General features: G+C 44.6%; 3 protein-coding genes across 3 annotated transcripts; 2 read left to right on the forward strand and 1 right to left on the reverse strand.

Annotated features, from left to right (window-relative positions):
* The first annotated feature begins 24,760 nt into the window (after positions 1 to 24,760).
* Positions 24,761 to 28,356, forward strand: LOC311110465 (cilia- and flagella-associated protein 20-like). Its single transcript, XM_084153012.1, has 6 exons — positions 24,761 to 24,937; positions 25,451 to 25,530; positions 25,613 to 25,724; positions 26,045 to 26,233; positions 26,506 to 26,616; positions 27,535 to 28,356. Exons 1-6 carry the CDS (start codon positions 24,854 to 24,856, stop codon positions 27,538 to 27,540), a joined length of 582 nt encoding a protein of 193 aa, XP_084009138.1. The 5' UTR covers positions 24,761 to 24,853; the 3' UTR covers positions 27,541 to 28,356.
* A 1,621-nt stretch (positions 28,357 to 29,977) lies between these two features.
* Positions 29,978 to 60,404, reverse strand: LOC311110473 (diacylglycerol O-acyltransferase 1-like). The gene is made up of 17 exons (XM_084153013.1): positions 59,964 to 60,404; positions 59,455 to 59,542; positions 47,234 to 47,274; positions 44,340 to 44,425; positions 44,036 to 44,088; positions 41,976 to 42,081; positions 41,628 to 41,756; positions 38,179 to 38,253; positions 37,895 to 37,998; positions 37,400 to 37,438; positions 37,179 to 37,220; positions 37,034 to 37,078; positions 31,800 to 31,912; positions 31,306 to 31,371; positions 30,988 to 31,075; positions 30,817 to 30,879; positions 29,978 to 30,654 (listed from the first exon to the last, which is right to left on the reverse strand). Exons 1-17 carry the CDS (start codon positions 60,215 to 60,217, stop codon positions 30,508 to 30,510), a joined length of 1,539 nt encoding a protein of 512 aa, XP_084009139.1. The 5' UTR covers positions 60,218 to 60,404; the 3' UTR covers positions 29,978 to 30,507.
* Positions 60,405 to 60,772: 368 nt separating this feature from the next.
* On the forward strand, positions 60,773 to 80,825 carry LOC311124808 (TBC1 domain family member 20-like). Its single transcript, XM_084158336.1, has 8 exons — positions 60,773 to 61,024; positions 61,704 to 61,889; positions 62,279 to 62,359; positions 62,978 to 63,164; positions 63,763 to 63,864; positions 73,304 to 73,445; positions 74,436 to 74,620; positions 79,379 to 80,825. The coding sequence occupies exons 1-8, from the start codon at positions 60,949 to 60,951 to the stop codon at positions 79,635 to 79,637; spliced, it is 1,218 nt and encodes a 405-aa protein (XP_084014462.1). The 5' UTR covers positions 60,773 to 60,948; the 3' UTR covers positions 79,638 to 80,825.
* The last annotated feature ends 63,354 nt before the right edge of the window (positions 80,826 to 144,179 follow it).

A 144,179-nucleotide genomic window follows, 5' to 3' on the forward strand; every position in this document is an offset into this window, starting at 1 on the left:
GAGTATGTTGACAACTACAAATACCTAGGTGTCTGGTTAGACTGAAAACTCTCCTTCCAGACTCACATTAAGCATCTCCAATCAAAAGTTAGATCTAGAATCGGCTTCCTATTTCGCAACAAAGCCTCATTCACTCATGCTGCCAAATATTCCCTCGTAAAACTGACTATCCTACCGATCCTTGACTTAGGCGATGTCATCTACAAAATAGCCTCCAACACTCTACTCAGCAAATTGGATGTAGTCTATCACAGTGCCATCCGTTTTGTCACCAAAGCCCCATATACTACCCACCATTGTGACCTGTACGCTCTTGTTGGCTGGCCCTCACTACATATTCATCGCCAAACCCACTGGCTCCAGGTCATCTATAAATCACTGCTAGGCAAATCCCCGTCTTATCTTAGCTCACTGGTCACCATAGCAACACCCACCCGTAGTCTGCGCTCCAGCAGGTATATCTCACTGGTCATCCCCAAAGCCAACACCTCCTTTGGCCGCCATTCCTTCCAGTTCTCTGCTGCCAATGACTGGAACGAACTGCAAAAATCTCTGAAGCTGGAGACTCTTATCTCCCTCACTAACTTTAAGCGTCAGTTGTCAGAGCAGCTTACCGATTACTGCACCTGCACACAGCCATTCTGAAATTAGCCCACCCAACTACCTCATCCCCATATTGTTATTTATTTTGCTAATTTGCACCCCTGTATCTCTATTTGCACATAATCTTTTGCACATCTATCATTCCAGTGTTAATACGAAATTTTTACTATTTTGAACTATGGCCTATTTATTTCCTTACCTCCATAATTTACTACATTTGCACATACTGTATATATATTTTCTGTTGTATTTTTTGACTTTATGTTTTGTTTTACCCCATATGTAACTCTGTGTTGTTGTTTTTATCGCACTGCTTTGCGTTTATCTTGGCCAGGTCGCAGTTGTAAATGAGAACTTGTTCTCAACTGGCTTACCTGGTTAAATAAAGGTGAAATAAATAAAAAATACAACAAACAAAAAAGGATCATAGCTTTCACCTGGATTCACCTGGTCAGTTTATGTTATGGAAAGAGCAGGTGTTCCTAACGCTTTGTATACTCATTGTATATAGCCAGACACCATCACAGTAACTAATGACTACTACAGTTTCTATAGCCAGACACCATCACAGTAACTAATGACTACTACAGTTTCTATAGCCAGACACCATCACAGTAACTAATGACTACTACAGTTTATATAGCCAGACACCATCACAGTAACTAATGACTACTACAGTTTCTATAGCCAGACACCATCACAGTAACTAATGACTACTACAGTTTCTAAGCCAGACACCATCACAGTAACTAATGACTACTACAGTTTCTAAGCCAGACACCATCACAGTAACTAATGACTACTACAGTTTCTATAGCCAGACACCATCACAGTAACTAATGACTACTACAGTTTATATAGCCAGACACCATCACAGTAACTAATGACTACTACAGTTTCTAAGCCAGACACCATCACAGTAACTAATGACTACTACAGTTTCTAAGCCAGACACCATCACAGTAACTAATGACTACTACATTGTCTATAGCCAGACACCATCACAGTAACTAATGACTACTACAGTTTATATAGCCAGACACCATCACAGTAACTAATGACTACTACAGTTTCTATAGCCAGACACCATCACAGTAACTAATGACTACTACAGTTTCTAAGCCAGACACCATCACAGTAACTAATGACTACTACAGTTTCTATAGCCAGACACCATCACAGTAACTAATGACTACTACAGTTTATATAGCCAGACACCATCACAGTAACTAATGACTACTACATTGTCTATAGCCAGACACCATCACAGTAACTAATGACTACTACAGTTTCTAAGCCAGACACCATCACAGTAACTAATGACTACTACAGTTTCTATAGCCAGACACCATCACAGTAACTAATGACTACTACAGTTTATATAGCCTGACACCATCACAGTAACTAATGACTACTACAGTTTCTATAGCCAGACACCATCACAGTAACTAATGACTACTACAGTTTCTAAGCCAGACACCATCACAGTAACTAATGACTACTACAGTTTCTATAGCCAGACACCATCACAGTAACTAATGACTACTACAGTTTCTAAGCCAGACACCATCACAGTAACTAATGACTACTACAGTTTCTAAGCCAGACACCATCACAGTAACTAATGACTACTACAGTTTCTATAGCCAGACACCATCACAGTAACTAATGACTACTACAGTTTATATAGCCAGACACCATCACAGTAACTAATGACTACTACAGTTTCTAAGCCAGACACCATCACAGTAACTAATGACTACTACATTGTCTATAGCCAGACACCATCACAGTAACTAATGACTACTACAGTTTCTAAGCCAGACACCATCACAGTAACTAATGACTACTACAGTTTCTAAGCCAGACACCATCACAGTAACTAATGACTACTACAGTTTCTATAGCCAGACACCATCACAGTAACTAATGACTACTACAGTTTCTATAGCCAGACACCATCACAGTAACTAATGACTACTACAGTTTCTATAGCCAGACACCATCACAGTAACTAATGACTACTACAGTTTCTAAGCCAGACACCATCACAGTAACTAATGACTACTACAGTTTCTAAGCCAGACACCATCACAGTAACTAATGACTACTACAGTTTCTATAGCCAGACACCATCACAGTAACTAATGACTACTACAGTTTCTAAGCCAGACACCATCACAGTAACTAATGACTACTACAGTTTCTATAGCCAGACACCATCACAGTAACTAATGACTACTACAGTTTCTAAGCCAGACACCATCACAGTAACTAATGACTACTACATTGTCTATAGCCAGACACCATCACAGTAACTAATGACTACTACAGTTTCTAAGCCAGACACCATCACAGTAACTAATGACTACTACAGTTTCTATAGCCAGACACCATCACAGTAACTAATGACTACTACAGTTTCTATAGCCAGACACCATCACAGTAACTAATGACTACTACAGTTTCTAAGCCAGACACCATCACAGTAACTAATGACTATTACAGTTTCTATAGCCAGACACCATCACAGTAACTAATGACTACTACAGTTTCTATAGCCAGACACCATCACAGTAACTAATGACTACTACAGTTTCTATAGCCAGACACCATCACAGTAACTAATGACTACTACAGTTTCTAAGCCAGACACCATCACAGTAACTAATGACTACTACAGTTTCTATAGCCAGACACCATCACAGTAACTAATGACTACTACAGTTTATATAGCCAGACACCATCACAGTAACTAATGACTACTACAGTTTCTATAGCCAGACACCATCACAGTAACTAATGACTACTACAGTTTCTAAGCCAGACACCATCACAGTAACTAATGACTACTACAGTTTCTATAGCCAGACACCATCACAGTAACTAATGACTACTACAGTTTCTATAGCCAGACACCATCACAGTAACTAATGACTACTACAGTTTCTATAGCCAGACACCATCACAGTAACTAATGACTACTACATTGTCTATAGCCAGACACCATCACAGTAACTAATGACTACTACATTGTCTATAGCCAGACACCATCACAGTAACTAATGACTACTACAGTTTCTATAGCCAGACACCATCACAGTAACTAATGACTACTACAGTTTCTAAGCCAGACACCATCACAGTAACTAATGACTACTACAGTTTCTATAGCCAGACACCATCACAGTAACTAATGACTACTACATTGTCTATAGCCAGACACCATCACAGTAACTAATGACTACTACAGTTTCTATAGCCAGACACCATCACAGTAACTAATGACTACTACAGTTTCTAAGCCAGACACCATCACAGTAACTAATGACTACTACAGTTTCTATAGCCAGACACCATCACAGTAACTAATGACTACTACAGTTTCTATAGCCAGACACCATCACAGTAACTAATGACTACTACAGTTTCTAAGCCAGACACCATCACAGTAACTAATGACTACTACAGTTTCTATAGCCAGACACCATCACAGTAACTAATGACTACTACAGTTTCTATAGCCAGACACCATCACGGTAACAACTTCGATGGGTAATTACTGAGGATAATAGCGGACGATATTGCCACTCCTTTTTGCCATATCTTCAATCTAAGCCTACAAGAAAGTGTGTGCCCTCAAGCCTGGAATGAAGCAAAAGTCATTCCGCTACCCAAGAATAGTAAAGCACCCTTTACTGGCTCAAATAGCCGACAATCAGCCTGTTACCAACCCTTAGACTTTTGGAAAAAATGGTGATTGACCAGATACAATGCTATTTTACAGTAAACAAATTGACAAACCTTTCAGCACGCTTATAGGGAAGGACATTCAACAAGCACAGCACTCACACAAATTACTGATGATTGGCTGAGAGAAATTGATGATAAAAAGATTGTGGGGGCTGTTTTGTAAGACTTCAATGCGATTTTTGACATTATCAATCATAGTCTGTTGCTGGAAAAATGTATGCGTTATGGCTTTACACCCCCTGCTATATTTTGGATAAAGAGTTACCTGTCTAACAGAACACAGAGGGTGTTCTTTAATGGAAGCTTCTCAAACATAATCCAGATAGAATCAGGAATTCCCCAGGGCAGCTTAGGCCCCTTACTTTTTTCAATCTTTACTAATGACATGCCACTGGCTTTGCGTAAAGCCAGTGTGTCTATGTATGTGGATGACTCAACACTATACACGTCAGCTACTACAGCGAGTGAAATTACTACAACACTTAACAAAGAGCTGCAGTCAGTTTCAGAATGGGTGGCTTTCTTGTTTTGTTTCATTTATTATTAAATTCACTCCCTGTACTTGCTTCCCGACTCCCAGCGTCCACGTTACAGAATAACGCCTCACCAAAGGGAAGCGTCAGGGAGTGTTTTCTGTTAGTGTAGGTGACGTCGGGTCCAGGTGCCGCAACCGGGGCTGCCTCAGCTGGCTCGTCAGGCTTCCATGCCTCAGCCGGCAGGTCAGGTTTACAAGACCCAGTTAACCCGTCAAGTGTCCGTTGCCGAGTCTACCGAGGATGCCTCAGCTAGCTCGTCAGGTTCACAAGACTTGGCAGGCTCCCAAGCCTCAGCTAGCTCAACAGGTTCCCGCTCCTCAGCTGGCTCGACAGGTTCCCGCGCCACAGAAGAAGCGACCGGCTCCCGGGTCTCAGGAGAAGCGTCTTATCTGCCCCTGGTCCTCGAGACCGTCCCTCTGGTTTGCTTCGTGGAGCCGCGCGTCAGGGAGGGGGTACTGTCACGTCTACTCCCGCTCCTCCTCTCTGGCGCTCCTTGTCGCCAGTTCACTCACCATTACACACACCTACGCTTCATGACTCCCCTGGACTCCATCACCTTCCTGATTACCTCCCCTATATGTCACTCCCTTTGGTTCCTTCCCCAAAGGTTGTTGATTCTGTGTTTGTGTTTCATGTCTGTACGCTACTTGTGTTTGTTGTTTTATGTATTATTTATGATTAAATTCACTCCCTGTACTTGCTGGATGTAGCAACTGCTGGGTGGGGGTACAACTCAATATTAGGACGGTGTTCTTAATGTCTTGTACACTGTGTACATCCATATAGTAGTATGATGTAGATCATCTGTCTATTACGGGATTCAGAGTTGCTAAAACAAAAGCAAATATGGCGGCAGCCACCAATCCATCAGGGATTCCAGTTTTTCTACGAGAGAAGCCTTTTTACCCAGACTCCACTGCTTTGTGGAGTAATGTGTAACGTCATATTGAGGCACGCCACAGAGAAAATACTTAGGACACTGCAACCCGGCCTTGAGATATTCCATAAACCACCCATTATATTTAGAAATAATCACGTAAATAGGTTTTCGACTTCTGTCCAAGTCTGAAAGCAAAGAGCTCTGTCGGGGTGCAAGACGAGCCTTGTTTGAGGGCAAAAACCAACAGTTACAGACCGAGAGGATTCCAATGAGGCAATACCTGTCACGCCCTGGCTCTGGGGACTCTTTTATGTTGAGCCAGGGTGTGTAGTGTCTATGTTGTATTTTCTATGTTTCGTTCTAGTTCGTGTTTTCTATGTTGGCCAGGGTGGTTCCCAATCAGAGGCAGCTGATTCTCGTTGTCTCTGATTGGGAACCATACTTAGGCAGCCGGTTGGCACTAGTTTATTGTGGGATCTTGTTCCGTAAGGTTTGTTTTGGTGTATAACCTAGGACTTCACGTATCGTTTGGTTTGTTGTTTTGTTCGTGTGTGTACCTAAATAAAAAGATGTACGGTTATCACGCTGCGCCTTGGTCCGCTTCATCATGTGTCAACGATCGTGACAGAAGATCCCACCAAAAGAGGACCAAGCAGCGTGTCCAGGAACAGACAGCCTGGACTTGGGAGGAGATCCTGGACGGGAAGGGATCCTGGACTTGGGAGGAGATTCAGGCCGGAATGGATCGCCGTCCCGGCAACGCAGAGGGTACCGGCCGAGGAGGAAGCCCGAGAGACAGCCCCAATAAATAAAAATTTGGGGGCTAAAGGGGTGGTTGGCGGAGCCTAGAGGTAGAGCAGAGCCAACTCCCCGTACTCAGGCTAGGAAGCGTGAGTCTGGGCAGGCTCCGTGTTATGCGGAGCCACGTACTGTGCCGCGAGTGTTCCGGCACAGTCCTGTACGTCCTGTGCTAGCACCACACACGTGTCGTGCTAAGGTGGGCATGCAGCCAGGACGGAGTGTGCCGGCTCAACGCTCGTGGCCTCCAGTACCCCTCCTCGGTCCCGTATATCCTGCGCCAGTGCCACGTGCTGTAGCGCCAGTACGAGTGCACAGCCCTGTACGTCCTGTGCTGATGTGTTCCCAGTCCAGCCCGGCCCGTTCCGGCTCCCCGCACCAAGCCTATGGTGCGTGTTCCCAGCCCGGTCCGGCCTGTTCCTGCTCCCCGCACCAAGCCAGTGGTGCGCGTCGCCAGCCCAGTCCGGCCTGTTCCTGCTCCCCGCACCAAGCCTGTGGTGCGCGTCGCCAGCCCGGTCCGGCCTGTTCCTGCTCCCTGCACCAAGCCAGTGGTGCGCGTCGCCAGCCCGGTCCGGCCCGTTCCTGCTCCCTGCACCAAGCCAGTGGTGCGCGTCGTCAGTCCGGCACAGCCCGTGCCTGTTCCACGCACCGGTCAGCTGCTCCACACCGGAGCCTGAGCAATCCGCTCCACCGGTGTCCAGTCCAGCTCCGGCCAGCGGGGCCAGACCAGACCAGGGGCGCTACGGGGGGGGGGGGGGGGGGGGGTAGCGAGAGAGTGGTGGTCACGCCCGGAGCCGGATCCGCCTCCGAGGCGGAATGCCCACCCGGCCCCTACCCTCTTGAGTTTGGTTGCCGCGGTCGCAGTCTGCGCCTTTGGGGGGGGGGGGGTACTGTCACGCCCTGGCTCTGGGGACTCTTTTATGTTGAGCCAGGGTGTGTAGTGTCTATGTTGTATTTTCTATGTTTCGTTCTAGTTCGTGTTTTCTATGTTGGCCAGGGTGGTTCCCAATCAGAGGCAGCTGATTCTCGTTGTCTCTGATTGGGAACCATACTTAGGCAGCCGGTTGGCACTAGTTTATTGTGGGATCTTGTTCCGTAAGGTTTGTTTTGGTGTATAACCTAGGACTTCACGTATCGTTTGGTTTGTTGTTTTGTTCGTGTGTGTACCTAAATAAAAATATGTACGGTTGTCACGCTGCAAATTGGTCCGCTTCATCATGTGTCAACGATCGTGACAATACCAACGGTTACAGACCGAGAGGATTCCAATGAGGCAATACCAATGGTTACAGACCGAGAGGATTCCAATGAGGCAATACCAACGGTTACAGACCGAGAGGATTCCAATGAGGCAATATCAACGGTTACAGACCGAGAGGATTCCAATGAGGCAATACCAACGGTTACAGACCGAGAGGATTCCAATGAGGCAATACCAACGGTTACAGACCGAGAGGATTCCAATGAGGCAATACCAACGGTTACAGACCGAGAGGATTCCAATGAGGCAATACCAACAAAAAGGAGAGAGGTTTGGAGTAGTGTACAATACACCCATACTGCACTACTACTACTTATTCCCTATATAGTGTACTACTACTACTTATTTCCTATATACTGCACTACTACTACTTATTCCCTATATAGTGCACTACTACTACTTATTCCCTATATACTGCACTACTACTACTTATTTCCTATATAGTGTACTACTACTACTTATTTCCTATATAGTGTACTACTACTACTTATTTCCTATATAGTACACTACTACTACTTATTCCCTATATACTGCACTACTACTACTTATTTCCTATATAGTGTACTACTACTACTTATTTCCTATATAGTGTACTACTACTACTTATTCCCTATATACTGCACTTTACTACTTATTCCCTATATAGTGCACTACTACTACTTATTCCCTATATACTGCACTTTACTACTTATTCCCTATATACTGCACTACTACTACTTATTTCCTATATAGTGCACTACTACTACTTATTCCCTATATACTGCACTACTACTACTTATTTCCTATATAGTGTACTACTACTACTTATTTCCTATATAGTGTACTACTACTACTTATTCCCTATATACTGCACATTACTACTTATTCCCTATATAGTGCACTACTACTACTTATTCCCTATATACTGCACTTTACTACTTATTCCCTATATAGTGTACTACTACTACTTATTCCCTATATAGTGCACTACTACTACTTATTCCCTATATAGTGCACTACTACTACTTATTCCCTATATAGTGCACGTTACTACTTATTCCCTATATAGTGCACTACTACTACTTATTCCCTATATACTGCACTTTACTACTTATTCCCTATATAGTGTACTACTACTACTTATTCCCTATATAGTGCACTACTACTACTTATTCCCTATATAGTGCACGTTACTACTTATTCCCTATATAGTGCACTACTACTACTTATTCCCTATATACTGCACTTTACTACTTATTCCCTATATAGTGTACTACTACTACTTATTCCCTATATAGTGCACTACTACTACTTATTCCCTATATAGTGCACTACTACTACTTATTCCCTATATAGTGCACTACTACTACTTATTCCCTATATAGTGCACTACTACTACTTATTCCCTATATAGTGTACTACTACTACTTATCAGACTCCCGAGTGGCGCAGTGGTCTAAGGCACTGTATTGCAGTGCTAGCTGTGCCACTAGAGATCCTGGTTCAAATCCTGGCTCTGTTGTAGCTGACCGGGAGACCCATGGGGCGGCGCACAATTGGCCCAGCGTCGTCCAGGATAGGGGAGGGAATGGCCGGCAGGGATGTAGCTCAGTTGGTTGAGCATGGTGTTTGCAACGCCAGGGTTGTGGGTTCAATTCCCATGGGGGGCCAGTAAAAAAAAAAAATATATATATAAAAAAGAATAATGTATGCACTCACTAACTGTAAGTCGCTCTGGATAAGAGCGTCTGCTAAATGACTAAAATGTAAATGTATTTCCTATATAGTGCACTACTACTACTTATTTCCTATATAGTGCACTAAATGGGGAATAGAACCAAAATGTCTAGATGGGTAAATAAATGATGAGTCAAATGTCCAAATATTGGACCATCAACTTTTTTGGGCCACATTGCCAAAGATATTATGCCAAGATACGTATTTTTAAAAGGTGAAGAATGAACAGAAGTAAGTTGCATAAAAGCAACTTTTTAGTTTTTAGTTTTGGCCCAACCTTTCTGGCTGAAGACTAGGCCTACTGTGCAAAGTGAGAATGATAGTATGTACTGCATTCCAAATAGCAGAATATATCTAGCAAAAGACAAATAATAATTGATAAATTGCTACAGGCTTAAATGTTGTGCTTGGAGTGGAGAGATCGCACGCCCAAAGGTTCCTCCATATGTCATAAGTCAGAAAGGGTTTCCATTGTAGGTTTGAGCTGAAGTGGAAACACTAGGGTAGCACAGCAACAATAGACCACAATTTTAAACTATAACACATCAAATGAAAATATGAAATTAACTGATCCCGGGAGCAAATGTATCAGAAAATACAACACTTGGGCTCATACTAAATAGAAACATGGCCGGGATTTTACAATGGAGACTATGATACATACAGTATAGCTTAATAATGATTCATAATTCACTATTGTCACGGATTCTGCCGAGGCTGCTCCTCCTCCTAGTTCGGGCAGGCTTCGGCGTTCGTCGTCCCCGGAGTACTAGCTGCCACCGTTGAATGTTTCTATGTGTGATTGCTTTTGTCTGTCTGTCACACCTGTGTCCGTTTGTGTCTGATTACGTGTTCTATAAGTTGCCTGTGTTGTATTGGTTAGGTTGTGTGTTGTTTTTCGCCTGTCCGTAGTGCTGCGTGTTTTTTCTCTGTTTTGTTGTTTTATTGTTTTACGCATAGTTTGCGTAATAGCTCGCCTCTGTTTTGTTTGAGGCCGATCGTTGTATCTTTGCCTTGTGGTTCACAAGTAAACTTTGTTGGACTAAGCTTCGGTGTCCTGCGCCTGACTCCCACACCACATACACCTCAGCCTTGACAGAACAACACACCAGTATGGAGTCAGCAGGAGCAGTGGCGGCACCCAAGTCGCTGGAGGATCGGATCAGCGACCAAGACACCATGATCCGGCAACTTGGGGCCGCCATGAACGAGGTGTCCAACACTCTGCGCCGGTTGGTTACGGGAGAGGTGCCCACGCCTTCTCACACCATCCCTTCACCAACGGCCAGTCCTCCTCTCTCAGCACCGGGACCCAGTGGCATTCGGCTCTCGCTCCCGAGGGCATATGATGGTTCTGCAGCCGGGTGTCAGGGGTTCCTCCTGCAGGTGGAACTCTACCTGGCCACCATACACCCAGCGCCCTCGGGATACGAGAGCGTCTCCGCCCTCATCTCCTGTCTATCCGGCAAGGCGTTGGAGTGGGCCAACGCCGAATGGAGGGGAATAGACGCCGCTACCATCACCTACGCGGAGTTCTCCCGCCGCTTCAGGACTGTCTTCGATCATCCACCTGAGGGGAAGGCGGCGGGGGAGCGTCTGTTCCACCTCCGACAGGGGAAGAGGAGCGCACAGGAGTTCGTCCTGGAGTTCCGGACTCTAGCGGCGGATGCGGGGTGGAATGAGAGGGCCCTCATCGACCATTACCGGTGTAGCCTACGAGAGGACGTTCGTCGTGAGCTGGCCTGCAGGGACACCAACCTATCCTTCGACCAGTTGGTGGACATCTCCATCCGTCTCGACACCCTGCTGGCTACCCGCGGACGTCCCGAGTGGGGGTCGTCCATTCCACCCTCCAGCACCTCCGAGCCGATTCCCATGGAGCTCGGAGGTGCTGGCGCTAGAGAGAGGAGGAGAGAGAGCCCGAGGGGGGCCATCCCCTGCACCAACTGTGGCCGTGGAGGACACACCGCGGCCAGGTGCTGGGGAGGGTCTCCTGGGAGAGGGGACAACAGGTCACGCACTGGGGAGTCATTCCAGGTGAGTAGGCACCCCACTTACCCAGAGCTCTCTGTTGGTCACATGTGTATACCTGTGAGATTTCCACAGGTGGCACCTCATTCCCAGCATAAGGCGCTAGTAGATTCAGGCGCAGCTGGGAATTTTGTTGATCGTGCATTTTGTTATAGGTTAGGAATTCCCCTTCGGCCGGTAGCAGCCCCCTTTCCTGTTCATGCCCTAGACAGCCGGCCGTTGGGGTCGGGGTTGATCAGAGAAGTCACAGCACCACTTAAGATGACGACGCAGGGGGGTCATGAGGAGATCATTCAGTTTTATCTGATTGACTCTCCTGCGTATCCCGTGGTGCTGGGGCTTCCCTGGTTAAGCGCCCATGATCCTACCATTGTGTGGCAACAGAGGGCTCTTATGGAGTGGTCTGCCCAGTGTGTAGGGAGATGTCTAGGTGTTTCCTTAGGGGCGACCTCGGTAGAGAGTCCGAACCAAGTGCCCGCAATGCGCATTCCCCCTGAATATGAGGATTTAGCACTTGTGTTCAGCAAAACGAGGGCAACACGGCTACCACCTCATAGACAGGGGGATTGTGCGATAGATCTCCAAACAGGAGCGGCACTTCCGCGGAGCCGTGTGTATCCCCTGTCTCAAGAGGAGACAGCGGCTATGGAGACTTACATAGCCGAGTCCTTGGCACAGGGATACATACGGTCCTCCACTTCCCCGGTTTCCTCAAGTTTCTTTTTTGTGAAGAAGAAGGACGGGGGTTTGCGCCCGTGTATTGATTACCGTAGTCTCAATCAGATCACGGTTAAGTACAGTTACCCTCTTCCACTGATTGCGACTATGACAGAATCATTACGCGGAGCGCGGTTCTTCACAAAGTTGGATCTCAGGAGCGCGTACAATCTGGTGCGCATTAGGGAGGGGGATGAATGGAAAACAGCATTTAGCACCACCTCGGGTCATTACGAGTATCTCGTCATGCCATACGGGTTAATGAATGCTCCTTCAGTCTTCCAATCCTTTGTTGACGAAATTTTCCGGGACATGCATGAGCAGGGTGTGGTAGTATACATCGACGACATCCTAGTGTACTCTTCTACGCGAGCCGAGCATGTAGCCCTGGTGCGCCGAGTGTTGAGGAGACTGTTGGAGCATGACTTGTATGCCAAGGCAGAGAAATGCTTGTTCTTCCAGGAGTCCGTCTCCTTTTTGGGTTATCGGTTGTCCGCGTCTGGTGTGAAGATAGAGGTTGACCGTGTGTCGGCCGTGCGTAATTGGCAAACTCCAACCACTGTAAAAGAGGTGCAGCAGTTTTTGGGTTTTGCTAATTACTACCGGAGGTTTATCCGGGGCTTTGGACAGGTTGCAGCTCCCATTACGTCCCTGTTAAAGGGGGGTCCGGTTCGCTTGCAGTGGTCAGCTGAGGCGGACAGGGCATTTGTCAAACTGAAAAACCTGTTCACCTCGGCTCCGGTGCTGGCGCGTCCGGATCCCTCTTTACCATTCCAAGTAGAGGTAGACGCGTCCGAGGCCGGTATTGGGGCAGTCCTGTCGCAACGGTCCGGCACGCCACCTAAGCTCCGCCCCTGTGCGTTCTATTCTAAGAAGCTCAGCTCGGCGGAGCGTAATTATGACGTAGGGGACAGGGAGCTGTTAGCTGTAGTCCAGGCCCTAAAGGTGTGGAGGCATTGGCTTGAGGGGCCTCAACACCCTTTCCTCATTCTGACTGACCACCGTAACCTGGAGTACATCCAGGCAGCTAGGAGATTGAACCCTCGTCAGGCTAGGTGGAACATGTTCCTGACCCGGTTTGTTTTTAAGATCACATACATCCCAGGGTCCCAGAACGGTAAGGCAGACGCCCTGTCCCGGCGGTATGACACAGAGGAGAGGTCCATTGAACCTACTCCCATACTGCCGGAGTCTTGTCTGGTGGCTCCGGTGGTGTGGGAGGTCGATGCGGAGATCGAGCGGGCACTGCGTACCGACCCTACTCCCCCCGAGTGTCCTGTGGGGCGGACGTACGTTCCGCTTGAGGTTCGTGATCGCCTTATCTATTGGGCTCATACATCACCCTCCTCTGGACATCCAGGTATTGGCCGGACAGTGCACTGCCTTAGCGTGAAATACTGGTGGCCAACGTTAGCTAAGGATGTGAGGGTTTATGTCTCCTCCTGCTCGGTGTGCGCCCAGTGTAAGGCACCTAGACATTTGCCCAGGGGAAAGTTACATCCCCTGCCCGTTCCACAATGACCATGGTCCCACCTCTCGGTGGATTTTGTGACCGACCTACCCCCCTCCCAGGGGAATACCACCATTTTGGTCGTTGTGGATCGGTTTTCTAAGGCCTGTCGTCTCCTCCCAATGCCGGGTCTCCCTACTGCCCTACAGACCGCTGAGGCCCTATTTACCCACGTGTTCCGGCACTATGGGGTCCCCGAGGATATTGTGTCTGACCGAGGTCCCCAGTTCACCTCCAGAGTCTGGGGGGCGTTCATGGAACGCTTGGGGGTCTCGGTGAGCCTTACCTCGGGGTACCACCCAGAGAGCAATGGGCAGGTTGAACGAGTCAACCAGGATGTGGGTAGGTTTCTGAGGTCCTATTGCCAGGGCCGGCCGGAGGAGTGGTCTAGGTATATCCCCTGGGCAGAGATGGCCCAGAACTCTCTCCGCCACTCCTCCACCAATTTAACACCTTTCCAGTGTGTTTTAGGGTATCAGCCGGTCCTGGCAGCTTGGCACGAGAGCCAGATCGAGGCCCCTGCGGTGGATGAGTGGATTCGGCGCTCGGAGGAGACGTGGGACGCTGCCCATGTCCATCTGCAGTGGGCCATCCGTCGACAAAAGGCGAGCGCCGATCGCCACCGCAGTGAGGGACCGGTGTACGCACCGGGAGATCGAGTCTGGCTCTCGACTCGAAACCTGCCCCTCCGCCTGCCCTGCCGGAAGCTGGGTCGGCGGTTTGTGGGGCCCTTTAAAGTCCTGAGAAGATTGAACGAGGTGTGTTACAGGTTACAACTGCCTATTGAGTACAAGAATATTAACCCCTCGTTCCATGTGTCTCTTCTCAGGCCGGTGGTAGCTGGCCCACTCCAAGAACATGAGATAGGAAAGATCCCTCCGCCCCCTTTGGACATCGAGGGGGCCCCGGCGTACAGGGTCCGGACCATCTTGGACTCGAGGCGCCGGATGAGTGGTCTCCAGTATCTCGTGGAGTCGGAGGGGTACGGTCCGGAGGAACAGTGCTGGGTGCCTAGGAGGGACATCCTAGATCCATCCCTCCTGACGGAGTTCCACCGTGGGCATCCCACGCGCCTGGGTCCGCGTCCTCCTGGCCGTCCCCGAGGCCGGGGTCGGCGCACGGCTGGAGCCACGCGTCAAGGGCGGGGGGTACTGTCACGGATTCTGCCGAGGCTGCTCCTCCTCCTAGTTCGGGCAGGCTTCGGCGTTCGTCGTCCCCGGAGTACTAGCTGCCACCGTTGAATGTTTCTATGTGTGATTGCTTTTGTCTGTCTGTCACACCTGTGTCCGTTTGTGTCTGATTACATGTTCTATAAGTTGCCTGTGTTGTATTGGTTAGGTTGTGTGTTGTTTTTCGCCTGTCCGTAGTGCTGCGTGTTTTTTCTCTGTTTTGTTGTTTTATTGTTTTACGCATAGTTTGCGTAATAGCTCGCCTCTGTTTTGTTTGAAGCCGATCGTTTTTTCTTTGCCTTGTGGTTCACAAGTAAACTTTGTTGGACTAAGCTTCGGTGTCCTGCGCCTGACTCCCACACCACATACACCTCAGCCTTGACAACTATTTTTTTCATATGGAAAGCTACAGCTAATTATTTCTTGCTCGATCAGCCATCTGAGCAGCAAAGGTCTACAAAAGGGCCTTTGATAATCTCTTATGGCTGGTTAAAGTCATGGCTACTGCCACTGGCAGCCTGGCATAGCACATGAGTAACCCTTAAGTCTGGCCTCAGGCTAAACACAATGAATGGCGAACAATTGAAAGCCTTATTCTGTATGAAGAGGACACAATAAAACACTTGTAGATGTTGATTGACTAAGTTACTTGACCTTTTTACTACTTCACACACTGATTTTGGGATTGCATCCCTGTAAACTTAATTTGCCTGATGACGTGCTAGTGAAGAAGGAGAGTCTCATTTCATACAAGCATATTTGTTTCCACGTTTGCTCTCTTCCTCTTCTTCTTGATCACCTTTGACCTTTATGTACAGGAAGCGAAGTGAGGACGGAGGAGAGGACGCGATAAAAAAACAATTGATAATCTCACAAGGAGATGTGCTGTAAAGGTAGGATTCATATAGGCCTTTTTCTGGAGCTCCTACAGCCTACGGCGCTACCAATGAAAAAGTTAATTGAAAGCCCAAGGGTAAATGGCTGTTACATGGCAGGACAAAGTAAAAAAAGACTGTCCTTAATTAAGATTTAGATAAACAACAACAGTGTGTAGCCGACATAATACCAATTCAAAATAATAAAGGAAGTCATATAAAGCAATATTGTATGTGGAAGCCGTGTGTCACGATGTCCACCGAGGCTGCCCCTCCTCCTTGTTCGGGCAGGCTTCGGCGTTCGTCGTCACCGGAGTACTAGCTACTGCTGATCTCATTCTCATCACACCTGGTGCTCATTCCCCTAATTAGTATGTGTATAAGTGTTCCCTCTGTTCCCCTTGTCTTTGTGAGTGATTATTGTGAGAGCATGTTACTCGGTTGAGCTACTCAACATTGTATTTATACCAAGGTGGATGTTTTCCCTTGAGCTTGTTCCTTTTGACGCTTGGGGCGTTTGATATATGTGAATGCATTAAACTCTGGATTTCGGTATTTTACCTCCTGCGCCTGACTCCTTCAATCACTCACCCGATATGGAGCCAGCAGGAGAAGACCGCATGCCTGGAGTTGTAGCAAGGGTTCAGGAGCATTCATCGATGCTAGCCAGCTTGGGAGAAGCGATGGATCGGGTCCTTCAGGCAGTTCAACACCTGGAGAGAGGAGGACCCGATCTCTCGAGACCAGCTGGTCAACCGGATCCCGCTACCTACACACCAGCCCCTGAACGGATCCAGATATCCCGGCCACCAGCGTTTGATGGGACGACGGTGCTATGTAAGGGATTTTTACTCCAGCTGGAGTTATACTTCTCCAGCATCAGACCGGCACCCCTGGAGTGGGAGAAGGTATCTGTCCTCGTTTCCTGCCTTTGTGGGAAAGCCCTGGAGTTGGCCAATGCGGTGTGGAATGAGGGAGGTTCCGCGCTGGAGGACTACGGGGAGTTTGCTCGCCTCTTTCGGGCAGTTTTTGATCACCCGCCTGAGGGTCGAGAGGCGGGCGAATGAAGGCAGGGGACGAGGACCGCACAGGACTACGCACTGGAGTTCCGGACGCTGGCAGCGGGGTCTGGGTGGAACGAGCAGGCCCTAATCAACCATTTCCGGTGCCACTTAAGAGAGGACGTCCGACGGGAGCTAGCCTGCCGGGATGCCATGCTATCATTCTCCCAACTGGTAGACATGGCCATCCGGCTGGACAATCTGCTGGCAGCCAGAGGACGTCCTTGTAGGGGTCTGCCCGTTCTCACTACGGCGCTAGTCGATTAAGGTGCAGCTGGGAACTTCATGGACAGTGCATTTGCACGCCGTCACAGCATTTCATTGGTTGCCCTATCCATTCCACTCCCCATCAGAGCACTTGATAGTCGACCATTAGGGTCCGGATTGGTTAAGGAGGTTACGGGTTCAGACACCATGATTACGCAGGAGACGCATGCTGAGCAGATCAACTTTATGATTATTGAGTCTCCTGCTTACCCTGTAGTCTTGGGTATCCCGTGGTTAGCCCTTCACAACTCCAAGTTCTCATGGCCGCAGAGGGTTCTTACGGGGTGGTCGCGTGAGTGCCAGGGTAGGTGTCTAGGTGTTTCCGTTGGTGCAACTACGGTGGAATACCATGATCTGGCGCTTGCGTTTTCCAAGACGCAAGCGACTAAATTACCACCTCATTGTGAGGGGGTTGCGCGATAAACCTTCGGGTAGACGCTGTACCTCCCAGGAGTCATGGAAACATACGTCACCGAGTCCCTGCGCCAGGGATATATAGGTCCCTCCACTTCACCTGCCTCCTCAAGCTTCTTCTTTGTGAAAAAGAAAGATGGCGGTTTACACCCGTGCATTGATTATCGACCACTCAATAATGTGATGGTACGATTCAGTTATCCTCTTCACCTCATTCCTTCAGTGATTGAGTCAATGCATGGGGCCCATTTTTTCACAAAATTAGACCTCAGGAGTGCCTACAACCTGGTGCATATTCGGGAAGGGGATGAGTGGAAAACAGCATTCAGCACAACCTCAGGGCATTATGAATACCTGGTGATGCCCTACGGTTTGATGAATGCTCCATCCGTTTTCCAGTCCTTTGTGAACGAGGTGTTTCGGGACATGCTTGGTCGCGGTGTGGTGGTCTACATCGATGACATCTTGGTGTATTACGCTACGCGCGCCGAACATGTGTCCCTGGTTCGCAAGGTACTGGTCCGACTGCTGGAGAATGATCTTTATGCCAAGGCAGAAAAGTGTGAGTTTTTCCAGCAGTCAATCTCCTTCCTCGGATACCGCATTACTACCACAGGTGTGGAGATGGAGGGAGACCGCATTTCAGCCGTGCGTAATTGGCCGACTCCAAACACGGTAAAGAAGGTGCAGCGCTTCCTTGGCTTTGCCAACTACTATCGAAGGTTTATTCGAGGCTTTGGCAAGGTCGCAGCTCCCATTACCTCCTTTTGAAGGGTGGGCCGTCCCGGCTCTGCTGGTCTGCTGAGGCAGATTTGGCCTTCAATACATTGCGGGATCTGTTCACCTCAGCCCCGGTACTGGCACACCCCGATCCATCACTACCGTTCGTAGTGGAGGTGGATGCGTCTGAGGTAGGGATATCCGCTGTACTATCCCAACGTTCGGGCACGCCACCCAAGCTCTGCCCCTGTGCCTTCTTTTCTAAGAAGCTCAGCTCGGTGGAGCAGAACTATGGCGTTGGTGATCGTGAGCTGCTGGCTGTTGTACGAGCTTTGACGGTGTGGAGACATTGACTCGAAGGGGCGAAACACCCTTTCCTCGTCTGGACAGACCACCGTAACCTGGAGTACATTCGGGCAGCGAGGAGGCTGAATCCTCGCCAGGCCAGGTGGGCCCTCTTCTTCACCCGGTTTGATTTCACACTCTCATACATTCGGGGTACAAAGAACGTGAAGGCAGACGCACTGTCTCGGCTGTATGATACAGAGGAGAGGCCCAGAGACAACACCCCCATACTCCCGGCCTCATGCATTGTGGCACCTGTAGCATGGGTGATGGACGCGGATATAGCGCAGGCATTACGCACAGATCCATCTCCACCGCAGTGTCCAGCTGGGCTGCAGTACGTGCCTGCGCTTATCCGTGATCGATTGATCTACTGGGCACACACGTCACCCTCCTCTGGTCTACAGGTATAGGTCGTACAATGCGCTGCCTGACCGAGAAGTACTGGTGGCCTACCTTGGCTAAGGACGTGAGGATGTATGTGTCCTCCTGCTCAGTGTGCGCCCAGAGTAAGGCACCTAGGCATCTCCCAGCGGGTAAGCTACAACCTTTACCAGTTCCACAACGACCATGGTCTCATTTAAGTATTGATTTCCTCACTGATCTTCTCCCCTCACAAGGTAACACCACTATCCTGGTCGTTGTGGACCGCTTTTCAAAGTCCTGCCGCCTCCTTCCTCTGCCCGGTCTCCCCACGGCCCTGCAGATTGCGTAGGCTCTGTTTACTCACGTCTTCCGGCATTATGGGGTACCAGAGGATATAGTGTCTGACCGGGGTCCCCAGTTCACATCTAGAGTCTGGAAGGCGTTCATGGAACGTCTGGGGGTCTCGGTCAGCCTGACCTCTGGATTTCACCCCGAGAGTAATGGGCAGGTGGAAAGGGTGAATCAGAATGTGGGTAGGTTCCTGCGGCCCTACTGTCAGGACCGGCCCGGGGGAGTGGTCGGTGTTCCTGCCATGGGCAGAATATGCTCAGAACTCTCTCTGCCACTCCTCCACTAACCTAACACCCTTCCAATGTGTTTTAGGTTACCAAACGGTTCTGGCACCGTGGCACCAGAGCCAGACCGAGGCTCCTGCGGTGGATGACTGGTTTCAGCGCGCGGAGGAGACTTGGGACGCTGCCCATGTTCGCCTCCAGCGCGCCGTGCGTAGTCAGAAGGCCAACGCTGACCGCCACCGCAGGGAGGCCCCGGTGTTCGTACCGGGGGATCGGGTCTGGTTCTCGACCCGGAATCTGCCCCTCCGCCTGCCCTGCTGGAAGCTGAGCCCGCGGTTTGTGGGGCCGTTTAAAGTCCTGAGGAGAATTAATGAGGTGACATACAGGTTGTTACTCCCCCTTGATTACCGTATTAACCCCTCATTTCATGTGTCTCTCCTCAGGCCAGTGGTAGCTGGTCCGCTCCAGGAGTCTGAGGTGCGGGAGGTGCCTCCACCTCCTCTGGACATTGAGGGGGCCCCGGCGTACTCGGTCCGTTCCATCCTGGATTCGAGGCGTCGGGTGGGGGGCCTTCAGTATCTCGTGGAGTGGGAGGGGTACGGTCCGGAGGAACGGTGCTGGGTCCCAAGGCGGGACATCCTCGATCCCTCCCTGTTGAGGGATTTCCACCGTCGCCATCCGACTCGCCCTGCTCCGCGTCCTCCTGGCCGTCCCCGAGGCCGGGGTCAGCACACTGCTGGAGCCGCGCGTCAAGTGGGGGGTACTGTCACGATGTCCACCGAGGGTGCCCCTCCTCCTTGTTCGGGCCGGCGTTCGTCGTCACCGGAGTACTAGCTACTGCCGATCTCATTCTCATCACTCCACTTGTCATGTCTTGTCAATCACACACACCTGGTGCTCAGTCCCCTAATTAGTATGTGTATAAGTGTTTCCTCTGTTCCCCTTGTCTTTGTGAGTGATTGTTTATTCTGAGAGCATGTTAGCTCGGTTGAGCTACTCAACATTGTATTTATACCAAGGTGGATGTTTTCCCTTGAGCTTGTTCCTTTTGACGCTTGGGACGTTTGATATATGTGAACGCATTAAACCCTGGACTTCGGTATTTTACCTCCTGCGCCTGACTCCTTCATTTCACCTCGTCACACCGTGGGATGGGCAAACTACTTTCCTAAACAATCTTTCAAATTTCACCCAATAAAGGAACAATTCCCACTGTCAGTAAGCCTAGAGGTTTTTCAGATGTTCAACTGCTTTTGTGCTCAATCTGCTTCAATGCTCAAGATTTCATAGATTTGAACTGCCTAGAACACAGCTGCTGTACACGTGACAATTACTTCTATAGTGAATGTGGGGCAAAAAACAGCTACTGAAATGATTAGTCTGTCTAGTTATGTCACCACATTCTGGCGGTGAGTGTTATCCATTTAATAAGGGAGGTTTCGGTGATTATATCACACATTTTGGAGGTTCCTAGTACTGTCCCTGTTCCACGACAATAATAAAATGTGTGAAAAATGTACATTTTCCAAAGGTTTAGCATTGTATATATGCCAAATGTTTAGTCCGTCATTCTCATCATCGTGTTGTTTTGATTCTGAATTGCAGGGAGGGTAAAGCAAAGTCACTGTGCGAAAAACGCAATAAAATAGAACCCAGGAGAGATGCCAAGTGAGTGTCTCCATTGTAAAGGTCATCGTCACCAGTATGTCCACTCCTCTGCCAATGACCTTTTAAATCAGGAACAACCCTGATCTAGCCCATAGAAAGAGTAGAGTACTAATAGCAATACCACCAATTATATTCCTATCATCTACCTCCGTTACCCACTTGTCCACTGAACTACTGCTGTATCCAGTTAGAATGAGGATAGTATTGCATCTCTACATCTCTGTAGCTGTTTCTTAATATGTAGCCTGAAAATAGATTTCAACTGCATGTTAAAGGGGCAATCAGCAGTTGCTACATCCATTTTTTGACTTATAAAGTAATGATATCTACCCATTGATTCCTGAAGAAAATAACTTACAATGTCTCATGAGCTTATTTCAACTGTCATACCCCTTCAGAACCCATAATATAGGCTTGTTTTACTCCAATATGTGTAAACAAAACGTAAACAAACAGTAGATAGCCTCAAAACAAAATCATACAACTACAATGTTAATGTCATGGATAGTCAGTCCTTGTATCCAGAGCTCTGTCTATGCATTTGAGAGTGGTTAAATTTCTCCAGGCCCATCCCTCAGCTTTTTACCAAACCAGGGGCGGGGAGAGGGCTTTGTTATTGTTTCTAATGCTGATTGTTGCTTTAAAGAAGCAGGGTGGGAGTCATCCTGCTACTATGTCCTATCACGGTGTCACGGTATATAATATACAAATAATATGCTTACATGAGGAAACAATCCTACTGCAGCCCTTGGTTCAGTCTATCATCATCAGTAACCATTTCCAGTTTGAGTAAGTTGTTACCTTTGTCCTTTCACTAGGGCTGCCTCCTAACTCCAGTAGCCTGTCTACTACAGAGAGGCAGTTCTCCCTCATGGAAATCATCAGGAGACTCAAGCCAGACTCCTGGAGAAGAGAAGAATCAAACATATCTATCTATCTCATTAGCATATCTATCTATCTCATTAGCTGCCTCAATAGAATGGAATAGCTATCCATCAACATTTCATAATTCGAATCAATTATTTGATATGCTTGAAATCAAATGTTTATTTAAAAAAATAAAAAATATTGTTGCTGTTGGCAAATTCTGTTGTTTTGGTATGGCCCACAAATATGTGTACACTATCAATTTGAGAAAAAATATTTCTGTAATGAATAGCGCAAATATACACTGAGTATACAAAACACTAGGAACACCTTCATAGTATTGAGTTGCACCCCCCACCACCACCCCCTGTATTTTTGCCCTCAGAACAGCCTCAATTCGTCGGGGCATGGACGCTACAAACTGTAGAAAGTGTTCCACAGGGTTGCTGGCCCATGTTGACTCCAATGCTTCCCACAGTTGTGTCAAGTTGGCTGGATGTCCTTTGGGTGGTGAACCATTCTTGATACACACGGAAAACTGTTGAGTGTAAAAAACCCAGCAGCGTTGAAGTTCTTGACCCAAAACGGTGCGCCTGGCACCTACTACCCCTTTCAAAGGCACTTAAATCTTTCGTCCTGCCCATTCACCCTCTGAATGGCACACATATACAATCCATGTCTCAATTGTCTCAAAGCTTCTTTAACCTGTCACCTCCTCTTCATCTACACTGATTGAACTGATTGAAGTGGATTTAACAAGTGACATCAATAAGGGATCATAGCTTTCACCTGGATTCACCTGGTCAAGAGCCGCTGGCTGGACCCAGAGTCTCATTCATCTTTTACATACCATTCGTTTTAAACTGCAAAATGTACATTACCACATCTCATGAGAATATATATATATATATATAATTTATTTTTTGTGCGTGGCTATAAACTCTGTCCTCGTTTTTTTTTTTTGCTCCTGAGTGGCGCAGTGGTCTAAGGCACTGCATCGCAGTGCTAACTGTGCCACTAGAGATCCTGGGTCGAATCCAGGCTCTGTCGCAGCCGGCCGCGACCGGGAGACTCATGGGCGGCGCACAATTGGCCCAGGGTAGGGGAGGGAATGGCCGGCAGGGATGTAGCTCAGTTGATAGAGCATGGCGTTTGCAATGCCAGGGTTGTGGGGGTCGATTCCCACGGGGGGCCAGTATAAAAAAAGTGTATTCACTAAACTGTAAGTCGCTCTGGATAAGAGCGTCTGCTAAATGACTAAAATCTAAAAAAAACATGTAAAATGTATTAGCCAAAAAGCCCACTTTTCCCGCCAAACCACGAGCTCTATTTTGTTGGCAAAACATGATGATGATCATGGAGCTCTGATAGGGCTCTATCCTCTTCCTCCTCCATCTCCTCCTCATCTTGTGTGTGTTTGTTATTAGAACAATTTTAACCTTTATCTGGGATTAGAATAAATTATTTGTTTTATTTTATATATAATCAAAAACACAATAAGCACTTTGATGAAACGGAAGAGTTAATTCAGATGTTGCAAAAATATTTTGGGACTGACACAGTGTTACACTGTTGCAGTTATGTTTTTAGACAATGGCATGGTGTTATAATGTTGCAGACCCTCACGACAGACAGCCATGCCGGAGATATTAGAGATAGGAGGAGATAGGAATTCTATTGGGCAATTCATTGGGAATTTATAGACCCCTTTCCAGTACACAACACACTGACGTCAGGTACAGATGTGCGCGACTCTTGGCTGCAGTAAGAAAGCCATCGCCATCTGCGCCCATTCAACATAGCCTAGATTCACGTTTTTATTACTTCTAAACAAAATATATTTTTTGTTTTCTCATACGCTTGCAATTATGTTTTGATTCTTGCTGAACAGTCGCTAAGATTATATTTGGTTGTGATCTTTGTAAAATAACTATTTTGGATGCAGGAGTTGTTTGCTACAATGCAAACGCTCATTGACATAGGCTGTAGCAAAAGCTAGCCAAATAGCCATTTTACTGGTTGAAGTTAAAGTGTTTTTTAAGTATAAGGCAGATGATTTGCCATGATGACACAAACATTATATTAAGCAGGACATTCATACGAGCCTTAAAATACAATTATAATCCAAACGTAGTGTGGAATGCACTCATAAAGAACATGTAAATAGAGGCTTTTTTTTTGCTGGCTTTCTATAAGAACTCCCCCATGTTCTGCCACCAATTTACGCGCATCGTCCTCTTAGCAAACACAGAAAGGGCTCTACAGGCTACCTCTATTGAGTTTCCCATCTCCTCAAAAGTGTCTCTGGCACCGCTAAAGCTTTGTGTTACCATGGTAGCTGATATGCATCAACAATGAAGTCCGCAGTGATAAGGGGGCCGCGTTACATTTTATTGCAACTTAAAAATACAAAAGGGGAGACGGCAAGCAAGTGCATGGTTTATATTACTGGTACAGACAGTGGTGCTGGACGGCAATACTTTAGCAAAATTTAGGTTTTTCTGAAGTTCCTTTTCATAGAAGACGCGTATCTTTTTGGACGCCTTTCATAGAAGACGCGTATCTTTTTGGACGTTTTGCGAGGCAGAACGAAGGACCATTATTTTGTGCCACACGGAACTTGGAGTTGAAGCACAAGTGAAATCAATTAGCTAAACTAAAGTAACGTTAGCAACAAATAACAACACATGCGCATGAGACGGTGTTATAAACGCGCAGAACATGTTCAAAAACACATTTCAAAGTGGATTCCTATCGATCTTGTATAGCATTGGGAGCAAACCTCTTCAGATATGGGATAAAAAGGTAAGCAACGATTTACACAAGTTTACGGAGGAATTTGCTTGCTAGTTTGCTAATTTGACAAGGCTAGCTACAGTAGGTAACGTTAGCTAAAGCTCTATTGCAGGGCTTGGTATGGTGCTAAGCTCCAGAGAGCAAGGAGCTAACTTTAGCCATATAGCTAGCTAGAAAACCAGTTTGCGCATGACAATGCAGTAGAAATCTAGAAGCTAGCTATTAGTAGCTAGCTGATTTGTGGTCCTGATAAACTGTCCTGTGTCTAGCTAGCACTAGGTCATTTCATGCTGTAAGATTGGTTTTAGCTCAAATTTGACAGCTACTGTGTTGTCATTGTACTCCTCGTGCCACTGTCATAATCAAGCCTTAGCTAGCTAACTAACGTCAGTTTATTAGCTAGGTTAGATACCCATTAGTTAATCAGGGTTTGCCTAATCGTCCTGGGTTCACATTCAATAAAACACATTTCTTAAAAGTAGAAGTACACGCGAGCTTACCCATTTCAAAATGTTGTTATAGGTCAGGAACGGCCACATAAAGCGGATTACAGACAATGACATCCAGTCGCTGGTGCTTGAAGTGGAGGGAACAAATGTCAGGTAAGCTTGTTCCATGTTCACTAGCCTGTTTTGTCACTTCCTCAGGCAACCACATCTAACTATTTGTCCTCAAATTCAACAGCACAACCTACATAACATGTCCGGCAGACCCAAAGAAGACACTTGGCATCAAACTACCATTCTTGGTTATGATCATAAAGAACTTGAAGAAGTATTTCACCTTTGAAGTCCAGGTAGGTTATCATCCAAGTCAACAATCAGATCCATTGTGTGTATATATATATATATATATATACAAAGAAAGCTATACGTTATTGTAAAAAATGTAAAGCAATTCCTTATAGACAACAATGTCTGACACTATAGGGCTAACCCGTTCTGCGCTGGCTCGGTTAAAGGTTGTTCTATTTATATTATTATTTACAGTACGGTTCCAGCTATTATGGTGGATGCGTAACCAGGCCAGTCCAGTACAGCTCGCTTCGGTTTGGCTTAGTGGTGTGAAAAGGGTACAAGTGATCAGTTTGACTGAGCTCTCCCTTTCCAATCTCAGGTGTTGGATGACAAGAATGTGAGGAGGAGGTTCCGGGCCAGTAACTACCAGAGCACCACGCGGGTAAAGCCCTTCATTTGCACCATGCCCATGAGGCTGGATGACGGCTGGAACCAGATCCAGTTCAACCTGTCCGACTTCACACGGCGGGCCTACGGCACCAACTACATCGAGACACTCCGTGTACAGGTCAGTCAGAAAGGCTCATGGACCAGGGTCATGGTCCAAGATACATTATACAGATCTCTTACCTAGCCTGGTCCCAGATAGGTTTGTGCTGCATTGCCAACTCTTATGGTCATTGTCATGCCAAGTTTGGTGACCATAGGAGTTGGCAAGACGGCACAAACAGACCTGGGACCAGGCTATCTCTTATGTCAAACTTTTAAATATCAGTTAGGCTATGTTTGGGACAAGATTAAATGGCACATTGCAATACCTTGCCTGTATTTTTGTTCCAGATCCATGCAAACTGCCGCATCCGGAGAGTGTATTTCTCTGACAGACTGTACTCAGAAGATGAGCTCCCTGCAGAGTTCAAACTGTATTTACCCGTACAGAACAAATCAAAGGTGAGCACAAATAATATCAATTTCAAGTTGTGAAAGGTGTCCATTTTGTCATAATGTAGGCCTACAGCCAATGTTTCCTCCAATATTTTTCCGGCACTGAGCAGATTTTTGGTCTGCTGAGCGCAAACTTTAGCAAAAATTATATTCCAACCTCTGAGGCTGTACCTGCTTAAGTTACAGTTAACAAGTATGCTACTGTGGCTATTTGATCATAATGAAGGCCTACCATCCCCCCCAAAAAATGGAGAAAATGCATCCCATAACATTTTAACATGGAACTAACTATTGAAATAGTGAATAATAGTTATGATACAGCCTACAGTAGCAGTGTGGTGCTATTGGCTTCCTATCTTATTTATGCCTGTCTAAAAATACAGCACTGCCCCTTTAAGACATAAAAAAGCTCTTTACCTGACTCGTTTTTCAAAGATGGCTAGAAATGTACACGTTTTGTGCCCTTTTAGGAAGCAATCACAACCCCATTGCTAACCATAAATTAGCTATAACTGGGCTAATAACGCAATAACTAGCAAATAATATCTTGCTTTGATCTCAAAACAAGCACATCTACTCGCGACCGCTCGTGCCTGTCAATGCAATAGAATCCTCTGACGATGCGCTCTGCCTAAAACTAAATCTGACTGAGTCGTGCATAGTTAGTTTTGTTTCGGTATGTTGCATGGAAAGGGGTTAATATTATGTTGACTCGAACACAGTAGAGGGAAACGTTGATAGTGTAAACTAATGGGGAAAACTAGTGAAGTTCAATCTCGTGCGTCTTCGCGGGCTGGTATTTTTTCTGCACTGTGCACGGACAGGGAACATTGACTTATACTGGCTACACCCCAAATAGAAAAGTACAATATGGATTGCAGTTCTTGTAGCTAATTGACATGTTTGTCTTCTGTATTTTTATAGCAGTAGGGCAGCTGAATCGATTCTCCTCCCCCATACCAGATGTGAATTTTATCTGCGGATTGTCTGATGAATTTGTTGTAATGTTTGTTTTTCTTTTTCATATTTTGGAACCTTGCGATTGTTTCCTAAAGTCTTGTTTTTCTGCACAATAAACATTTTATATGCACAATACATGCAAATTGTTTAGCATAAAAATTGGCAATTCCAATTGGAACCCTCAATTATTGTGCAACAAATGAATGTAATTGACAAGAGCACTGGACATTATAAGCTCATGGTTATTACTATACGTTTAAGAAAACAAATAGCCAGGTTACAGTTCCACAGGCAGGATTTTATTTCACTGGTGCAGTTGCTGCCAATGAGAAGAGCTCAGAGCAGTGACAGCAGCTGAGGACTGTATCTAAAGTTACAAAAACTGTTGTAGCACAGGGAAGAAGAGAAAGAAAAACATGCCCTGTTCTGGGACAGTCTCCCAAGGAATGGGAGCAGCACAGAAAACATGCCCTGTTCTGGGACAGTCTCCCAAGGAATGGGAGCAGCACAGAAAACAATCTGCCCTCTCTCACCTACATACGCAATCCTATCTGACTTCACACTGGTATTCAAGGTTCTGGAAACGTATCACCCACTAGATTTGGGTGCTTAAAATGGATCTGAAGTTGAGTTACTACAGTATAAACAAACCTTTATCAAATATCACATTTTGTCAAAGGGGAGGCTTTGAAAATACCTCTTACCTGCCTAACAAATATACACTATGCTTGAAATTGTAAATGAAAAACCTTCCTGAATAAAAAAAAAAGTGAAATGAAAGATGCATAATAGCGAACTCAACCAATATTTATTTCCTACAATACATGACAATAGAAACTGAAAGGAAAAAGAAAACGAAGCACTTCAGAGTAAATCAAACTAAAGTGAGAATACAGGCTGGATTTGGTTTATGTGGCTCAAGTAGAGATGTCAGGTACACGGGCATGAATGAGTAGGCTATTGGCTGAAGAAAAGGCATGTATATAGTGTCATACTGAAACCATGAGGGGTTTAGGGGGCAGAACTAGACTACAGCTCCAGAATACTAGTGGCAAAGCAAAGGTTCACTGAAGTGCAAAAGGTCTGGAATGGAATAAAGGGAGAAACGCACACTGTATGTTTGGTACAACACAATCAATATTGTTTTTCTATGGTTATTACTGTTTGGATCACCAGCATCTATTTATGATAGGATGGCAATAATTGGCATAAAACATCCAACTTATTTGACAATACACTGTACTTTAGATTATATATTCAAAGAGCATCAACAGAGCTTAAAAGAGCACTCGTCTATTTAGTTTATTAGTTGTTGTTGTTTTTTTTTTGGGGGGGGGGGGTAGATCAGCTTTAATACTGCAGATTGTGGCTTCCATCAATGTAATTGTCTGCATCATTTCCAATCCCCCATATATTTTTTGGGGTAAATATACATCAAATATATAAATATTTTCCCCTAACCCTACCACCCCTTCCCTAATTGGAGTAAACGAATGGACAACAATATTTAGGCTTCTACTTCCAGTTTATACATACTATATACATTTTACAGACACAGTATAATTTACAATAGTTATCTTTTGTTTTTAGTCCCACCCTTCAGCTACACTCAACCCCTCCCATTTATCTCTGAACACCATCCAGTTTTGATTTCTATTTGCCATATTTTTCAACTGTGCTGTTTCATAAAAGTTCTGAACCTTTCTATTCTCCGTTTCTACAGATAGTAATTTAAAGGTAACATTTTTTGCTAAGAGTATTATATTATTGATCGATTGACTATGACTTTTTAAATCACCCAGCAGTGCTATTTGCAGAGTTAACTCCAGGTAAATGTTGCAATTCTTCAGCCATTCCTGAACCTGCGACCAAAAACAAGCTACATATGGACAGTACCAAAACAAATGATTGTCTCTTCGCAGCAAAATCTGCAGATATAGTTGGTTGTATCCCCCATATATAACATTCTATTGGTTGCAAGAATTTTGTATAATAATTTGAATTGAAAAACTAAGTTTTGAATCCGGCGTCGTTTTGTGTATCAGTTCATAAACTATGTGCCATGGAATCAGCACATCAAAAATTTCTTACCAACTATTTTGCAATCTATATGGCACAGCTGTAAATTTTTTGGTCCTTAAATGAAACTGGTAAACATTTTATTTATCACAATTTTCTTTAGCCAATGTTGGTCTTTAATGCAGGGCCGACAGACAAGTTCCTTACTTTCTTCTTGCCTCTTCCATTTTTGCAGTAATGCGGCAGTTAGTTGGTTGTAATTTAGTTGGTTGTAACATTTCCATATTTTTGTTAGCTGCATGTGTGACAACTCCACCAGTCCTATTTATGATAACATTTACAAAGATTATAGCGTTTTAAAACATATTTTCAGAAAATATTGTTTTTTCGTCCATTTATTAGCAAACAGCATGCATTGTAGTGCAAACACATTAGTTTCACAAATCACATGTAAAAACAGATTTGGCTTGACTTATGTACAATACATGTGACTGGCTATTACTGCAGCCACATGAGTTCACACAACTTCAAATAAAATACTCAGATCATTAAATAATCAAAGGCAAGAAAGACGTGTCAAACGCATGAGAAAAAGCAGCACACCGATAGTAAGATTTATCTACAGGGATGTCTGCATTGATCTTCATAGTTGTAGACTAAGAAACAGAGAAAAGGCGTACACATTTTCTCTAGTTGTCAGGGTAGTGTTTCACAGCAATGGTAGGACGGGAGCCAAGTCTCTCTGTGGTGTAGAAGTGCATTAGAGAAATGGTGCCTGGAGGCCAAAATATTTACATGGTGTAACATTCTTACTATTCAGTCAAGCTTCATATAATATATTTCTCTTTCAAAGTAAACCTTTTACATTCAATTAGTCCTCTAGTATAATGTGTTGCTCCTCTGCTTGCGACCAACTGTTCATGATGGGGACATGTAATGTATTACATAGTAGTCGTGGACGTACATCAGCACGACGACGGGCTGGCCAATGATGAGCGAGATCCAGACTGCAGCGTTGCCATGGTTACCTCTCAGGAAGCGGCCAACAAACCAGGCGAGTGGAATCTGAAAGGTCAGTTTAGGGGGAAACCGTCCTTTAACACTAAACTCTAAAACCAGGTTCTTTAAAATGTGTGTGTAACCATTAACAGAGGACCATGTCGTCCAAATCCACTGTTGGATGATGAAAATTCATTTTGTTTTTGAAAGAAAAAAAAGTTGTCTGACCTGAGACATCATGCCCATGAACGCCCACAGTCGGAACATTTTCAGTGGAACGCTCACCAAGTACTGAAAGAGAGGGAGGAGGATTATATGATGCAGCCTTTAACACTGACATGTACAATCAGGTAAGTCAGTGTGTTAGATGGCATCACAATCACAGCCACCCACACGAACCTCGTGAAAGAAGGCGGAGACCAGGAAGACTGCCGTCTGGGCGACCCACTTATTCGCACCTCTCCTCATGATGGGTTTGTAAAAGTGGCTGTGGAGAACAACGGATGATGAAAATAAATAATGTATTAGTTGGGAACTGTAGACAGTAACCAAGAGCGTACTTTACAGTACATCTTAAAACCATCCATTATAATGTCACAGAAGGTTACGGCATTTAGTACACACACACCACGATGCGCACGTCTACTGCCATAAAGTTAGTGCTGTAGGTGGTGGTATTGTTCCAATCACAATGTTATTTCTTCAACTCCTACTCACCGGAGGCACCACTTGTGCACAGGAATGTTCCAGTTAGACCAGAAGTAAGTGACCGTCTCAGAGTTCCTACAAAACAACAAGTGACTGGTTCAGAGTTCCTACAAAACAACAAGTGACTGGTTCAGAGTTCCTACAAAACAACAAGTGACTGGTTCAGAGTTCCTACAAAACAACAAGTGACTGTTTCAGAGTTCCTACAAAACATCAAGTGACTGGTTCAGAGTTCCTACAAAACAACAAGTGACTGGCTCAGAGAGACGGTTGCAGTTCAACATCTAGTTACTACTGTATATGAGATGGAGGGAAAGGGGGTGCAGGGCAGCTGTTGAAGTAAAAAATCATTTATTGAGAAGAGTTTTGACTAAGCTATTTTAACATTACATCTAGCACTACATGTAACCCAAACCGATGGCACAATTCACATGGTATCACTGCACGAATAACACAAACTAAAAACAAAATACAAGGCTAACTGGGAATCATCATCCACTTACCACCAGTCCCGGTAAAACTCCCTGTCACCGAACCGCATCAGCTCAGCTACGAAGTTCATGGAAGAGTGGAAAAACCAATAGAAAAAGATGAGCCAGATTAAATGATTGGGAACCTGTTGGGGTAGAGGGGAGAGGAGTGGAAGCCTTGTGCCATTAGACAGTCTGGACATGAAGGATTATGTACATATAAGCTTACATCTTTTTAGTTATAATGTAGGTCCGGTTTCCCGGACACGAATTAAGCCTAGTCTTGGTCTAAGAAACACTGAATGGAGAATCTCTATTGAGAATGCTTTTCAATCCTGGACTTGGCTTTGTGTGTGTGTGTGTATGGGAAAATGGTAATGTATGGAGATTTGTGAGAGTCAACCAACATATCTTTTCACTGGGAAAATATGACAAAAGTGAAAAATGACAGATGGATGAAGTGTTAGGTTTGTATGGAGACTAGGGCTGACCCCAATTAGTTGACTGGTCAATTGTTTGGTCGATAGGATGTTGGTCGACCAAGAATTATCATTTTTACCCCCACAATACCACTTGACAGAGCAAAAACAGTTGAGACATTTTTGCAATTCCTTCGACCTCACTGGAACTAAGGGGCCTAGCCCGAACCATGAAAAACAGCCCCAGACCATTATTCCTCCTCCACCAAACTTTACAGTTGGCACTATGCATTCGGGCAGGTAGCTTTCTCTTGGAATCCGCCAAACCCAGATTCCTCCGTTGGACTGCTAGATGGTGAAGCGTGAAGCCTCAGAAATTGCAGCCGACATAAATGCTTCAGATTTCAAGTCACAGACATCTGAACATCAACTGTTCAGAGGGAACTAGGTCAATCAGGCCTTCATGGTCGGAACGCTGCAAAGAAACCACTACTAAAGGACACCAATAAGAAGAAGAGACCTGCTTGGGCCAAGAAACACGAGCAATGGACATTAGACCGGTGGAAATCTGTCCTTTGGTCTGATGAGTCCAAATTTGAGATTTTTGGTTCCAACCGCTGTGTCTTTGTGAGACGCAGAGTAGGTGAACGGATGATCTCTGCATGTGTGGTTCCCACCGTGAAGCATGGAGGAGGTGTTATGGTGTGGGGGTGCTTTGCTGGTGACACTGTCTGTGATTTATTTATAATTCAAGGCACACTTAACCAGCATGGCTACCACAGCATTCTGCAGCGATACGCCATCCCATCTGGTTTGGGCTTAGTGGGACTATCATTTGTTTTTCAACATGACAATGACCCAACACACCTCCAGGCTGCGTAAAGGCTATTTTACCAAGAAGTAGAATGATGGATTGCTGCATCAGATGACCTGGCCTCCACAATCCCCCGACCTCAACCCAATTGAGATGGTTTGGGATGAGTCGGACCGCAGAGTGAAGGAAAAGCAGGCAACAAGTGCTCAGCATATGTGGGAACTCCTTCAAGACTGTTGGAAAAGCATTCCAGGTGAAGGTGGTTGAGAGAATGCCAAGAGTGTGCAAAGCTGTCATCAAGGCAAAAGGGTGGCTATTTGAAGAATCTCATATAACATATATTTTGATTTGTTTAACACTTTCTGGGTTACTACATGATTCCATATGTGTTATTTCATAGTTTTGATATCTTCACTATTATTCTACAATGTAAAACATAAAGAAAACCCCTTGAATGAGTAGGTGTGTCCAAACTTTTGACTGGTACTATATTTGAACTCAGCAAAAAAAGAAACGTCCCTTTTTCAGGACCCTGTCTTTCAAAGATAATTCGTAAAAATCCAAAGAACTTCACAGATCTTCATTGTAAAGGGTTTAAACACTGTTTCCCATGCTTGTTCAATGAACCATAAACAATTAATGAACATGCACCTGTGGAACGGTCGTTAAGACACTAACAGCTTACAGATGGTAGGCAATTAAGGTCACAGTTATGAAAACCTAGGACACTAAAGACGCCTTTCTACTGACTCTGGAAAACACCAAAAGAAAGATGCCCAGGGTCCCTGCTCATCTGCGTGAACGTACTGTGAGACGCCTAAGACAGCGCTACAGGGAGACTGGACGGACAGCTGATCGTCCTCGCAGTGGCAGACCACGTGTAACAACACCTGCACAGGATCGGTACATCCGAACATCACACCTGCAGGACAAGTACAGGATGGCAACAACAACTGCCCGAGTTACACCAGGAACGCACAATCCCTCCATCAGTGCTTGTAGGGCTGTTGTAAGGCAGGTCCTCACCAGACATCACCGGCAACAACGTCGCCTATCGTTGAAGGAATGAGCGTTACACCGAGGCCTGTACTCTGGAGCGGGATCGATTTGGAGGTGGAGGGTCCGTCATGGTCTGGGGCGGTGTGTCACAGCATCATTGGACTGAGCTTGAAATCTCAACGCTGTGCGTTACAGGGAAGACATCCTCCTCCCTCATGTGGTACCCTTCCTGCAGGCTCATCCTGACATGACTCTCCAGCATGACAATGCCACCAGCCATACTGCTCATTCTGTGAGTGATTTCCTGCAAGACAGGAATGTCAGTGTTCTGCCATGGCCACCGAAGAGCCCGGATCTCAATCCCATTGAGCACGTCTGGGACCTGTTGGATCGGAGGGTGAGGACTAGGGCCATTCCCCCCAGAAATGTCAGGGAACTTGCAGGTGCCTTGGTGGAAGAGTGGGGTAACATCTCACAGCAAGAACTGGCAAATCTGGTGCAGTCCATGAGGAGGAGATGCACTGCAGTACTTAATGCAGCTGGTGGCCACACCAGACACTGACTGTTACTTTTGATTTTGACCCCCCCTTTGTTCAGGGACACATTATTCAATTTCTGTTAGTCACATGTCTGTGGAACTTGTTCAGTTTGTCTCAGTTGTTGAATCTTGTCATACAAATATTTACACATGTTAAGTTTGCTGAAAATAAACGCAGTTGACAGTGAGAGGACATTTGTTTTATGGCACAGGAGACACCTGTCTGATTCGGGCCCATCTCAGTGAACTAATCCATTGCAGAGCCCGAGACTAATCCATTGCGGCCGCAGGAATGGCACAGTCCAAGGAGAAGGGGAGCGTGGCTAATATGCACAATGCACGTCTCTCCAGAATGCACTGTCTCCCACCAATTTGTTGTTTCATAACTTAATTGTGTGAGTTGTTTGTGTTCGATTGTCAGTGTCTATCAATTCCCCCATTACATAGGCTATATCACCAGTAGTACATTTACCATTAATTTCTATAATTTGTAATCTACACTGAAAAATATAAATGCAACATGTAAAAGTACCATGTTTCATGAGCTGAAATAAAATATCCCCAAAATGTTCCATAAGGACAAAAAGCTTATTTATTTTACATTCTGTGCACAAATTTGTTTACATCCCTGTTTGTGAGCATTTCTCATTTGCCAAGATAATCCATCCACCTGACAGGTGTGGAATATCAAGAAGCTGATTAAACAGCATGATCATTACACAGGTGGACCTTGTGCTGGGGACGCTCTAAAATGTGCAGTTTTGAGGGAGCGTGCAGGAATGTCCACCAGTGCTGTTGCCAGAGAATTGAATGTTAATTTCTCTACCATAAGCCGCCTCCAACGTTGTTTTGTTTGCAGATGTCAACATTGTGAACAGAGGGCCCCATGGTGGCATGTTATGGGCAGGCATAAGCTACGGACAACGACCACAATTGTATTTTATCAATGGCAATTTGAATGCACAGAGAAACCATGACGAGATCCTGAGGCCCATTTATTGTGCCATTCATCCGCCGCCATCACCTCATGTTTCAGCATGATAATGCACAGCTCCATGTCGCAAGGATCTGTACACAATTCCTGGAAGCTGAAAATGTCCCAGTTCTTCCATGGCCTGCATACTCACCAGACATGTCTCCCATTGAGCATGTTTGGGATACTCTGGATCGACATGTACAGTGACAGTGTTCCAGCAATATAATTTTGATTAACCCCATGACAATGATTGAGATACGAAGACATTGTTATACATTTTATTAAACTGTTTCACGAAAATGTGCATATGAACCATAACTGGCACGCAGATCAGTAGAAATTGTATGATAAATTGGCATTCCACATGAGAAAGGTTGCCGACTCCTTGTGTAGCCCATTACCAGCAACTTCAGGAGAGTAACGGCAGAATCTGCGAAAGCCAGCAGGAGCGAGAGGAAGATGGTCGGGTCAGGTAGATTTTTTCTTCTGGTTGTCTTGATCTCTGGCTCCCTCTTCAGTCATTTGTGTCTTATTTCATCAAACCGTGTGCTTAAAGCATCAGACAAACTCAATACATATATACTGAACAAAAATATAAAAACACAACATGCAACAATTTCAACGATTTTACTGAGTTACAGTTCATATAAGGAAATCAGTCAATTGAAATAAATAAATTAGGCCCTAATCCAGGGTTCTTCAATTCCAGTCCTGGAGGGCCGAAACACCTGTTTTTCATCCTCTCCTTCTAATCAGGGGCTAATTCAGACCTGGGACACCAGGTGAGTGCAATTAACTACCAGGTAGAAATAAAAAACAGAAGTGTTTCGGCCCTCCAGGACCGGAATTGAAGAACCCTGCCCTAATCTATCGATTTCACATGACTGGGCAGGGGCAGCCAGGCCCAGCCAATAAAAATGAGTTTTTCCCCCACAAAAGGTCTGTATTACAGACAGAAATACTCCTCAGCAATTCTCTGACAACAGCTCTGGTGGACATTCCTGCAGTCAGCATGCCAATTGCACACTCCCTCAAAACTTGAGACATCTGTGGCATTGGGTGACAAAACTGCACATTTTAAAAGTGGCCTTTTATTGTCCCCAGCACAAGGTGCACCTGTGTAATGATCATGCTGTTTAAATCAGCTTCTTGATATGCCACACCTGTCAGGTGGATGGATTATCTTGGCAAAGGAGAAATGCTCACTAACAGGGATGTAAAAAAAAAAAAAAAAAAAAAAAAAAAAAAAAAACTGTGCACCAAATTTGAGAAAAATAAGTTTTTTGTGCATATGGAAAATATCTGATTTTTTATTTTAGCTCATGAAACATGGGACCAACACTTTACATTTTGTGTTTATATTTTTGTTCAGTGTAGTTGATTTTATTCAAACACATAGAAAATATATGGAAAATCAATCAATTGGTCAGACAACTTTCTGTCGACAAATATTTTTTTTTAGTCGGGGACAGCCGTAATGGAGACATGGGTTTAGGTTATGTGGTCTGTATTTGTACTCACAGCCAGTTTCAACATGCGCTCCATCATTCTGGAAAAGTCCATATCCTGCCATAGGGGGTACATGAAACAAAGTCACCCCTAAGCACAAAGAAATGGAGCAGTTGAATAGACAAAAGTCCAACAGACAAAGGATGTTAATTTTCACCTGGAATGGTTTCATGGAATTCTGAATTGTCGGCACTATCCACTGAAAAAAGAACATCCACATTAGTGCATATGTGAGACATGGTTAACATAAAAGTGTATCTTGTTATTTGGGATAATAAAGCCACCCATTGATTAAATAATTAATCTGGTTTGATGAGTGAAAATACACCAAATATTAACCAAGGTAATGTCAGTATGGACAACACATAATGAACGTACCTGTTGTACCAATCCAATCAGTAACTGTATGAAGAAAAGCTGGAAAATATTTCAGATCATGTTTTTAGATTTGACACAACATCTTTAAAATGTATTAAAGGGGCAATCAGCAGTTGCTACATCCATTTTTGGAATTTATGATATGTACCCATTAATTCTTGAAGAATATAACTTAATAAATGCCTCATGAGATTAGTTAGTTTTAGTCCAATGTTTGTAAACAAAGTAAATGCAAACATACACTGTATAGCCTCAAAACATGGTTAAAAAATATCATGGATGGTCAGTCCTTGCATCCATAGCTCCAACTATGAATTTGAGAGTGATTTACATTTCTCCAGCCACATCCCTCAGATTTGTACTGAAACAGTGGTGGTGACAACACTTTTAACTGCTAATTGGTGCTTTAAAATATATGTTTTCATGATAGTAGGGTGCATGTAAATAGCATATTCCCAGGTCTCTCGGTTTTCCTGATATGACCTTTGACCTCACCATCTCAAAGAGTCTCCTCAGCAGGAAGCTCTTGCGTATCCGTGGTGACCGGGGGAAGTTCAGCTCATAGCAGAGTGTTGGGGCGAACACAAAGTAGTAGATATCTGTGGAAGGAGGACAGTGAAACACACGCACACATTAAAGTCATTCATTCATCATACACATTGTCTTTTGAAATAAGAATTGTGTACGTAAAGATACGTTTATTAGATTTGAACTTTTTTCCAACTGTACATTGCAACTATCTACTAGTCATTATGTTCTGTATCTCTTTCTGTTCTGACCTCTGTGTGTGAGATTTCCAGGGTAGGACACATGAGCATGTACAACTGACCCATTGGACCGGGCCACAGATGGACCTATGGGGGCATAGAACGTGTGGATGAAAAATACAGATTATTTCTTACAGCAGTACTTCTATACAACCAATAGATGGCGATGGCAGCACAGTAACGTTTCAGAAAGCGTGACATTGCTGCATACATGAAGGTGCATCTAATCATCTGCGTGTGTGTTCGTATTTATTCAGGGGGCAAAATATACATATTTAAACAAACGCTGAAAGCTTTTCGCAATAAACAACAACCCAGCCAAAGAAACAGGTCACATAAGTTACTCATACAGCGATGAGTCATACAGCTCATTAAATACCTGTCTATTTCCCCTCACGTCTTGGAGAGGTCAGCGTAATTATACGAATCCTGGGATAGCCAATCAGATCTCGGGCAGCATCCGTGTTATCGAGAGGGCGCAAATTGAGAGAAGACCCAGAGCTGTGTGTGTGTGTGTGTGTATGTGTGTGTGTGTGTGAGAGAGAGAGAGTGAGTGTGAGTGTGTGTCAACATGCTAATTTGCCGATGCTATCCAGTTCACATTATTACACTAGCAGCACTGGAGTAAAGATCACAAATACCAATGTCAACCAGGTACAGCATTATCCTCTGGCGGGGGTACTGTAGAAAGATGGCAGCCATAGAATTTGAAGCACCTCAAAAATGTTTGAGCTATTTGTGCTTTTACTTAAATGAATGAATGTCCTATTTACGCACGCACACGCGCACGCACACGCACACACAAATACACAAGCAAATGCACACACACAGCAAGTAAGGTAGGTAAGTATGAAGGTAAACCTGTATGCTGAGTTAATCTCAGCCTATATTGCCTTCATGTTTTGGCCCTAACGGAGATATGGATTTCCCCTGAGAACACGGCTACTCCAGCTGCTCTCTCGTCATCTGACTACGTGTTCTCTCATAGTCCGAGAGCATCTGGTCGTCGCGGTGGTAGCACAGGGCTATTCATTTATCTTAAATAGAGATTTTCTCTTTTCTCCCTCTCTCACCTGTCTATCTCATTTGAATTCCATGCAGTCACTGTCACTTCTCCTCTCAAGCTTAACATTGTTGTCATCTATCGCCCACCAGGTGCCCTCAATGACCTTGACCAGCTCATTTGTTGACGATGGCTCACCACTAATCGTACTGGGCGACTTTAACCTCCCGATGCCTGACTTCAGTTCATTTCTTTCCACTCCTTTCCTCTTTTGACCTCACTCTTTCCCAGTCACCTCCCACTCACAAGGCAGGAAATACGCTTGACCTCATCTTAATGTCTCTGATAACTACTTTGTTTCCTTTTCTCTCCTCCAACCCTACCCAGATGGTCATGTGTCGCTGCAATCTTCACTCTCTCTCTCTCCTCTTCTATCCTATCCTCTCCCTTCTGCTAAATTATTGTCCTTCCTGTTTCCCGACTCTGCCTCTTCGACCCTACTCTCCTCCCTTTCCGCATCCTATGACTCTCACTGTCCCCTTTCCTCCCGGGCCAGCTCGACCTTCCCCTCCCGCTCCGTTGCTGAGTGCTTCACTGCGTGCTAACAGAATAGGGCTGTGGGCAGCTGAGCGGAAATGGAGAAAAACTATCATCCTTCCACTCCCTCCTCTCTACCTTCTCTTCCTCTGTATCCGTTGCTAAAGCCACTGTCACTCTAAATTGAAATATTCTGCCTCCAACTCTGGGAAACGCTTCTCCATCCTCCGTAATCCTCCACCTCTTCCCCCTCCCACTCTGCTGACGACATCCACTACTCATTCACTCAGCCCACTGATCCCATTCACAGAGAATTCCCCCATGCCTCAACATCTTTCTCCCCTCTCTCTCCAGATGAAACCCTGCGACTAGTTATGTCAGGCTGCCCAACAACTTGCCCATTTGACCCCATTCCCTCCTCCCTCTCTGGAGACCTTCTCCCATTGCTCACTTCCCTTATCAACTCATCCCTGACCACTGGCTGCATCCCCTCTGACTTCAATATGGCCAGAGTCGCTCCCCTCCTCAAGAAACCAACACTTGACCCTGCTCACGTCAAAAACGACAGACCGGTATCCCTACTTTCTTTTCTTTCCAAAACACTTGAGCGTGCTGTCTCTGACCAACTTTCTCGTTATCTCTCTCAGAACGATCTTGAGACCGCTCAACTGAGACCGCTCTTCTCTGTGTCACAGAGGCTCTCCACTCTGCCAAAGCTGACTCCCTCTCCTCTGTTCTCATCCTCCTAGATCTATCTGCTGCCTTCGACACCTTGAACCATCAGATCCCCCTTTCCACCCTCTCAGGGTTGGGCATCTCAGGCTATGCGCACTCCTGGATTGCACCCTACCTGGCAGGTCGCTCTACCAGATGGCGTGGAGAGGGTCTGTGTCTGCACCACATGCTCTCACTACTGGTGTCCCCCATGTCTCGGTTCTAGGCCCTCTCCTCTTTTCTCCTTACACCAAGTCCCTTGGCTCGGTCATATCCTCACATGGTCTCTCCTATCATTGCTATGAGGATGACACTTAACTACTCTTCCCCTTTCCCCTTTCGGACGCCCAGGTGGCGACACGCATCTCTTCGTGCCTGGCAGATATCTCAGCTTGGATGTCGGCTCACCACCTCAAGCTCAACCTCGACGAAACTGAGCTGCTCTTCCTCCCGGGGAAGGCCTGCCTGCTCCAAGACCTCTCCATCATGGTTGACAACTCCACGTTGTCCCCCTAACAGAGTGCAAAGAACCTTGGCGTGACCCTGGACAACACCCTGTCGTTCTCTGCAAAACATCAAAGCAGTGACTCTACAATATCCGTAGAGTACAACTTTTCCTCACACAGGAAGTGGCGCAGGTCCAAATCCAGGCACTTGTCATCTCCCGTCTAAACTACTGCAACTCTGTTGGTTGGGCTCCCCACTTGTGCCATCAAACCCCTGCAACTTATCCAGAATGCCACAGCCTGCCTGGTGTTCAACCTTCCTACTTTCTCCCATGTCACCCCGCTCCTCCGCACACTCCCCTGGCTTCCAGTTGTAGCTTGCATTATCTTCAAGACCCTGGTGCTTGCCTACGGAGCAGCGAGAGGAACTGCCCCTAAAGTCAGGACAGCGGAGTCCCTGCCCATCTTCCAAAAATGTCCAAAACCCTACCTCTTTGAAGAGTATCTTAAATAACTCCCACGGTGCACCCAAAGCCACCCACCCCGTCCCCCAAAAAGAACCTAGTCTTTTCCTACTAGCACTGACTTTACTGATAAATACTTTGTTGAGGAAAATGTACTTGATATGATGTGATATGTGGTTGTCTCACCTAGCTATCTTAAGATGAATGCACTAATTGTAAGTCTCTCTGGATAAGAGTGTCTGCTAAATGACTAACATATAAAGTTAGACAGTGGTACTACTGATCAGTAGTACTCACATGAATGGGAGCGGGTCAGGGTGCGGGCTTTGGTATGTCTAATCTCTCTGCACCACATGTTAACGTCCTTATACGAGTACAGCTTCATGAAGAGGATGGTGTACACACCCAGGGCAAAGACTCCCCCAGCTGGACAAGAAAAAAAATAGATATTATCAAGCTTTACACACACTATAACACTATATATTATATATGTGTCTCTTTTAGATAGATCCTCTCTGAGAAAAGCATTTAGTATTTTTGATCAAGGAATACAAGTAGCCTACCGTTGCCCAAAGATGAGACACATTAGAGCTATGAATATGACCATGCAGTGTAAGCAGGCGTATCATGATCAGGCCATCTCACCTGGGGTCATGGAGGTCAGCGTGAGCACAGTGGCTGATGGGAAACAGAGGAGGGTAGTCAGATTGACCAAGTAAAGGAACGCTCCAGTAGTCTCTGAGATGATGCCCTGCAGAGCAACAGGAATTAAAACCATTGTTAAAACAGTGGCCTGAGCACAGGATTACAATTACAACTCTATGGGGATCTCTGTGGGCCTGGGGTTGTATAGTGATCTAAGCTGCTGCCTCCAGAATACATGTACCAGTGAGAGTGTGGGTAGCAGTGAGAGTGTGGGTAGCAGTGAGAGTGTGGGTACCAGTGAGAGTGTGGGTACCAGTGAGAGTGTGGGTAGCAGTGAGAGTGTGGGTACCAGTGAGAGTGTGGGTTCCAGTGAGAGTGTGGGTAGCAGTGAGAGTGTGGGTACCAGTGAGAGTGTGGGTAGCAGTGAGAGTGTGGGTACCAGTGAGAGTGTGGGTACCAGTGAGAGTGTGGGTAGCAGTGAGAGTGTGGGTAGCAGTGAGAGTGTGGGTACCAGTGAGAGTGCGGGTACCAGTGAGAGTGTGGGTACCAGTGAGTGTGGGTAGCAGTGAGAGTGTGGGTACCAGTGAGTGCGGGTACCAGTGAGAGTGTGGGTACCAGTGAGAGTGTGGGTACCAGTGAGAGTGTGGGTTCCAGTGAGAGTGTGGGTAGCAGTGAGAGTGTGGGTACCAGTGAGTGCGGGTACCAGTGAGAGTGTGGGTACCAGTGAGAGTGTGGGTACCAGTGAGAGTGCGGGTACCAGTGAGAGTGTGGGTACCAGTGAGTGCGGGTACCAGTGAGAGTGTGGGTACCAGTGAGAGTGTGGGTACCAGTGAGAGTGTGGGTACCAGTGAGAGTGTGGGTAGCAGTGAGAGTGTGGGTAGCAGTGAGAGTGTGGGTAGCAGTGAGAGTGTGGGTACCAGTGAGAGTGTGGGTAGCAGTGAGAGTGTGGGTACCAGTGAGAGTGTGGGTACCAGTGAGAGTGTGGGTACCAGTGAGAGTGTGGGTTCCAGTGAGAGTGTGGGTAGCAGTGAGAGTGTGGGTACCAGTGAGAGTGTGGGTAGCAGTGAGAGTGTGGGTACCAGTGAGAGTGTGGGTACCAGTGAGAGTGTGGGTACCAGTGAGAGTGCGGGTACCAGTGAGAGTGTGGGTACCAGTGAGTGCGGGTACCAGTGAGAGTGTGGGTACCAGTGAGAGTGTGGGTACCAGTGAGAGTGTGGGTACCAGTGAGAGTGTGGGTAGCAGTGAGAGTGTGGGTAGCAGTGAGAGTGTGGGTAGCAGTGAGAGTGTGGGTACCAGTGAGAGTGTGGGTAGCAGTGAGAGTGTGGGTACCAGTGAGAGTGTGGGTAGCAGTGAGAGTGTGGGTACCAGTGAGAGTGTGGGTACCAGTGAGAGTGTGGGTAGCAGTGAGAGTGTGGGTAGCAGTGAGAGTGTGGGTAGCAGTGAGAGTGTGGGTACCAGTGAGAGTGTGGGTAGCAGTGAGAGTGTGGGTACCAGTGAGAGTGTGGGTAGCAGTGAGAGTGTGGGTACCAGTGAGAGTGTGGGTACCAGTGAGAGTGTGGGTACCAGTGAGAGTGTGGGTAGCAGTGAGAGTGTGGGTAGCAGTGAGAGTGTGGGTACCAGTGAGAGTGTGGGTAGCAGTGAGAGTGTGGGTAGCAGTGAGAGTGTGGGTAGCAGTGAGAGTGTGGGTAGCAGTGAGAGTGTGGGTTTGAATCCGGCCCACTCTTTCTAGTACATCCTCTTCCCTCTCCTCCCACCTCCTGTCAGTCTTTCACCTATCTAATACATATTAGGGGGGGAAATACAATATAATCCTTATATAAAAAAAACAAAAAAACAAGTGACCTTCCAAAGACACAAAGAACAGCCCTTGTTGTCAACTAGCTAGAGGAGCCACATTGGTTTTGGTTAGGGGGAAATGCAGAACCAACATAACAGATGTCCCCCTCCATTTCCATCTAACGGATGTCTGAAATGCTTGTGTTCACGAGCAACAGAGAGATTAGTAAGATTTCACAGTGCATCGTTCACATTAGTCCCAGACATTATGGCACAATACTCACCACTGATAGCCTCCGCTCCGTGTACAAAGCTGCCATTATGAACACGTTCGAGACTACAGGAGAGATACAATAAAAACACATTAGACAGCCGTATAATATTGCAACAATATTGTTCCAAAATGAGAACATTTGCCCACACTTGGTGGAAAAACAGTTGCTGGTATTTTAAACAGGTATAGACTCAGGTTGCTAAGCAACAAAAGCCAGATAATTAACTTTTCAAATAAATAGATTTTGGAAGATGTACAACAACCACAATAATATGGTTAGCATGCCAAAGAGGAAACTGGTTTAGGCTATATACCAATGACAAGGCATGGTGCAGGCCAGCTATATGGGTCTTTTAAGAACAGTGAAACCACTTGGATAGGGTCCACCAGTATCCCATATCTATCAGAGAGGAGGGAAAGAGACAAAAAAAAAGTCACATGGATGGATACTATTTTTGTTCACAAGGAGATAGTTATCAAATCAAAATTTGATTTGTCACATGTGCCGAATACAACAGGTGTAGACCTTACAGTGAAATGCTTACTTACAAGCCCTCATGCAGTTAAGAATACCCCCCCCAAAAAATAAAAAATATACAATATAAACTAATACGAAATAAAAGTAACAAATAATTAAAGAGCAGCTGTAAAAATAACAATAGCGAGGCTATATACAGGGGGTACCGGTACCGAGTCAATGTGCGGGGGCACCGGTTAGTCGAGGTAATTGAGGTAATATGTACATGTAGGTAGAGTTATTAAAGTGACTATGCATAGATAATAAACAGAGACTACCCAGACAATGCAAATAGTCTGGGTAGCCATTTGGTAGAGCATGGCGCTTGCAACGGCAGAGTTGTGGGTTCGTTTCCCACGGGGGGCCAGTATGAAAAATGTATGCACTCACTAAATAAGCTCTGGATAAGAGCGTCAGCTAAAATGACTTTTAAAAAACATTAGATGTTCAAGAGTCTTATAGCTTGGGGGTAGAAGCTGTTTAAAAGCCTCTTGGACCTAGACTTGGCGCTCCGGTCCCGCTTGCCGTGCGGTAGCAGAGAGAACAGTCTATGACTAGGGTGGCTGGAGTCTTTGACAATTTTTAGGGCCTTCCTCTGACACCGCCTGGTAGAGGTCCTGGATGGCAGGAAGCTTGGCCCCAGTGATGTACTGGGCCGTACGCACTACCCTCTGTAGTGTCTTGCGGTCGGAGGCCAAGCAGTTGCCATACCAGGCAGTGATGCAACCAGTCAGGATGCTCTCGATGGTGCAGCTGTAGAACCTTTTGAGGATCTCAGGACCCATGCCAAATCTTTTCAATCACCTTAGGGGGAATAGGTTTTGTCGTGCCCTCTTCATGACTGTCTTGGTATGCTTGGACCATGTTAGTTTGTTGGTGATGTGGACACCAAGGAATTGACGCTCTCAACCTGCTCCACTAGAGCCCCGTCGATGAGAATGGGGGCGTGCTCGGTCCTCTTTTTCCTGTAGTCCACAATCATCTCCTTTGTCTTGATCACGTTGAGGGAGAGGTTGTTGTCCTGGGACCACACGGCCAGGTCTCTGACCTCCTCCCTATAGGCTGTCTCGTAGTTGTCGGTGATCAGGCCTACCACTGTTGTCATCGGCAAACTTAATGATGGTGTTGGAGTCGTGCCTGGCCATGCAGTCATGAGTGAACAGGGAGTACAGGAGGGGACTGAGCACGCACCCTGAGGGGCCCCCGTGTTGAGGATCAGCGTGGCAGATGTGTTGTTACCTACCCTTACCACCTGGGGGTGGCCCGTCAGGAAGTCCAGGATCCAGTTGCAGAGGGAGGTGTTTAGTCCCAGGGTCCTTAGCTTAGTGATGAGCTTTGAGGGCACTATGGTGTTGAACACTGAGCTGTAGTCAATGAATAGCATTCTCACATAGGTGTTCCTTTTGTCCAGGTGTGAAAGGGCAGTGTGGAGCGCAATAGAGATTGCATCATCTGCGGATCTGTTGAGGCGGTATGCAAATTGGAGTGGGTCTAGGGTTTCTAGGATAATGGTGTTGATGTGAGCCATGACCAGCCTTTCAAAGCACTTCATGACTACAGACGTGATTGCTACGGGTCGGTAGTCATTTAGGCAGGTTACCTTAGTGTTCTTGGGCACAGGGACTATGCTGGTCTGCTTGAAACATGTTGGTATTACAGACTCAGACAGGGAGAGGTTGAAAACGTCAGTGAAGACACTTGCCAGTTGGTCAGCACATGCTCGGAGTACACGTCCTGGTAATCCGTCTGGCCCTGCGGCCTTGTGAATGTTGACCTGTTTAAAAGGTCTTACTCACATCGGCTACGGAGAGCGTGATCACACAGTCGTCCGGAACAGCTGATGCTCTCATGCATGTTTCAGTGTTATTTGCCTCGAAGCGAGCATAGAAGTGATTTAGCTCGTCTGGTAGGCTTGTGTCACTGGGCAGCTCGCGGCTATGCTTCCCTTTGTAGTCTGTAATAGTTTTCAAGCCCTGCCACATCCGACGAGCGGAGCCGGTGTAGTACGATTCGATCTTAGTCCTGTAATGACGCTTTGCCTGTTTGATGGTTTGTCAGAGGGCATAGCGGGATTTCTTATAAGCTTCCGGGTTAGAGTCCCGCTCCTTGAAAGCGGCAGCTCTACCCTTTAGCTCAGTGCGGATGTTGCCTGTAATCCATGGCTTCTGGTTGGGGTATGTACGTAAAATCACTGTGGGGACGATGTCATCGATGCACTTATTGATTAAGCCAGTGACTGATGTGGTGTACTCCTCAATGCCATTGGATGAATCCCGGAACATATTCCAGTCTGTGCTAGCAAAACAGTCCTGTAGCTTAGCATCTGCTTCATCTGACCACTTTTTTATTGACCGAGTCACTGGTGCTTCCTGCTTTAGTTTTTGCTTGTAAGCAGGAATTAGGAGGATAGAATTATGGTCAGATTTGCCAAATGGAGGGCGAGGGAGAGCTTTGTACGCGTCTTTCTGTGTGGAGTAAAGGTGGTCTAGAATTTTTTCCCCTCAGGTTGCACATTTAACATGCTGGTAGAAATGAGGGGCTTACTACAGAAGCTGTGGTCAAAATGAATGGATCTGCAGTCGTGATGGGAGATACAATTAGGATCTCAGTGATCAACGAATGATGATATAGAAGTTTAACATAGCCTTAGTCTAATAGTTATTTGGGGTGCCTTTAGCTGCAGATACTTACTTTATAAGATTCTCCAGGAAAAGGCGTGCATTGCTCAAGACCTGCAATAGAAGACATTTCGTAATCAGAGGGTGGCAGGTAGCCTGGCACTTAAGAGCATTGGGCCAGTAACCGAAATGTGCCCTTGGGCAAGGCACTTAACCATAATTGCTCCTGTAAGTCGGTCTGGATAAGAGCGTCTGCTAAATTATTAAAATATAAATGTAAAATGTGCTTTAGGTCTGACTCCATTTAATCGATTTATTTTGTTGAGCAGTGGCAAAACATTATGGCACACGAGACACCTGTCTGATTCACGAAGACATGCCTGTCTGAGTGGAGTAATCCATTGCAGAGTCCGCGAGGATGGCAGACCAGTATCACCCAGTAGTACATTTACCGTTAATTACCCTAATTTCTAAACTAAGTTTGTTTGGTTATGGTAATTTATTTTAATGCATTCAATATATTATTATTACAGTCTTACCGTTGTCATTGTAGGAGTGGACACGTTGTTTGCAGAGCGCACAACCTAGGCTACACAATATTTTCTACCTGCAGGCTGCAATGTTTTTATTTGTTGGCTTTATGTAGGCTATTTTTACATATTGGCAATGGCAATAGAAGTTACTTTTAGATTTGTATCATTTTTCATTTAGATAAGAGTTTTGATTAACCACATGACATTGATTGAGATGTGAAGACCTTAAATGAGATGTGCATATGAAAATCATAACTGGCACACAGATCACTAGAAATGTTACAATAACTTGGCATGCCAAATGGAAAAGGTTGCCGACCGCTGGTGTAGCTTATTACCGGCAACTTCAGGAGCTTAAAGGCAGAATCTGCTAAGGCCAGCAGCAGCGGGCAGCAGGTGGAGGAGGGTCGGGAACAGGTTCTGGTTAGGTTGCCTTTATGACAGCTTTGCACACTCTTGCCATTCGCTCAACCAGCTTCACCTGGAATGCTTTTCCAACAGTCTTGAAGGAGTTCCCACATATGCTGAGCACTTGTTGCCTGCTTTTCCTTCACTCTGTCATCCCAAACCATCTCAATTTGGTTGAGGTCGGGGGATTGTGGAGGCCAGGTCATCTGATGTAGCACTCCGTCAATCTTTTTCTTGGTAAAATAGCCCTTACACAGCCTGGAGGTGTGTTCGGTCCTGTTGAAAAACAAATGATAGTCCCACTAAGCCCAAACCAGATGGGATGGCGTATCGCTGCAGAATGCTGTGGTAGCCATGCTGGTTAATTCTAAATAAATCACAGACAGTGTCACCAGCAAAGCACCCCCACCTCCATGCTTTACGGTGGGAACTACACATGCGGAGATCATCCATTCACCCACACCGCGTCTCACAAAGACACAGCGGTTGGAACCAAAAATCTCCAATTTGGACGCCAGACCAAAAGGACACATTTCCACTGGTCTAATGTCCATTGCTTGTGTTTCTTGGCCCAAGCAGGTCTCTTCTTCTTATTGGTGTCCTTTAGTAGTGGTTTCTTTGCAGCAATCCGACCATGAAGTCCTGATTCACACAGTCCCCTCTGAACAGTTGATGTTGAGATGCGTCAGTGACTTGAACTCTGAATCATTTATTTGGGCTGCAATATCTGAGGCTGGTAACTCTAATGAACTTATCCTCTGCAGCAGAGGTAACTCTGGGTCTTCCATTCCTGTGGCGGTCCTCATGAGAGCCAGTTTCATCATAGCGCTTGGTTTTTGCGACTACACTTGAAGAAACTTTCAAAGTTCTTGAAATGTTCCAAAGTTCTTGAAATGTTCCTTGCTGACTGACCTTAATGTCTTCAAGTAATGATGGACTGTATTTTTGCTTATTTGAGCTGTTCTTGCCATAATATGGACTTGGTCTTTTACCAAATAGGGCCATCTTCTGTATACCCCCCCCCCACACCCCACCTTGTCACAACACAACTGATTGGCTCAAAGCATTAAGAAGGAAATACATTCCACAAATTAACTTTTAAGAAAGGCACACCTGTTAATTGAAATGCATTCCAGGTGACTACCTCATGAAGCTGGTTGAGAGAATGCCAAGAGTGTGCAAAACTGTCATCAAGGGAAAGGGTGGCTATTTGAAGAATGTCAAATATAAAATATATTTTGATTTGTTTAACACTTTTTTGGTTACTACATGATTCCATATGTGTTATTTCATAGTTTTGATGTCTTCACTATTATTCTACAATGTAAAAATAAAGAAAAACACTTGAATGAGTAGGTGTGTCCAAACTTTTGACTGGTAGTGTGTGTATATATACAGTGGGGAGAACAAGTATTTGATACACTGCCGATTTTGCAGGTTTTCCTACTTACAAAGCATGTAGAGGTCTGTAATTTTTATCATAGGTACACTTCAACTGTGAGAGACGGAATCTAAAACAAAAATCCAGAAAATCACATTCTATGAATTTTAAGTAATTAATTTGCATTTTATTGCATGACATAAGTATTTGATCACCTACCAACCAGTAAGAATTCCGGCTCTCACAGACCTGTTAGTTTTTCCTTAAGAAGCCCACCTGTTCTCCACTCATTACCTGTATTAACTGCACCTGTTTGAACTCGTTACCTGTATAAAAGACACCTGTCCACACACTCAATCAAACAGACTCCAATCTCTCCACAATGGCCAAGACCAGAGAGCTGTGTAAGGACATCAGGGATACAATTGTAGACCTGCACAAGGCTGGGATGGGTTGCAGGACAATAGGCAAGCAGCTTGGTGAGAAGGCAACAACTGTTGGCGCAATTATTAGAAAATGGAAGAAGTTCAAGATGACGGTCAATCACCCTCGGTCTGGGGCTCCATGCAAGATCTCACCTCGTGGGGCATCAATGATCATGAGGAAGGTGAGGGATCAGCCCAGAACTACACGGCAGGACCTGGTCAATGACCTGAAGAGAGCTGGGACCACAGTCTCAAAGAAAACCATTAGTAACACACTACGCCGTAATGGATTAAAATCCTGCAGCGCACGCAAGGTACCCCTGCTCAAGCCAGCGCATGTCCAGGCCCGTCTGAAGTTTGCCAATGACCATCTGGATGATCCAGAGGAGGAATGGGAGAAGGTCATGTGGTCTAATGAGACAAAAATAGAGCTTTTTGGTCTAAACTCCACTCGCCGTGTTTGGAGGAAGAAGAAGGATGAGTACAACCCCAAGAACACCATCACAACCGTGAAGCATGGAGGTGGAAACATCATTCTTTGGGGATGCTTTTCTGCAAAGGGGACAGGACGACTGCACCGTATTGAGGGGAGGATGGATGGGGCCATGTATCGCGAGATCTTGGCCAACAACATCCTTCCCTCAGTAAGAGCATTGAAGATGGGTCGTGGCTGGGTCTTCCAGCATGACAACGACCCGAAACACACAGCCAGGGCAACTAAGGAGTGGCTCCGTAAGAAGCATCTCAAAGTCCTGGAGTGGCCTAGCCAGTCTCCAGACCTGAACCCAATAGAAAATCTTTGGAGGGAGCTGAAAGTCCGTATTGCCCAGCGACAGCCCCGAAACCTGAAGGATCTGGAGAAGGTCTGTATGGAGGAGTGGGCCAAAATCCCTGCTGCAGTGTGTGCAAACTTGGTCAAGACCTACAGGAAACATATGATCTCTGTAATTGCAAACAAAGGTTTCTGTACCAAATATTAAGTTCTGCTTTTCTGATGTATCAAATACTTATGTCATGCAATAAAATGCAAATTATTTACTTAAAAATCATACAATGTGATTTTCTGGATTTTTGTTTTAGATTCCGTCTCTCACAGTTGAAGTGTACCTATGATAAAAATTACAGACCTCTACATGCTTTGTAAGTAGGAAAACCTGCAAAATCGGCAGTGTATCAAATACTTGTTCTCCCCACTGTATGTATATATATATATATAAATAAATAAATAAAAATGGGAAGCAGGCACGTGTCTTTCACTGACCTGTGTAAAGACAGACTGACAGGGATGTGACAATTCATTTTTCATTTCTCTAATGTTTTGTTGTTGTTGTTTTCAGGTGCTCTTCTGACCCTATGTAGCCAGGTCTCATCTACTTTTTAACTTTTAACTCCTCACAAAGTGTGGCTTGTTTGGTGTCTGCTGTGAAGGAATAACACAAGTCAACTAGTTGATTGATGAAGGCATGTCATCCAGCAAAGGCAGCCGCGCAGTCATCAACTACATGCACCATTTCTTCACCAACTATGGCGATGGGGAAACACATGTGGACCTGAATTGTGACAACTACTGTGGCCAAAACAAGAACACATTTGTGCTCTGGTATTGCGCCTGGTGGATCATGCACAAGGTCCACCACAGTCTGGACCTTCACTTCCTGATCACAGGTCACACCAAGTTTGCCCCCGACTGGTGCTTCGGCCTTATCAGGCAGCGCTTCAGAAAGACCAGAGTGAACACTTAGTCAGAGATTGCTGGTGTGGTGAAGGACTGTGACAGGGGTCAACAACCCACAGCTGGTTGGACTGGAGGATGGTACGGTGACAGGGGTCAACATCCCACAGCTGGTTGGACTGGAGGATGGTACGGTGCTGGTGGAAAGCTATGGCTGGCTATAACACCTGACTCCGTACTTCAGGCCACTGCCACAGATCAAGCAGTACCAGCACTTCAGGTGGATATCATTTTCATTGCATTGTTATTCTTATCTAAACTTGGGAGGTGAATTGATGTTTTGGAAGGTTGTAATGTCTTCCTCATTTTTGGTCTATTTTCCAGTTTTACAGCTTCGATGCTCTGTAGCTTGGTGTTGTTGTCGCCAAGGAGTGTTCGGACTCAGTCGGGACCAGGTTTCAGCTGCTGCGCAACTCTGACGTCCTTCCTCCCATAGATGGTCTGCCTGTACAAGCACCACCTGGACTGGACACAACTAGACAAACTGATCTTTTTGAGAAGATCAGGGAGTTTTGCGACGAAGAATGCATGGACATCACATGCCATGCACCAAAGTCAAGGGCAGGACAGAAACAGGCTCTCCGAATATAGATTCACTTGTTCATGCGTGGTGCGGACGGACCAGTTCTGCACTGGGGGTGAGTTCCCAGTCATCCGGACTATCTGCAGTGCCTCTATGCACATTCACATGACTCTCTCCTAAGCAGAGTATGTGAGCGGAGCTGGAACAGAGAGTGCGGAGTGAGATACCCAAAGGCTGGAGCGTAGGCCTTCTCGCCCGCTCCAATTTTCCTCCAATAGCGCTCACTTCACGAACTCAGGTCTTGCCCGGCCCAGCATGCATTTGTAGTCTACTTGTGTGCTGCTATAGCCCCTTGCTTTAGCTACTGTCATGGAGTTCAATAAATATTTTCATAAAGAAACTGATAAAACACACAGGTGCTAAATCAAGGTGACTTACAAAGATGAGGACCAAGAGCAAGAGAGGGAGTGTGGTGATGTAGTGTCCACAACTAAAGAATCACTGTGGAATCTGAAAAGACACGCATCCTGAAAGCATGATGGGGTACTTATTACTACGTGCACATGCTAAAAGAAAGGAACGAGGTGGGTAGATAACTAAGTGTGTCATTGTAGCAAAGTATTTATACACTAAAAATCTGATCTCTTAAAAGTTTCCTTCATTTTTGTTCTATTATCTATACAACAGGCCATCATTGATTTTGGCCCAATAGGCCTGGCATATTCCCACGTTCAAGGAGCTTTCCGTTTTGATTGAGTTATTTTGCCTAAAAACCGTTAGGCCTACCTATAGAAAAATAAATAAAAAATAAAAAAACTTTTACATCTCTGCCCAGCCTGGCAAGAGTGGCCAAATGAGTGTTTAGCATCCTCAGTGGCTCTGGAAGCAGTGAGAGGATATTCTCTGCTGCTGGCCTGCTCTCCAGGCACCATCGCATGAACCTAAAGCCACAGACGAATGAATTTAAAAGGCTATAATGATTTAATACAAAGAAATGAGATGTTCGACGAGCAGGTGTCCACATACATTTGGTCATGTATTGTAGTTAAGTGGCAATTATGCATGTAGCCTTTGGCTACCTAACCTAACATATACTACATGACCAAAAGTATGTGGACACCTGCTCGTCGAACATCTAATTCCAAAATCATGGACATTAATATGGAGTTGGTCCCCCCTTTGCTGCTATAACAGCCTCCAGTCTTCTAGGGAGGCTTTCCACTAGATGTTAGAACATTGCTGCGGGGACTTGCTTCCATTCAGCCACAAGAGCATTAGTGAGGTCGGGCACTGATGTTGGGCAATTAGGCCTGGCTTGCAGTCGGCGTTCCAATTCATCCCACGGGTATCCGATGAGGTTGAGGTCAGGGCTCTGTGCAGACCAGTCAAGTTCTTCCACACCGATCTTGACAAACCATTTCTGTATGGACCTCGCTTTGTGTACGGGGGCACTGTCATGCTGAAACAGGAAAGGGCCTTCCCCAAACTGTTGCCACAAAGTTGGAAGCACAGAATCATCTAGAATGTCATTGTATGCTGCAGCGTTAAGATTTCCCTTCACTGGAACTAAGGGGCCTCGCCCGAACCATGAAAAACAGCCCCAGACCATTATTCCTCCTCCACCAAACTTTACAGTTGGCAATATGCATTGGGGCAGGTAGCGTTCTCCTGGCATCCGCCAAACCCAGATTCGTCCGTCGGACTGCCAGAGAACGCGTTTCCACTCCCGACGAACAGTTCTTGTGCTGATGTTGCTTCCAGAGGTAGTTTGGAACTCTGAAGTGAGTGTTGCAACCGAGGACAGACGATTTTTACGCGCTACTCACTTCAGCAGTCCCGTTCTGTGTGCTTGTGTGGCCTACCACTTTGTTGCTCCTAGACATTTCCACTTCACAATAATAGCACTTACAATTGACAAGGGCAGCTCTAGCAGGGCATACATTTGACGAACTGACTTGTTGGAAAGGTGGCATCCTATGATGGGTGTGGCTGAAATAGCCGAATCCACTAATTTGAAGGGGTGTCCACATACTTTTGTATATATATAGTGTACATGACCTGTTAGATAGGGAAACTGTAATATTGATGGTTTATTGACACAGCCTACATACTGTGGATAGATGGAGCCTAGGCCCAGAGCCCTTCATTGAAATAGAAGACTGGTTAGGCCTACATTAAGCAGCACATGCAGAGGAACCAGCCCTTTCTAACTAGCTGGGCGTCATGGTGACAGAATAATATCCTTGGTGAGCCCATTGTCTTACGTCAAATTGCATCACTCTTACACAACGCTCGTCAGGCGGAATCTGACGTAAGACAATGTGGTAAGCCATCTGTAAAGGATTGTTGCAAAAAAGGACCGTGGACGTCATGCCCATAGAAATAAAATACATTCTATTTCTGTGGACATGCCTCGCTGTTAGATCTGTTTTCTAGCTAACATATCCCCTCTTGCCAGCAATTTTACACTTGAGTTTCATAATTATTCATTACCGGGTACAAAGAATATAAGGATGATTTCTGGGGAACGTCATAGCGATCATGTTTCAAAGACAGATTAATACCGGCTTTGGAAATTAGACTTCTCTCTCTCAGATGCTTTGAAGACGACGGCAAGCTTTTCCAGCAGTCTCTCTTCAAACAGAAATAAATGGGTGTTTATTTTTAGCTAGAAGACATGGGATTCTGTCCGTATTAATTTCAGTAATTTTCATTTAAGAATTCCTCCCCTCTGTCCGTGCAAGTTAGAAATGCGTATTATTGGATGTTCTGACAGAAAAACGATCAAATACCCTTGAACTTCCAGTCACACATTTGAAGGAGAGCAGGAAAATGTCTACCCTCAGAGGAATAACTAATTCTCACCTCAGACTGTGTCCTCACTTGACCTTACCCTTGGGGACAGAATTAACTGTAGCACGTCATCTGACAAATCAAACACTTGACGGGGGGGGTCATGAGTTCTCTGGCCTCCTCGGCCAAGTCAAATGACAGCTAATGCCCATTGCCCACTCCATCACTGTAACAATGCCAGCAGCCTAGCATACCTGGCAGACAGTGTTTGCACTGTGTCAATAGGTTGAACCTTGCTTATCTAAACAGTGCAAACTTGACTGATCAAAATATCAGAGACTGCATTAAACCTAGCTAAAATGGACCTCCGGTTTATCTAATGGACCTATGCAGAATAATTATTTTGTGCATGCCTGGTTGTGTTGGTTGACCTGTCCACCTGTAGGCTACATGAGGCAGGCAGAGTGGAGTAGTAAAAGGAGTCCAAATATTTGAAGTGACACATCGTAGAGAGATTAGAGTAGGAACTCTTATCAGCCTCCTCTCACTGAGAGAAACAGAAGGACAACATGTTACAGTGTTAAATACCCACCACGGAGTCTATCTGCCAAAGTGGCAAGAGAGGGGTGGTGACTGTAACGGCCTTTTCCGTTACCGCTACAATGTAAAAGATACGTTTTAGTTTGTTGACATAAGAGCAAGAGAGCGATCAAGAAGTGTGTGTGAGAGTGAGTGGGTGAGTGGGAGAGTTGAACGAGGCAAGCTGTATGACACATGGCCAAGAAGCATCGGCTCTCGTCCCAAGTCCCCAAGTCTCTTCATTGTTCATATAACACTTCTCTCTCATAATACAATATAAAAGAGGGCGAGGGACGAGTTTCCCCACTCTTATCAAACGGATTATCGTTTTTATGTTTGCCGTGCACAGGCGTAGTGTGGATAAAATAAGTCAACAATGTTTACCATTGCTATTGAGAGACAGCTCGGAAAGACTTTACTACACCGCTGGGTTACAACGGTTAACTATGCATGATTCTCACGGTGTAGACAACAGCACACGAGAAGCTGAGATCATCTGCCTATCTCTGCTAGGTATCAGTACAACTGTAGCTATTGGCAGGAAAGCAAGAAATGTAGGCTTACTGAGATGGACAGATGATCAACTATCCATCCACCCACCCACCCTCAAAGCTGATCAGAGTTGAGTCTTCACAGATCCAATTAATACCCTCCTTGACAGGAGAGAAGTGATTGACAGAAGAGTATTCAATACGGTATACTACAAATTGCAGTCGGAGTTCCAGAGTCTAAAAGGACAATGTGGATCCATGCAGATTGATTTTAATAGCCCCAATATGGCTGCTCAGTTGCCAGCAGCATCACTGTATTCTCTGTGGCTCTATCCTCAGGGCACCTCTCCTACAGCAACTGGCTTCTAGCTGAAACAGATCAAAGACCAGACTGAAACCAACAGAGTGACGACGGCTCACAGAGCAACCAGAGGCTTCTGCACAGCCTGCTTTATGAAAACGCAGCAGTGGCCTACTTCTGAATGTCTGTCTTCAAAACACCTTTTAGATCAGGAGATTATTCTGTGAAAGCGGTTTAAGCATAAATAGGCCTAGACGATTTCAGTGGCAAAACAGGGGAAGAATCCCAGGCCCAGATTTGGTACTTTATTTGGGTCCACATTAGCTGTTGGGAAAGCAGCAGCTACTCTTCCTGGGGTCCACACAAAACATGACATAATACAGAACATTAGTAGACAAGAACAGCTCAAGGACAGAACTACATACATTTAAAAACGTCACACATAGCCTACGTATCAGTACATGCACACAAAATATCTAGGCCAAATAGAGGAGAGGCGTTATGCCGTGAGGTGTTGCTTTATCTGTTTTTTGAAACCAGGTTCTCTGTTAACTTGAGCAATATGAGATGGAAGGGAGTTCCATGCAATCATGGCTTTATATGATATTGTACATGTTCTTGAATTTGTTTTGGATTTGGGGACTATGAAAAGACCCCTGGTGGCATGTCTGGTGGGGTAAGTGTGTGTGTCAGAGCGGTGTGTAAGTTGACTATGCAAACAATTTGGAATTTTCAACACATTAATGTTACTTATAAAAATAAGTGATGCAGTCAGTCTCTCCTCTATTTTTAGCCATGAGAGACTGGCATGGTATTGATATTAGCCCTCTGATTACAGTGAAGAGGATCAAAGTGCATCTCTTTATCACAGACAGATCTCTCCCCATCTTTACGACCATTGAATCAATATGTTTTGACAATGACAGTTTACAATCCAAGTTAACACCAAGTCATTTAGTCTCCTCAACTTGTTCAACAGCCACACCATTCATTACTAGATTAAGCTGAGGTTTAGAACTTAGGGAATGATTTGTACCAAATGCAATGCTCTTAGTTTTAGAGATGTTCAGGACCAGTTTATTACTGGCCACCCATTCCAAAACTGACTGCAACTCTTTGTTTAGGGTTGCAGTGATTTCATTCACTAGCTGTGGTTGCTGACGTGTATAGGGTTGAATCATAAGCATACGTAGACACCAGGGTTTCAGTTAGGAAAATGTGGGCAGGACATTTAACCGGCAACGTTTTAACTTACCAGACATTTGAGAAATTTACCAGACCCATATGCGTTGGGTGCGTAACCTGATTAGGGCGTCCACCCACGGTGCTCAGAATGATAGAAATCACATTTAGAATATGGTAATTCATATTAACAGAACATGCAAGTCGAGGACGCAACGATGTGTGGTCATTACCGAATTCTGATGTGCACTTTGAACATGTTAGAATAACTGTCCACATTTACTTTTCCTCAGCCCACAAGACGAGTAACGAACAGTAAAATCACTAGCCTATGTCAATCTACTATAATATAAAAGTTTAGGCTACCTATTCTATTGGTCAGCTTGTCGAAAAAGAAATAGCTTATTCCAAAACAAACTCTGGGACAGCTGTGGGACGATAGATCCTAATTTCATCCAACCAATAGGCCTCGGCTACATTAAAGAAATGTTAAAAAGCAACGAGTCTGATGCAACAGATCAGAACGTTTAGCTTCAAATGTTGATAAACTATTATTTATTCATATTATAAAGCACAGCGATGTGCACAAGGCAGTAGTCTACGTGTGAATGTTCCTTCCATAATGCAGTTAGCAGGAACACACTGTGGTCAAAAGGCCACTGAACATGCAAGCAGTTTGTGACAGAGATGAAAATATCAGTTAGAAATGTAGAAAGAGAGGAGATCTAATAGGCTACTTTGAAGCAAGGCAAGACATGCCTCATAATATGTATTAAAACGTTCAGGTTTCAAACAATTAAGTATATGTTTTCAAAATGCATACTGCCTCCAGCTCGTTGCAAAGTGGTGTGTGACGCACTGATGAAGCCTGCCTTCTGTTGCCATTTGACGCAACGTTCAACACAACTGGGAACTCGGAAATCTCAGACTTCAGTGCGTTCAAGACGACTGGGAAAAAAACAAGCTCCGACTGGGGAAAAAAAACATTTTGAACGATCATCCAACTCTGAATTCCAACTCGGGAACTCTGGCCTCTTTCTAGAGCTCTGACTTTCCGACCTGATGATCACTGACGTCATGATTTGACCTCGTATTTTTCAAGGTTCCCAGTTGTCTTGAAAGCACCACAAGATGCTGCAGCAGCTCTTGCGCTGTCTGAGATTTTCCACTCAAAGGCTCTGTATCTGTATGCTGTACGCATGTGATAAGATACATAACAAATATACTGTACACACATGCCAATTTAATTCCACTAAATTATGCAAATTAACCTAAAGACCGATAAGCATGTATTGCCATCAATGAAGAGGTTAAAATGCAATGGAATTTTTTCTTCTTCTCCCGGACAATTGGCCAGCACCAAATTTTATTTATCAGCTTTTCTTAATAAATAAAAAATTTACGGACAAACGCTAGCTATTACCGGCTAACGGGAACCCTGACAGGCTTTGCTTAATGCCAGTGGCAGAGTCCGCATAGCCGTCACCAAGGCAAAGGGTGGCTATTTGAAGAATCTCAAATATAAAATATATTTTGATTTGTTTAACACTTTTTTGGTTACTACATAATTCCAGATGTGTTATTTGATAGTTTTGATGTCTTCACTATTATTCTACAATGTAGAAAATAGTAAAAATAAAGAAAAACCCTTGAATGAGTAGGTGTTCTAAAACTTTTGATCGGTAGTGTATATATATATATATATTTTATATTTTTACATTTTAGTCATTTAGCAGACGCTCTTATCCAGAGCGACTTACAGTTTGTGAGTGCATACATTTTTCATACTGGCCCCAGTATGATGATGATGATTATGATGAGTGTGTACCATAGATTAATAAATTATATTTCTATGGTGTGTACATGTCCATATTTCCTTAATCATAGGATGTGGATGACAATTGAATGTGCAATTTCCTATGTACAGAAGGCAGACTAGCACCTACCAGCATGACCACGCACCAGTTGAGGATGCCTCTATAGTTACTGTATCCACTGGCTGAGCTGAGCAGGGACTCCTGGAGGACATGACAGCTGGGAAGACAAGAGGAGGGGTTGAATCAGGTGGTTTGGTGATGGGCTAGAACAAAAACCTACACACTTTGTTGTGGGTCACCCAGCCAGGACCAGGATTGAGGATCACTGAATTGTGTACAGCCATAGCTGCACCGGTGTAGCATATTTAAATTCACCGCAGAATAGCTACCTGATCTGCAAAGGTAGTCTATAGACATGTGGCCTAGATTTATTTCAAACATGTAGCTAAGCAAAGAGAACATACATGATGTAAGTGAACCTGGCCTCATATTCTGAGGAACCTATAGTTAACACCTAAAGCCTTCAATACATAACAACATTCTGAGTGACAAAATATTTATGACAGGCAGCTAGAGCTGAATACATCAGGGATTGAAGACGTGTCTGTGAGCTCATAAAGCCGTGTGTTATGCTTTACCTGAGTCTTTCGCCGATTTTGCTCCTCTCCTGTTGTGTCCTGACCGCCTCGTGCACCTGTTTTTCCTCCTTCACCTTCCGGTTGCTGTGGCTCGGATGGCTTGGCGTTTTTTCGCTTGCGCTGCCCTGCTTGCTGCCATTGGCATGTTTCGAATTGGCACCCGCTGGCGTGGGGCCGATGGTTGATCTCCTTGTCCTGCGTGTCATCATGGGGACTCTATCGTTGCTGTCGCCCATTTCCTCAATTTGATGCATTCAACATTGTCTTGCTGGCATTGCACTAGACGTTTCTCCCTCAAGTCTCGGCTGGAAAGTCCAAGCTCGTGCTGTCAGCAAGCTGTAGAGGAGCGGCCTGCAGTCCCTGTTGTAAACGTCAACATTCGGTTGATTGAGGAGGAGCGATAGTTTGTGCGAGATTCTACCGGGGCTCGCTATGTTGTCCAGAGGTGAACCTACAAGGACTTCGGGAGTTGAAGTTATTTTTGTGCTGCCAAGTGGCGCGCCGTTTTAACACTTTTGGGATTAAGTCATTATAAAAAATAAAAAAAGCCCTATAAAATATGTGAAATATTATTAATAAACATATGTTTTTGCTCAAAGTGCACTCATGGCCACGAATCTGCTTACCAGACGATGAAAGCGGTGAGAACATAAAACTACAAACGCTAATGCCTTGAGCACGCCTTAATAGATTTACAATTGACAGTGAATGAGCCAATAAGATGCATAGATTTTGAGAACGCGATCCTTTTGCACCAATCAGATAACATAAAAATATAAATCTCTCAAATCATTTTCGGTTGATTTCCTGGGACAAGAGCGGATGGAACAGGAACAGCTGTTCGACAGATGACAGCTCATGCTCTGAATTCGTTTTAATTGTTGTTTTCTGTAGTTAGAGAAAGTATTTTAAACCTGGATTTACTTCTGCAAGTGCCGATAGCACAACATATGTACTGTTGATGCTCTATTCATTTTAACAGGATATGAAAAAAGGGAAGAAACACCAGCAAGGTACAGGAGCCAGGGAGAATGGAAATGGAAATGCACAGCGACATGGAGGTAAACTTAATCAGTCAGTACTCAGTCATTACCAAATTGCAGATAATGTACCCATATATTACATGTTGAGAATAGTTGTACAGTTGATCATTGAATAGATTCATAGCTTCTCATGTAGCTAGCTCTGTATGAGTCCTCTGTGTCAGCTGGCCAGCTGCCAGACATACTATGTGGAACAACAAAGCAACGTGACCATCGATTGACCCAGAGCAGAACCTGGATGGGATTGACCCATATGAACCATCATTCTTATTGGCAATACAAATGCACATTCTATAATTAATAATCACTCATTCTTTATCAAAACATGTCAACCTGCACAGGTAAAAGTGGTTACTGTCAGTAAAGTTGCCCATGTAGTTGAAGCAAAGCAAGATTGCAATAGATTGGTGGGATACTATTGCTAGTTATATGCGCCACATTTCACATTAGTAACATAGTATTAAGTGTGAAAAGCACACACTTGTAACTTCCATATTGAAATTAAATAGCATTATGTGGAAGGAGTTGACTAACAAAAAGTGATTTCAACATACCAGCATAGACAAGAGCCCTTGCTTGCAGTGGTACTCAAGAAATATTGGGGTTATCATCCCAGCAAACCGTGACCACAGTCAAGACAGTATTGCTAACTGAACGACATGTATGATCTCAATTCATATTTTCTGTTGTCAAGCAGAGCACGAATCGTGGAAGAAGCTGAAGCTGGTGGAGATCCACCAGGCCCTGAACTGTGACCCGGTGGACATTGAGACCCTGCGGAGGGCGGCCGTCAGCAAGGGAGGCCTTCTAACAGACGAGATCAGAAGGAAAGTCTGGCCCAAGCTGCTCAGCGTCAATGTGTACAACTTGCCTGCTAAACCTAGTGAGTGTGATGTTTACATGTGAGGAATGGATGCCCATTATTGCAGTTGGCCAATGCCCTGAGAAATGACTGTAGACACTTTCCCTATGACGCCATAGTAATCTACAGCCATGTCAGCCAAGTTGTACATTGCATTGTGTCAGTATGCGTCTAGCTGTCTATAGTCCGTTGATGTATGTTAATTGTATGTAGCCTACTGTAACCTCATTAAGTTCAGGTTACTTATATCAACAATGACTCATCCTTAGTCCTCAATACTGTGCAACAAAGGAATGTAAATGCCCCACAAACAACACTCATTGCCTTTGGCAGTAGCACTGAGGAATACTGTATGTTCAACTGAAACCAATGGTTGGGGTGGACACCAAGCAGTTGTGTTTTGATTCCAGCAAAGGATGTCCGAGAGAACCACAAGGACTTCAACCAGGTGCTCCTTGACGTCAGGAGGTCCATGAAACGTTTCCCAAGAGGTAACTCACTCACTGTGCCATAGAATCGAATAGAATAGAATACATTAGAGTAAAGGCAACTTACTCGCTGCCATGGAATAGAATAGAATGGAAATTACTCACTCACTGTGCGTGCATTTGATCTGATCAGGGGTCAGCTGATACTTCACTGTCTATCCTCCCTTTGTCAGTTAACTCAGGGCCTTACTGGGGGGGGGGGGGGGGGGGGGCGTCTCAATACTGTTGTTCAGTGGCTTCCTTAATAATTTCCTTATCTCATTACCTTATTTCATTTTCTTCATCATGACCACTGATTAAAGGAGACTTGATTTAATAAAACTAAAACCAATATGGTGGAAACAGACTTCAATCCAATCCTTGTATCTACCAGAAACGGGCTGCTTATATCAGTGTCTAGTGTTCTTGAAGGTAAGTAAATGATGAAAGCAAGCTGTTGACAGGTATTGAGACACTGAGGTTGAGACACAAGTATCTGAAGCCGTAGTGATTGCAGCTTGCTGCCTAGACGCTGGTTGTTAATGTATGGATTGAATCAGAGCAATAGAGTTTGCGGCTACCTCTTTTTTTGTTTTGTTTTTAGTATTGAGATACAGCCATGTTTTCTTCCCCTCTCCCCAGGCATGCGTGTGGACGAGAAGCAGGTGCTACAGGAACAGCTGATTGACATCATCCTGGTTGTTCTACAGAAGAACCCTGCGTTACACTACTACCAGGGTTACCATGACATCGTGGTCACCTTCCTGCTGGTGGTCGGGGAGCGCATGGCCATCGCCATTTTGGAGACCCTTTCCAATCACCACCTCAGGTAGATATGAGGGTTATTTCTGTTGTTATTGATTTAGGATTAGATCCAGTCCTCCCTGCCCATACTGTATATAATCTTATACATTATGAGGGTTATTGCTGTTGTTACTGATCTAGGATCACATCCGGTCCTCCCTGCCCATACTGTATATAATCTTATACATTATGAGGGTTATTGCTGTTGTTACTGATCTAGGATCAGATCTGGTCCCCCTCTGATCCTATATTAGGACACTTACTATGAGACTCTTTATGAATACGTAACGGCCCAGACCTGAGTTCAAATAGTATTTGAAATATTTCAACTACTGTGAGATTTTGCTTGAGCCTGACTGTAATGCCAGATGGGTGGGCTTGGCAATTTTGGGACTATTCAATTGGTTCCATTGCGCCAGGCAAGCTCAATCAAACACAGCTTTTTACTGTTAGTGTTTTACGACGCATGCAACACTATTTAATTTTTATTTGACCTTAAGTATTTGAAATATTTAAAATACTATTGCGACCCAGTTCTGTTATTATACCCCTTATTTTAACATTTTAACACAACAAAGATGGCTTCCCTTCTCTGTGTCCATCGTGGCCACATGCTCCTGCAGGGATTTCATGGATCCTACCATGGACAGCACCAAGCACATACTGAACTACCTAATGCCAATACTGGAGCAAGTTGATCCACAACTACATGATTTTATGCTGAGGTAATTATTATTTTATTTTTTTGTGTGGATTTGTTACAAAGTTAAAGACCCACTCCAGCCTCCCTAGCACCTCATTTTATCATCTGATTTACTTAACAAATGGCACATCTCAATAGGTGGTCCAGGTATCCACACATCACATGTTAGGTGAAACCTATCTGGTGTATGTGACAGTGTAAAAAAAATAAAAAATAAAAAATATTGTTTTTATATATATACTGTACCAGTTAAAAGTTTGGACACACCTACTCATTCAAGGGTTTTTCTTTATTTTGACTATTTTCTACATTGTAGAATAATAGTGAAGACATAAACTATGAAATAACACATATGGAATCATGTAGTAACCAAAAAATTGTTAAATAAATCAAAATATATTCTTCAAAGAAGCCACCCTTTGCTTGATGACAGCTTTGCACACTCTTGGCATTCTCTCAACCAGCTTCATGAGGAATGCTTTTCCAACAGTCTTGAAGGAGTTCCCACATATGCTGAGCACTTGTTGGCTGATTTTCCTTCACTCTGCGGTCCAACTCATCCCAAACCATCTCAATTGGGTTGAGGTCGGGTGATTATGGAGGCCAGGTCATCTGATGCAGCACCATCACTCTACTTATTGGTCAAATAGCCCTTACACAGCCTGGAGGTGTGTTTTGGGTCATTGTCCTGTTGAAAAACAAATGATAGTCCCACTAAGTGCAAACCAGATGGGATGGCGTATTGCTGCAGAATGCTGTGGTAGCCATGCTGGTTAAGTGTGCCTTGAATTCTAAATAAGTCACTGACATTGTCACCAGCAAAGCACCCCCACACCATCACACCTCGTCCTCCATGCTTCATGGTGGGAACCACACATGCGGAGATCATCTGTTCACCTACTCTGCGTCTCACAAAGACATGGCGGTTGGAACCAAAAATCTCAACTTTGGACTCATCAGACCAAAGGACATATTTCCACCGGCCTAATGTCCATTGCTCGTGTTTCTTGGCCCAAGCAAGTCTCTTCTTATTATTGCTGTCCTTTAGTAGTGGTTTCTTTGCAGCAATTCGACCATGAAGGCCTGATTCACGCAGTCTCCTCTGAACAATTGATGTTGAGATGAGTCTGTTACTTGAACTCTGTGAAGCATTTATTTGGGCTGCAATTTCTGAGGCTGGTAACTTTAATGAGCTTATCCTCTGCAGCAAAGGTAACTCTGGGTCTTCCTTTCCTGTGGCGATCCTCATGAGAGCTAGTTTAATCATAGCGCTTGATGATTTTTGCGACTGCACTTGAAGAAACTTTCAAAGTTCTTGACATTTTCCGGATTGACTGACCTTCATGTCTTAAAGTAATGTCTTTGCTTATTTCAGCTGTTCTTGCCATAATATGAACTTGGTCTTTTACCAAATAGGGCTAACTTCTGTTTACCACCCCTACCTTGTCACAACACAACTGATTGGCTCAAAGCATTAAGAAGGAAATAAATTCCACAAATTAACTTTTAACAAGGCACACCTGTTAATTGAAATGCATTCCAGGTGACTACCTCGTGAAGCTGGTTGAGAGAATGCCAAGAGTGTGCAAAGCTGTCATCAAGGCAAAGGTTGGCTACTTTGAAGAATCTCAAATATAAAATATATTTTGATTTGTTTAACACTTTTTTGGTTACTACATGATTCCATATGTGTTATTTCATAGTTTTGATGTCTTCACTATTATTCTACAATGTAAAAAATAGTAAAAAGAAAGAAAAACCCTGGAATGAGTAGGTATGTCCAAACTTTTGACTGGTACTGTATATTAAAATATGTGTTTACTTGTGCCCTTTAGGGAAATTGGAAATCCAGTTTCCCAGATTATTTGAGAAAAGATCTGATCGCAGGTTTGAATGGCAGATGACAAGCGAGGTAAGGCTGCAAGGAATACAGTGGGGGAAAAAAGTATTTAGTCAGCCACCAATTGTGCAAGTTCTCCCACTTAAAAAGATGAGAGAGGCCTGTAATTTTCATCATAGGTACACGTCAACTATGACAGACAAAATGAGATTGTTTTTCTCCAGAAAATCACTTTGTAGGATTTTTTATGAATTTATTTGCAAATTATGGTGGAAAATAAGTATTTGGTCAATAACAAAAGTTTCTCAATACTTTGTTATATACCCTTTGTTGGCAATGACACAGGTCAAACGTTTTCTGTAAGTCTTCACAAGGTTTTCACACACTGTTGCTGGTATTTTGGCCCATTCCTCCATGCAGATCTCCTCTAGAGCAGTGATGTTTTGGGGCTGTCGCTGGGCAACACGGATTTTCAACTCCCTCCAAAGATTTTCTATGGGGTTGAGATCTGGAGACTGGCTAGACCACTCCAGGACCTTAATGCTTCTTACGAAGCCACTCCTTCGTTGCCCGGGCGGTGTGTTTGGGATCATTGTCATGCTGAAAGACCCAGCCACGTTTCATCTTCAATGCCCTTGCTGATGGAAGGAGGTTTTCACTCAAAATCTCACGATACATGGCCCCATTCATTCTTTCCTTTACACGGATCAGTCGTCCTGGTCCCTTTGCAGAAAAACAGCCCCAAAGCATGATGTTTCCACCCCCATGCTTCACAGTAGGTATGGTGTTCTATGGATGCAACTCAGCATTCTTTGTCCTCCAAACACGACGAGTTGAGTTTTTACCAAAAAGTTCTATTTTGGTTTCATCTGACCATATGACATTCTCCCAATCCTCTTCTGGATCATCCAAATGCACTCTAGCAAACTTCAGACGGGCCTGGACATGTACTGGCTTAAGCAGGGGGACACGTCTGGCACTGCAGGATTTGAGTCCCTGGCGGCGTAGTGTGTTACTGATGGTAGGCTTTGTTACTTTGGTCCCAGCTCTCTGCTGGTCATTCACTAGGTCCCCCCGTGTGGTTCTGGGATTTTTGCTCACCGTTCTTGTGATCATTTTGACCCCACGGGGTGAGATCTTGCGTGGAGCCCCAGATCGAGGGAGATTATCAGTGGTCTTGTATGTCTTCCATTTCCTAATAATTGCTCCCACAGTTGATTTCTTCAAACCAAGCTGCTTACCTATTGCAGATTCAGTCTTCCCAGCCTGGTGCAGGTCTACAATTTTGTTTCTGGTGTCCTTTGACAGCTCTTTGGTCTTGGCCATAGTGGAGTTTGGAGTGTGACTGTTTGAGTTTGTGGACAGGTGTCTTTTATACTGATAACAAGTTCAAACAGGTGCCATTAATACAGGTAACGAGTGGAGGACAGAGGAGCCTCTTAAAGAAGAAGTTACAGGTCTGTGAGAGCCAGAAATCTTGCTTGTTTGTAGGTGACCAAATACTTATTTTCCACCATAATTTGCAAATAAATTCATTACAAATCCTACAATGTGATTTTCTGGATTTTTTTTCTCAATTTGTCTGTCATAGTTGACGTGTACCTATGATGAAAATTACAGGCCTCTCTCATCTTTTTAAGTGGGAGAACTTGCACAATTGGTGGCTGACTAAATACTTTTTTTCCCCACTGTACATGTTCACTTTGAAGTAATTCTATCAGTTTTCCCCAACTTCAAACTCTGATTCATGAGCTAACGTTTTGAAAAATGTTCAGTTTATACCAGTGGAATGTATTTTGTTTTATGATGTGTTAAAGAAAAAACTTTCAGATGTTTTACCTTGTGAAAATATATTTTCTAACAGCAAAATTAGTTTTTATATTTGCAGTTGCGACCTAATGATCGCCGCCCATATTCATGAAGGCTCTCAAAGTAGAATACTGATCTAGGATCAGGTCCCCCATGTATATGTAATTGTATTCATTATGATCCAAAAAGCAAAACCGATCCTAGATCATCACTCCTACTCTGAGACGCAGGCCCTGCTTCTTTTCTCCTGAAGGGGGCAGTAGAGTGTACATGTTTGTCTCGGAAAGGCAGGTCGTCGCAGCCAGGATATTAATTACAATCGAGTCAAACAAAGATATGGAGTAAAATCCATCCTATTGATTGCATCTATCTCTCTCTACCTGCCTTGCCGTCCGTGTGTAGTTAGTATGAGAAAACAGAACAGAGGGATAGAGAATGAGAAAAGGATGGAAGACTGTGGATTTCTTATTTATTTGATGCGTTTGTATAATTGATGGTCTGACAAGAACGTATACCACGGTGGGATTTAATTGGGAAGACTTTGCGTTAAGAACGGGCCCTGGTTTCCTGTCTCCACAGCTAGCTGTCAGCCAGTCAAAGGATTCCACAGCCTTCCACTGTGCTGTCATTGTGTTCTCTGTTCTCTCAATGTCACGTTGGCTCTTGATTGTCAACCATCTTAAGGTTTTCTCAACGTCAATATGATGCGCTGCACTGGCAAGTCACAACGAGCTATGGTTGAGGATTTTCTTTTCTGCACGCTAGACATGTTTTTCATCCAGCTCAGAGGAAATGTAACGCAGCAGATAAGGATCAATGTTTTGACTCAAAACCTGAAGCTGTGTTTTATTTGACTGCTAGTCAAAGTGTGACTGTAACCCTCTTAAAACCCCAGTGTGTAGTGTACTAAAACACACTACTACAGTATTTTATACTGTCCTCGTTTTATTTGCACTGTGTGTCCTAGGGATTGTGTTGGAATTTTATGGGTTAACCTGTATCACATAAACCTCTACTGTTGTTCTTCCCTCCCTCCCTCCCTCCCTCCCTCTTTCTCTGTTGCGTGCAGAGCGTCCCCAGGCCCTGATTGAAAATAGTTATTTGTGATAGTGGCCCCATGTCAAATGCAGAGAATAGGATGATGTAGTGATAAATATGAATAGGGGTGCATCTTGGTAGACGGGCTGGCGGGAGGGAGGTCTGCTCTGGTCACTGTAGCCTAGTGTAGGGCCATGAGCAGAAGGCTGCATCCCAGATTGCACCCCATCTTCCTATATAGTGGACTACTTTTGACCATAGCTCTATGGGCCCTGGTCAAAAGTACAGTAGGCTAGTGCCCTATCTAGAGAATAGGCTGCTATTTGAGACAGAGCCGAGGAGACGGAAGCCCACAGGTTTAATGGTGTCTGGCTCTGCTGCTGCCACTGCTTTTAGGCTACCTCAAGAAATATTTGATGCTAGAACAGTTCTTTAGCCTAGTTTTTATAAGTAGGCATTACTTAATTTTAACAAAATGAAAGGTTTACAGAGGCAAGACATTTGACAACGCAATGATTGTTGCTGTTGTGGTTTCCGTACTAAATGTTCAGTTAGCTATAGGGCTGCCTACGGATGTTTTTTTTTTTTGTGAGAGGTACTCGAATACAATGAGTTTTTCTCCTGCCAAGCCCACAAATAACAACTCAGAAAAGGGTGGTTCCACGCCAGCGGGAGCGGTAAATATTTTGGGTATCTCAGATTGTTCTGGCAATTCTCACATATAAACTTCATTGGGAGGAAGGACATTTGAAATGCTTTTTACATTTGTATCACAAACCATTTCTGAGAAAATCATGATGAAAGCAGACATTTTAAGCCCTTTCTAGATTCCTCTTGTAAGACCCTATGATCTGTGAACCGTACATGAGACAGACAACATCTTGTAGTCATTATACTCCTTATAGGGTTCTCTAACATATGGAGTATGTCTAGATTCTGGAGAAAAAAAAATTTCACAAATGTATTCAACATTACAAATAATATCTCGACTACCTTTTTTAATTTTTAATTTTAAGACATTAAAAAGCACAATTGCTAGAATTGCCAGAACAATCTGAGATACCAAAATATTTTTCAGCTCCCGCTGGCGTGCAATCACCCAAAAGCCATTTTCGGCTCCTAAAATAGAGCTGCATTAAGAGCTGGATTCCAAAGGGCTTCTGTAGTGAACCATGGCTAATGCCTTGCCTTTAGGACTGGGCTCTCTGTACTCTATAATTACATCATCAGTGTGTGACCGTACTTACTCACAGAAGCTGGCATAGGCATAACTTGTGTCCCGTCCCCCCCCCCCCCCCCCAAATGGTACCCTATTTCTTATACAGTGAGGGGAAAAAAGTATTTGATCCCCTGCTGATTTTGTATGTTTGCCCACTGCAAAGACGTGATCAGTCTATAATTTTAATGGTAGGTTTATTTGAACGGTGAGAGACAGAATATGTTATATGAATTGATTTGCATTTTAATGAGGGAAATAAGTATTTGACCCCTCTGCAAAACATGACTTAGTACTTGGTGGCAAAACCCTTGTTGGCAATCACAGAGGTCAGACGTTTCTTGTAGTTGGCCACCAGGTTTGCACACATCTCAGGAGGGATTTTGTCCCACTCCTCTGCAGATCTTCTCCAAGTCATTAAGGTTTCGAGGCTGACGTTTGGTAACTCGAACCTTCAGCTCCCTCCACAGATTTTCTATGGGATTAAGGTCTGGAGACTGGCTAGGCCACTCCAGGACCTTAATGTGCTTCTTCTTGAGCCACTCCTTTGTTGCCTTGGCTGTGTGTTATGGGTCATTGTCATGCTGGAATACCCATCCACGACCCATTTTCAATGCCCTGGCTGAGGGAAGGAGGTTCTCACCCAAGATTTGACGGTACATGGCCCCGTCCATCGTCCCTTTGATGCGGTGAAGTTGTCCTGTCCCCTTAGCAGAAAAACACCCCCAAAGCATAATGTTTCCACCTCCATGTTTGACGGTGGTGATGGTGTTCTTGGGGTCATAGGCAGCATTCCTCCTCCTCCAAACACGGCGAGTTGAGTTGATACCAAAAGCTCCATTTTGGTCTCATCTGACCACAACACTTTCACCCAGTTCTCCTCTGAATCATTCAGATGTTCATTGGCAAACTTCAGACGGGCCTGTATATGTGCTTTCTTGAGCAGGGGGACCTTGCGGGCGCTGCAGGATTTCAGTCCTTCACGGCGCAGTGTGTTACCAATTGTTTTCTTGGTGACTATGGTCCCAGCTGCCTTGAGATCATTGACAAGATCCTCCCGTGTAGTTCTGGGCTGATTCCTCACCGTTCTCCTGATCATTGCAACTCCACAAGGTGAGAGCTTGCATGGAGCCCCAGGCCGAGGGAGATTGACAGTTCTTTTGTGTTTCTTCCATTTGTGAATAATCGCACCAACTGTTGTCACCTTCTCACCAAGCTGCTTGGCGACGGTCTTGTAGCCCATTCCAGCCTTGTGTAGGTCTACAATCTTGTCCCTGACATCCTTGGAGAGCTCTTTGGTCTTGGCCATGGAGGAGAGTTTGGAATCTGATTGATTGATTGCTTCTGTGGACAGGTGTCTTTTATACAGGTAACAAACTGAGATTAGGAGCACACTTAAAGGGAGTGCTCCTAATCTCAGTTTGTTACCTGTATAAAAGACACCTGGGAGCCAGAAATCTTTCTGATTGAGAGGGGGTCAAATACTTATTTCCCTAATTAAAATGCAAATCAATTTATAACATTTTTGACATGCGTTTTCCTGGATTTTGTTGTTGTTATTCTGTCTCTCACTGTTCAAATAAACCTACCATTAAAATTATATACTGATCATTTCTTTGTCAGTGGGCAAACGTACAAAATCAGCAGGGGATCAAATACTTTTTTCCCTAACTGTATAGTGCTACTTTTGACGAGAGCCCTATGGGACGTAGCCTTTGTTTTATCCACACATTTCACTAAGACATCCATCCCCACTTTGGAGGCAAATACAGGTTAAGTGCTGGGCTGTCCTGAGGTCATCATCACAAAAAAGATGAAGATATTATTTACCCCCCAGGCAGGATGAGGAGATTGGATTTGACTGTACATCAACCAGTGGAGGCTGCTGAGGGAAGGACGGCTCATAATAATGTCTGGAACGGCACCAAGGGAATGGCATCAAACATGGAAACCATGTGTTTGATGTATTTGATACCATTCCGCTCCAGCCATTACCACCAACCCATCATCCCCAATTAAGGTGCCGCGAACCTCCTGTGACATCAGCTAGTGGGACTTCAACTGTTGTATTTTAATTAGCCAGTGTACAAATTAGCTGTTGATGTCGCTGTTGCTTTTCATAATGAGAGGTTGAGCAATGTTGTTGCTGTTTGTTCCCTCTGTAAAGTGTATTAAGACTCTGTGATGATGCACTTTGAATAACACTTCACTTGACTTGTTCACATGGCCTAGGGTGGTCTAGCGTTCACAGCTGCTGCCTCTGGAAAATATCACTGCAGCATGGGTTGGAATCCGGCCCACTGCTATTTCAGCACACTCTCTCCTCCATCTTTCCTCTACCTTTGACTACACTACATGACCAAAAGTATGTGGACACCTGCTCGTCGAACATCTAATCCCAAAATCATGGGCATTAATATGGAGTTGGTCCCCCCCCTTTGCTGCTATAACAGCCTCCACTCTTCTAGGAAGGCTTTCCACTAGATGTTGGAACGTTGCTGCGGGGACTTACTTCCATTCAGCCACAAGAGCATTCGTGAGGTCAGGCACTGATGTTGGGCGATTAGGCCTGGATCACAGTCTGCGTTCCAATTCATCCCAAAGGTGTTCGATGGGGTTGAGGTCAGGGCTCTGTGCAGGCCAGTCAAGTTCTTCCACACCAATCTCGACAAGCCATTTCTGCATGGACCTCGCTTTGTGCACAGGGGCATTGTCATGCTGAAACAGGAAAGGGCCTTCCCCAAACTGTTGTCACAATGTTGGAAGCACAGAATCTTCTAGAATGTCATTGTATGCTGTAGCGTTAAGATTTCCCTTCACTAGAACTAAGAGCCCTAGCCCTAGCCCTAACCAAGAAAGACCATTATTCCTCCTCCACCTTTACAGTTGGCACTATGCATTGGGGCAGGTAGCGTTCTCTTGGCATCCGCCAAACCCAGATTCATCCGTCGGACTGCCAGATGATGAAGTGTGATTCATCACTCCAGAGAACGCGTTTCCACTGCTCCAGAGTCCAATGGCGGCGAGCTTTACACCACTCCAGCCGACGCTTGACATTGCACATGGTGATCTTAGGCTTGTGTGCGGCTGCTCGGCCATGGAAACCCATTTCATGAAGCTCCCAACGAACAGTTCTTGTGCTGGTTTTGCTTCCAGAGGCAGTTTGGAACTCGGTAGTGAGTGTTGCAACCGAGGAAATATAATTTTTATGCGCTACGTGCTTCAGCACTCGGCTAGAAGTTTCCACTTTACAACAACAGCACTCACAGTTGACCGGGGCAGCTCTAGCAGGGCAGAAATTTGGCATTCTATGACGGTGCCACGTTGAAAGTCACTGAGCTCTTCAGTAAAGCCGTTCTAGTGCCAATGTTTGTCTATGGAGATTGCATGGCTGAGTGCTCGATTTTATACACCTGTCAGCAATTGGTTTGGTTGAAATAGCCAAATCCACTAATTTGAAGGGGTGTCCACATGCTTTGGTATAAATATATTGTACTTCTAGCCTATCCAATTTTAAAAAAAGAATAATAACTGACTTGACTTCGTGTTTTGCTGCAGGGCCGAGGTGGGCACCATCTTTGCTCTGAGCTGGCTCATCACATGGTACAGCCACGTCCTGTCTGAGTTCCGTCACATCCTCAGGCTCTATGACTTCTTCCTGGCTTCACACCCCCTGATGGCCATCTACTTCGCTGCTGTGGTAAGAACCACCATTTGAACTGTGACCTCTCTGTTTATAGAATAGAATAGTAATCGAATACAATATAATAGATAAGTTATTATCTATTTTGTGAGTATTGGGGAAGTGATATCTCGCCAAACTTCAAATTTGTGTTTCTAGCTCTGCCCTTTGTAAATGGAGTTGTTTTGTGACTACTTGTCAGCAGCAAAGGAAAACAAAACAACACGTTTTTCAAAAAGAAAAGGCAAGGATTTCTCTCTTCTCACTGACACACACACACACACACACACATACACAGGAATCCAGGGCACTTTGTTTAAAGCTAGACCAGTTAATGAAACAACTCTAATGAACTCACCAGAGCTTTGGTGTGGAGGACTGGCTGTGTTTGTGCTAGATTGCGTTAAATGGCCCCTTTCTTCTCCTCCATAAGCCTACCCCCTGCTAGATACTGGAGCTGCACACAAACCAAAGGGGGCCGAGGCCTTTTGAAGTCGGGATAACAAATCAGTCAGGAAATGTAGTTCATCCTGCCTCTCAGGTTACTAGACACAGTAGTTCATCCTGTCTCTCAGGTTACTAGACACAGTAGTTCATCCTGTCTCTCAGGTTACTAGATTTACTCACTGCACATTTCCCGGGACAGCACACAGTCTGGTGTAGAAGTCTGAGGTACATGGTAGACGTTGGTGTAATATGCATGGGGCGGCAGGTAGCTTAGTGGTTAAGAGCGTTGTGCCAGTAACCGAAAGGTCGCTGGTTCTAATCCCCGAAAAATCTGTCGACGTGCCCTTGAGCAAGGCACTTAACCCTAATTGTTCATGTAAGTCGCTCTGGATAAGAGCGTCTGCTAAATGACTAAAATGTAAATGTAAATGTCGATTTGAAACGTATTAATTGGGTTTTAACCAAGTGTAGCTAGACTAATTGTTACTAGACTAATTGTTACTACTCTCTACTGAATGGTTGAATGGGACAGAGCATGCTAATATTCAGTCTCCTTTGTAGATCGTCCTGCACAGGGAGAAGGAGGTGAAGCAAACCGAGTGTGACATGGCCATGGTGCACCAACTCCTGTCCCAGATCCCCCAGGACCTGCCCTACGAGGAGCTCATCACCCAGGCCCACTGCCTCTTTACCTGCTACCCGCCCTCCCTGCTGGCCAAGTGTGCTGCGCTGCAGTCCTGCAAGAGGTGAGTGGGTCAGGGTCTTCCTGTATAACTTACAGTACCTTTGGGAGGGGAGGAGACTGTGCTTCAATGTTATGACTACTGTTGCTAGGATCTGTGATCTAAAGAACAGCGCAGAGGCTCCTGCTACATCTGGCTTAGGAATGAAGGGAGATGTGGATCCTGCTAGTCACTTGGTAACGGAGGAGACATTACCTGGCACCAAATGTAGCACAGTCAGATTGAGTTTGTAGACAGTGGAACATTAACTAGAGTGTAGACCGAGCAGGGGGTTCCATCCAGCCTGCAGACTCTTGGATGTCTGTCTGCTGCAAGGGATGGGATTTTACTGTTCAGGCCTGGCGTGGATCCTCTAGACCCCTCAAACTCAACTCTGGACCTCAAAGCCAGTTCCACTGCTTTTTTTCCATTGTTCCCTTCTAATCAGGGACTGATTAGACCTGGGACACCAGGTGGGTGCAATTAATTATCAGGTAGAACAGAAAACCAGCAGGCTCTGGACCTCGTAGGGTAAGAGTTGAATACCCCTGCTCTAGACCATGGTTCTTCAATTCCGGTCCTGGAGGGCCGAAACACCTCTGTTTTTCATCCTCTCCTTCTAATCAGGGGCTAATTCAGACCTGGGACACCAGGTGAGTGCAATTAACTACCAGGTAGAAATAAAAAACAGAAGTGTTTCGGCCCTCCAGGACCGGAATTGAAGAACCCTGCTCTAGACCCCTCAAATTCAGATCTGAACCTCGAAGCCAGTTCCACAGCTTAAAAAAAAAAAAAAGGTACTTCCGGGGGGCAGGAGGGGGACGGGGGGGGGGGGGTCAAGTAGCTGACTAGTGGTGGCTATTCAGCAGCCTGATGGTCTGGGGGTAGAAGCTATTGGCCAGACTGTCCGTTTTAGCCATGATGATCCTATACGGCCCGCATCTGAGTGATGGAAGCGGGGAGAACAGGCCGTGGCTGAGGTCCTTGATGATCTTCTTGGCCTTCCTGCGACGCCTGGTGTTGTAGGCGTCCTGGAGGGCAGACAGTGTGCACCCAATAGAGCGGCTGAATGTACCACCCTCTAGACTACAATATTCAGATATCCAACAATCCGGTTTTAATCTGAACTGGCCTGAAACATAGGGAACGTGAGGGGAGATGGTCCTCTCTGTAGTATTAGCAGTAGATCCAACTTTGTTCAGACTGAGAGCAGAGCAGAGTAGAGCAAGTACTCTGTGGTCCTCTAGGATGAGTTTCTCCACATGTCCAGCAGGTGGGGTTGTTGAGCACCAAGTCCCCCAGCCCACGCCACAGAATAGACTCCCCATGATGCTGGAGCTGATCCTCTTCCTCCTTAACGTCTATTGTGATGTGGCTGACGTTCAGTCCTGCCTGTCTGCATCCCAGTCCTTTGTATGCAAACGTTATATGTCAGTCTGTGAGATTGAGCCTGTAGATCCTTGCGGTTTTCTCATTTTTTCCCCACAGGTAGGTTGCTAGGCTCACTTTTACGATGCTATCAACACCAGCGGGAGGTAATGAATACCTTTACCATGCCCGCAAGAGCAATGTTGTTCTCCCTCGTGGACAGAAATCCCATCTAATGTTTTGGATCAGTGACAGAAATCTGGTTCACTTTAGATCTGACAGCTTTTCTGCTTCTCTCGCTGCCTGCCTTTGCCTGTCTGTTGACAGAAAAGGTTGTGGAGAGGGATGGGATGGTTAGTAGTCTGGGTTTGGGATGTCTTCTCTTCTCTTTTTAACGTCACACTCGTCACATCACACAGAGAGAGAAAGGGGGGGTTATTTTTGGAGGCCCGTTGTGCGGGCGCCAGCTATCCAATAAACAAGCCTATTCCCTAGGTAGTTATGGGGCTGTCTGATTTAGCATGCTAAACCCCCATCTCCATCAGAGGGAGGGGGTGGGGGGGGGGTAATTTGGGAAGGCTGAGCCGTGTGGTACATGCCCCAATATTGTTCTTGGGGCGGAGATGAAATGAGCAGCCTTCACCGCACTCCAACCCCTGGCTTCTGGCTCTATTTTTCGGACTGACCTTAGAATGGGCTACAATGGGGAGAATGTGGTTAGAATGGGCTGCAATGGGGAGAATGTGGTTAGAATGGGCTGCAATGGGGAGAATGTGGTGATGTAGTGTTCTCCCTCAAGCTTTTTTCATGCCTCTTCAGTGACAATTTCTTTAGGATTATAGAAACATCAAATCCAACTGAATATAGCCTACCACTTTCTTACTGCAGAAGCTGCCACCTGTAACCTAGCCAGTGCATCAGCTCCTCCAGCAGCAGTTGGCTGACTGACTGGCTGGTTGAGGGGGCTCCCCTCCCGGCCTTCTGGGTTTGCTGTGTGAGGTGGCTGGCCCAGCAGGACTGTGATGTGGCCAGCTTGGCCTCCACTGGGGCTGCGGTGGGGGGGCTGTGATATCACCTCAGGCACATCTCTGAGCCAGGTGGTGGGGGGTTGAGGGGGGATGGAGTTGGGGATGGCACGGCAGTGGTTTCTGCGCAGCGACAGCGAGCATGCTGGGAAGCACAGAGGCGTTGGAAAGGGATTAGCCAGTTAGACCTTGTGCACAATCACCTCTGAAAGAGCTCCCTCCGACGAGAAACGGACAGTTGCCTCAGCACACATTTTTCCTTCCTCTCTATCATACTCAGTCTAAAAACCGGGGTTTCATACGCAAAGGCAACGTATGATTGTGAACAAGTCAGTGTGTTAACCTCCTTGAAGGTTGTGACGTTGTGTGATTTGACGCTGATTCTGTGTGTGTACCATACCTCATCACGGGTGGTGAGTGTCGACATACCCCCCCACCTCCCTGATCACTTCCCCTCTCCGTAGCCCGTATCCTTCCACCAGCGCTGCAGTCATCCCTCAGTCCGTATCCTTCCACCGGCGCTGCAGTCATCCCTCGGTCCGTATCCTTCCACCGGCGCTGCAGTCATTCCTCTCCGGGGGTAAATGACATTGCTGACAAGAGGCCTTGAGTGACAGCCAGATACAAATGTCTGCCTGACGGGCAATGTAGCGACACTGACAGTGCCACGCTCTCTGGATGGCTGGTTGCTTCCTTCCTGTAGTAAGAAGTGCTGAGTCAGTCCAGTCAGGCAGGGTGAGGCTCATCTCACAACAGGTGACGTCGGGTAGAGAGATGTGACATCTAGAAGACAGGGCCATAATAATTAATGCACACAGAACGTTTTGCACTGGAGAATTAAAAGTAACATTACTTATTGGACATTTCAGGTAGAATTCTCCCTTTCAGTCCGTTTTCTTCCGTTTTGGTGTCAAATGAATACGACCCTGGAGAGCTTGGCTGAATGAGAGTGGGCTGTGGGGGGTCTCCTATACGAGACTTGGCATTAGCTCCGTTAAGGAAGGTCATGTTGGGGGGTGGGGGGGATCTCTAGAGAGAGAGACTCAAAAGTAAAGAGGGAGAGAGCAAGCGGGGGGGGGGGGGGGGGGGGGGGGGGGGGGTAGTGTTGCGTCACGCTGCACGGCTGAGAGAGCAGCTCCCGGTGGCACCACGACAAACAGAACAGGGCCTGTCGGTGATGACTCAACCACACTGGGTCACGAGGACAGCTGCATGCTGAATCACCCATCTGACCCCTGTTGTGTCCTTACTTTACTTCGGCCTAGGGAATAGGGTGCCATTTGGGACGCATCGCTGGTGTAGTAATGCTAAACATGAATACAGAACTACTGCGGCACAGGAACACTGACTACAGTGTGCCACGGTCACAGAGAATGACTGGCGGGCGCAGGATGGAAAGCTCACAAGGCCAATAGCCAAATTCCTTTTGAAATGGCCCTCTATCCCTGAAATGACAACATACTTCACTTCAAAGATAAGACACTAGCAAAGCCACCTCAACCTGTCAAAATATTTTCCCAAACTCCCTTAAAGGGAAAGTTTAAAAGTTAATTGCTCTGCTGTTACCTGTCAGCTATTTTCAGCCTGGGAGCATTAGCAAATTATACTAATGAGAGAGAGAGACATGGGAGAGAGGGACACTCAAAGTCCTCCTTGTAAATCTTTTTTTTTTTAAGGAGAGCGAACGAAAGACTTAGACGAACGCATGCTCGGGGTACCATTTTCCAAGAGGCGGTTTTCTGTCATTAACCGTCCTTTTTTGTTGTTGTTGCAAGGTTCATAATCGGAGAAAGAAGGCATTTGCATTTCGTGTTGTAGCGCAATGTTCACTATTACTTCTAGCGGGATGATAATGAAATGGAAGTAAATATTTGATGATTTTTTTTAATGATGTTTTTCTCCAAACTGTTGAGGAGGAGAAGAAGAAGAGATTTTTTTTGTGTTGTTGCTGTGGTCTTACCCATTAGCACTAGCTGGTTCTTCTGGTGTTGTGTTGCTATTGTAATTGAGAAAAGGCTGTAGCCAAATGAAGTGTATTTGTTGAGGCCATAGGGCACTGTTCCCTCCAATCTTTCCTCCCTCCCTTATGGAGCGTTTACTTTTTTCACTTGTCTCTTTCCCTTCTGTCTTTCTTATTGACATTTGTTCGCTCTGTCTTTCTCTGCAAGGCCTTCTCTCCCCTTTCTCCTACCACATGAACGGTGGTAAACAACGGGCAACTTCCTGTAGTAAGACAACTCGTATCGTGAAGTGCTGACCCTATATATTTGTCTACCGTTTCAGTATTCTTGTAAGCCATAAACAACTCATCAGTGATGAATAACTGTTATGTGAAAGTGTTTCTCTCACATCTTATCAGACAACAGTATCTACTTCTGTCTGTCTCCAGCATCACCATCAACTGTTTCAAGGCCTTCCAGACGGCCACTGAGCAGCAGCGGCCCGACTCGGTCCTCCGTCGGCAGCTCCTCCGGGCCCGAGGCCTCGGGGGCCCAGACTCCCAGCTGGTCCTTTCCAGGGACACGCAGCCCAACCAGGCTGCCAACCAGCTCGTCAAGATGGCCGTGTGGGGCATCTCAGCCACCCTGGGGGCGGCCGCTCTGGCTGTGGCCCAGACCGTCCTGGACTGGGCTCCTGACTTCTTCTGATGGACATACTGCAGCCTGCCGTTAAGGAGCAGGGGGGAGGGAGATGGGAGGGAGATGGGAGGGAGGGAATGAGATGCAAGGGGGGGGGGGGGAAGCTAGTGCCGAACAGGTTGTGTCACTCACACATATGTAGACCACCAGCCGAGGGGAGGGGTGGGGCACCCCAAAGAACCTTGTGTGCCAAAATCAGTTCCATTAAAACAAAGGGGAGAAAAAAAGCATATATTTATTCAGTAGGGTTTTTATTTATGGATTTTACTTGTGTTAATATTGGGGAATGAAAGGTAGCCAGTAGATGAGTTTTTGTAATGATAAGCATTTTTGAGTGCCAGCCTGTGTGCCGTCAGCAAGTATGTCTGGAGAGAAAAACGCGCCGCTAGCTAATTCACAGCAGCAGGCACACAAATGATTAAAAATACTGCTGAATGCCTTGGGTTGCGAGCGACGGGAGCGGTTCATTAGGGGGTGATTCAGAGAGGTCGACTCTACAGAGAGAGGGAGAACTCCATTTCTGCTTTAAAATTGCACTTTAAAGTAACTGGGTTCACTCCACTTAGTCGACGGTGATTGAGGATGTATGCATATAACACCCAAACACTACCAGGAGTTGCATACTGTACATTGAAAGGGAGGCTGCATCCCAAATGGCTCCCTATTCCATATTCTAGTGCACTACCTTTGACCGGGGCCTGGCTCTGGACTGTATAGGGAACAGGGTACCGTTTGGAATGAAATAATAAAATGTCCAAACTCATGCCTCCAACAACCCTCAAGAGTACTGCTGTCAGTAGCCAAAGACTTGTTCGGTTAACTGGACTAGCTGGATAGCCCTGCTGACTTTGAAAGTATATTTTTATTACATGTTTTTACAAGAATCTTACTCAGACAATGTGTATCCGTCCAAAGAAAAACACTAGTTTCAGGTATTGCATTCTATTGGTTCAACGTTCTCACTCTTTATGGAAGGAGACCCTCTGAAACGCTGAACATACTTTAAAGGTCATAATGTTACAATGAATGCTGTTTGTGTGCACCCCCTGAATTGTAGGAGTGTTATTGTTTTCATGTGCAATTTGTCTTTGGTGTTCTGTGTACCTTGGAGGTGATGGATGTGACAACCAATGGGCAGCTGTTGCTTTGCCCCAAGTTAGTTCAATCATTATTACATTAAAGACTGCCAGGAAGGTCAAAATGTTTGGTTCTGTAAAACGTATGTCTGTACCTTGCAGCCCAGTAAGACGCTACTAGCCAAGCCAGAAAGGCACAGGCCGTATTTTATTGAATGTGAGTTTAATTATTGTCCCTGGCTATTGGCATGGGTTTGGCCCAATCATTCACACTGGTGTACCACTGGAATCCATTTAATTAATGAAGCTAACAAACCTCATTTTTTTTATTACCCAAATTTGACAACATTTTAGATGTTTGACATGTATGACACTTGTATCTTTTAAATTGTCATAGGTTGTTCTTAAAGGGATACTTCGGGATTTTGGCAATGAGGCCTTTTATCTATTTAACCAGAGTCGGATGAACTGGTTGATAAAAATGGTATGTCTCTGTGTCCAGTATGAAAGAAGTAAGAGGTAGTTTCCCGAGCCATTGCTAACTAGCGTTGACGCAATGACTGGAAGTCTGTGGGTATCTGCTAGCATGCTAGTAGCATCGAGTCATTGCGCTAACGCTAGTTAGCATTGGCTCGGGAAACTATAATATAATATAATATAATATAAACTACCTCTAACTTCCTTCATACTGGACACAGAGACATAAAAATGGTATCGACAAGTTCATCTGACTCTGGGGAAGTAGATAAAGGGCATCATTGCCAAAATCCTGAAGTAACCCTTTAAAAAGCTGCTTATGAATAGTTTTTATATGATTATCAGTCATTTCTTATGATTATTCATTGATTTGCTCATTATCTTTTGCTAGATTTTAAGATGTGTTTTGCATGCATTACACATCAACTTTGCAAGGAAAGTAACATTATAAATATTGCATAAAATGAACTTGGAACAGATAGAGGTCCAACCAAACATACTCCGGTTACTGGCCTTTTGGAGGGTTGTTGGAAGATGATCTAGTTTGATGGGAGACACTAGACAGTTAGTTTATTGGCTCAGTCTCTCTGTCTCTCTCTGTGTGTGTGTGTCTGTCTAACTGGGGTCTAGTTGGCACCCGCTCTTCTAAATCCTGTCCAGTTGGAAAGGTTAGCGTGAATACTGGTCTGCCCTGTCTGTCTTCATCCTGGAGTTTTCCACTGAACGAATGTTTACCCCAGAGACTATGGGCAATTGTCTGAATAACTTTTCCAAACTTGGTACACTAGCCTATAGTTCACAGAGAAAGCCAACTTTTAATGGGTGTCTGGCAGTAGCCGTGGTACAGGCTGCATCCCAAATGGCACCCTATTCCTTTTTATAGTGCACTACTTTTGACCAGTGCCGATAGTGCTCTGGTCAGAAGTAGTGCACTATGTAGGGAATAGGGTGCCGTTTGGGACACACCCACAGAGGCGAGTGTTCCGAGTCTTTCCACCAATCGACAGGTGCAAGGCTTTTTTTATTGCTTGGAAATAAGAACGTCTCCAGTCCATTCATTTGCCGGCTGTTTTGTTACACTATTTGCTCACACAAAAAAAATGGTTGTGTTGAAATTGAATACCCCAATGTTTTTATTTTCTTGTTTGTGAATTTCATGCACAGTGCACACACGTGAAATGGTTTCCATTTAATTAACGGTACAGTAGGATGCATTTTAAAGTTGACGTATTTCTACATATTACAGAATCTTTGCATGTTGCTGATGTGTTACGTCTATGGCAATATTGATCATGATGAGACATATCAATGTGTATACATCTTTCATTCAGGTCTGGTGTTCTATTATGATGTTCTTGGTTAGAGAACAATGTTTGGCTTTCGGTAGGGAAAACCACATCAATAAAGACATGGAAAAAAACATTCTAGTTACATAATGATCTGTTTTCATTGTCTAAGGGTGTGTCCCAAACGACTCAGCTTTGCTCTGTAGAGGAGCAGTTGAAGTGCATCTAATATTCAATATACACTGCTCAAAAAAATTAAGGGAACACTAAAATAACACATCCTAGATCTGAATGAATGAAATCATCTTATTAAATACTTTTTTCTTTACATAGTTGAATGTGCTGACAACAAAATCACACAAAAATTATCAATGGAAATCAAATGTATCAACCCATGGAGGTCTGGATTTGGAGTCACCCTCAAAATTAAAGTGGAAAACCACACTACAGGCTGATCCAACTTTGATGTAATGTCCTTAAAACAAGTCAAAATTAGGCTCAGTAGTGTGTGTGGCCTCCACGTGCCTGTATGACCTCCCTACAACGCCTGGGCATGCTCCTGATGAGGTGGCGGATGGTCTCCTAAGGGATCTCCTCCCAGACCTGGACTAAAGCATCCGCCAACTCCTGGACAGTCTGTGGTGCAACGTGGCGTTGGTGGATGGAGCAAGACATGATGTCCCAGATGTGCTCAATTGGATTCAGGTCTGGGGAACGGGCGGGCCAGTCCATAGCATCAATGCCTTCCTCTTGCAGGAACTGCTGACACACTCCAGCCACATGAGGTCTAGCATTGTCTTGCATTAGGAGGAACCCAGGGCCAACCGCACCAGCATATGGTCTCACAAGGGGTCTGAGGATCTCATCTCGGTACCTAATGACAGTCAGGCTACCTCTGGCGAGCACATGGAGGGCTGTGCGGCCCCCCAAAGAAATGCCACCCCACACCATGACTGACCCACCGCCAAACCGGTCATGCTGGAGGATGTTGCAGACAGCAGAACGTTCTCCACGGCGTCTCCAGACGCTGTCACGTCTGTCACATGTGCTCAGTGTGAACCTGCTTTCATCTGTGAAGAGCACAAGGCGCCAGTGACGAATTTGCCAATCTTGGTGTTCTCTGACAAATGCCAAACGTCCTGCACGGTGTTGGGCTGTAAGCACAACCCCCACCTGTGGACGTCGGGCCCTCATACCACCCTCATGGAGTCTGTTTCTGACCGTTTGAGCAGACACATGCACATTTGTGGCCTGCTGGAGGTCATTTTGCAGGGCTCTGGCAGTGCTCCTCCTGCTCCTCCTTGCACAAAGGCGGAGGTAGCAGTCCTGCTGCTGGGTTGTTGCCCTCCTACGGCCTCCTCCACGTCTCCTGATGTACTGGCCTATCTCCTGGTAGCGCCTCCATGCTCTGGACACTACGCTGACAGACACAGCAAACCTTCTTGCCACAGCTCGCATTGATGTGCCATCCTGGATGAGCTGCACTACCTGAGCCACTTGTGTGGGTTGTAGACTCCGTCTCATGCTACCACTAGAGTGAAAGCACCGCCAGCATTCAAAAGTGACCAAAACATCAGCCAGGAAGCATAGGAACTGAGAAGTGGTCTGTGGTCACCACCTGCAAAACCTGTCCTTTATTGGGGGTGTCTTGCTAATTGCCTATAATTTCCACCTGTTGTCTATTCCATTTGCACAACAGCATGTGAAATGTATTGTCAATCAGTGTTGCTTCCTAAGTGGACAGTTTGATTTCACAGAAGTGTGATTGACTTGGAGTTACATTGTGTTGTTTAAGTGTTCCCTTTATTTTTTTGAGCAGTGTATTTAGTTGAGTGTCTATAGATGCTTTCAAATTGCTAGTCAACAGATACAGTATGCAGTTGACTTGTTACCTAATTGCTGACAGTTAGTTCAACATTTACAGGAGGAATCTCAATTAGGATTACTAAGTGTTCTATTTGAGTGGGAAAAACTGCTTTTAGTGAAATTATGTGGAAGTTAGGAGTCAGTTTTGGGTCAGTTTTGCAAACTGGAAGCTGGAAGTTTTAATGCCTCCAGATGCAGACTTTCTCAAAATGCGAGAGAGCACTCAGTGCACTAGACTAGAGCTCTATTGCTGAGGGACCACTCCCATAGGGAAAAAAATATGGAGAAAAAAAAATAAAATAAAAAATGTATGCACTCACTAACTGTAAGTCGCTCTGGATAAGTGCGTCTGCTAAATGACTAAAATGTAAAAAAAATAGGGACCATTACCCTATCCTCCCTGACCTCCATAGGGACCACTACCCTATCCTCCCTGACCTCCATAGGGACCATTACCCTATCCTCCCTGACCTCCATAGGGACCATTACCCTATCCTCCCTGACCTCCATAGGGACCATTACCCTATCCTCCCTGACCTCCATAGGGACCACTAACCTATCCTCCCTGACCTCCATAGGGACCACTACCCTATCCTCCCTGACCTCCATAGGGACCACTACCCTATCCTCCCTGACCTCCATAGGGACCACTAACCTATCCTCCCTGACCTCCATAGGGACCACTACCCTATCCTCCCTGACCTCCATAGGGACCACTACCCTATCCTCCCTGACCTCCATAGGGACCACTACCCTATCCTCCCTGACCTCCATAGGGACCACTACCCTATCTTCCCTGACCTCCATAGGGACCACTACCCTATCCTCCCTGACCTCCATAGGGACCATTACCCTATCCTCCCTGACCTCCATAGGGACCACTAACCTATCCTCCCTGACCTCCATAGGGACCACTACCCTATCCTCCCTGACCTCCATAGGGACCACTACCCTATCCTCCCTGACCTCCATAGGGACCACTAACCTATCCTCCCTGACCTCCATAGGGACCACTACCCTATCCTCCCTGACCTCCATAGGGACCACTACCCTATCCTCCCTGACCTCCATAGGGACCACTACCCTATCCTCCCTGACCTCCATAGGGACCACTACCCTATCTTCCCTGACCTCCATAGGGACCACTACCCTATCCTCCCTGACCTCCATAGGGACCACTACCCTATCCTCCCTGACCTCCATAGGGACCACTACCCTATCCTCCCTGACCTCCATAGGGACCACTACCCTATCCTCCCTGACCTCCATAGGGACCACTACCCTATCCTCCCTGACCTCCATAGGGACCACTACCCTATCCTCCCTGACCTCCATAGGGACCACTACCCTATCCTCCCTGACCTCCATAGGGACCACTACCCTATCCTCCCTGACCTCCATAGGGACCACTACCCTATCCTCCCTGACCTCCATGGGGACCACTAACCTATCCTCCCTGACCTCCATAGGGACCACTACCCTATCCTCCCTGACCTCCATAGGGACCACTACCCTATCCTCCCTGACCTCCATAGGGACCACTACCCTATCCTCCCTGACCTTCATAGGGACCACTACCCTATCCTCCCTGACCTCCATAGGGACCACTACCCTATCCTCCCTGACCTCCATAGGGACCACTAACCTATCCTCCCTGACCTCCATAGGGACCACTACCCTATCCTCCCTGACCTCCATAGGGACCACTACCCTATCCTCCCTGACCTCCATAGGGACCCAGATACTGGGAGTGAGAGGTACTGTGTCCCAAATGGCACCCTATTAATTTTATAGTGCACTACTTTTGACCAGGGCATAAGGCTCAGGTCCAAAGTAGTGCACTATAAAGGGAATAGGGTGCCGTTTGGGACGCCCAGGGAGTCCATCATGACATCTGTACCTTGAAATAATGGAGGTGGGGGGAGGTGGTGGTCTAGATCTCTCTCTCTCTCTCTCTGGAACGAACCACACTATCTACACTACCATGAGCTCACAGAGACCAGGAGGACCGCAGTACACAGAGACCAGGAGGACAGCAGTACACAGAGACCAGGAGGACCGCAGTACACAGAGACCAGGAGGACCGCAGTACACAGAGACCAGGAGGACAGCAGTACACAGAGACCAGGAGGACAGCAGTACACAGAGACCAGGAGGACAGCAGTACACAGAGACCAGGAGGACAGCAGTACACAGAGACCAGGAGGACAGCAGTACACAGAGACCAGGAGGACAGCAGTACACAGCAACAGTGGCTCATGTCATGACACAGTGCACACAAGTGGGCATGCACGCAGAGGACTGGAGTACCTGGGAGGGCACAGAGTTGACATCACCAACCCACCTACTTTGATACCCCAGAGGACACAGACATCACCAACCCACCTACTTTGATACCCCAGAGGACACAGACATCACCAACCCACCTACTTTGATACCCCAGAGGACACAGACATCACCAACCCACCTACTTTGACCTACTTTGATACCCCAGAGGACACAGACATCACCAACCCACCTACTTTGATACCCCAGAGGACACAGACATCACCAACCCACCTACTTTGACCTACTTTGATACCCCAGAGGTCACAGACATCACCAACCCACCTACTTTGATACCCCAGAGGACACAGACATCACCAACCCACCTACTTTGATACCCCAGAGGACACAGACATCACCAACCCACCTACTTTGACCTACTTTGATACCCCAGAGGACACAGACATCACCAACCCACCTACTTTGATACCCCAGAGGACACAGACATCACCAACCCACCTACTTTGACCTACTTTGATACCCCAGAGGACACAGACATCACCAACCCACCTACTTTGATACCCCAGAGGACACAGACATCACCAACCCACCTACTTTGATACCCCAGAGGACACAGACATCACCAACCCACCTACTTTGATACCCCAGAGGACACAGACATCACCAACCCACCTACCTTGGTACCCCAGACAGAGCGCCAAGGACAGAACATTGTTTTTATATTATATATACGTTAAATGAGATACAGCACTGGACCAAATGCCATGGTACATTGGTCACTGTTGGACCTTAGGTGTCTCAGAGGGCACAGAGCACAACATGTTGGCCATGTTTTATTTCAGGTACATTACAGAGATACTGGACCCACATGACATGGTACATTGGGCGCTAGGGGAATCGTTCAGTGGAAGCGGTAGGGGGGTGAGTCAGTGAGAGTGGTAGCCCGACCACTGTGGTTGCATCCCAAATGGCACCCTGTTCCCTTTACAGTTCACTCTTGACCAGGGCCCTGGTCAAAAGTAAGGCACTATAAAGGGAACAGGGAGCCATTTGGAATTAGCCAGAGTATCTCTGTGGCTGCATCCTCCCAGGGACAGGAGGTAATGGAAACTACAGGAGGAGGAGCAGTCATGGAGGGAAGATATTCCATACGTTCTGTTGATGTCATGTTTTATGCATAGTGCCATGATTTAAAGTGCATCTTTTGTGTTCCCTCAAATCGGTTTGTAGATGAGAAAAACTATTCAGCTTTTGCTGAAATTGTATTTGCTGTATTAATCAACATCTCCATGTCCAGAATGCAATGTTACACTTCATGACCAAAAGTATGTGGACACCCGTCGAACATCTCATTCATTGCGGGGATTTGCTTTCATTCAGCCATGAGCATTAGTGAGGTCGGGCACTGATGTTGGGCGATTAGGCCTGGCTCGCAGTTGGCGTTCCAATTCATCCCAAAGGTGTTCGATGGGGTTGAGGTCAGGGCTCTGTGCAGGCCAGTCAAGTTCTTCCACACTGATCTCGACAAACCATTTCTGTATGGACCTTGCTTTGTGCACGGGGGCATTGTCAAGCTGAAACAGGAAAGGGCCTTCCCCAAACTTTTGCCACAAAGTTGGATGCACAGAATCGTCTAGAATGTAATTGTATGCTTTAGCATTAAGCCCAAACCATGAAAAACAGCCCCAGACCATTATTCCTCCTCCACCAAACTTTACAGTTGGCACTATGCATTGGGGCAGGTAGCGTTCTCCTCGCATCCGCTAAAATCAGATTCGTCCGTCGGACTGCCAGATGGTAAAGCGTGATTCATAACTCCAGAGAATGTGTTTCCACTACTCCAGAGAATCACTCCAGAGAATCTCTCCAGAGAACGCTTTTCCGCTGCTCCGGTGTCCAATGGCGGCGAGCTTTACACCACTCCAGCCGACGCTTGACATTGCGCATGGTGATCTTTTGCTTGTGTGCGGCTGCTCGGCCATGAAAACCCATTTCATGAAGCTCCCGACGAACAGTTCTTGTGCTGACGTTGCTTCCAGAGGCAGTTTGGATCTCGGTAGTGTTGCAACCGAGGACAGATCATTTTTACACGTTACGCACATCAGCACTTGACGGTCCTGTTCTGTGAGCTTGTGTGGCTGAACCGTTGTTACTCCTAGACGTATCCACTAATTTGAAGGGGTGTCCACATACTTTTGTATATATAGTGTATCTTAGAATGTTCTTCATAGCTGCAGTTTATGTATAAAGTGTCTGAGTAGAAGTGCTGATCTAGGATCAGTCCTTCCTATCCATGTAATCTTATTCATCGTGATTTAAGAGGAAAATTGGATCCTAAATCAGCACTTCTACTCTCTAAAACGCTTGATACGGGCATGGCCACAGGACAGTTTTTGGAGAATTGGGTGATATCAAAGCAGATTAATGATATAGCTCACAATTTGACCTTTCTCCTAGTACTCTCCTCATCCATTGTCCAGTTCAACCATTAAACTGTCTGTAACCACTCCAAGACAGAATTGATGGATTATTCTACTACACACAGATCCTAAAGACCTAAACACAGGTTAAAATCCCAGACATCCTCATATTCCTCCCAGGGTTCCAAAGGAGATGTGGCGCGAGAGGTCGAGTGAGAGGTCGAGTGAGTGTGAGACACAGAGAGATGGTAAAGGTCACTAACGAAGAGAGGGCATCGCTAGTCCTCAGAGCCACCAGCCCTTCTGTTCCGTTTACCCCTTCTGTCCCGTCTCCCCCTTCTGTCCTGTCTCCCCCTTCTGTCCCGTCTTCCCCTTCTGTCCCGTCTCCCCCTTCTGTCCCGTCTCCCCCTTCTGTCCCGTCCTCCCCTTCTGTCCCATCTCCCCCTTCATTCCCTTCTCAGTCCCCCCTCAGTCCCCAAACGACAAAGGTGAAGAGATTAATATTCATATGTCCGAGCTGCACACTCCCTCTCCACCCTCTCCCCCATGGTCCTCCAGGGGGGAGGCTATCTAGCCACAGCAGCAACCCAGGACAGGGGTTAATTGATGGGCCTGAGATTCCCTCCGTCAAGGCTGGCTGTCGGTCAGCCAGTGTTAAAGTATTCATAATGAAAAATGACGGGGCCAGTGTTTCCTTGTGCAGGTAGGAAATGAGCTGCTCTTAATTAGGCCCCAGAGATCCTAAACCTGTGTAATGAGCTTCTTCTCTTCCCTGTCTTCTCTCTGTGTGCTGACTGGCTGACTGTCACAGGGCCAGAGCCGGTCCCTCACTACACCACCAGAGTGGACCATGGATGGACCACACAGTTTCTCAGTTATGGTAATGATGATAACTGGGAAAATGAACCGGTGAAAAAGTCAGAGTGAAAACAAGTATTTAATTTATGTTTTTATTTTTATTTTGAGGTTAAAAACACTGCACTGAAATGCTTATGTACTGTTTATGAATGCAGTATGTATGGGTTAGGAATACAGTATGTATGGGTTAGGAATACAGTATGTATGGGTTAGGAATATAGTATGTATGGGTTAGGAATACAGTATGTATGGGTTAGGAATAGTGTGTATGGATTAGGAATACAGTATGTATGGATTAGGAATACAGTATGTATGGATTAGGAATACAGTATGTATGGGTTAGGAATACAGTATGTATGGGTTAGGAATACAGTATGTATGGGTTAGGAATACAGTATGTATGGGTTAGGAATACAGTATGTATGGGTTAGGAATACAGTATATATGGGTTAGGAATACAGTATGTATGGATTAGGAATACAGTATGTATGGGTTAGGAATACAGTATGTATGGGTTAGGAATACAGTATGTATGGGTTAGGAATACAGTATGTATGGGTTAGGAATACAGTATGTATGGGTTAGGAATACAGTATGTATGGGTTAGGAATACAGTATGTATGGATTAGGAATACAGTATGTATGGGTTAGGAATACAGTATGTATGGGTTAGGAATACAGTATGTATGGGTTAGGAATACAGTATGTATGGATTAGGAATACAGTATGTATGGATTAGGAATACAGTATGTATGGATTAGGAATACAGTATGTATGGGTTAGGAATACAGTATGTATGGATTAGGAATACAGTATGTATGGGTTAGGAATAGTGTGTATGGATTAGGAATACAGTATGTATGGGTTAGGAATAGTGTGTATGGATTAGGAATACAGTATGTATGGATTAGGAATACAGTATGTATGGGTTAGGAATACAGTATGTATGGGTTAGGAATACAGTATGTTTGGGTTAGGAATACAGTATGTATGGGTTATGTATGTGTTATGAAGTCTTTATGTAGGTACGGCACCCTTCAAGTAAAGTGTTACCTTAATGCTTGTTCTTATATTGTGAGAACAGTTATTTTCCCTCTTTTATGTGAGCAACATGATCAATGCGACATGCTATGCGTTTTGTCAGTGTTGGGTAGATAGGCACAGCACAGGGAATGATGCATTTTATTTTAATCACAATGTCATACAGGTGTCAGAGAGAGAGAGAGAGATTAGGCACATGTGTAATGTCAATCTAAATGCCTTTAAAAGTGCAACCAACCAACCACACACTCATTGCATGCGTCCCAAATGGCACCCTGTTCCCTATATATAGTGCACAACTATGAGGCCCTGGCCATAGGTTATAGGGTGCCATTTGGGATGCAACCTTTAAGACTAGCTGTCGCCATTGGCGTCGGCTAATGGGGATCCTAATAAATCTAATCAAAAACCTTAGACACCTCGTGTCATACGTAGATGGGTGTCTATAAAACATAAGAAGACCTGGGGCTAATCTTTTAGACGTGTCCCCATATCTCGCTGCATGCATTTATGTATGAGTGGAAATAAAACAGAAGGCCATAAACCACTACACACTCTCCCTGACGTGGAACACAGAACATGCACTCTCCCTGACGTGGAACACAGAACTTGCACTCTCCCTGACGTGGAACACAGAACATGCATTCTCCCTGACGTGGAACACAGAACATGCACTCTCCCTGACGTGGAACACAGAACATGCACTCTCCCTGACGTGGAACACAGAACATGCACTCTCCCTGACATGGAACACAGAACATGCACTCTCCCTGACGTGGAACACAGAACATGCACTCTCCCTGACGTGGAACACAGAACTTGCACTCTCCCTGATGTGGAACACAACTTGCACTCTCCCTGACGTGGAACACAGAACATGCACGCTCCCTGACCTGGAACACAGAACTTGCACTCTCTCTGACGTGGAACACAGAACTTGCACTCTCCTTGATGTGGAACACAGAACTTGCACTCTCCCTGACGTGGAACACAAAACATGCACTCTCCCTGAGGTGGAACACAACTTGCACTCTCCCTGACGTGGAACACAACTTGCACTCTCCCTGACGTGGAACACAGAACATGCACTCTCCCTGACATGGAACACAGAACATGCACTCTCCCTGACGTGGAACACAAAACATGCACTCTCCCTGACGTGGTACAGAACTTGCACTCTCCCTGATGTGGAACACAGAACATGCACTCTCCCTGACATGGAACACAGAACTTGCACTCTCCCTGACGTGGAACACAAAACATGCACTCTCCCTGACGTGGAACAGAACTTGCACTCTCCCTGATGTGGAACACAGAACTTGCACTCTCCCTGACGTGGAACACAACTTGCACTCTCCCTGACGTGGAACACAGAACTTGCACTCCAGGGAGAGAGGAGGAGGAAGAACCAGGGAGAGAGGAGGAGGAAGAACCAGGGAGAGAGGAGGAGGAGGAGGAGGAGGAGGAAGAACCAGGGAGAGAGGAGGAGGAAGAACCAGGGAGAGAGGAGGAGGAGGAACCAGGGAGAGAGGAGGAGGAGGAGGAGGAGGAGGAAGAACCAGGGAGAGAGGAGGAGGAGGAGGAAGAACCAGGGAGAGTATAATAAAAAGAATACTAATATGCATACACACACCAAGTCCATTATCGAGACGTCACTGATAATATAATGACTCTCCCCATTCCCCACCACCAAGCCCCAGGCAAAGTGGCCGTAACTGATTAATAATCAGTCCTCATCGTTATTGCTCCCAGCTAAATATTTCCCTTTCACTACTCCTCCAGCTACTCCATACAGAGGGGAGATGGACCACACACTCCCCCAGCTACTCCATACAGAGGGGAGATGGACCACACACTCCCCCAGCTACTCCATACAGAGGGGAGATGGACCACACACTCCCCCAGCTACTCCATACAGAGGGGAGATGGACCACACACTCCCCCAGCTACTCCATACAGAGGGGAGATGGACCACACACTCCCCCAGCTACTCCATACAGAGGGGAGATGGACCACACACTCCCCCAGCTACTCCATACAGAGGGGAGATGGACCACACACTCCCCCAGCTACTCCATACAGAGGGGAGATGGACCACACACTCCCCCAGCTACTCCATACAGAGGGGAGATGGACCACACACTCCCCCAGCTACTCCATACAGAGGGGAGATGGACCACACACTCCCCCAGCTACTCCATACAGAGGGGAGATGGACCACACATACGAACACACTCTGCCCAGCAGCGACACTACTTCCAGTTCATTGGCATTCAGGACGGGCCTGGGTGGGCCTTAGCCCGACCGTAGGCAGGCCAGACAGGCAGGCCACAGAAGCCAGCCAGGGGGGTCAGTGGCAGAGTGTCTGGGCCTGGCCAGGTGGTGGTCTGCTGCCCTGCCAAGGCTGCTCCAACCAGGGTAGACCCAGCAACATGACCGTGGGGGTGATAGGGGTGAGGCCCAACATGTGTGGCCATCTGGCCCAAGTCTGATTGGAGGAGCAGGGGTCTCTGGGTGGAGGTGGGGGTTATTGGGTACCTCACAGGCGTATTAGGCTCCATGAAGTAAGTGTGTGTGTGTGTGTGTGTGTGTGTGTGTGTGTGTGTGTGTGTGTGTGTGTGTGTGTGTGTGTATATATATAACAGTGAGGGTGATTTTGTACGTTTGCCCACTGATAAAGAAATGATCAGTCTATAATTTTAATGGTAGGTTTATTTGAACAGTGAGAGACAGGATAACAACAAAAAAATCCAGAAAAACGCATGTCAAAAATGTTATAAATTGATTTGCATTTTAATGAGGGAAATAAGTATTTGACCCCTCTGCAAAACATGACTTAGTACTTGGTGGCAAAACCCTTTTTGGCAATCACAGAGGTCAGACGTTTCTTGTAGTTGGCCACCAGGTTTGCACACATCTCAGGAGGGATTTTGTCCCCCTCCTCTTTGCAGATCTTCTCCAAGTCATTAAGGTTTCGAGGCTGACGTTTGGCAACTCGAACCTTCAGCTCCCTCCACAGATTTTCTATGGGATTAAGGTCTGGAGACTGGCTAGGCCACTCCAGGACCTTAATGTGCTTCTTCTTGAGCCACTCCTTTGCTGCCTTGGCCGTGTGTTTTGGGTCATTGTCATGCTGGAATACCCATCCACGACCCATTTGCAATGCCCTGGCTGAGGGAAGGAGGTTCTCACCCAAGATTTGACAGTATATGGCCCCGTCCATCGTCCCTTTGATGCAGTGAAGTTGTCCTGTCCCCTTAGCAGAAAAACACCCCCAAAGCATAATATTTCCACCTCCATGTTTGACGGTGGGGATGGTGTTCTTGGGGTCATAGGCAGCATTCCTCCTCCTCCAAACACGGCGAGTTGAGTTGATGCCAAAGAGCTCCATTTTGGTCTCATCTGACCACAACACTTTCACCCAGTTCTCCTCTGAATCATTCAGATGTTCATAGGCAAACTTCAGACGGGCATGTATATGTGCTTTCTTGAGCAGGGGGACCTTGCGGGCACTGCAGGATTTCAGTCCTTCACAGCTTAGTGTGTTACCAATTGTTTTCTTGGTGACTATGGTCCCAGCTGCCTTGAGATCATTGACAAGATCCTCCTGTGTAGTTCTGGGCTGATTCCTCACCGTTCTCATGATCATTGCAACTCCACGAGGTGAGATCTTGCATGGAGCCCCAGGCCGAGGGAGATTGACAGTTCTTTTGTGTTTCTTCCATTTGCGAATAATCGCACCAACTGTTGTCACCTTCTCACCAAGCTGCTTGGCGATGGTCTTGTAGCCCATTCCAGCCTTGTGTAGGTCTACAATCTTGTCCCTGACATCCTTGGAGAGCTCTTTGGTCTTGGCCATGGTGGAGAGTTTGGAATCTGATTGATTGATTGCTTCTGTGGACAGGTGTCTTTTATACAGGTAACAAACTGAGATTAGGAGCACTCCCTTTAAGAGTGTGCTCCTAATCTCAGCTCGTTACCTTTATAAAAGACACCTGGGAGCCAGAAATCTTTCTGATTGAGAGGGGGTCAAATACTTATTTCCCTCATTAAAATGCAAATCCATTTTTAACATTTTTGACATGCGTTTTTCTGGATTTTTTTGTTGTTATTCTGTCTCTCACTGTTCAAATAAACCTACCATTAAAATTATAGACGGATCACTTTGTCAGTGGGCAAACGTACAAAATCAGCAGGGGATCAAATACTTTTTTCCCTCACTGTGTGTGTGTGTATATATATAATATATCCCCAGAGACCTGTCACTGTCGCTCTGTGTCAGGTAGACAGCTCAGACTGGGAGGGGCAGATAGGTTACTGACCAACAGCTGTTGAACAGGCTAGGTGAGACGTGTGTGTGTGTGTGTGTGTTTGATGGTGTGTGTATATGTGTGTGTTTGTGTGTGTGTATAATTAAGTATACCAAGGATTCCACTTCACTTTACTGTAAAAGCCATAGTAAATAGGACTATTTTAATGTTTCAGCCAGAAACGTTCAATATGTATGTACATTCCCTTCCAGAAAAACCACATGATTTCACATGTAGAAAATCATGTGAAAACGTGTTTTTGGAACACTTCGCGTGATCACATATTCACACGTGTGGTTTCATGTTATCACATGTTGCTTTACATGTTGTCACATGTTATCACATTAACTTCACATAAGATCACGTGGTCACATAAAAACAAATGTTCGCGTGAAATTCATGTTATTTTTCCGTAAGGGTAATACTGTAAGACTAAACTCTACGTGCACCTTTAGTATGTATGATGTCAGTGTGCGACTATCGTTACCTGTCCAATTGAAGTAGTGTTCCTACTTGTTCCTGGTCTGTGGGCGCGGTGCCAGGAAGCCTCTCTTCCTGGTGTGTTCTCTCTGTGGCGGGTATGAGAGGAGACTGGCATATGGTGGAGCTGCACCCTGAGATTGTTAATCAGCACGGTTCCATTAGCTTCACCTCTAATAGGTCCTATCTGGTGAGTTTACAATGCATTATGCATCACTCACACACACACACACACACACACACACACACACACACACACACACACAATGTACAACATGAGCCTATTCCGTGAATGTGGACCTCTGCTTTTTCATGGAGGCCAGGCTGGCCAGGTCCAGCTGTAGCCTATTCATCACACCTTTCCTCTGGGCGGACCTCCTGAGTGGGGCCTAACCTTGGCCTCGGCTGCTGTGAAGGCAGCTAGTGCTAGGATGAGCCAAGGATTCCTGGCATGGTTGGCTGCAGAGATGCAGGCTTGGAAACAGTGCAGAGAGAAACATGTAGTGAGGCAAGCAGGTTTTGGATCAAGTTATGGGCTTATGACCTTTTCCATTGACTACATACAGTGAGGGAAAAAAGTATTTGATCCCCTGCTGATTTTGTACGTTTGCCCACTGACAAAGACATGATCAGTCTATAATTTTAATGGTAGGTTTATTTGAACAGTGAGAGACAGAATAACAACAACAAAATCCAGAAAAAACGCATGTAAAAAATTTTATCAATTGATTTGCAGTTTAAGGAGGGAAATAAGTATTTGACCCCTCTGCAAGATTTCAGTCCTTCACGGCAAAGTGTGTTACCAATTGTTTTCTTGGTGACTATGGTCCCAGCTGCCTTGAGATCATTGACAAGATCCTCCCGTGTAGTTCTGGGCTGATTCCTCACCGTTCTCATGATCATTGCAACTCCACGAGGTGAGATCTTTCATGGAGCCCCAAGCCGAGGGAGATTGACAGTTATTCTGTGTTTCTTCCATTTGCGAATAATCGCACCAACTGTTGTCACCTTCTCACCAAGCTGCTTGGCGATGGTCTTGTAGCCCATTCCAGCCTTGTGTAGGTCTACAATCTTGTCCCTGACATCCTTGGAGAGCTCTTTGGTCTTGGCCATGGTGGAGAGTTTGGAATCTGATTGATTGATTGCTTCTGTGGACAGGTGTCTTTTATACAGGTAGCAAGCTGAGATTAGGAGCACTCCCTTTAAGAGTGTGCTCCTAATCTCAGCTCGTTACCTGTATAAAAGACACCTAGAAGCCAGAAATCTTTCTGATTGAGAGGAGGTCAAATACTTATTTCCCTCATTAAAATGCAAGTCAATTTATAACATTTTTGAAATGTGTTTTTCTGGATTTTTTTGTTGTTATTCTGTCTCTCACTGTTCAAATAAACCTACCATTAAAATTATAGACTGATCATTTCTTTGTCAGTGGGCAAACGTACAAAATCAGCAGGGGATCAAATACTTTTTTCGCTCACTGTAACTCTGGGTCTTCCATTCCTGTGGCGGTCCTCATGAGAGCCAGTTTCATCACAGTGCTTGATGGTTTTTGCAACTGCACTTGAAGAAACGTTCAAAGTTCTTGAAATGTTCCGTATTGACTGACCTTCATGTCTTAAAGTAATGATGGACTGTCATTTCTCTTTGCTTATTTGAGCTGTTCTTGCCATAATATGGACTTGGTATTTTACCAAATAGAGCTATCTTCTGTATACCCCCCCCCCCCCCCTTACCTTGTCACAACACAACTGATTGGCTCAAACGCATTAAGAAGGAAATAAATTCCACAAATTAACTTTTAAGAAGGCACACCTGTTAATTGAAATGCATTCCAGGTGACTACCTCATGAAGCTGGTTGAGAGAATGCCAAGAGTGTGCAAAGTTGTCATCAAGGCAAGGGGTGGCTATTTGAAGAATCTCAAATCTTAAATATATTTTGATTTGTTTAACACCATTTTGGTTACTACATGATTCCATGTGTTATTTCATAGTTTATGTCTTCACTATTATTCTACAATGTAAAAAATAGTACAAATAAAGAAAAACCCTTGAACGAGTAGGTGTGTCCAAACTTTTGACTGGTAGTGTATATATAGGGAATAGGCTGCCATTTGGGATGCAACCCATGTCAGAATATAACAAATTACTCGCCAGCCACATTTATGCAGATCTTAGGAAGTGATCTGAGGTTTGTTTTCCAAGACAGTAGCCTATAAAAGATTGGTTTGATATGATAGTCAAACATTTATGTCAGGCTTCTAAGATGATTGTTATGATCAAATAGATTGTATCGAATAAAATGTACAGACTCTGTTTCAGAGAGTTAGAAGTCACTCACAAATCAAACAAACTTCTGGATCAAACACGAACACTAATTGAAAATGCGACCGCACCCTGTGATCAGATAAGCACTACAGTATAACACTGACGTAGTCATCAACTCTCACGACCAATAGAAACCCCCAACAAATCGAAATGCAATACCACTCCTCAGTACATTTTTCCCTCCCTCACAGGTGGTAACACATGAGATTAATATCCCATCTTCCACTTTTTAATCAACTTCGATTCCAGCTAATTAGCCATGCATGTAATGAATAATTATTTAAGATTCTATAAACAGTATATCATTCAACTCTTCTAATCAGCAACAATGAGGATCGAGGACCCCACTGGTATACAACGAGACGTAACATGTCATCTGTGTGTGTGTGTGTGTGTGTGTGTGTGTGTGTGTGTGTGTGTGTGTGTGTGTGTTTGCGTGTGTGCATGCCTGTGCTTCCGGTTTCTCTCTGTGGCATATCTCCCTCCCTGAAAACACTGCGGTGTGTAAAATACTAAAAAAGTCAAGCTGGCAAATGCACCAGAGTGACTGTAGTGGAACTGCTATACTGCTCCCCTGTGAGGGGAACCTTTGATACATCTGGCCCTTTCAGAGTGCTGCTGTTTCTGTAATGACTTCCCACAGATTGGCTCAGTGAGACACCATCCTGGCTGGCCTCTTGTTTTAAACATGGAGCAGCTCTGCTCTCCCACCAGACACTTAACGTCACCTACGGCTAGGCTAACCCCTGAGAGGAGAAGAGAAGAGAGGACAGGAGAGGAGAGGACAGGACAGGACAGGAGAGGACAGGATAGGAGAGGACAGGACAGGAGAGGACAGGACAGGAGAGGACAGGACAGGAGAGGACAGGACAGGACAGGACAGGAGAGGACAGGACAGGACAGGACAGGACAGGAGAGGACAGGATAGGAGAGGACAGGACAGGAGAGGACAGGACAGGTCTGCTTGTCACTGATGTTAGGTTCTTCTCTCACACATATACAGTACGTAAGAACTTACACTGACATAGCCAGGCAGATCGCTCAAGAGTGATTTCGAAATTGGACGTCTATAAATGTCCTGAGGATTTCAGGAAATGCCTCCAAAACCAGCCACTAGGGGCAACAGTGAGCGTTATTGCCATCAAGTAGGCCTGGGTTTTGATGAGGTGTTGAGGCCGGGGGTGGTGGATGGGTGTAATTCCATGACAATGGATCAGAAGGTTGTGTGTTTGATCCCATTAGTTTTTTATTTTATTCAGTAAGGCAATTCTGTTCTGCTATGGAGATTGCATGGCTATGTGCTCAATTTTATAAACCTGTCAGCAACGGGTGTGGCTGAAATAGCTGAATCCACTAATTTTGAAGAGGTGTCCAGATACTTTTATATATATATATACAGTGGGGAGAACAAGTATTTGATACACTGCCGATTTTGCAGGTTTTCCTACTTACAAAACATGTAGAGGTCTGTAAACAAAAATCCAGAAAATCACATTATATGATTTTTAAGTAATTAATTTGCATTTTATTGCATGACATAAGTATTTGATACATCAGAAAAGCTTAACTTAATATTTGGTACAGAAACCTTTGTTTGCAATTACAGATATCATAAGTTTCCTGTAGGTCTTGACCAGGTTTGCACACACTGCAGCAGGGATTTTGGCCCACTCCTCCATACAGACCTTCTCCAGATCCTTCAGGTTTCGGGGCTGTCGCTGGTCAATACGGACTATCAGCTCCCTCCAAAGATTTTCTATTGGGTTCAGGTCTGGAGACTGGCTAGGCCACTCCAGGACCTTGAGATGCTTCTTACGGAGCCACTCCTTAGTTGCTCTGGCTGTGTGTTTCGGGTCGTTGTCATGCTGGAAGACCCAGCCACGACCCATCTTCAATGCTCTTACTGAGGGAAGGAAGTTGTTGGCCAAGATCTCGCAATACATGGCCCCATCCATCCTCCCCTCAATACGGTGCAGTCGTCCTGTCCCCTTTGCAGAAAAGCATCCCCAAAGAATGATGTTTCAACCTCCATGCTTCACGGTTGGGATGGTGTTCTTGGGGTTGTACTCATCCTTCTTCTTCCTCCAAACACGGCGAGTGGAGTTTAGACCAAAAAGCTATATTTTTATCTCATCAGACCACATGACCTTCTCCCATTCCTCCTCTGGATCATCCAGATGGTCATTGGCAAACTTCAGACGGGCCTGGACATGCGCTGGCTTGAGCAGGGGGACCTTGCGTGCGCTGCAGGATTTTAATCCATGACGGCGTAGTGTGTTACTAATGGTTTTCTTTGAGACTGTGGTCCCAGCTCTCTTCAGGTCATTGACCAGGTCCTGCCGTGTAGTTCTGGGCTGATCCCTCACCTTCCTCATCATCTTTGATGCCCCACGAGGTGAGATCTTGCATGGAGCCCCAGACCGAGGGTGATTGACCGTCATCTTGAACTTCTTCCATTTTCTAATAATTGTGCCAACAGTTGTTGCCTTCTCACCAAGCTGCTTGCCTATTGTCCTGTAGCCCATCCCAGCCTTGTGCAGGTCTACAATTTTATCCCTGATGTCCTTACACAGCTCTCTGGTCTTGGCCATTGTGGAGAGGTTGGAGTCTGTTTGATTGAGTGTGTGGACAGGTGTCTTTTATACAGGTAACGAGTTCAAACAGGTGCAGTTAATATAGGTAATGAGTGGAGAACAGGAGGGCTTCTTAAAGAAAAACTAACAGGTCTGTGAGAGCTGGAATTCTTACTGGTTGGTAGGTGATCAAATACTTATGTCATGCTATAAAATGCAAATTAATTACTTAAAAATCATACAATGTGATTTTCTGGATTTTTGTTTTAGATTCCGTCTCTCACAGTTGAAGTGTACCTATGATAAAAATTACAGACCTCTACATGCTTTGTAAGTAGGAAAACCTGCAAAATCGGCAGTGTATCAAATACTTGTTCTCCCCACTGTATGTATGTGTATTATTTATATGTATGTGTATATATGTATATGTGTGAGTGTGTGTGTATATATATATATATATATAAATTAGTGTGTGTATTTATATAAATGTGTGTGTATATATATATCAATGTGTATATATATGTGTGTATATATATGTGTGTACATATGTGTGTGTATATATGTGTGTATATATATATATATATAATCTCGGGGTCTGGAGTTGAGACAACATTTTCTCAAAGCCCTCTAACCAAAACCTTCACTTCATTCATCTTAGCAGGCAAAACTTGCCAAACTAGTTCAAATAACATCATATTGACATCATATCAGATTCAATCATGTTTGGTCCCATGGGATCATTATATTCTCAAAATGGACTAGATGTTGTGTTTGTGAGCTAGCTAGAAGAGCTCTCTGACTATGTACCTGTATGTCAGATTCAATCATGGAATTCCATCCTGTATGTCAACTGTGGCAGAAGTCTTCTCCTCAAGATTCCCAAAAAATTAGAAATGCAAAGAGAGGATCAGTGGAGCGGAAAGAAAGTTGCTCCGACATCGTGATGCATGCAGCTAGCTTACCATATGCGTCAGAGGCAGAGCTGCGGCGCAGGGTCCCAAAGCAGGGGAGTCGCTGGCCAACCGTGTGGTTGTGTGTGTGTGTGTGCATGCGTGCATGAGTCTGTGCGTCCGTGTGTGTGCGTCCGTGTGTGTGCGTCCGTGTGTGTGTGTCCATGGAGTGACGGCAACAGAGACCGAGAGACCAGGATCAAGCAAAACTCTCAGAGACTTACTGATAGTGACAGACGGATGGAGGGAGGGAGGGAGGAATCGGTGGGCAGAGGAACAGGCAATCTGAAGTCAGTAACTCCCAGAAGTGACGAGTCCATCTGCAGCAGGAATACAGATGGTTTCCCTGTTCCCAGATCAGAACTAAAGGAACGCCGGTTTCGAAGATCACTGACTGGGGTTGCATCTGAAATGGCACCCTATCCTCTAGTGCACTACTTTTGACTAGGGCCCATAGGGATCTGGCCAAAAGTAGTGTACTATATAGGGAACAGGGTGCCATTTGGTATGCATCTTGAGTGTTAATAAGGGGTATAGCATAGATACTTACTTGATCTCAGAATAATCCTCATAATTTAATTCACAGCATGTGTAACCTTCCAGACTAACTATGCAGATGCAGGGATATCAAGAAAGCAGGGACACAAAGCCACACTAGCCGACCTCCACCCAGTACCCGGCCCTGAACTTAGTCACTGTTATGAGCCAGCTACCACCCAGTACTCTACCCTGCACCCTAGAGACTGCTGCCCTATGTAAATAGTCATTGAACACTGGCCACTTTAATAATGTTTACATACTGTTTTACCCACTTCATATGTACAGTTGAAGTCGGAAGTTTACATACACTTAGATTGGAGTCATTAAAACTTGTTGTTCAACCACTCCACAGATTTCTTGTTAACAAACTATAGTTTGACAGCAAAGGACCTTGTGAAGATGCTGGAGGAAACAGGTACAAAAGTATCTATATCCACAGTAAAACAAGTCCTATATCGACATAACCTGAAAGGCCCCTCAGCAAGGAAGAAGCCACTGCTACAAAACCCCCATAAAATAGCCAGACTACGATTTGCAACTGCACATGGGGACAAAGATCATACTTTTTGGAGAAATGTCCTCTGGTCTGATGAAAAAAATATATAACTGTTTGGCCATAATGACCATCGTTATGTTTGGAGGAAAAAGGGGGCTGCTTGCAAGCCGAAGAACACCATCCCAACCGTGAAGCACTAGGATGGCAGGATCATGCTGTGGGGGTGCTTTGCTGCAGGAGGGATTGGTGCACTTCACAAAATAGATGGCATCATGAGGAAGGAAAATTATGTGGATATATTGAAGCAACATCTCAAGACATCAGTCAGGAAGTTAAAGCTTGGTCGCAAATGGGTCTTCCAAATGGACAATGACCCCAAGCATACTTCCAAAGTTGTGGAAAAATGGCTTAAGGACAACAAAGTCAAGGTATTGGAGTGACCATCACAAAGCCCTGACCTCAAACCTATAGAAAATTTGTGGGCAGAACTGAAAAAGCGTGTGCGAGCAAGGAGGCCTACAAACCCGACTCAGTTACATCAGCTCTGTCAGGAGGAATGGGCCAAAATTCACCCAACTTATTGTGGGAAGCTTGTGGAAGGCTACCCGAAACGTTTGACCCAAGTTAAACAATTTAAAGGCAATGCTACCAAATACTAATTGAGTGTATGTAAACTTCTGACCCACTGGGAATGTGATGAAATAAATAAAAGCTGAAATAAATCATTCTCTCCACTATTATTCTGACATTTCACATTCCTAAAATAAAGTGGTGATCCTAACTGACCTAAGACAGGGAATTTTTACTAGGAATAAATGTCAGGAATTGTGAAAAACTGAGTTTAAATGTATTTGGCTAAGGTGTATGTAAACTTCCGACTTCAGCTGTATATACTATGTATATACTGTATTCTAGTCAAGGCTCATCCTATATAACTACTGCTGTAGACACCTTTTCTATTAATATACTGTCCATAATGTCTATACACACCATCATGTACCTATACATTTCTATTAACATACTGTCCATAATGTCTATACACACCATCATATACCTATACATTTCTATTAACATACTGTCCATAATGTCTATACACACCATCATATACCTATACATTTCTATTAACATACTGTCCATAATGTCTATACACACCATCATATACCTATACATTTCTATTAACATACTGTCCATAATGTCTATACACACCATCATGTACCTATACATTTCTATTAATATACTGTCCATAATGTCTATACACACCATCATATACCTATACATTTCTATTAATATACTGTCCATAATGTCTATACACACCATCATATACAGTGGGGAAAAAAAGTATTTAGTCAGCCACCAATTGTGCAAGTTCTCCCACTTAAAAAGATGAGAGAGGCCTGTAATTTTCATCATAGGTACACGTCAACTATGACAGACAAATTGAGTTTTTTTTCTCCAGAAAATCACATTGTAGGATTTTTAATGAATTTATTTGCAAATTATGGTGGAAAATAAGTATTTGGTCACCTACAAACAAGCAAGATGTCTGGCTCTCACAGACCTGTAACTTCTTCTTTAAGAGGCTCCTCTGTCCTCCACTCGTTACCTGTATTAATGGCACCTGTTTGAACTTGTTATCAGTATAAAAGACACCTGTCCACAACCTCAAACAGTCACACTCCACTATGGCCAAGACCAAAGAGCTGTCAAAGGACACCAGAAACAAAATTGTAGACCTGCACCAGGCTGGGAAGACTGAATCTGCAATAGGTAAGCAGCTTGGTTTGAAGAAATCAACTGTGGGAGCAATTATTAGGAAATGGAAGACATACAAGACCACTGATAATCTCCCTCGATCTGGGGCTCCACGCAAGATCTCACCCCGTGGGGTCAAAATGATCACAAGAACGGTGAGCAAAAATCCCAGAACCACACGGGGGGACCTAGTGAATGACCTGCAGAGAGCTGGGACCAAAGTAACAAAGCCTACCATCAGTAACACACTACGCCGCCAGGGACTCAAATCCTGCAGTGCCAGACGTGTCCCCCTGCTTAAGCCAGTACATGTCCAGGCCCGTCTGAAGTTTGCTAGAGTGCATTTGGATGATCCAGAAGAGGATTGGGAGAATGTCATATGGTCAGATGAAACCAAAATAGAACTTTTTGGTAAAAACTCAACTCGTCGTGTTTGGAGGACAAAGAATGCTGAGTTGCATCCAAAGAACACCATACCTACTGTGAAGCATGGGGGTGGAAACATCATGCTTTGGGGCTGTTTTTCTGCAAAGGGACCAGGACGACTGATCCGTGTAAAGGAAAGAATGAATGGGCACATGTATCGTGAGATTTTGAGTGAAAACCTCCTTCCATCAGCAAGGGCATTGAAGATGAAACGTGGCTGGGTCTTTCAGCATGACAATAATCTCAAACACACCGCCCGGGCAACGAAGGAGTGGCTTCGTAAGAAGCATTTCAAGGTCCTGGAGTGGCCTAGCCAGTCTCCAGATCTCAACCCCATAGAAAATCTTTGGAGGGAGTTGAAAGTCTGTGTTGCCCAGCAACAGCCCCAAAACCTCACTGCTCTAGAGGAGATCTGCATGGAGGAATGGGCCAAAATACCAGCAACAGTGTGTGAAAACCTTGTGAAGACTTACAGAAAACGTTTGACCTGTGTCATTGCCAACAAAGGGTATATAACAAAGTATTGAGAAACTTTTGTTATTGACCAAATACTTATTTTCCACCATAATTTGCAAATAAATTCATTAAAAATCCTACAATGTGATTTTCTGGATATTTTTTTCTCAAGTTGTCTGTCATAGTTGACATGTACCTATGATTAAAATTACAGGCATCTCTCATCTTTTTAAGTGGGAGAACTTGCACAATTGGTGGCTGACTAAATACTTTTTTTCCCCACTGTACCTATACATTTCTATTAACATACTGTCCATAATGTCTATACACACCATCATATACCTATACATTTCTATTAATATACTGTCCATAATGTCTATACACACCATCATATACCTATACATTTCTATTAACATACTGTCCATAATGTCTATACACACCATCATATACCTATACATTTCTATTAACATACTGTCCATAATGTCTATACACACCATCATATACCTATACATTTCTATTAACATACTGTCCATAATGTCTATACACACCATCATGTACCTATACATTTCTATTAACATACTGTCCATAATGTCTATACACACCATCATATACCTATACATTTCTATTAACATACTGTCCATAATGTCTATACACACCATCATATACCTATACATTTCTATTAACATACTGTCCATAATGTCTATACACACCATCATATACCTATACATTTCTATTAACATACTGTCCATAATGTCTATACACACCATCATATACCTATACATTTCTATTAATATACTGTCCATAATGTCTATACACACCATCATGTACCTATACATTTCTATTAACATACTGTCCATAATGTCTATACACACCATCATATACCTATACATTTCTATTAACATACTGTCCATAATGTCTATACACACCATCATATACCTATACATTTCTATTAACATACTGTCCATAATGTCTATACACACCATCATATACCTATACATTTCTATTAATATACTGTCCATAATGTCTATACACACCATCATGTACCTATACATTTCTATTAACATACTGTCCATAATGTCTATACACACCATCATGTACCTATACATTTCTATTAACATACTGTCCATAATGTCTATACACACCATCATGTACCTATACATTTCTATTAACATACTGTCCATAATGTCTATACACACCATCATGTACCTATACATTTCTATTAACATACTGTCCATAATGTCTATACACACCATCATATACCTATACATTTCTATTAACATACTGTCCATAATGTCTATACACACCATCATATACCTATACATTTCTATTAACATACTGTCCATAATGTCTATACACACCATCATATACCTATACATTTCTATGAACATACTGTCCATAATGTCTATACACACCATCATATACCTATACATTTCTATTAACATACTGTCCATAATGTCTATACACACCATCATATACCTATACATTTCTATTAACATACTGTCCATAATGTCTATACACACCATCATATACCTATACATTTCTATTAACATACTGTCCATAATGTCTATACACACCATCATGTACCTATACATTTCTATTAACATACTGTCCATAATGTCTATACACACCATCATATACCTATACATTTCTATTAACATACTGTCCATAATGTCTATACACACCATCATGTACCTATACATTTCTATTAACATACTGTCCATAATGTCTATACACACCATCATATACCTATACATTTCTATTAACATACTGTCCATAATGTCTATACACACCATCATATACCTATACATTTCTATTAACATACTGTCCATAATGTCTATACACACCATCATATACCTATACATTTCTATTAACATACTGTCCATAATGTCTATACACACCATCATATACCTATACATTTCTATTAACATACTGTCCATAATGTCTATACACACCATCATATACCTATACATTTCTATTAACATACTGTCCATAATGTCTATACACACCATCATATACCTATACATTTCTATTAACATACTGTCCATAATGTCTATACACACCATCATATACCTATACATTTCTATTAACATACTGTCCATAATGTCTATACACACCATCATATACCTATACATTTCTATTAACATACTGTCCATAATGTCTATACACACCATCATATACCTATACATTTCTATTAACATACTGTCCATAATGTCTATACACACCATCATATACCTATACATTTCTATTAACATACTGTCCATAATGTCTATACACACCATCATATACCTATACATTTCTATTAACATACTGTCCATAATGTCTATACACACCATCATATACCTATACATTTCTATTAACATACTGTCCATAATGTCTATACACACCATCATATACCTATACATTTCTATTAATATACTGTCCATAATGTCTATACACACCATCATATACCTATACATTTCTATTAACATACTGTTCATAATGTCTATACACACCATCATATACCTATACATTTCTATGAACATACTGTCCATAATGTCTATACACACCATCATATACCTATACATTTCTATTAACATACTGTCCATAATGTCTATACACACCATCATATACCTATACATTTCTATTACCATACTGTCCATAATGTCTATACACACCATCATATACCTATACATTTCTATTAACATACTGTCCATAATGTCTATACACACCATCATGTACCTATACATTTCTATTAACATACTGTCCATAATGTCTATACACACCATCATATACCTATACATTTCTATTAACATACTGTCCATAATGTCTATACACACCATCATGTACCTATACATTTCTATTAACATACTGTCCATAATGTCTATACACACCATCATATACCTATACATTTCTATTAACATACTGTCCATAATGTCTATACACACCATCATATACCTATACATTTCTATTAACATACTGTCCATAATGTCTATACACACCATCATATACCTATACATTTCTATTAACATACTGTCCATAATGTCTATACACACCATCATATACCTATACATTTCTATTAACATACTGTCCATAATGTCTATACACACCATCATATACCTATACATTTCTATTAACATACTGTCCATAATGTCTATACACACCATCATATACCTATACATTTCTATTAACATACTGTCCATAATGTCTATACACACCATCATATACCTATACATTTCTATTAACATACTGTCCATAATGTCTATACACACCATCATATACCTATACATTTCTATTAACATACTGTCCATAATGTCTATACACACCATCATATACCTATACATTTCTATTAACATACTGTCCATAATGTCTATACACACCATCATATACCTATACATTTCTATTAACATACTGTCCATAATGTCTATACACACCATCATATACCTATACATTTCTATTAACATACTGTCCATAATGTCTATACACACCATCATATACCTATACATTTCTATTAACATACTGTCCATAATGTCTATACACACCATCATATACCTATACATTTCTATTAATATACTGTCCATAATGTCTATACACACCATCATATACCTATACATTTCTATTAATATACTGTCCATAATGTCTATACACACCATCATATACCTATACATTTCTATTCCGGACTCTGACATTGCTCATTCTAATAGTTCTTCATTTCTTTCTTCTTGTTTTGGGGATTTGTGTGTAATGTTTTATATTGTTAGGTATTACAGAACTGTTGGAGCTAGAAACACAAGCGTTTCGCTGCACCTGCGACAACATCTGCAAAATAGGTGTGCGCGACCAATGACATTTGATTTCATTTGAGCTAAATAGATCATATACCTGACTGTTTATTTCATTTAATTTTTGACTGATCTGTCAGAACCGGTGGAATGTCTTATGATAGGTAATTATGGAATGCTTTATAATTTAACCAGTAAAAATAGACATGACAATTTCGACACATACTCACCAGACACTCCTACTTGCTCATAAAACTAAAAAATAACCGCTCCATTAGACAGCGTAACATGAACCAGGGTTCATTACATTATAATGATACATGAGAAGAGTCACCTTCATGGCAACCAGTGATATGGCACATGAGAAGAGGCACCTTCATGGCAACCAGTGATATGGCACATGAGAAGAGGCACCTTCATGGCAACCAGTGATATGGCACATGAGAAGAGGCACCTTCATGGCAACCAGTGATATGGCACATGAGAAGAGTCACCTTCATGGCAACCAGTGATATGGCACATGAGAAGAGTCACCTTCATGGCAACCAGTGATATGGCACATGAGAAGAGTCCCCTTCATGGCAACCAGTGTGTGTTCAGCCTGAGGCCAGTTAATAAGCTAAGCGACACTGTAACAAAAGGACGGTAAGAACAAAGCCCACCATGCGATCATCTCCATCACCTCAACCCGCCGGAGGGGTTTACAGGCTACAATGCAATTTGACTGAGATTACACCCCACTAGATTTATGTTCAAAGCTTTGACTGATATGAGACTGAAACAAGTCCTTCTGAAACCGAGGTTGTCTTAATTTCGTGACATCCAATTGTGATCCAATTACGATCTTGTCTCATCGCTGCAACTCCTCAACTGGCTCGGGAGAGGCTAAGGTCGAGTCATGCGTCCTCCGAAACATAACCTGCCAAACCGTGCTTCTTAACACCCGCCCGCTTAACCGGGAAGCCAGCTGCACCAATGTGTCAGAGGAAACACTGTTCAACTGACGACCGAAGTCAGCCTGCAGGCGCCCGGCCCGCCACAAGGAGTAGCTAGAGCGCGATGAGCCAAGTAAAGCCCCCCCTGCCAAACCCTCCCCTAACCTGGACGACACTGGGCCAATTGTGCGCCGCCCTCTGGGACTCCCGGTCACGGCCGGTTATGACACAGCCTGGGATCAAACCCGGGTCTGTAGTGACGCCTCAAGCACTGCGATGCCTTAATATGGACATCGTAGATATGTCTGCAATAAAGAGATCTGTGATTGGTTACTCGTGAAAGGGATGGGGATCATAACACATACTGTAACAAAACATTTTTTTAAATGTCATTTAGCAGACGCTTATCCAGAGCGATTTACAGGAGCAATTAGGGTTAAGTGCCTTGCTCAAAGGCACATCAAATGAGCCTTGTCGGCTCGAAGATTCAAACCAGCAACCTTTCAGATACAGGCCCAACGCTCTAACCACTAGGCTACCTGCCACCACTATAAAATTATACACTCTTAAAAAAAGGGTTCCAGAAGGGTTATTCGGCTGTTCCCCATAGGATAACCCTTTTTGGTTCCAGGTACAACCCTTCTGGGTTCCATGTAGAACCCTCTGTGGAAAGGGTTTTATATGGAACCCAAAATGGTTCCACCTGGAACCAAAAGGTTTCTACCTGGAACCAAAAAGGATTCTTCAAAAGGTTCTATGAGGACAGCCGAAGAACCCTTTTAGGTTCTAGATAACACATTTTTGTCTAAGAGTGTAGGTGCTATAATCTTAGCAGCGCCATATGATACATATAATATTTCATTTAATATGCCATTTAGCAGATGCTTTTATCCAAAGCGACTTACATTCATGTGTGCATACTGGGTTAGAATAGACCTGACAGCTTATTAGAACCTCATGCTATTAGGAAGGCTAGAGTCAAGCGTGCTTTGCATTCCGACGCGATTCATTACCCTAGGGGACAAAGGAGAGCCAGCCCTACCCCATCAAAGACTGGAGGTCAGCTTGGCTTCAGAGACCCATAGGACCCACTTCTGGCTCGTTTCAATACCTAAAGTCATGTAAAGGTATTAAGTCTGCCCGTACAGGTCACATCTTCAGAGATCCAATGTCAGTTAATGTGGGGCTCCCCCCTGGCCCATCCGACACTCTCCCGACCGCTCCCCACCAGAGAGGTGAGGCAGGGAGAGAAGTCACTCAGAGGCTGGCTGCATAGAATTCCACCTATCCAATAAAACAGCTCATTGCTGCTCTCTCTAGGAAGAGGGTGGAGGAAAAGCCAAGAGCATTACTGCTAATGCCCTTTATAAGCCAAACATTGCGTTTTAGAACTTTAGACCCCCACTCTCAACCCCACTCTCGTATCAAATTAAAGTTTTGGAAGGGAGAGGACTGGAATTGCATGTTTTAATCATAACAGCTTAGCTATAATGCAGAGTACTAAAAATTCCATCACAGCTCAATAAGGTTTGAAGGAAGTGTTGACAATCTGGGGATGTGGTGTTGAGATGACGGAATGTTCCAGAGGAGAGAGATTGAGCTGGATGTGTTTCTGAAACCCACTCTGTTCATTCTATTCTCCGGACATTTGGAACTAGAGTAAGAATCACACATCTTTGTGAATGATAAGAAATCAATACAGTCGATAAACATCAATACAGTCGATAAACATCAATAAAGTCATTAAACATCAATACAGCCGATAAACATCAACACAGTCGATAAACATCAATAAAGTCATTAAACATCAATACAGCCGATAAACATCAACACAGTCGTTAAACATCAATACAGGTGATAAACATCAGTACAGTCGATAAACATCAATACAGTCGTTAAAAAACAATACAGTTGATAAACATCAATGAAGTCGATAAACTTCACAGGTGCTGAGTGTAATGCATGAAGTGTGTCTGTGTGTGTCTGTGTGTGTATGTGTGTGTGTGTATGAAGATGGGGTATTCCTATATCTCCAAACATTACATGTTGTTTTAACACAAAGACAGAGTGACAGGACTCCAAATGTCACCATGAGAGGGAGTGTGGTAGCAGAGAGATGCTCACACTACTCTGACCAGACACAGTCCAGCTTCACATACTGTAGTCTCAGGCTCTGCATACTCTTGGAATGCATCCTACCTGGCAGGTCGCTCCTACCTGGTGACATGGAGAGGATCTGTGTCTGCACCACATGCTCTCACTACTGGTGTCCCCCAGGGCTCGGTTCTAGGCCCTCTCCTCTTCTCTCTATACACCAAGTCACTCGGCTCCGTCATCTCCTCACATGGTCTCTCCTATCATTGCTATGCGGATGACACTCAACTACTTGAATCCTTCCCCCCTTCTGACACCAGCTGGCGACATGTATCTCTTCGTGCCTGGCAGATATCTCAGTTTGGATGTCGGCCCACCTCCTCAAGCTCAACCTCGACAAGACGGAGCTGCTCTTCCTCCCAGCGAAGGCCTGTCCGCTTCAAGACCTCTCCATCATGGTTGACAACTCCACAGTATCCCCCTCCCAGAGTGCAAATAACCTTGGTGTGACCCTGGACAACACCCTGTCAAAGCAATGACTCGCTCCTGCAGGTTCATGCTCTACAACATCCATAGAGTACAACACTACCTCACACAGGAAGCGGCGCTGGTCCTAATCCAGGCACTTGTTATCTCCTGTCTGCACTACTGCAACTCGCTGTTGGATGGGCTCCCCGCTTGTGCCATCAAACCCCTGCAACTTATCCAGAACGCTGCAGCCTGCCTGCTGTTCAACCTTCCCAAATTCTCCCATGTCACCCCGCTCATCCGCACACTCCACTGGCTTCCAGTCGAAGCTCACATCCACTACAAGACCATGGTGCTTACCAACGGAGCAGCAAGAGGAACTGCCCCTCCCTACCTTCAGGCTATGCTCAAACCCTACACCCCAACCGAGTACTCCTACGGGAGGGTAGCCCAATCCAAGCTCTTCTCTTTCCTGGCACCCCAATAGTGGAACCATCTTCCCCTGCAAATGAGTCATTTGTGAAATAACACTCGCACTTTACTCTTTTCCCCCTTACTAGCTCTGACTTTGCTGATAGATACTTTATTGAGGGAAAATGAACTTACTATGACTGTGATATGTGGTTGTCCCACCTAGCTATCTTAAGATGAATGCACTAACTAACTGTAAGTCGCTCTGGATAAGAGCGTCTGCTAAATGTCTAAAATGTCAATGTAAATGTGTTGTGACTGAAGGTGACTGAGGTAATGGATGTCTTATACAGCCCACTGTCCCTTAGGAAATGGCAAGAGGGGGAACATTAGGCTGCATCCCAGAAATGGCACCCTATTCCCTATATAGTGCACTACTTTTGACCAGACCGCTATGGATCCTGGTCTAAATGTAGTGCACTATATATAGGGAATAGGGTGCCATTTCTGATGCACCCTATCTTGCCAAGGATCAGCACCTTGATCGTCAAGCCCTATGAAGTCACATTACGCCACATTCAACGCTTCTTTCACCCATTCATCTCACACTCTGGGCCAGGAATTGAGAATGCCCTACCAGCGCAGCGTTAAATGACATATATATATATATTTTATTACGTTACCATATGGAATCGGACAGGAATTAATCAAACATCCATTTCCCTGGACTGATTTTCCTGATACTTAAATTTTATCGGTTTTTAACCTTTTGAATATGAATGTCATACATAATAATGGTAAAGAGAGTATGCAGTAATTGGTATTAATCACCTCTCTAAGGGCATCTAAACAGGCTAATGTATAAAGCTATAACATCGTGCATGGTTCAAGACAGGAGGAATGACACCGGGTCCTCTTTATGGCCTTATATCATATCACTGCTCTACATGACAGTGAAGGGATCAGATCTATTAGAGAGTGTCTACCTCCGCCGGGCAGAGCAGTGCTGCCTCAGCTCCTTATGAGGTCGTGTAGGCACTGGGCCATGTTATGTCAAATCTGTAACGTTTTTCACCCAGAGCCCAGTTAGGAGGTGATAGCCGAGTGAGTGAGTGAGTGAGTGAGTGAGTGAGTGAGTGAGTGAGTGAGTGAGTGAGAGAAAGGGAGAGAGAGAATACTGTGCGTCATACCATTTTGGTAACACTTTACACCTAGCGTCATAACACGTTATGACATGGTCATAACCGTATAATAGTATGTCATAACAGCTGACATATCTTGTTGTGACATATATTGTGTTCTTTTATGGCTTGTTATGACACCTACATAAGAGTGTCAAAACCAATATTTATTTGTATGTGTTTTTTCCAAGACGTTTCCTGTTGTTGTTGTTGTTGTTGTAATGAATTCTTTACAGTCATGTTTTTTTCATCATATGACACTGTCAAGAAGCATTATGACCATCATAATCATATAAGCCAGATAGGCCTATCACGTACATGCCCTTATGTCAGTCATCAGTCAAAAAGAGGGTGTCTTGTCCTGCTCCTGAAATCTGCACCTGTGTTCATCCCAGTCATCAGCAACAGAGCATTGGGGTAAGTGCAGGAGAGGAGAGGAGAGTTAGAGAGACAACTTCAGAGTTAGATCTGTATACAGCTCTTTTTTTTATAGTCAGGCACAGCAACAGACAGCCCACTCATTCATACTGTGGGTCCTGATACAGAAACCACACTGGTCCAGCTTGCTAACTAATTCAACCAGCCTGGGTTTTAACGGCGCTGCCATACTTTAGGCCCTGATACAGATTAACCATAGGGGCCTAATGATCCAGCTTACTAACTTGTTGTTTTTTACAGTTCTGCCTCTACCTCACACCACGAGGTGCTGCCGGAGGCTGGGAGCTGCGGCGTAAATAATAACACCATCCATCTCACCTTAAAGACGCTCCAGAGGCATAGGAGCTCATTTGCTAGAAATTACACAAATTAGCCAGAGGTGAGTCTTAATGTGTTTTTCCATACTTCTTCTCCGTCTCCATTCACTTTATCTGCTGCAGCTGTGATGGAGCTAAGGTAGACAGCAGTGATGGAGCTAAGGAAGACAGCAGTGATGGAGCTAAGGAAGACAGCAGTGATGGAGCTAAGGAAGGCAGCAGTGATGGAGCTAAGGAAGACAGCAGTGATGGAGCTAAGGAAGACAGCCGTGATGGAGCTAAGGAAGACAGCCGTGATGGAGCTAAGGAAAACAGCTGTGATGGAGCTAAGGTAGACAGCACTGATGGATCTAAGGAAGACAGCAGTGATGGAGCTAAGGAAGGCAGCAGTGATGGAGATAAGGAAGACAGCAGTGATGGAGCTAAGGAAGACAGCTGTGATGGAGCTAAGGAAGACAGCCGTGATGGAGCTAAGGAAGACAGCCGTGATGGAGCTAAGGAAGACAGCCGTGATGGAGATAAAGAAGACAGCAGTGATGGAGCTAAGGAAGACAGCAGTGATGGAGATAAGGAAGCTGTAGTGATGGAGCTAAGGAAGCTGTAGTGATGGAGCTAAGGAAGGCAACAGTGATGGAGCTAAGGAAGCTGTAGTGATGGAGCTAAGGAAGCTGTAGTGATGGAGCTAAGGAAGGTAAGAAGGCTGTAGTGATGGAGATAAGGAAGGCAGGAAGGCTGTAGTGATGGAGCTAAGGAAGGTGCTAAGGAAGGCAGGAAGGCTGTAGTGATGGAGCTAAGGAAGGCGGCAGTGATGGAGCTCAGGAAGGTAGCAGTGATGGAGCTAAGGAAGGTAGCAGTGATGGAGCTAAGGAAGGCAGCAGTGATGGAGCTAAGGAAGGCAGCAGTGATGGAGCTAAGGAAGGCAGCAGTGATGGAACTAAGGAAGGTAGCAGTGATGGAGCTAAGGAAGGTAGCAGTGATGGAGCTAAGGAAGGTAGCAGTGATGGAGCTAAGGAAGGCTGTAGTGATGGAGCTAAGGAAGGCAGCACTGATGGAGCTCAGGAAGGTAGCAGTGATGGAGCTAAGGAAGGCAGCAGTGATGGAGCTAAGGAAGACAGCAGTGATGGAGCTAAGGAAGACAGCTAAGGAAGACAGCCGTGATGGAGCTAAGGAAGACAGCCGTGATGGAGATAAGGAAGACAGCCGTGATGGAGATAAGGAAGACAGCAGTGATGGAGCTAAGGAAGACAGCAGTGATGGAGATAAGGAAGCTGTAGTGATGGAGTTAAGGAAGCTGTAGTGATGGAGCTAAGGAAGGCAACAGTGATGGAGCTAAGGAAGCTGTAGTGATGGAGATAAGGAAGCTGTAGTGATGGAGCTAAGGAAGGTAAGAAGGCTGTAGTGATGGAGATAAGGAAGGCAGGAAGGCTGTAGTGATGGAGCTAAGGAAGGTGCTAAGGAAGGCAGGAAGGCTGTAGTGATGGAGCTAAGGAAGGCGGCAGTGATGGAGCTCAGGAAGGTAGCAGTGATGGAGCTAAGGAAGGTAGCAGTGATGGAGCTAAGGAAGGCAGCAGTGATGGAGATAAGGAAGGCAGCAGTGATGGAGCTAAGGAAGGCAGCAGTGATGGAACTAAGGAAGGTAGCAGTGATGGAGCTAAGGAAGGTAGCAGTGATGGAGCTAAGGAAGGTAGCAGTGATGGAGCTAAGGAAGGCTGTAGTGATGGAGCTAAGGAAGGCAGCACTGATGGAGCTCAGGAAGGTAGCAGTGATGGAGCTAAGGAAGGCAGCAGTGATGGAGCTAAGGAAGACAGCAGTGATGGAGCTAAGGAAGACAGCTAAGGAAGACAGCCGTGATGGAGCTAAGGAAGACAGCCGTGATGGAGATAAGGAAGACAGCCGTGATGGAGATAAGGAAGACAGCAGTGATGGAGCTAAGGAAGACAGCAGTGATGGAGATAAGGAAGCTGTAGTGATGGAGTTAAGGAAGCTGTAGTGATGGAGCTAAGGAAGGCAACAGTGATGGAGCTAAGGAAGCTGTAGTGATGGAGATAAGGAAGCTGTAGTGATGGAGCTAAGGAAGGTAAGAAGGCTGTAGTGATGGAGATAAGGAAGGCAGGAAGGCTGTAGTGATGGAGCTAAGGAAGGTGCTAAGGAAGGCAGGAAGGCTGTAGTGATGGAGCTAAGGAAGGCGGCAGTGATGGAGCTCAGGAAGGTAGCAGTGATGGAGCTAAGGAAGGTAGCAGTGATGGAGCTAAGGAAGGCAGCAGTGATGGAGCTAAGGAAGGCAGCAGTGATGGAGCTAAGGAAGGCAGCAGTGATGGAACTAAGGAAGGTAGCAGTGATGGAGCTAAGGAAGGTAGCAGTGATGGAGCTAAGGAAGGTAGCAGTGATGGAGCTAAGGAAGGCTGTAGTGATGGAGCTAAGGAAGGCAGCACTGATGGAGCTCAGGAAGGTAGCAGTGATGGAGCTAAGGAAGGCAGCAGTGATGGAGCTAAGGAAGACAGCAGTGATGGAGCTAAGGAAGACAGCTGTGATGGAGCTAAGGAAGACAGCCGTGATGGAGCTAAGGAAGACAGCCGTGATGGAGCTAAGGAAGACAGCCGTGATGGAGATAAGGAAGACAGCAGTGATGGAGCTAAGGAAGCTGTAGTGATGGAGCTAAGGACGCTGTAGTGATGGAGCTAAGGAAGGCAACAGTGATGGAGCTAAGGAAGCTGTAGTGATGGAGATAAGGAAGGTAAGAAGGCTGTAGTGATGGAGATAAGGAAGGCAGGAAGGCTGTAGTGATGGAGCTAAGGAAGGTGCTAAGGAAGGCAGGAAGGCTGTAGTGATGGAGCTAAGGAAGGCGGCAGTGATGGAGCTCAGGAAGGTAGCAGTGATGGAGCTAAGGAAGGTAGCAGTGATGGAGCTAAGGGAATGGTAAGCAGTGATGGAGCTAAGGAAGGCTGTAGTGATGGAGCTAAGGAAGGCAGCAGTGATGGAGCTCAGGAAGGTAGCAGTGATGGAGCTAAGGAAGGCAGCAGTGATGGAGATAAGGAAGGCAGCAGTGATGAGCTAAGGAAGGTAGCAGTGATGGAGCTAAGGAAGGCGGCAGTGATGGAGATAAGGAAGGTAGCAGTGATGGAGCTAAGGAAGGCAGCACTGATGGAGCTAAGGAAGGCAGCAGTGATGGAGCTAAGGAAGGCGGCAATGATGGAGCTAAGGAGTGCGGCAATGATGGAGCTAAGGAAGGCAGGAAGGCTGTAGTGATGGAGCTAAGGAAGGCAGCAGTGATGGAGATAAGGAAGGCAGCAGTGATGGAGCTAAGGAAGGCGGAATTGATGGAGCTAAGGAAGGCAGCAGTGATGGAGCTAAGGAAGGCAGCAGTGGATGGAGCTAAGGAAGGCAGCAGTGATGACCTAAGGAAGGCTGTAGTGATGGAGATAAGGAAGGCAGCAGTGATGGACCTAAGGAAGGCTTGTAGTGATGGAGCTAAGAAAGGCAGGAAGCCAGGAAGGCAGCCTTAGAGAACATTATGGTTGTGTCGATGTTAAATGTTGGCTTGGCCGCTGCGCTGTGGGGGTAATGGACGTTGAGTGAGCCAGACAGAATGAGACACACACACACACGCAAGCACGTACACACACACACACACATGTGTTGTCCAGCATTGTGTAGCCAGAGCCAGGCAGGCTGCAGTCAGCCCCGGCTGCAGTACAGTACAACACTAGGTATCTAATCTGCCTGGTGAGATTGGTAATGAGTGGCAAACCGTGCTACATTGTGTTTGCCTACAGCTATGAGAGCTAATGGCGTCTGGAGCAGTGATAGATAGTGTTGGATATCTCTCTGTACATCTCTGTGTGAGAGCCTGCTCATATAATCCTTGTGAGCCTCTCTGTTTGCCCTTAGCCTTTATGAGCTGCAGCTGCATGTTTCTACCTGGAGAGAGAGAGAGAGAGAGAGAGAGAGAGAGAGAGAGAGAGAGAGAGAGAGAGAGAGAGAGAGATGAGAGAGAGAGAGAGAGAGAGAGAGAGAGAGAGAGAGAGAGAGAGAGGAGAGAGAGAGAGAGAGAGAGAGAGAGAGAGAGAGAGAGAGAGAGAGAGAGAGAGAAGAGAGAGAGAGAGGAGAGAGAGAAGAGAGAGAGAGAGAGAGAGAGAGGAGAGAGAGAGAGAGAGAGAGAGAGAGAGAGAGAGAGAGAGAGAGAGAGAGAGAGAGAGAGAGAGAGAGAGAGAGAGTGAGAGAGAGAGAGAGAGAGAGAGAGAGAGAGAGAGAGAGAGAGAGAGAGAGAGAGAGAGAGAGAGAGAGAGAGAGACAGAGACAGAGACAGAGAGTCTAATGTAATGGACCATTTTAATACTTTATTTCCAAAACGCTATATCCACCAATTTCTCACATTTGTGTTTTTTCATCAGAAATGATTCCTTATGGGTACTTTCATGTGTGTGTAAAATATTACTGTTTTCAGATATTTAATTCATAGATTTTAGATGTGTATGAAAATGTTTTTCTGGGCAAAACGCTGTATATCCATTGTTTAACTGGAATGGCATATTCATATCCTGTATATTTGTCTGTGATATGTGGTTGTCTCACCTAGCGATCTTAAAATGAAATCACTTACTGTTAGTCACTCTGGATAAGAGCATCTGCTAAATGATTAAAATGTCAAATATAAATGTTTTACAAAGATCTCATATTACTGTATTGAATTAATTGTTTTAATGTTTTAAAAGTATTGATGTCATTAATGTATCATTTGTACAGTTCTCTATAAATTCATGTAGTTATTTTTTATATTTGACTGTGTAAAACATAGTATTTTGCAAAGAAAAACGTGATTATTTGTCTATCTGAAATGAAACCATCAAGTGATAGATTTTAAACAAATACATGTCTGTCATTGAACAACCCCATGCCATGATTAGATAGTGAAAACATACCAATCTCTTTCACAACAATAAAAGCTAACATCTACCAACATTTCTGAAAATGGATACAGTGCATTCGTGAAGTACTCAGACCCCTTGACATTTTCCACATTTTGTTACGTTACAGCCTTATTCTAAAATGAATTAAATTGTTTTTCCCCATCATCAATCTACACACAATACCCCATAATGACAAAGCAAAAACAGGTTTTTAGACATTTTTGCAAATGTATTAAAAATAAAAAACAGAAATACCTTATTTACATAAGTATTCAGACCCTTTGCTATGAAACTCGAAATTGAGCTCAGGTGCATCCTGTTTCCATTGAGTGTCCTTGAGATGTTTCTACAACTTCATTGGAGTCCACCTGTGGTAAACTCAATTGATTGGACATGATTTGGAAAGGCACACACCTGTCTATATAAGCTCCCACAGTTGACAGTGTATGTCAGAGCAAAAACCAAGCCATGAGGTCAAAGGAATTGTCCGTAGAGCTCCGAAACAGGATTGTGTAAAGGTACAGATCTGGGGAATGGTACCAAAAAATGTCTGCAGCATTGAAGGTCCCCAAGAACACAGTGGCCTCCATCATTCTTAAATGGAAGAAGTTTTGAACCACCAAGACTCTTCCTAGAGCTGGCTGCCCGGCCAAACTGAGCAATCAGGGGAGAGGGGCCTTGGTCAGGGAGGTGACCAAGAACCCGATGGTCACTCTGGCAGAGCACCAGAGTTCCTCTGTGGAGATGGGAGAACCTTCCAGAAGGACAACCATCTCTGCAGCACTCCACCAATCAGGCCTCTATGGTAGAGTGGCCAGACGGAAGCCACTCCTCAGTAAAAGGCACATGACAGCCTGCTTGGAGTTTGCCAAAAGGCACCTAATGGACTCTCAGCCCATGAGAAACAAGATTCTCTGGTCTGATGAAACCAAGATTTAATTATTTGACCTGAATGCCAAGCATCACGTCTGGAGGAAACCTAGCACCATCCCTACGGTGAAGCATGGTGGTGGCAGCATCATGCTGTGGGTGGGGGGGGGTTTCAGCGGCAGGGACTGGGAGACTAGTCAGGATCGAGGGAAAGATGAACAGAGCAAAGTACAGAGAGATCCTTGATAAAAACCTACTCCGGAGGGCTCAGGACCTCAGACTGGGGCGAAGGTTCACCTTCCAACAGGACAACGACCCTAAGCACACAGCCAAGACAACGCAGGAGTGGCTTCGGGACAAGTCTCTGAATGTCCTTGAGTTGCCCTGCCAGAGCCTGGACTTGAACCCGATCGAACATCTCTGGAGAGACCTGAAAATAGCTGTGCCGCGACACTCCCCATCCAACCTGACAGAGCTTGAGAGGATCTGCAAAGAAGAATGGGAGAAGCTCCCCAAATATCTGGTGTGCCAAGCTTGTAGTGTCATACCCAAAAAGACTCAAGGCTGTAATTGCTGCCAAAGGTGCTTCAACAAAGTACTGAGTAAATGGTCTGAATACTTATGTAAATGTCATATTTCTGGGTTTTTTAAATATAAATTAGCAAAGAATTCTAAAAACCTGTTTTTGCTTTTTTTATTATAGAGTATTGTGTGTAGATTTATGAGGTGGAAAAACAATTTAATTCATTTTAGAATAAGGCTGTAACGTAACAAAATGTGGAAAAAGTCAAGTGGTCTGAATACTTTCCGAATGCAATGTATATTGCGTTTTGGAATTAAACTCTTAATTAACAATGTACATTGACATTTTACTACAAATATCTCCGTTTTTATTATCACCCTTATCTGACCTATGTTTCTTAATGGAAAAAATATAGGATTTGGGAGGGAATATCCATATACGTACAGTACCAGTCAAAAGTTTGGACACATCTACTCATTCCAGGGTTTTTCTTTATATGTACTATTTTCTACATTGTAGAATAATAGTGAAGAAATCAAAACTATGAATCAACACATATGGAATCATGTAGTAAGCAAAAAAGTGTTAAACAAATCAAAATATATTTTATATTTGAGATTCTTCAAAGTAGCCACCCCTTGCCTTAATGACAGCTTTGCACACTACTTAGAAAAATCTCAAATATATTTAGATTTGTTTAACACTTTTTGGGGTTTCTACATGATTCCAAATGTGTTATTTCATAGTTTTGATGTCTTCACTATTATTCTACAATGTAGAAAATTGTGAAAATAAAGAAAACCCCTGGAATGAGTAGGTGTGTCCAAACTTTTGGCTGGTACTGTATGCAGAAATATGGCATATTTTTTGGCTGGTATTTGGATAACGCATGGCATCGTAGTTCGAAGCTGGATCATCTCCACATGAAAAAATCTAACAGAAACGTTGTTGACATCTCCACTTGAATGATTGATGATTTCTTTGTGCTTGTAACATACAGAATCTGGTAGCTTACCACGTCATGAAACGTAATGAGAAATCATAAAACAATTAAACTCTTATCCTACCCTGTAGTTGGTTGAGTAGGGAGGTGAGGGTCGTGTGTGTGTGTGTGTGTGTGTGTGTGTGTGTGTGTGTGTGTGTGTGTGTGTGTGTGCGTGTGTGCGTGCGTGCGTGCGTGCGTGCGTGCGTGCGTGCGTGCGTGCGTGCGTGCGTGCGTGCGTGCGTGCGTGCGTGCGTGCGTGCGTGCGTGCGTGCGTGCGTGCGTGCGTGTGTGTTCATCGACAGGAAGTCTGGGAGAGTCCATGACAGACGTGGCGAAGGCTCTTTGGAACCAGCCTGTGTCAGATGACATGAGATCGAATGGCCAAGAGACCCTGATGGCCGTTTCCTCTACTTTCCCCATAAAGAAAAATGACCCCTGCGCCAATGGCCATTGATTTTTTTCTCATTACATTTTCATTGGATAATAATTTGGGGTTCCAGTGGACCTTAAAAAGATTTTATAGATTTAATAACTACTGTCATATGCAGTATATATAGTCTTTTAGCAGACGCTCTTGTCCCGAGCAACTAGGGTTAAGTGCCTTGCTCAAGGGCATATCGACAGACTTTTCACCTAGTCAGCTCGGGGATTTGAACCAGCCCACTTTCGGTTACTGGCCAAACGCTCTTGACAGTTAGGCTACCTGCATATCTAGTCTTAGTGTACATGTTTTCCATGGCTTCTTTCCCAATGTGGATCTAATCGGATACTGCTGATGATTTTAAAAGATAAAAATTGACTTTGCTCCTGGTTTCAAGCGAAAACACCATTGTGAGTGTTTGTGCAATACATCCTTAAAAACCATTTACAACATGAGAAAATGAAGCCTCTGTGTTGGTGTCTGTTCTCTTCAGTTTGGAAAATATTGTGTGATCAGGTGCATAAATTGTTTTCAATTGACTGCTCTAGAAAATAAAAAGGTGATATGTTTTTCATCACCTCGAGGTGAGAATGGGCAGGTGTGAAGCAGGTTCTCTCTCTTCAGGCTGTCCTCCATACTGCTGCAGATAACATTTGAAAAATAAGCAGATATAACCGAGGCTAAGGCCTCCTGATATTGCTCAGTGTGTAGTTCATTATTTTCTAAATCGATTCGCCCCCGTTTTGCCTCTAGCTCTGGCGTGTTAAGGATTCAGCAGGACTGAGGCTGAGACAAGCTGATCTAGTGTACTGCATTCAACAAAGATGGTTGAGCATATGTACTCATGCTGTGTTAAATACAGTTTATGTGACCTAATGGTTCAGCTACAGAGATTTGAGTAACTACTTCAGGTCATCAAAGATTACGTATCAATATTTGAAACATGATTTTGACAGACAATGAGCTGAATATTCATTATAGCTGTTTACTGTTTGCCTGATGACTTATCCTGAAAATTCCGCAGCTCTATCGCTCGCTCCATAAATTCAGTCTGAAACTGCCATCCTAGAAGTATTTTGTGCTGATGTAAAAATGAGGAGCATTGTACAGAACAAATTAATCAGCGATTGGATCGTCTCTAACCAATCAGAGTATCAAAGCCAATAATGTGATTCATGATTCGTGTAGGCCAGCTCTGGCCCAACCCATCGGTTTTCTGGGACTAATCAGAATGGTCAGAATGTGTTTGGATTCTAGAAGAGGTCGTAGAGGAAAGCAAATCCAGACTCACTGTGGAGAAGAAATGCTAGTGGGCGTGGCGTTTGGCCGGAGCGCTGTGGAAGGGTAGTCAGGCTAGTCTTCTGTAGGCTATGAGTGCCAAATGCCAATGACTTAGTCCAGTGGTTCTCAATCCTGGTCCTGGGGATCCAAAGGGGTTCACATTTTAGTTTTTGCCTTAGCGCTACACATCTAAGCATTTTTACACATTTCGCTACACCCGCAATTACATCTGCTAAATATGTGTATGTGACCAATAAAATGTGATTTGATTTGATTTAAATCATCAAAGCTTGATGAAGAGGTGGTCATTTTAAGAAGCTGTGTAGTGCTAAGTCAAAAACAAAACATTTCACCTTTTTGGGTCCCCGGGACCAGGTTTGAGAACCATTGACTTAGTCAACAGGGATGTTGCTATTGCCTTTCCGACTACTGAGTCAACTAGCTAGTGAGTCCTTTAATGCAAACAAAAAGCTAAAAGATTTGAAAAAGTATTGCAATAATACATTCAGCATAACAAGCAGGGTTGGATTGATATTCACCCCATACTCTATTTCTCTGAACATGAAGAAAAGGTACATTAATTGTTGTTGAACATTGCATTTCAATTGATATGGGTAATTCTACTCAGCATTTTCCCCGATTTAACACAGTCTCTGCATGTTCCCAGGATGATTCCCCTGCATACGTTCTCTGAACAACCAGTTACCATACTGTAGTTACAACTGCCCTGCAATAAAATGATAATCCGAAGCTCACACCCAGATCTCCCCCACCGCATCACTTATACCCCACGCACCTCAATCTACACTTACGCCTTAACACAACACACCGGCCGGCCTCAAAAACAATAAGGAACGATTTCTTTTCAGAATAAATAAGTCCTCCATGTCTGTCGTCTTTCAAGTCGAAGCTCCCCCATCGTCATTCTCCATGCTTTCTTTCATATTTCACGAGTCTCTGATAACAAAAAAATCCTCACCAACACCTCGTTGTGATGGAGATTTACTAAACCCAACAAACCAGATGATCAATGCTCCCGTTCGTCTTTAAGGAGCGATGGGGTTTTAATTTGAAGTACAAATCATGATGTTATTTTTTATATATTTTTTTATTTCATTCCCTTTAAGAAATAGCAGGGTTTTCTGAATTCATTAGCTGGCATTTGTATAAAAATAGGTTTTGTGTGACAGTTGGTGTGGTTGTACGTGTTAATGAGTTCTATTCAGTACGATATGCATCTGATATGACAGCCCTGTGATGATCTCAGACCGAGCCGGGGTAGAAGGGAGGAGAGAGGGAGGAGAGAGGGATGGATGGTAATGGATGGTGAGAGTTCACTCGTTCTTTTGGGCAAATAACATGTTGTCAGAATGAGGGCCTTTGACTCCCAAAATATCACTTTACAAATAGAGGATGGGCTAGATGATTCTCCAAGGACATAAATTGAGTAACCATTTCAACAGATTGCTAGACAGGCTGAAGGCCTCTGCTCTGTGATGAGGTGCGTTGTTATGTTCCTCGTCTATAAAATGCCAAGCAGCTTCAGGAATGTGATGGGAGCCTGCATACTCTCTTTTTTATTAACAAAAAAGACAAACAATACATGTTCCATATGTAAATCAATAAGACTAAACCGGGAAAAAAATTAATAAGTACTTTTTTTTATTTACTGACTGTTGATGTCTATTTTACATGGGCTCAGTCCATGGTTATGGTGTCCATATTAGGACAGCCAAATTCCTACTGACATTGAGTCTGTCCTAATATGGACACCATACATGGTGCTGTTCCTACATGGTGTTGTTCCTACATGGTGTTGTTCCTACATGGTGTTGTTCCTACATGGTGTTGTTCCTACTGTTTATCCCTGGATGAGTCAGACTTACAGATCTATAAACATGTATTTTCTGTGTTAGAAGTCTTTATTAGATATTAAAGCACTGGGATGCTATACTGGCCGCGTCACTGGTCCCCATTTTCAAAAACCTACTAAGTGCGTTCCATGAATTGTGTATGACTGAGTCGAGTCTGCAGTGCAAGTATGATGAGTAAGCTGTACTGCAGTAATATTTAGTAGAATACAGTACATGCACCCACCGGTGACTGAAAAGTCCCTTTGTCAGACAAAAAAGAAGGAGTGTAAATACTTTTTTTTAGGCTGGATCATGTTGTTGAATTGTATTGTATTATTATATGTTTTAATTCTGTAATGTATTGATTGTTGCTGCCTTCTCAGCCAGGTGTCCCTTGAAAAGAGACTCCGGGTCTCAGTGTGCTTTTCCTGATTAAGTAAAGGTTAAATAAAATAAATAAATCATAAAACACAGCCCTTCTGGTCTGCTTATGGTGCCGTTGTTAAAGACTGCTCAGTGTACCACACAGTTTACCGTGATTCAGGGGAAGAGCAGCTGAACTGCTGCTATACAGTCGTCCGTATTATAAATAGGGTACCAGACAGGCATATTAGCCAGTAATCCCTGTTATTCAGGTGGCATTAAGGCGCTCGGTTATGCCACTGCCCTTTATATGCTCAACATCCCAGCATTACTCATCTCTACAGCAGAGCACGGCCGGTAGTTCTCTTTCGTTTTCCTCTTTGTTCGCATCCCAAATGGCACCCTATTTCCTATGTAGTGCACTACCTTTAACCATTATATAGGTAATAGGGTGCTATTTGGGACACACATTTTATTGGGATAAAAATGTATAATTTTTTACTGTATAATGTTATATAGCCTAGCTGAGAAAATACTGCGAAATTAGCTTCGTGTGAAACTGGCTCTCATGAGGACCGCCACAGGAATGGAAGACCCAGAGTTACCTCTGCTGCAGAGGATCAGTTCATTAGAGTTACCAGCCTCAGGAATTGCAGCCCAAATAAATGCTTCACAGAGTTCAAGTAACAGACACATCTCAACATCAACTGTTCAGAGGAGACTGCGTGAATCAGGCCTTCATGGTCAAATTGCTGCAAAGAAACCACTACTAAAGGACACCAATAAGAAGAAGGGACTTGCTTGGGCCAAGAGACATGAGCAATGGACATTAGACCGGTGGAAATGTGTCCTTTGGTTTGGAGTCCAAATTGGAGATTTTTGGTTCCAACCGCCGTGTCTTTATGAGACGCGGTTTGGGTGAACGGATGATCTCCGCATGTGTATTACCCACCGGAAAGCATGGAGGAGGAGGTGTTATGGTGTGGGGGTGCTTTGCTGGTGACACTGTCTGTGATTTATTTAGAATTCAAGGCACACTTGACCAGCATGGCTACCACAGCATTCTGCAGCGATACGCCATCCCATCTGGTTTGGGCTTAGTGGGACTATCATTTGTTTTTCAACAGGACAATGACCCAACACACCTCCAGGCTGTGTAAGGGATATTTTACCAAGAAGGAGAGTGATGGAGTGCTGCATCAGATGACCTGGCCTCCACAATCCCCCGACCTCAACCAAATTGAGATGGTTTGGGATGAGTCGGACCGCAGAGTGAAGGAAAAGCAGCCAACAAGTGCTCAGCATATGTGGGAACTCCTTCAAGACTGTTAGAAAAGCATTCCAGGTGAAGGTGGTTGAGAGAATGCCAAGAGTGTGCAAAGCTGTCATCAAGGCAAAGGGTGGCTATTTGAAGAATCTCAAATATATTATGATTTCTTTAACACTTTTTTGGTTACTACATCATTCCATATGTGTCATTTCATAGTTTTGATGTCTTCACTATTATTCTACAATGTAGAAAATAGTACAAATAAAGAAAAACCCTTGAATGTGTAGGTGTTCTAAAACTTTTGACCAGTAGTGTATCTATTTACATATTCACTTATGAGCCAGAGTCAGTACTGTACTATTCATCCAAGGGAGACTTATCCCTCCATAATATAAATGTTAACCCATTTCCACATATCATATGTGAATGGTATAGCTATATGAAATCAAATCAAATCAAGCTTTATTTATACAGCACATTTCAGACATGGAATGCAATGCAATGTGCTTCACATAAAAAAAACAAAAAAACAATGAAAATAAAAAACGGACATATTTACTACACAAACATAAGAGGATAAAAAACAAAATAATAACAATCAAAACTGAACAACTATAAAGCACCCTAAGGAAAAGCAAAGCTAAAAAGGTGTGTTTTAAATATGTCCACAGTTTCGGCCCCCCTCAGGTTCTCTGGCAGGCTGGGGGCATGATAACTAAAGGCTGCCTCTCCATGCCTTTTGGTCCTAGGCTTTGGGATAGTTAAAAGGCCAGTGCCAGAGGACCTGAGGGACCTACTGGGTACATAACTTAAAAGCATGTCTGACATGTATTGGGGTGTACAATTATGGATTGATTTAAAAACCAATAGAAGAATCGTATAATTAATTATAAAACTCACAGGCATCCAGTACAGAGACCTTAAAACCGGTGTAATGTGTGTTCTCCGTCAGGTCTTGGTCAGTACACGTGCTGCGGCATTCTGTATGTTTTGCAGTTGACCAATGGCTTTCTTGGGTAGACCAGAAAGGAGAGCATTACAGTAGTCAAGCCTGCTTGTAATAAAAGCATGGATGAGTCTTTCTGTATCAACCTGAGAGAGAAACGATCGCACCTTGGCAATGTTCCTCAGGTGGTAAAAAGCTATTTTGGTCACATTCCTAATGTGTGATTCGAAATTGAGTTCAGAATCTAAAATAACACCTAGGTTTTTTTACCTGGTGTTGTATCTTTATTGCCTGTGAATTAAAATGTGCATGGGATTATAATGATGACACTGATTGTATTTTGAATTTCGTGGTCGCACATTCAGATCCATGGTTGCAAGTACGATTCACAAATGTGTAATTTTAATTTCGCAAGCTTGTATCATGAGGTGTGAAAGATTTAACAACGGTCGCAAACTTGTAATTTGACATTTGAATACATTCAATAAAGATTTGCAAGCATAATTTCTTTTCAGAATTAATGTAAGACCATTTACAAAAGGCATGACAGTAGTTTTCTTATCATGTAAATGCTAACACGGCTTTGGTGATGAAAGGTACATAATAAATGTGTAATTTCCCTATCGGGCCACTGCATGCTGTGACAAGGACCTGGACGGTGACACGTCTGCTTCAAGCTGCCTGCCTGAATACTGGGGCCTTCAGTGGGACCTTCCCTTTGATCACAGCAAGAGTCTCCTTATCTCTGTCCTGTAACCATTTAAACATGTACTGTATGGAACCACTCAAATTCATACAAACTGCTACGAACACAACAACTGACTTATATTCATTTGTTTCTGGCTGTGTTTAGACTGGCAGGACAATTCTGGTCTTTTTCCCCACTGATTGGTCTTTTGACCAATCACTTCAGATATTTTTTTACATCAGATCTTTTTCAGAGCTGATCTGACTGGTCAAAAGATCAATTAGTGAAGACTTGGGCTGCTTGTCTAAATGCAGCCTATTTGACCTATTCTTGTCTTGTCTGGGATTTATTTATATATATATATTTTAGTTGGCACACCTGATGTCTTATATACATGAATACAAATGTATTCACCCTGGATGATACTTTCATTGATTTTTAAACCTTTTCTAATCATAAGCTCTAAGTGTTGTCGTGATGGAGAAAGTCTGCATGTTGTAAGATGTTTAAGTTACCAGAGTAGTTCGTTAAAATAAGGACAGGCTAATAAAGTTTATACTCATGTTTATACTCATCCCTTGATAGTTGCATCCTTCCTCGGGGAACCGTCTGCTGATAGCTGACAACAGGCTGGCAGGTTTTTCGATGAGCTGCTCTAGAGTTCCATGGCCCAGCAGACTCACCTGGGAATAGTGGGATGACGCGTTCGTTTTTATAAAAGTCTGGGAGACTTAGAGGGAGGCGAGTGGATGAGTTTGAGTGAGTACAGTAAATCCAATCCAACCAGTGGCCCTGGATAATTAAGCGATAAGACCCGAGGGGCTGTGGTATATGGCCAATATACCACGTCTAAGGGCTGTTCTTAAGCACGACGCAACGCGGAGTGCCTGGATACAGCCCTTAGCCGTGGTATATTGCAAGAGTTAACATTTACATTGTTGATTGAGGACTTTAAGGGTACAATCAGACAAATGGATGCGTAAAAGACGCAGCAACACAATGGTTTTCAATGAGAGGGAGGCTTGTATTGTGCTGTCCGTCAGAAAATATGCAAATACTATCCATCAAACAATTAAAAACGTAAAACAGTGTTTTCCCCCACCAAACAGCCTCGTTGCACATGTGTTTCATCCATTTTGGTTTGAAGGTAGCCTTACTCTGAGGTTCAAGTTGAATCTTCATGTCTGTAACTTCGCTCTCACTCCTTCTAAGCCCTCACCCCTGACCTCCCATTGGCCAAGGGCCTCCTGCAAAACCCTCTAATCCCAGTATCTCTGACAGGGAGTTACTTCAGGAGTAGACAGGCTTATGGTGCATAGGGCTTCTCCAGTATTAGCAATACATATTTTAAAAAATAAAATATGCATGGCTTTTTGACATGGAGTGCTCCATGTTTCTGTTGGTAGCAGGCCTCAACCTGGATGCAGGGAAATGTCCTGCCTTGGAGTATGGTTGTATTCATCTCCACCAAGCACCTGGAAATCATATGACAAACCTGCATAGATTAACAAAAGAAAATGCTAACTGTATTTAGTCAAGGGAAGTCATGACAGCCATAGGTTCTTTACACAGGAGTGTACAGGTTTTTGTTCCAGCACTTCACTAACACCTCATTAAACCAATGGTGGTCTAAATTGAACAAAAACTTGCACAGTTTAGTCCCCTGGGACAGAAATCACCCACGTCTGTATTATTGAATGAGCTTCCCAAGTTACAAGCTTACCTACAATTCTGCATGATAGAAATAGATCCACACATGTTATTCTCTATCTAACCTTGTGAATAAACTCCCAGAAAAATATGATTTTCCTGGTGGCTGGGAGGTTCCGAAGTTCTTTACTTATGTCTGGCTGTTAGGGATATGCTTAAACCTGAGGAAAATAGCAGAGAGGGGGAAGAAATTAACCTCACTGCTCAAATTCCAGTGCTGGTTCAAGTTGCTGAGAACCACAACCACCTTAAAATGTGCAATCATTTTGAAAACTGTTTTAAATATTAATATGCTTGATCAAGTTGTCACCAGTTTATTTTTTAGCTAACTAGTCTATTTGCAGTGAAATTGAGAGGATAATTTTTCTTGCCAACTTTGTCAGTCACCGGTTCATCAATAAACATGCAGTGAAATGAAGTAGTTTGAGAAAACGTGTTCAAAAGTCATTAACACGTCTTTAAAATATAGCTAGCAAATATAGCTTTAGTTTAGATTTTCCAGAAACCTAGCTAACATTAGCTACACTGCAGTGATGATGGTGGGAGTTAGCTAGCTACCTTTCCCCCAGCAGATTCAATTTAGCTAGCTATCTAGTTAACATTAATGGCAATTATATAAACTATCACTCAGATGGTTAACTAGCAAATATATTTGTTTTCCCCTCGTATCTAGAGCTGCCTGATAAAGCTAGCCAGTTGATGGTAAATCTAGGATGAATGTCAGAGGCCAGATAGCTAACGCAACAGCGGCTGTCAATGCAATGGCTGGTCTGGAGTTCGTCTTAAATGTACCATTATATTTCACATGATAAGCAAACTACTGTCATGCCTTTTCACCAAAAAAAATTATGTACACAGATAAGAGACGATTACCTTCAAGTAGATAGTTTTGGTTTTCTTTACCTCTCTTGCTCATGTGGGTTGTTACTTCCTGATATTTGATTGATGGAACAATCCAGCCAATGATTAGGTGGCTGTGGTTTTGGCAGAGGGAACTGATTGGTCAAGATTTTACTTGCGAATCTCTTCCTACAAATGTATAAAACGTTCTATAACGTGACAACAGTGACAGATATCCAAGCGCGTGCGCAGATTCAAAATCTGCAAGTCTATTTTTGATTCACAGCAGAATATTCATAGTCGTAAATGGACTTAATAATAATAATTCTGAAAATAAATTATGCTTGGAAATCTTATTGAATGTATTCAAATATCAAGTTACAAGTTTGCAACCATTGTTAAATCTTTCACACATCATGATACAAGCTTACGAAATTAAATTACACATTTGTGAATCGTACTTGCAACCACGAAACTCAATTTGCAACCACAAACTCACGTAGTTCTGTCATCATTATAATCCTATAAATGTGCGGCCAGATTCTCTCTCTGTGCTTTGGCTCCAACAATAAGCACCTCTGTCTTGTCTTGATTTAACTGGAGGAAGTACTGAGCCATCCAAGCATTTAAATCACTAATACAGTCTAATAATTTATCCGTGGAGCTAAAATCCTCTGGTGACACAGAATTGTAAAGTTGTGTATCATCTTTGTGCTTTCTGATAACACTGCCAATGGGTAACGTATAAACTGAACAGCACCGGACCCAAAATCGAACCTTGTGGAACGCCACAATAATAATAGTAATATGTATTTTCTCTGAGTTATGTTCACCAATGGTGACAAAAAACTCTCGACCAGTTAAATATGTCCTAAATCAATTTAGAACTGGACCGGAGAGGCCAACCCACCATGTTTAACAATGTCGAATGCAGCACTTACAGTAAGGACAGAGAGCTGTTTGGCATCTGTGTTGGCTCTAAGATCACTTATCACTTTAACTAACTAGAGGTAAGAGACAGAACTAATCTGTTTCGTAACATCGCTAATAGACCAGACACTAACTAGAGGCAAGAGACAGAACTAGTCTGTTTGGTAACATCGCTAATAGACCAGACACTAACTAGAGGCAAGAGACAGAACTAGTCTGTTTGGTAACATCGCTAATAGACCAGACACTAACTAGAGGCAAGAGACAGAACTAGTCTGTTTGGTAACATCGCTAATAGACCAGACACTAACTAGAGGCAAGAGACAGAACTAGTCTGTTTGGTAACATCATTAATAGACCAGACACTAACTAGAGGCAAGAGACATAACTAGTCTGTTTGGTAACATCGCTAATAGACCAGACACTAACTAGAGGTAAGAGACAGAACTAGTCTGTTTGGTAACATCGCTAATAGACCAGACACTAACTAGAGGTAAGAGACAGAACTAGTCTGTTTGGTAACATCGCTAACAGACCAGACACAAACTAAAGTCTATTAATCTAAAGTGGAAGTTGGGAGAGTTATATTTGAGTGTTTCAGTGAAACGGGAGGGAGGCCCCGCTCTCTCGCTTTCTCAGATGCTTAATTCCGATCTCCTTTGCATTATTGTAGCCTTTTCTGTACCCTGTCAACTATGTGTCTGTCTATCCTTGTTCTCTCCTCTCCGCACAGGCCATACAAACGCTTCACACGGCGTGGCTGCTACCACTCCAATCTGGTGGTCCCTGCGCGCACGACCCACGTGGAGTTCCAGGTCTCCGGTAGCCTCTGGAACTGCCGTTCTGCGGCCAACAAGGCAGAGTTCATCTCAGCCTATGCCACCCTCCAGTCCCTCGACCTCTTGGCGCTGACGGAAGGATTAACACAGAAAACACTGCTACTCCTACTGCTCTTTCCTCGTCTGATCATGTGTTCTCGCATACCCCGAGAGCATCTGGTCAGTGCGGCGGTGGCACAGGAATCCTCATCTCTCCCAAGTGGACATTCTCTCTTTTCCCCCTGACCCATCTGTCTATCTCCTCATTTGAATTCCATGCTGTCACAGTCACTAGCACATTCAAGCTTAACATCCTTGTCATTTATCGCCCTCCAGGTTACCTTGGAGAGTTCATCAATGAGCTTGACGCCTTGATAAGTTGCTTTCCTGAGGATGGCTCACCCCTCACAGTTCTGGGTGACTTTAACCTCCCTACGTCTGCCTTTGACTCATTTCTCTCTGCCTCCTTCTTTCCACTCCTTTTCTCTTTTGACCTCACCCTCACACCGTCCCCCCCTACTCACAAGGCAGGCAATACGCTTGACCTCATCTTTACTAGATGCTGTTTTGCTACTAATCTCACTGCAACTCCCCTCCAAGTCTCCGACCACTACTTCGTATCCTTTTCTCTCTCGCTCTCCTCCAACACTACTCACTCTGCCCCTACTCAGATGGTAATGTGCCGTCGCAACCTTCGCTCTCTCTCTCCCGCTACTCTCTCCTCTTCCATCCTATCATCTCTTCCCTCTGCTAAATCCTTCTCCCTCCAATCTCCTGATTCTGCCTCCTCAACCCTCCTCTCCTCCCTCTCTGAATCTTTTGACTCTCTATGTCCCCTATCCTCCCGGGCGGCTCGGTCCTCCCCTCCTGCTCCATGGCTTGATGATTCATTGCGAGCTCACAGAACAGGGCTCCGGGCAGCTGAGCGGAAATGGAGGAAAACTAGACTCCCTGCGGACCTGTCATCTTTCCACTCCATCCTCTCTACATTCTCTTCCTCCGTTTCTGCTGCTAAAGCCACTTTCTACCACTCTAAATTTCAAGCCTCTGCCTCTAACCCTAGGAAGCTCTTTGCCACCTTCTCCTCCCTGCTGAATCCTACTCCTCCTCCCCCTCCCTCCTCCCTCTCTGTGGATGACTTCGTCAACCATTTTGAAAAGAAGGTTGACGACATCCGATCCTCATTTATTAAGTCAAATGACACCGCTGGTCCTGCTCACACTGCCCTACCCTATGCTTTGACCTTCTCCCCTCTCTCTCCAGATGAAATCTTGCGACTTGTGACGGCAGCCCGCCCAACAACCTGCCCGCTTGACCCTATCCCCTCCTCTCTTCTCCAGACCATTTCCGGAGACCTTCTCCCTTACCTCACCTCGCTCATCAACTCATCCTTGTCCGCTGGCTATGTCCCTTCCATCTTCAAGAAAGCGAGAGTTGCACCCCTCCTCAAAAAACCTACACTCGATCCCTCCGATGTCAACAACTACAGACCAGTATCCCTTCTTTATTTTCTCTCCAAAACTCTTGAGCGTGCCGTCTATAGCCAACTCTCCTGCTATCTCTCTCAGAATGACCTTCTTGATCCAAACCAGTCAGGTTTCAAGACTGGTCATTCAACTGAGACTGCTCTTCTCTGTGTCACGGAGGCTTTCCGTACTGCTAAAGCTAACTCTCTCTCCTCTGCTCTCATTCTTCTAGACCTATCTGCTGCCTTTGATACTGTGAACCATCAGATCCTCCTCTCCACCCTCTCTTAGTTAGGCATCTCCGGCGCGGCTCACTCTTGGATTGCGTCCTACCTGACAGGTCGCTCCTACCAGGTGGCGTGGCGAGAATCTGTCTCCGCACCACGTGCTCTCACCACTGGTGTCCCCCAGGGCTCAGTTCTAGGCGCTCTCCTATTCTCTCTATACACCAAGTCACTTGGCTCTGTCATATCCTCACATGGCCTCTCCTATCAGTGCTAAGCAGACGACACACAATTAATCTTCTCCGTTCCCCCTTCTGATAACCAGGTGGCGAATCGCATCTCTGCATGTCTGGCAGACATATCAGTGTGGATGTCGGATCACCACCTCAAGCAGAACCTCGGCAAGACGGAGCTGCTCTTTCTCCCGGGGAAGGACTGCCCGCTCCATGATCTCGCCATCACGGTTGACAACTCTGTTGTGTCCTCCTCCCAGAGTGCAAAGAATCTTGGCGTGACCCTGGACAACACCCTGTCGTTCTCCGCTAACATCAAAGCGGTGACCCGATCCTGTAGGTTCATGCTCTACAACATTCGCAGAGTACGACCCTACCTTACACAGGAAGCGGCACAGGTCCTAATCCAGGCACTTGTCATCTCCCGTCTGGATTACTGCAACTCGCTGTTGGCTGGGCTCCCTGCCTGTGCCATTAAACCCCTACAACTCATCCAGAACGCTGCAGCCCGTCTGGTGTTCAACCTTCCCAAGTTCTCTCATGTCACCCTGCTCCTCCGCACACTCCACTGGCTTCCAGTTGAAGCTCGCATCTTTTACAAGACCATGGTGCTTGCCTACGGAGCTGTGAGGGGAACAGCACCTCCTTACCTTCAGGCTCTGATCAGTCCCTACACCCAAACGAGGGCATTGCGTTCTTCCACCTCTGGCCTGCTGGTCCCCCTACCTCTGCGGAAGCACAGTTCCCGCTCAGCCCAGTCAAAACTGTTCGCTGCTCTGGCACCTTAATGGTGGAACAAGCTCCCTCACGACGCCAGGACTGTGGAGTCACTGACCACCTTCCGGAGACACTTGAAACCCTACCTCTTTAAGGAATACCTGGGATAGTTCGAAAGTAAACCTTCTACCCCCCCCCCCCCCCCCACTCAAAAAATTATAATAAATACAACCAAAAAAATATATAGTATAAAACAAATACTGGAAAAAAATTTAAGATTAAAAAAAATTGAGAAAATTATGAAAGGACAAAAATATTTTAAATTATATAAAATAAATGGAAATAAAAAATATACTCCGAAAATTAAGACAAAAAAAATAATTGTAAAGTGGTTGTCCCACTGGCTATCATAAGGTGAATGCACCAATTTGTAAGTCGCTCTGGATAAGAGCGTCTGCTAAATGACGTAAATGTAAATGTAACTAAGGCTGTCTCTGTGCAGTGGTGGGCACGAAAACCTGATTGGATTATTATTATTTTTTTAATACAGTTGGCACTTAAAAAATAATTTTGCTGTTTGAAAACCAATTTTTCCAGAATTCTGCAAAGAATGTAAGGTTGGAGATTGGCAGAGAATTGGTACAAGCTGAAGAATCTAGATTGCTTTTCTTCAAAAAGGGTTTTACCATAGCAGGTTTCAGTGCAGTGGGGAAAGTGCCTGTGAACAGGGAGTGATTAACAATAGCTTGCACTTATTTTTTTAAAGATATGCACTTAAAAACTGTTTTGAAGAAGGTGGTGGAGATAAGAAAGAGAAGGCAGGTAGAAGGCTTAAGTTGTGATATCACTTTCCTGAGCATGTCCGTGTCAACCAGGAAAAATATATCCATAGTGCCTTTGCATGGTATGCTAGGGCACATATCATCAAACTTCTCATCAGGTCTTGCTTGACTGAAACCCAGCCTAATGTTTGTTATCTTATCTCTGAAACATGCCGCAAACTCATCACATTTAGATGTGCAGGAAAGTTCACATAGGTTTGCGGGGTAGGATTTATCAGGCCATCAATGGTCGAGATGATACACTCTAATTATTCTGATTATTAGTGATCAAGTTAGAAAAATGAGCCCGTCTGGCATGTCAAATTGCCTTGTTACATATGCCAAGTTGCTCTCTCAGAATATCATAATGGACCTGAAACTTTGACTTTCTCCACTTCCACTCTGCCTTTCTGCAATGTCTCTTTAATTGATTTGTTTCCTCACTCATCCAAGGGGCTCTCCGTTTGGATGTGGCCTTTTTCAACTTTACTGGAACTATGGCATCAATGGTTGCCCTTAATTTGCTATTAAAGCTATCAACTAAATCATCACAAGAGGAAGGCAGAATAGGTGGTGGAGTATTGTTCATACACTCAATAAAATCTGTAGCAACATTATATGTAAGATAGAGTTTCTTAATAATGCGTTCAGTATTACCCTGTGTTGCTATGGGCAACAAGGTAGTAAAAAATACACAGTGGTGATCAGATGAAGCAACATCAACAATAGAGGATATGTCAATAGAAAGCCCCTTGGTAATAACCAGGTCCAGAGTGTGTCGCAGTTATGGGTGGGCCCAGTAACATGTTGGATAAAGTCCATAGAGCTCAAAAGATTTATATAATTTCAATGGCCTCTGAGTCAGTCTCTTTGTAAACATGAATATTAAAATCGCCCAACACAATGATTTTATCATAGTTCTCAAGGACAATAGACAATAGTTCAGAGAAATCAGAAAATAAAGTGGGGCAGTGCTTTGGTGGCCTATACAGGGTTATAGCCAGCACTGGTGGCTGACATTTAAACAGTATAGCATGGTGCTCAAAAGACCGAAAGTCAGCAAATGAAATGTCCTTACAGCTGAGAGCATTAATAAAAATAGAGGCTGTTCCCCCACCCTTTTCCCTTTTCTGATAGAGTATGAAAAGCTGTAGTCCGGGGAGGAGGCTTCAATAAGAGCGACACTACAGTCTGAAGACAGCCATGTTTCATTGAGAAACATGCAATCAACTTTGCACTCAGTAATGAGGTCATTCACAAGAAAGGTTTTACTAGTGATTGCTCTAAAAGTGCCATATTCAATGTGTGGGCCACTCGAGGTAACCAATGGAATAACAATCAAATTATTAAAGCAACAACCACGTTTTCTTTCAGTCTCCAATCTATCAGAATGGTAAGAGATGACAGTTTGTATAAACTCACTAGAAGGCAGAGTTAAAGGAACATAAATTAGGTTACTTACAATAACCCTAGTGCCATTTCTACAGTAGTTGATATGGTTTTCAAGTCCTCTGTTGCTTATCCTGACAGGGAGAACTGGAGCACTACCCGACCCTGTCTGTCAGTCTCTAAAACAGTTTGCGATGTTGCTGGAAATAATCCTGGAACCCCTGTGGTTAGGGTGAATCCCGTCTCTTTTAAAAAGTGCTGGTTGCTACGACAGCAAATCAAAGTTGTCACAAAAAGAGACGTTCCTGTCGTTGCAAAGTTTCTTCAGGTACTCGTTTGGGGCAAAGAGTCAGTTGAAACATTCCGAACCCCTTCAGTAGCACGGGAGGGGGCCAGAGATAATTATTATCTTCCCTGTGCTAGCGAGGGTCTCCCTCAGTTCCTCAGATCGCCTAAAACAAAAGGTTGTTAAAACCTACATGAATGACGATGGTGTCAATATTGGAGTAGTTGGCCAGAACCGTGGGCAGGAGCGAGTTGATGTCATGGACACGAGCTCCTGGGTAACAGTGGACCTTCGTCGGTCCACAGACCGTAGGCAGGCCAAAATCTCTCACCATCGAGCTGCCCACAATGATGGTGGTCGTGATGAAATCCGATGGGGAAGCGACCTGCTGAAATGTGGTGGCCGTGGGGGAGGGTGCCACTGGGCTGGCTGTTGGTATAAACCCAGGATCCGTGCTGACTCCCGGGGCTGGTAGGTCCGTCTCAAGTGGGGCGAAGCAATTTGGTAGCTGGATCGGGTCTTCTCGGATATATGTAATGAATGACAGTATATATTACAATTGCTGCATCTTTTATGGATCTCTCTTCTCTCCCTCTCACCCTACCTCCCTCCTTCACTTCCTTATCTCTCCACACTCCTCCTCCTCTCCAGAGTCTGGTTTCACCCTGTATCTGTAGTGGGAGCAGCATCCTCAGTTAGGGGATGCGGGGGGGGCACCAGGTTTTGGAGCTGGTGAGCTCCCCTTACAAAGACCCTGCTGAGCACCCAGGCTAGAACAATAAGCCCCCTGGTTTTCAGCATGATCGGATTTAGCTACAGTAGCACACCGACAGGTTCAGCTACATCACTACAATAGAGAGAGAGAGAAACAGAGGGAGAGAGGGAGAGAGAGACAGAGAGAGAGAGAGAGAGAGAGAGAGAGAGAGAGAGAGAGAGAGAGAGAGAGAGAGAGAGAGGAATAGGGTGAAAGTGAGAGAGGGATGGGGAGAGAGAGAGGGACGGGGGAGAGAGAGAGGGAGCGAGAGAGAGGGATGGGGGAGAGAGAGGGGGGGGGAGAGAGAGAGGGAGAGAGAAGGAGAGAGGGATGGGAGAGAGAGAGAGGGAGAGAGAAGGAGAGAGGGATGGGAGAGAGAGAGAGAGATGCCTGCACTCTGGCAAATTATGATTTTGCTTTAGCAGATGCTCTTGTCAAAGGTGACTCAATCAGGTAAATAGCTACTGAGTCCAGGCAGACGGTATCTGTTTGGCCTACAACTACTCACCCACAGCAACTGCGCAATTATAGTACAAGCAATACAGTACACAGAGATAGAGGCAAAAACTGGGTATGAAAATACCCCCCAAAATTGGATGTCATCAAAATCTGGTCATTATTGTCTCTCACCCCAAACATTGTCATACTTTCAGTGTATAATGTACAAACATTAATGGAGCAATCATTAATATGCCATTTAGCAGACGCTTTTATCCAAAGCGACTTACAATCATGCGTGCATACTTTTTTTTGTGTATGGGTGGGGATCAAACCCACTACCTTGGCGTTTCAAGCGCCGTGCTCTACCAGCTGAGCTACAGAGGACCACAATCATGGATGGGAACATACATTATTTGATTTTCATTTGATTTGACATAGCAAAGAACATAGCATTCATTCTGCTTAGCTAAAGCAAACACACACACACACAAATAACACTACCTGCAGTATTCACATAAACTAAACACACAGGTTTGATTAATCTCCTTTGCTCTCAGGTTGTTGTTTTTGTATCTCTGGTCCTCGGGTAATTCTCTCTGTTTGTGTGTTTATCCCCTCGGTCACAGTGTGCAGACGTAGCCTGCTGTTACCAGTCTGTGGCCTAGATAGCAATTAGCAGGGTGTTTCGCCTCCCTGATCCTATATGCACACACACACACAGCACATTTGCCTCGCTGGGAGATCAGGCCCTCTTCATAAGTATCTCCCAGCTCTGTGTGTTACTATGGAGAACAGATTCTCACACGTCAGAAGCGCTGCATATGCTCTTATTTAAGTCATTATCAGATGACTGCTCACTTCACTCAACATGACAACAATGGGAGATCCCTGGTTAACCTAAGAAAAAAATATTTATAGAATCCGTACAAAATTACCCTCTCAACAGACATTTCTATACAGCTAGCTCCAGATTTTCATTTTTGCTCATGAGAATAGCACAACATAAAACACATCAGGTTTCGGTGTAAAAATATGAAGATTGCCCTGTTACAGTTAGCCATTTTGAGTGTTTTCCTCTGTAGTGAAGGTGCTCTGCGTTTGATCATGTTTGTCTTCCTGCTTGCAGGTTAAGCTCTAACACATTAACCCCTCCCTGTAAATGAGGAGCACACATTTGAGCCACAGATAGCTTAATCTTCTGTGTTTGTGTTCATTCTCTCTCGCTGTCTAAAGATGCAACAGGGTAGTATTGTATATGAGACCGCACTAGCACTGCAGTACTCCACAGATACACATAGTGAGAGAACTCCCCTGAAACATGTTAGAGCCACAGGCATTGAATGAGAGAGTGAGAGGAGAGAGAGAGAGAGAGAGAGAGAGAGAGAGAGAGAGAGAGAGAGAGAGAGAGAGAGAGAGAGAGAGAGAGAGAGAGAGAGAGAGATTTATGTTTATTTATTTTCCCATTTGTACTTGTTTCCTATTTTCACATTGTTACAACACTGTATATATACATAATATGACATTTGAAATGTCTTTATTCTTTTGAAACTTCTGAGTGTAATGTTTACTGTTAATATTTATTGTTTATTTCACTTTTGTTTACTATCTACTTCACTTGCTTTGGCAATGTTAACATACGTTTCCCATGCCAATAAAGCCCTTAAATTGAAATTGAAATTGAATTGAGAGAAAAAAATATTAAATAATAACACTAGGAATAAATACACACTGAGTAATGATAGCTTGGCTATATACAAGGGGTACCAGTACCGAGTCAATGTGCAGGGGTACGAGGTAATGGAGGCAGATACTGTATGTACATATAGGTAGGGATAAAGTGACTAGGCAACAGGATAGTTAATAACCAGTAGCAGCAGCGTATGTGATGAGTCAAAAGAGTTAGTCTGGGTGGCTATTGGTTGACTATTTAACTACCTATTTAGCAGTCTTATGGCTTGGTGGTAGAAGCTGTTCAGGGTCCTGTTGGTTCCAGACTTGGTGCATCGGTACCACTTGGGTGGCTGGAGTCTAACAATTGTTTAGGGCCTTCCTCTGACACTGCTTGGTACAGTACAGAGGTATTGGATGGCAGGGAGCTCGGCCCCAGTGATGTACTGGGTCGTACGCAGTACCCTCTGTAGCGCCTTGCGGTCGGATGCCAAGCAGTTGCCATACCAAGCGGTGATGCAGCCAGTCAAGATGCTCTCGATGGTGCAGCAGTAAAACTTTTTGAGGATCTGAGGGCCCATGCCAAATCTTTTCAGCCTCCTGAGGGGGAAGAGGCATTGTCGTGCCATCTTCAAGACTGCGTTGATGTGTGTGGACAATGATAATTTCTTAGTGATGTGGACACCGAGGAACTTGAAGCTCTCAACCTGTTCACCTACAGCCCCGTCGATGTGGATGGGGGAGTGCTCGGCTATTCGTTTCCTGTAGTCCACAATCAGCTCCTTTGTCTTGCTGACATTGAGGGAGGTTATTGTCCTGGCATCACGCTGCCAGGTCTCTGACCTCCTCCCTGTAGGCTGTCTCATCGTTGTTGGTGATCAGGGCTACACCGTCGTGTAGTCGGAAAACTAAATGATGGTGTTGGAGTCGTGCCGTAGTCGAGGGTGAACAGGGAGTACAGTAGGGGGCTAAGCACGCCCCCGTGTTGAGGGTCAGCGTGGCAGATGTTTTGTTGCCTACCCTCACCACCTGGGGTAGGCCCGTCAGCAAGTCCAGGATCCAGAGGGAGGTGTTAAATCCCAGGGTCCTTAGCTTAGTGATGAGCTTGAAGGGCACTATGGTGTTGAACACTGAGCTGTAGTCAATTAACAGCATTCTCACATAGGTGTTCCTTTTTGTCCAGGTGGGAAAGGGCAGTGTGGAGTGCAATAGAGATTGAGTCATCTGGAGTGGGTCCATGGTGTCTGGGATGATGGTGTTGATGTGAGCCATGACCAGCCTTTCAAAACATTTCATGGCTACAGATGCGAGTGATAGTCATTTAGACAGGTTACCTTGGCGTTCTTGGGCACAGGGACTATGGTGGTCTGCTTGAAACATGCAGGTATTACAGACTGGGTCAGGGAGAGGTTGAAAATGTCAGTGAAGACACTTGCCAGCTGGTCAGCGCATGCTCAGAGTATGCGTCCTGGTAATTCGTCTGAATGTTAACCTGTTTAAAGGTCTTACTCACATCGGCTACGGAGAGCAGTGGCGGTCAGTGCCTTTTAAGATTAGGGAGGACCATTCTTGTTTTTTTATGAGCATGGCCTTATTTCTATTACAGGATATTGGATGACTGTCATTGATATCCCATTCACCCAGCTCAATGTAACATCGATACGTTTTGGCTACTATATGATACTCCAATTTTCCCTATACCCATCATGAGGTTGCTACAACCTAGCCTACAAATGAAAGTTTACAACATAGGTGCACAGGTCGAAAGAAACATTTTAGCAATCAATGTGACAGACAGTGACACATTCAATACTGCCTTGCACAGTCTTGCTTCATCTAGCTGATCTTGGGCGTAATCATTAGACCAAACAGTTGCAAATGACAGTTTCTATTGGACAAATTCAGGTATGTTTATCACCGGTTCGTTACGTTTGCGTCCGTTTAAGAAAAGTTTTTCAACAGAATGGGTGGAATGAATACACCCCTGATCCCCTGCAAACACAGTTCACTTTCATAGCAGCCACGTTATATTCCTTCTTCCATCTATACGCTCTCCTCCTCTCACCTTTTCCCTTCGCTTGTGGACTTCAATGCACAACACATCAGCTGTATGTGACCAGGCGAAAAAAAAACATTTCAAGCCAAACCGTCATACCGTAACCGCTAACCACTACACACAGCCTACATCATTGTCACCATATTAGCTAACATCATAGTCAACATAGCTACTAGAACTAACGCGTTAGTAAACCCGCTACAATCATGCAGTACAGTGTACAGCAAGCAGTTTAGCAGTAAATAACTTGACTTGGGAGAGTTCCAGTGTTGGATAGCCATAGACAGCTAGCTAACATAGCATTCCCCTCTGTTTGAGCTGGGTGTTTGAGTAGGCTAAACTAATAATAATAATATGCCATTTAGCATTTTATATGTTTTTTTCTAAAGCGACTTACAGTCATGTGCGCATACATTTTTACGTATGGGTGGTTCCAGGGATCGAACCCACTACCCTGGTGTTACAAGCGCCATGCTCTACCAATTGAGCTACAGAGGACCACTAGCTAACTAGCTGCATTCGTTACTGTTAGCTAAGTAAGTGAAAGTGAAAACAATAGAATAAATTAATTTGTTCAAATCTGTTCAACTATTGTCTTTCTCTCTCTTTGAGTCAACTACTCTCCACATTTTATGCACATCAGTGCTAGCTAGCTGTAGCTTATGCTTTCAGTAATAGATTCATTCTCTGATCCTGTGATTGGGTGGACAACATGTCAGTTCATGCTGCAAGAGCTCTGATAGATTGGAGGACGTCCTCTGGAAGTTTTCATAATTACTGTGTAAGTCTATGGAAGGGGGTGAGATCCGTGAGCCTCCTAGGTTTTGTATTGAAGTCATTAAAAAAAAACATTTTAGTAATTTAGCAGAC

This window comes from Coregonus lavaretus (genome assembly GCF_964263955.1).
Source record: "Coregonus lavaretus genome assembly, chromosome: 3".
In the NCBI taxonomy this organism is placed as follows: domain Eukaryota; kingdom Metazoa; phylum Chordata; class Actinopteri; order Salmoniformes; family Salmonidae; genus Coregonus; species Coregonus lavaretus.

Bases quoted from the DNA above. Each gene is read 5' to 3' on its own strand.
- LOC311110465 (XM_084153012.1), top strand. From the start codon at position 24,854: ATGTTCAAAAACACATTTCAAAGTGGATTCCTATCGATCTTGTATAGC. The intron at 24,938-25,450 runs GTAAGCAACGAT...ATGTTGTTATAG, and splicing joins TTCAGATATGGGATAAAAAG to GTCAGGAACGGCCACATAAA. The intron at 25,531-25,612 runs GTAAGCTTGTTC...CAAATTCAACAG, and splicing joins GTGGAGGGAACAAATGTCAG to CACAACCTACATAACATGTC.
- LOC311110473 (XM_084153013.1), bottom strand. From the start codon at position 60,217: ATGCATCAAATTGAGGAAATGGGCGACAGCAACGATAGAGTCCCCATG. The intron at 37,439-37,894 runs GTGAGGTCAAAG...AATATTTTCCAG, and splicing joins TGAGGAGACTCTTTGAGATG to CTTTTCTTCATACAGTTACT. The intron at 31,076-31,305 runs GTGAGTAGGAGT...TGTTCTCCACAG, and splicing joins GTGCACAAGTGGTGCCTCCG to CCACTTTTACAAACCCATCA.
- LOC311124808 (XM_084158336.1), top strand. From the start codon at position 60,949: ATGAAAAAAGGGAAGAAACACCAGCAAGGTACAGGAGCCAGGGAGAAT. The intron at 63,165-63,762 runs GTAGATATGAGG...ATGCTCCTGCAG, and splicing joins CTTTCCAATCACCACCTCAG to GGATTTCATGGATCCTACCA. The intron at 73,446-74,435 runs GTAAGAACCACC...TCTCCTTTGTAG, and splicing joins CCATCTACTTCGCTGCTGTG to ATCGTCCTGCACAGGGAGAA.